The following is a 144,179-nucleotide window of genomic DNA, read 5'->3' on the forward strand; positions in this document are numbered from 1 at the left end:
AAGAACTAAGATGATAGATTTAAATGATTAAGGGAAAGTTGTAGCTGGACAAAGTTCATCCAGCTTGTTTCTCACATCCTAGTTCTTCATAGCATTTGACATTAAACTAGCACCATTTAAATTGTTGGTTAAGGCCATTAACGGGCCCTCCAAACACTGACACATTTTCAGCACCGCACTCCACCACTTTTGTGGCTATTTTCTATTAATCACTAGTGATTCATGATAATCCCACCACAACCTTTGCCAAGCAAAGCCACACACACACTGATCATCCCCTCTGCCTTGCATTACACTGCACGGTGTAGTTCCTTATTGCAGGAGGATACTCTGTCGCCCTCCTGCATATAGCCAGTTTATCTCAGAGCCACAATGGAAACAACTGTGTTTGAGACATGTTTTATCTGTGGCAGGTTGCAATGTGAGGGAGGGAAAGTTTCCTTGTGAAAGTAGGAATGCAAAGTATTCCCCACAATGCCACACTGCTGCAATTACTCCAGCGCCTGGTGATGGGCCAAGACAATGAGACGACAGCTTGTGGTGTTGAGGGGGAGAGCAGTTCAGCTCCCATCTCTCCTCTCTGTAATGTGGGCCTGTAGCAGATCTATCTACACAGTAACTGTGTTTCTACGCTGAGGTCTGCAGTGTCCAAAATGAATGTAATTTCATCTGGTATTTAGCTCAGTTGGTTTCAAACCATCATAATCCGGTAAAAGGTATTTCCTTTGTAGAATGAGCAAAGATTTTTGTTAAGAAACTGGAGAGAAATATCATACATGCCTGGGCTTTGTGTGAAGCTTGTGAAGTTGTGTGATGAGTGTGCTATTATGTATTAACTGCTCCCGCACTGAGTGTCTCCTGGTTGCCTGTCTCTCTCTGTACTTTCTGCTTACCATGCTGACTGTTCGTTTTTTCTCTCTTGGCAATTAACTGGCACAGTCCTGCTCTGTAAAAAGAGACAAAAAAGAAAAGAGGTGAGATTAGCCACGCCGGGGGAGAGTGAGGGATGTGGGAAGGGAGCTTGCTGTTGCCAGAGTGTCTGCCTCCCCAGGCCTTGTCCAATGCCGCCAAGGGCCGTCTGCCCTCCCGCCGCTGTTATCAGCTGGCTCAGCAGCGGCAAAGAAATGGCTAAACAAGGCACTGTTTATCTGTGCAGACTGTATTCACTGCACATCCCAGCCGCTGGGCTGCGGCACCACTCAGATCTGCCCGGCTCTGCAAAGAAAAGGTCGGCAGACCTGCTCTCAACAACAGTCTGCATAGAGGTGCCAGGGGTGCAGATCAATAGGCGACAGTGTCCCAGCTCTGTCCAACACTGCAGACCCAACAACCCCAACTCTCCACGCCAGCCTCCCCCAAACTATTTCTTATCCAGTTCAACATGGTACAGGAAAATTCCTGTATGTATTAGAACTTTTGAGGTCATTTTATGTGGTGCTGCATTGCTAAAGAATGGCCTGAGTTCACCCCGAGTCAAAATGAATGTGGCTAATTCAGTACTACTGACTCATTCAACAAACTGACGTGCCTATTGATCCAGAGCTGAAGACATTATATTACAACCCTAATTGAACATATACTGATGTCAACATAAATAGTCATCGTGCTATTGTGAAATTACCCTGCAAGGCTGTTTTATTTAATGGTGTTTAGAGTTTACCTGCCTCAGAAGTTACCTACAAGCAAATTGAATGCACACATGTGCTGCACTGGTTACCAGTTCATTTTAGGATTTGTTTCAGAATTGAATACCTGACCGAAAATTCATAGCTTGAGTTGATATTTCTTTCTTGACATACACTTGCTTAATGGGTACCTCTGGCACAAACAATGTTTAATTTATAAATGTGTGCCAACAGCAGTGGTGCTATTCTGTGCCTGCTATTTATGAATGTTTAAATCAGTCTACTTTTATTGTTCTAGTTTATGTCTTTACTCCTCAACTTTTATCTTATTTTTGGTACTTTGAGTTTTTTTCTGATTACTGTACACAGAGAGCTAAGGTTCACTGGAGTCTAATTCCTTGTCTGTGTGTACAAACTTGGTCAATAAAGTTTATTCGGATTCTGATTTGGATTCTGATTCCAACTTGGCACCCAGTGCAGTCAACAGGTAGACGTGAAGACATGGCACTGCAGCATGTCAAATGTACTCATCTTATTTTCAGTCACCATATTATCACATTATTCAGAGTGTAGGGCCTGCTCATATTGCAGCTGAGATACTCTGAATCTGCAAGGACTCTCTCACTGTTCTCAAACACACAAACATGCATGCGCACAACCATCCCTGTCTTATCTTTGGGCCGAGGAGCCCTGACTCCAGCCTGTGCAGACAGCGCTTTCAAACCAGGCCATGTCTTTATATACAAAAGGAAATCACCCACTCTGCATGAAGAAATGAAATCTTTTTCAGACATCCTGGCGATTAGATGAAAAAAAAGAAAAACATACATATTTTGAAAGGCTAATTCAGCTTTAGACCAGTCACACACGAGGCTGTGTTGAAAAAACAGAGCAAAACAAAATGTAAAAACACTTGACCTTATGTATTAGAACAAATTCATCTCATTCCCTCGAGCATGTTAAGAACGTCCCTCGTATGATCGATGCCACTTTGGCATGAAACACGACACAAGCAGTAGTGTTTTTTTCTGACTTCTCACTGGATGAACTGGGTTAGTCGTTCTTGCTTCTTTCTATATTCTAATAAGGACCCACTCATTCTAACATGCACTTCTGTCTGGGACAGTGCTGAGGTCATGATAGTGTTTTAGAATGAGATGGTCAAACTGACAGGCAGGCAGACAGTACCGTGCTGGAGGCAAGAAGTCAGAGATCAGAGGTCATAGGGAAGTGAGGACGGCTGACCTCTCAACAGGACAAACTGTTCAGAGGTGTTGGTTTAAAATTGTCCAGACTCCGCAGTGGTTCTCACCCTCCATTTTAGGTGACCTATTCCAAGTGCTCACCGCAGGAGAGATCAGCAAGACGCCTCGTAATAGCCCGGTGCAAGACCCAACACAGTGGGAGTTCTTCGACACTGATACTCCCAGCATCCTTAGTGGCAGAATATGCTGACTTATCAACACCACTTGATGAAACACGCATTTGGGATTCCTGGAGAGTGTTTAGTGTTTCCATGTCAATCAGCCTCTTCGCTGCAGGAGGTGTCACAGCTTCAGCCTCGCTGTGAATTAAACACACGCTGCTGGTTTTTATCCTTGTGGCTGTGATGTAGGGAGAAGACATCCTGTCCAGAGCTGTTTAGTGGTTAGGTATTTATTTATCAGTACCATAAATAGGTCAAACTTGAGTATTTCTCGGATGAGCTAGGAATAGTAGAGTTTAGGCTTGCTTAGGGTCTATAAAGTAAATATGTATTAAAAGTGCAACATAATATATATTGTGGACCAGCCACTTTTGGGAAACATGAGGGGGAAGTTAGTGAGTTTATGTTTACAAAGTGGACTAAACATCAGAGAGCTTTGCTCCATAAATAATTGCTGATTATTCAAAAGAAGACACACATTAGTGGTTTCTATGGAAATGAATAATTTTGTCCTCTTGGAACTACATGGAGTATTAAGAACAAGCCCGTTCCCTGCAGCCTCTGAGTAGACATAAGTCACAGATTCCAGTGAAAGGGACAGAACATCACAGGCCAAAGTCTCAAGGATGGTAACAGAATGACTGAGCTGTCGCACAATTGGACAAGATGCCATCTACTACTATCTATTATCTGTTATTGCCTAAAAGATACCAGTGGAAAAATGGTTCTTTGCATCATGTTGGGAGACAAGTTTGAGGTTTTCAAGTAACTGCCGATTATGTATATTTAAGTAGGTGATGAGGATTACTGCGTGCTACAGAAATATAGATTTTGATCATTTACAGCAATATTAAATACAATTAATACTAATTACCCAGTTACCTGCAGCAGCATCATGCAAACCACAGCTGTTCTTATATTCCCATCACTCAGTTGCCTGCTACAGCTCAGAACTTGTAGAGAATACCAAAATCTGTTAGAAACATCCATACTATCAAATTACTAGCTTACTATTTCCTAATTTGAGGGACTATGGTCTGTTTTGGGCTGTGGTTCAAGCCCGAGACAGTATCATCAATATAATTTTCAGTATAGGTATACATAATTAAGACATAAATGCATATGTTGTGTATATCCAACCTGAATTCCCCACTTTGTCAGTTGTACGTTATTTCTCCAGCACCATGCTCTGATCTGTTTTCAGATATTGCCCATTATGATATATCTCATATCTTTGGCCTTTTTGACTTCCCAGAAGTTTAATATTGTCAGTGCTCTTAATCATTTCTGTCTGGATGTGGCCTGAGTGACACAGCGGGTGTCTCTGGATCAGGCTAAAGAGAGGAGGAGGGCTTATTTTTACCACCGGTTTGGGAAACATTGGGCTGCAATCACTGGGAGAAAAGATGGTTCTAATTACAGATCTCTTCCTTCTTTTTCCCTCTGCGTCTGTCTCTCGTTCTCTTTCGTCCTCTTTCTCTGCCTACTTGTTTTCTGTATTTTCATCTCCCCCTCAAAAAGCCGAATTATTCCTCTCTCAGTTTTCGTAGAGCATAGTTTAAGTTTAGAAACAGAGCAGTTTTAAAGAGTGTTCTGTAATGCTGTCCGCTAACTCTTGGAAAAATGGACTAACAGAAAGCAGTGAAGAGGATAGGGAGTCCTGTGCAGCTCCCTGTTCCAAGCTACTCATGAAACAACATCTGCAGCAGCACACCAGGCCAATGATAATGTTGTGTTTAAGCGATAATGGCTGTTTTCACAAGTGTCAATTTGAGATTATGATGTACTGTTCTTAACTATGATGGATGAGTGTATGTTATGAAAAATCAGTTGCTGTTATTTCATGCAGGGGTCAGCATTGTGTGGACCACCAAACATGAAGAAGTACGTCCAGAGGCGTATACCCACATATGTCTGGCAGCTGTCACTGTATGGTAAAAAGTTACATTCATACCAAACTAAACCCACAGACAAAGATGTTGGATTACAGGCTTCCAGGTCCAACAAGGGCCAGTTTTAAAAGCTGTCCTTCATGGAGGATGATTGGAAAAATGCGTGGAAAGGGAGAAATCAGAGAAGTGGTGGTGAAGGAGGAATAAGAGCAGTGGAGAGAGAGGTAAAGGGATTGAGGTGGAAGGATTGCTCTAGAGAAGAAAGAGAGGGGGAGTGCAGGATTAGAGGCTAAGAGCAGTGTGAAGAAAGGGATCAGAGGTGGGGGGAGTGAAAAGAGAGAAAGAGACATAGCAGAGGGGAAGGCGTCTGCATCCGCCAGCAGGCCATGGTTGTCAGTGGCAGGGCCTCTCTCCCAGCACCAGGGGCTCCAGGGCTGTGGCCACATAATGAAGGCTTGTTTGAGTTCACATTCAAACATCACAGAGAGCGCCTGGAAAAACAGTGCCCCACGGGCTACTTTTATTAACCCAGCTAGGATTCCCAGCCTTTAACCCTGTTCCCAAAGTCTTCCTCGCTTCTCATCCACACACACAACGTCGTCTGCCTGGTATAAAATTTGTCGTGTTGAGCGTGGAACCTGCAGCAGTTTGACTGCAGCTCTGATGGTGTTGGAGACTCTCCCCTGTCTCCCGACTGTGAGAAAATTAGCAAAGCTCTTTTCACAAGCCAAGTTAATTGAGAATGATACTGTTGCACAAGATAGGGTTTAGTGCTATTACACTTTTGGCACTTTCTGTCTCATGCAGAAGCTCGGCTGTTTGTCTTTTCTCTCTCTACCTCTCTGTCATAACACGCACAAGCCTGCTGAATGATGGCCCAGTGAGATTCACAGGGGAGGATATTTGACTCAGGATTTTCCGATAATAGGATTTGAAGCATGCTTGCAACAGATAGTGGTTTTGTGGTGAAGGAAAGGAGTATGTGATCCTGCTTCTGTATGTAAATACAGCAGCCATTTGTGACAGCGGTGTTAATCTGTTTTTTCTGTTGCTGCTACCAAGATGATTGTTTTTTTTTCTTTCATAGCTGGAACAATAGAGCATGTAGGGACAAACTTTTATAAGTTGGGATGTTTTGGAGGAGGACTGTTTTCGAGAATTTTACTGTGGTTTAAAGAAGTTAGTTCTCGCTTAGATTTGTCTAATTTTTAAGAAGGCCTCTGTCGGCTAGACACAGTAGGAAACTTAATTTATGAAATGAGAAAGCTTTGTTGTTAATTACTTGCTTGAGAGTTGAGCTGTAATGACATTTAATCAAGGGGGCTGGTTGAAATCCAACATGGGAGAGAAGTCCGCTCGTTTTTTTCCGGGGTTGCCTGTTTGAAGGGGCCCGCCAGTCCTTTGGACTCTCACAAATCCCCTTAAAACCCCTGGAGTCATTGAGGGTGTATCAGGCCCCTGGATCTGCTGTGTACAGGGCTGGGTGACGGGCTGTGGTCCGGAGCCAGCCAGGGGGAGAGGACAGCTACTGTGAGGGCGCCCGGAGAGCTGGGAGTCACTCAGCCACAGAAACCCTGTGTTTGTGTATGGAACGCAGTGCTCTTATCTCCCGCCTGTACTGACGCCACACTCTTCCTGTTTCAAATCTTTACTGCTGATTTTCTCTTCACTCTTGCCTCAGCCCCAGCCAGTCCTGTTGTTTTTTGGTGTTCTTGTTCTTTTCAATGGAGATTAGATAGAGTTGCTGTGGCGACACAGGAGACAGAAGCATTGCTGATTTGAATGAGTGTGATAAGTGCAAAATATTAGCCTGTTTAGGACTTTAAAAGAATTTGCTAATTATGCGTTTTCCCAAAATGTCTTTGATTTCATTACATGTTGACATTTAAAAAATAAAATTTTTAAAAATGTGTTTGATTTCAGAGATGCCCACCCTGTTAGTCTGTTTTAATGTTGAGACTTCGGGGTTGGAAGAGAAGTCAGCTACATAACAAGTTATGAGCAATTTACTGCCATTCTCTTATTGTGCTGTGAGAAGTTTTAAATGCATGGAAAATTTAGTTAAAGTGAGTATTTGAAGTGCCTATTATAGTGGAGTAAGACTCCATGCAAAAGCAGCAATTAAAATAAAGCATTTGTAATTACGAGAAAATACATTTTTTTATTAACATATGGGGTGATTGGGACTCCATTTGGCTTTCTAATAGTCCATCGTGCAACGCATTCAAGGGGTCAGGGAGGATTTATTCAAGGCCATTTGACTCTGTTATCTTTGGAAGTGAGAACAGAAGTGAACAAATCTAAGAGGTTCATTACAGTTATTCCATTACACAGTAAAACTGTAAATGATTTTAGGGTTGACCTTTAAACCAACTTTTCAGACTAAAATTGTAAGTGATCCCTCACCCTTTTTACCGTCAAATGCTGGCCTTGTAGACAGTTACAGGCTACTATAAGTGTGTGTGCCAACCACAATTACAATATGAAATGCTTACAATACCTCTACCATCTAGGTTTTCTTTCCAGTCACTGTATGGTAGGCTTGAAAATTAAAAAAATTGGAATGATTTGTAAACAAGAAGACCAAATAAAAGAAGTATTGATTGTATATTTTAATTTAAGGTGCTATAATTAGTTACATTCAACAAAAAAAAAGTATGATGCAACAATTTGCATGATTGATTTTATAGATTGCAAGACACGGCAGAGTAGGAAACTGGAAGTGTCCCTGAATATCAACACACAGAGATGAAATGAGGAACATTTTTTGTGTGGTTGTACACACTGTATTTCAAAAATCAGTTTTACAAGGCACATCTTTAAATTACGCAAAGGAAACCTCAGCTGTGGTCAGGTATTAGGTGTTGTGTTAAGCCTGAAGTGCTGTGCAAGGTCCGTGACTGTCAGTGGCCTGCAGTTGACTTGTTGAATGGTCAATGCCTTTATTGATTTGACATAAACTGAAAGGTGTGTACACAAAACTCCTCAGAAGCCAGCGCTGCTTTTTCTGCAAGAAAAAATGCTTTCCCTCAGTTGTCATGCAATGCTAATACTATCTTTAAGAATCAATTTGGAAAGTATATGGAATGTGTTTGACATTTAAACAAGTGTAGCTGCATATCCCTCAGAGTGTCTGTGAGCAACTGTGTGTCTTTGTTAGAAAGCCATGTTCAAGTTCAAATAATCTGGAAAAAGTGAAAATGGTTTTGATATCCATAGTGGTACATGTAGAGCAATATATTTATTCTAAAAGGTGCATATACAGTTCTAAAATTATTCAATATGTAGCACATCAAAACAGGTTATATTGCATAATTTGTGTACAAAACAAGTTTAATAACTGTGGGAAGTGTCTGTCTTTCTTCTCCTGCTTTACAAAATCAAAAACAGCCATCTAAAATACATAAACACGGAAAGAGCTCTGAACAGTCCTTTACTTGGTATTTCAAGCGTCACTACCAGTCTTCCTCTCCCCCGTCTGGCCTACCCGGCTGCCTGGATGGCTGATTTTGATGGCGCCAAGCGCTCTGCAACTCTGCCGTAATCAGGAACAGTGAGGGGCAGTCTCTATCACAGAGAGTTTCTTTCCCTTTCCTTTGTTTTCCACAGATTTCCTTCCTCGTTTTCTTAGATATTCTCTCCCAACTGATGTAAGTCCAAACAGAGGCCTATTTAGAAAGTAAACAGATGAATGAGGGGAGGTTCTGAGCCTGGCGTCCATGGAGTCAGGCACAGAGCGGAGACGTCTCGCTCCACCCGCCCTGTGCTGACACAGCCTGTAAATATACAGCATGACAAATGGCATGGCTCTGCAGCAGTCCCCCGACCAATCTCTGGCAGGCAGGCCTGATGCCGGAGAGGCTAGCCGACAGGCCGTGTCTGATTCACTGTCACAAGAGACACATTGTTTATAGGACAGAGAGACACTGTAACACAAACACTAATACCCCTCGAGTAGGTGACACATTGGGAAAACCCTTGGTTTGTGGCTCCAGCATTGGCCTCAAGGAGAACATTGCAATGAGAAGTTTGTTGCAGCTCCTTGTTGAAAAGCCTGTGTTATACAGTGTGTCCCTTCTGCATATCCCACTGATCAATCACTGCACCCAAATTTTGGCCTCGCTCTCTTAAGATCTCTCCAGAGGCCCTGCTCTAGTTACATCAACTTGACTCCTTATGTTTGGCTTCCACCAAATATTTGTGTGTCTGATTATGACTGGGATCATATATTTTCACCATGGCAAATTTATTTTCATGCTTCTCTCAAAGGACATCCTCCTGGGAAAAATCCATCTTGGGGGAGCTCATAATAACAGTTTTTCTTCCTGTTTGTCTCACTTTTGGCAAAAACACTGGCTATCATGCTTACCCAGGCTATGTGATAACTCTGAATAACTAAGTAAAAGGCTATACATAGGGAAAGTATTGAGTTGTTGATGGATCTGCACTGTTGTGGAGACAAGGTTTAGAGAAAGGAATGCCTTTGAGGAGGGGGAGGGAAAAGAGAGAGTTTGGAGGCCCTCGGGGGAAAAAGCTCTGTTTGACCTCTAAGGATAGACCTGCAAACTGAAATGACCACACTCTTTCCGGCCATGCTCTCTACCAGGATTTCCTTCCCATGTCCAGGCCCACATCTACTGAAGCACCAGGGACATGGGCCACAGTGGGCCACCTATTGTGAGCGCTGAGCAGGCTTACTGGCTGAGGTCACACAGGGAGCCTGTGAGCGCCAGACTGGCAGGCGATCCATGGTTTCCTCCAAGATAGGAGATCAAGTAAATCAGAGTTAGGAGTCGTTACCCTTTAAGAGTCCTAATGACCACTGCTCCTTCCCCCCAGCACGCAACTATGTCTGAGATCTGGAGCATTATGAAGATGGTATTTTGTGCTATCATCCGTTTTTCATCGACTGGCTCTCCTTTCAGCAAACATGATATCATCCTGGTATCATGGCTAACTTAATGCAGCCAGTATTAGTGTTGTGTTATGTAGCATTAGCATATAGACTGGAGCTCCATTAGTCATGCCCTGGACTTATGCCCCACATGGATACTGTGTTACCTCTTAAGAGGATCCATTTTTCACAGGCTGCCGTGGGCTATAAAGACAAGAGACAAACCAATTGATTTTAATTCGTTGGCAGCGTCAGGGGAGCCTGTTGGAATAGACACATGGAGATTCATCTCCCTAAGCACTAGTATTGACAAGATTGTAATGACAACTAGATGATCAAGACAGATTTACGGCTGCTGGGACAGAGGAAACCTCCTTGATAATGTCCACGGTGTAAAGCATCATTCATATCTGTGGACCTACATAGCGCTTACAACTAAACATACAGAAGACTGCGACCCATTCATTATCTGGTGTTTTCAGAATACAGACATCTCCACAGAGATTTGTTCCAACTTGAACTACAGGTTCAAGTTCAGATAATGCTTAAATCTCAAGATGTAAATTGTGGACACAGTAAACCACACATATTTGATCACAACAACTTTTACATGTTAGAGGCTTTGTTGTTATGCAGAAGGTTTTAATCCTCCCTGCTTGATTTTGCCCAGTTCAGACTCCCTGCAGTCCTAGCCTTCCAATCCTTCTCCCAGAGTCCATGCCCGTCCTGAAAATGTACACACTTGCAAACATAAGTAATCATCTGGGATCAAACTGTTCGGCTGCAGTTCTAACTCACTGAACCCATTAAATCCAGGTTCCAGAGTTGTGTCAGTAGCATTCAGCCATGCTGATTAAATGATATGTAGTACCATTAAAAATGGGATGAATATTCTCACAAGATTTCAGTCTTGATTAAACAGGATCTGTGAGCATATTAGATTGAATGACTGTCAGTGATGGGCGAATGTCCTGTAAAGATGGAGTCTTTTGAAAAATGGTCTTGAAATCTTAAGTTAGCCTAACACCCTTTGTTGTGTGTGTTGCATCCAATGAAAGAGTTTAGGTATAAATCTTTTCTCTCTCAGCACAGGACTTCATTTGGAAGAATGCATTTCATATGTAACGGTACAGCATTTACTTGGATTCACTCCACAGTATAATCTCGGTGGATCTGCCGAGTTAACCATTTGTCACGGTACATTAAATTTCACTTATCTGCAATGTGTAACTGAGCTACAGGTACATCAGGAATTTAGAAAACCAACTTTTGGCATTCTCAACAACGTGTTCCTTCTCAAGCTAAAAGGACTCACAGGGATCATTCACTGACTTCCTCTCACCCTGCCTCACTCCGACGCTTACACTGGTCCAGCTAGGATACACTGGAGCTGCTTTGTTTTCAGTTCATGATTCAGTGCCTGCTGCTCTCCCCTCTTATTGATTTACTTCAGGAGCTCTGCAATGGATGTGTAGCATCGGGGACGATAATTAGCCTTCCTGTGTAGGACCAAATAAGTGACTCTTGAGGGAGGCCGTAAGCCAAGGTAGTGCCCGGTCAGAGTAGAAAGCATGCCCTCTGTGCACAAGTGAATCATCAATGGGGAAAGACGGGGTCACGAGCTGCACCAGCAGGCCTTAAATCACCCTGTCCCTGGGTGTAGAGAGACAGTACAGGCTACATAATGAAAACAGCATGTTTCTTTGAACATGTCTGCTGTCTCAACTTTGCGTATTTTCCTTTAACAAGCTCAGCAAAATATTTGAGCTACATGTGGATAACCTCGTGGATATGGAACTGTCTGAAGATATAAGTCTAAGGTTACCAGTTAAGTCTGCGAGATACAAGGTGTGCTTGTTCTATGACCACAGACACAGAGCAGGACGTGCGCTGTTTCGTGATAGTGAATTGACCGTAATCATTATCAGCTCTGTGGTCGTGAGTGGCTTCCACTCTGTACAGGCGGCTTCATGTCTGACCTGTCTGTGGTGTGACAAGGCCCTGCTCAGTGGGAGAACTAAACGCTGAGGGTTAGGGTCACTCAGTGTCTGCCGCCTCCCTTGAATATCTGCATGCCATTAACAGCAATGGCTCTGATGACATGTTCTTCCTGAACCGGTCTTGTCTGAGCTCCTTTGCTTCGGCTGGAGTCGCCCGTGGCCCCTGGTCTTGAGGCACTTGTCTATTTTGGGAGGTCATTTGGAGCCGGACACTCTGTCTCCCCAAAGCAGCCTGTCTCCTGATACTGCTATCAACTGCCGGCTTTTAACAGGGAGTCACGGCAATTTACGAGAGTGACGCCAAGCAAGGCAGTTATCAGGACCCCAACACCAGATTAGCCGGTTGGTCTTCTAATGAGCATCCTTGAACAGGGAAATGGAGGGAGCACAATAATAACACTATTATCCATGTTCCTGACAGAACAGGAAATACTTTGGAAAGTGTGCCATCTAAGACAAAGTAATGTCATTCATTTCTCAAGTTCAAAGATGCGCAGTGGCCTTCTGGATTCCAGAAGGGCAGGCCGCTGGTAAATTATCATTGCTGTTTGTGTAGAAGAATTATCACATATTCTGGAGCACCTTTGCTTTTATTCCAAGGTAGAGAATAGCGAGTTGATTAAAAAAAATAGATAGGAAGAGGAAAAATGAAAGATGCCCATCCAGGAAACAATTAAAAACAAATGCAAATTGTATGGACCTTAATCACTACATACACACAATATCTAATGAACTATTACATTTGAGTATCATGCCAATCTATCTTAATATAGAGCAACTCAATGCAAACCACGTGTTTTATTTTAGGTTTCCACATCCTAATAGGTTAGTCATAAAAGGGTAGTGTGTTTTTTCCTCTTTACCTGAATCAAGAATAGTATGGATGAATGTATGTTAATGACGCTACATGAAGTCACAGGGTGTGTTGTGGAATATGAAGCGTAACTTCACTAAGTTGGACTGGATGTCTGCAGCAGGAAGTATCAGATCCTCTCTGATGTGGGGAAATAAACCTTTACTGTTCTCTAAAGGTGGATAGCTCATCCAGTTGTGACTGATATGTCTGAACTTATTATACATTTATGAAGTATTTATTATTTCAATCACTGTTTTAACAAATTATTTCATATTGTTCATCCCAGGCACTTTCTACTTACACTAAGTGCTGAAAAAAATCAATTAATTGATCAATCAATCCACATAAAATTAATCTATTAATTGTTTCAAGTCATGTATTAAGCATGAATGGAAAGCATTCTTTGGTTTGAGCTTCTAAGTTGTGAGAAACTGCTGCTTTTCTCTGTTTTGTAAAGACCAGCAGTGTGCTCGATGCCAAACAGTATATCAAGTTCACACTCGTAGCAAGAATGAAAAAGACAGAATGCTGACGCTGATGCCCCTTTATCACAGATGACTATTTATCAGTGAGTGCTGGCATTCTGTCTGTGCATCTCTGTTTTGTATCGTTGTTAGCTGACTGCATCTGGGACTTTTTTTGGACAGAACAACCAGTTCAAAGACATCATCTGGGAACGTCTTTGCATTTGTGATTATTTTGTGGCATGCTGTTTGATGAAACTAGTAGCAGTAAAGAACGGACTACATTGAGAAAACAGCAGCTGATCTCTCCCACATCTGAGAGGCTCTTTGAGTTTGATCTGGAGTAAATGACTCAACTTGCCAAACTAGTCTCTGCTGTTCGGTGTGGCAACCCAGCTTTAAACTGGACTCTGTGGCCTGCCCAGCCCTGGTCTGGTTAAAAATCATAAAATGTGTCTGTGCAGCAGTGATGTCATACTTGGCATAATGTTTCACTGTGGATTTTAGGAGGGTTAGATTTACTAGCATTCGGGAAACATTAAAAAGTACAGTGGTTCACACTAAGTGCCTGTGCGCTCTGTAGTGTTTCCCTGGCCCCCTTCTGACTTCATGCAGTAAACTACCACCGTTGGTGCTGAGCACTAAAAACAGATACAAGCAGACTTCACGGAATATAAACTGAAATCAGTGAGTTTGAACTTTGTTGTTCTCAAAACATCATGCGTCCCTTTGTCAAACTTAAATGTGTAAAATAATGAGTTACGGCATGCGTCGATGCAGAGAATACAACTTTGCAGAGCATTTGCTTGTGAACGTTGTACCAATGTGGGTGTATGATATCTTCCTGAAGTGTGAAAATCCACTTACTGCCAGTTGGTTTTGGCTCGGGCGCTCCTCCTCTGGAACAGTGTTTTCATTTTGACATTACTTGTACGGATGGCCACAGGCAGTCCCAACACAAAATTTATGAATGCATTAGGCACATTTAGACAGTTCAAATGAGCTGAGTGCAAATATGCAGCCAATTATACTTCTGTGGTAGTTATAATTTTATAATTTCAGTCAGCTCCTATACTGTAGGCAAATTACAGAAGCTTATTAAAAATACATGACATCAGTTATGGTTTAATACATATCAATGAGTGTGCTGTTAAGTGTGGGCTTGATGGAGGCAGTTTGCAACAGGAAAGTCCCCTGTGGATAGCTTGGAGCCCCAGGGCAAGATGGCGCCCACACAAGAACCTGTGGTACTACTTGGATAAGACAGTCAGTGATTATGATGCATTTAAACATAAAAATGTCCAACTAAATTGAGATGTTCCAAAACAATAATAAGAATGGAGGGGGTTGTATTGGGCCGAGAGAGGGTGTGGCTCCCACACCACAGGGCTTGTTACCTTTGCTCTTAGACATGCTTTTGAGTTGCAGACAAGAGGAATGTGGTGATTAAGATAAAAAATCATACTGGAAGAAAAAATGCAATTAAATATGTTAAAATGCAGTTTTTCTAAATCATTTTGTGAAAAAAGTCAATAGAAAGGGAATGTTATTATTGTCAGCAATGTGCCTCTTTATCATGTTTCTAAAGCTCTGCTGAGTTTTCCTTTAAGGAAGTGAAGTCAACAATGCACATAATGCTTATTACATCATGTCTGATCCTTGATTACAAGAACATTCTTCATGGCATATAGTCTGCATAGTTATTGCAGGTCCTAACTCCCGATTATAAACATCAGAGGATATTGTATTTATTTTTTGTAGTGCATGTGTTGTGTGTGTGTATATGTGTAAGTTTGTGCTTGTGGACTGCAGACCATGGACATGTTTGTGTGCTGATCACGTTATGCTCATGTGGCTGGTTGTGACACTATCCCCAGACTTTAATCTAAGTTTGTGTTTGTAGTCTTTGAGGTGTGGATTAGTGGGAGTGTTGAGTCAGGCCCAGACGAGGGCCCAGGAGGTCAGCCCGGAGAGAGGCCCACGTAAGCAGGCTCCAGTGCTGCTGAATGGGCCGATAATGGCCTGGATCAGAAGGAATGTGTTCATGGAGCCTTGCTACTGACAGCCGGCCCCTTGGGACAAGAATTACTCTGACTGATACAAAAAGAAGATGACAAAAACAGAGCCTCAGGCACTGTCTCCCTGGACTCCTTGTCTCCACTACAGCTAAATGAATCAAATTGCCTCCAATTAAAGATTTAACTATACTTCTTTCCCCTCGGCTGTTCTATTTTTTCCCCCCTCCCGTTTCATGAAGCAAAAACACTTTTGACTGCATCATTGTAGTAGAAAAAACAACACCTGGTAAGCTTTGTAATGTTTGGAATGTAACTGTTTTATACCGGATTGTTGTTCAAAGAAATAGTTATGTAACGGATAATTATATGAGCCATACAAGCAAAATCTTTGTGTGTTTGAAAAATGCAGCCTTGTTCTGCAACAAATAGGCAATAGAAGGGCCTGAATGCAAGCTTGTAATCTACTAGTAGATTATCTTTAGGCCTACAGATGTTAGATTTCTACATACATAATGTATCTAGATGGAAGATTTTTACCAGACCACACCTCCATTAATTGCCCTCAACTCTTATAACTGCCACTGAGCCACTCATTGACTACTATGCAAATTTTAACCACATTGTAATTGCTGCGGCGCCTTGATTTTCAGGAGACAGTCAGTCCCTGTCAGTTGCAGTTCACTACAATTTTAGTTGTCTGTACTTCACTGTATGCTGTAAAATCATTTTTATCCACAAGTCAGGCATTCTGTGTGTTTCATTAGCTTAATTTAGTCTGTGGTTTCTAGCAAAAGTCACTGATCAAACTTTTTTAAAAAACAAGATTTGGTTGTGCTATCAACAGTTTGCCAATTGTGTTCATAGTGAGTTAAGCGCTACACACAAAGGATTAACTATGCTCAAATGCAGCAATGAAATAAGCAGAACATTAGTTACATTCAGTTAAATACACCATCTTTATCTTGTCAGGGAAGTTGGGAAAGAGGCACAAGCTCATTCCTGCCTTGCTTAAGACATTTAAAATAAGAATTTACAAACATATATTTTTTAATTAGTATTTAAATATTTCATTGATAGTTGCATGTGATTTTTAAAAACTCAGGCTTTCAAGAACTTGTGCATTTTTGTATGATTTTCTTTTGTCTGCTTGACGAACGGCCGTTAACATGGCTTCAATCAAGCCAGGCAGCCTCACATCACCGTATTCTCTAAAGAGGACTTAACACAGTTGATCAATTAGACAACCAGCGAGCTGAGATCACCTTCAAATAAACTACAAATTAATTAGGCCCATATTTCATCACCACAAATTTGCCTTGGGACTGAGAGCATTCCCTTCCAAACCAGTTCCTCTAACCTAATTAAGTAGACACTTTGTGTGGCTGGATACACAGCTTCGATCACAGGTTACTGCTTTTATTGATTCTGCAGCATCACCTCAGTTCCCGGTGGCACATGTTTTCGTTAAGTATGCTGCATTTCCATTAACGAGTTTATTTTGCATTATTTATCTGTTGTGTATAAATACAGAAATGAAGTAACTACACAGATGGGGTTTAAGCTGGTTTGTCAGACTTCTGTATGAGGGTTCTGCCGTGTCACCTAAAGAGTGTTACACTGGAATCAGACAAAACTGTATAATTTATAAGGTTTGAAAAGGCGCAACAGTTGTATGTTCATATATTTATGTATGTATCATTCCCCCTTGTTTTAATGTGACTTACTTGCCCACTTTGTCTGAAACATCAGTAGTCGGAGCTGGGCTGGTGTGACCACCGCATATTACCCAGGGGTCTCCAGGGGTGCATTGGCCTGGACCTTCACAGGGAGAGGGGCAAGCCAGGGGACAGGCCTGTGTGAACAGCTGTGCCCTGTTTTAGATCCTCGTACTCAGTTACCTCTTACTCTTTGAAGAAGTCTTTCCTTACACACTTTCACACATGCAGCACGCATTAGTGCAGTAGGACTCGGACATGACTGCACAATGAAAAGTTCAAAGGCCCAAACTTTGATTTCTCAATTTAAAAAAAAAAAAAAAAAAGACCCAGATGTTTTTGGTGGCTTTTTAAATTGCACTTTTAAAAAAGATAGATCTACTAAAGGAACCAATTGCGAATCCATATAGGCAGTAAATGTTCAATTTAAAACCACAAAGAACTACAAATTGTTGTATGTATAAGCCAAAGTGGTTTTCATTGTTCTGTAACACTGGAATTCATGGCCATCATGCGGTAGAGAGTACATGCAAACGGAGCTGCCACAGCAACATTTAAGAGAAATAGCCTCAATCCTATTTTAAGGAATCGTTGCCTTGACAGTTTGTCATCTGCGCCACAGTGAAGTTGAAATGCAAGACAAAAATCACATTTTAAAAAAAAAAGCTCAGCTCTGTCTGATAACCACAAAATTCTTCCATGAAGGAACTTCTGACTATCCATCTTGGAGCTGTAATAGCTGTTTGGATAATTGATAACTCTGCAGTATCAAGCATTCAATAGAGTCTGTTGTATCAATCTTGTATTGTCAAGTAACATGAACAATGATTGATTCAGCAAAACGTTTACTTTTGCTCTATGGAAAAAAAAAAACAATTTAAGCTGATGTACCTATAAGATTCAACATTTAGTGTAGAGACAGTGTTAAAGTTTGGGTAGGCAGAAATCTGTTAAAAAAAAAACAAAAAAGAAAAAACAGAAAAGAAAGAAAATAAACCTCTGAATCTGAAATTGCAGCTCCCTCTTTCAGCTCTCCCCTTTCTGTCCTAAGCCCCAGCCACCAGACATGCAAAGGCACATGGATGCGCTTCATACATGTATGCAACGCAAGTTTAGTCCTAAACATGATCAGAAACTTGAAATTTAATCAGCCAAAGTCGTCATTGCTACGGCTATCGAAGGGTTAAATGTTCAACATACGCCAGCCTGCATGGGAAGTCTACCTACACAACCAACCACAACAACACATTTTGACAATACAGAAAAATACAGTAATCAACTTCCCTGTCCAGGAGAAGACTGTCAATCTCAGAATATTGGAGTTCCTGAACGCAACTCCAGTTTTTTGCAGATGTTTCACCAATATTGACACGTGTTACTGCGTTTATTGTCAGACTCTTTTTTTTTTTTTAATAAGTCCATCTTCCCTATTTTTTGGGGATGCCTTGCAGTGTAGGTAGTTGTTGCCAGTTCAGGATTAGCAGGTTTTTCTGCAGGATTCTCCACTATTGAATCAGGCTTTCTTCATCTGAAAAGATGAGTGTGTGCATCTGCATGAGAATAGCCAACAGGAACGACACCCTCACTCTAAAAAGAACCTGTAATTGGCCAAAGTCTCCTGACATGGCTGAGATTTTCTAAGCTCTAAAAACAGGGCCAAGAAGAGATGCAGAAGTCTAGTTTCCTCTCAGCCCACTTGAATTACAATATGCTGAAAAGTTATAATGGAATTTTTGCTGAATGACATCAAAAAATGACTGCCTATCCTAGCTTTATTAATCATCAGACCACGCCAAACATTGTCACAATAGTTTATTTTAGTAAATTAGCCATTAGGTATCACTCAATCATAAAACTGTAATCTGAATGTTTTTACACGTCTATGCCCATGTCATCAGCAAGATGTTGAAAGCAAAGATGGCAGCGCTGTGGTTACAGGCTGAATAGAAAGTACCTCATTTTCTGAATCTCCAGTTGCAAATCTTAGAAAGTGCACTAGTTCTGTGTTCATACTCTGCTTGTGCTCCATTCAGTTCTGGGAACATTGTGTGTGTCCTTTACATTTGAAGTGAAATGCATTTGTTGCTGAATGGACTATATTGACATTGTCAATTAGTGGAGATGCAACACAAGAAGCTTCTTGTCAGTGCCAATCAACATTTCTCAACAGCAGAGCGTAGAGCCTCTCAATCAAACAATACTTAAACAGATGGGCTTATTCATTTATTAATGCGTAGTCATTGCTGACAACAGCTTCAGCTGTCTGTCTTAAGACCAGAGTTTTACACTGATTAACACACATAATGGACCTCAGTGACTGTTGGAGTAAATACAGTTATTTAAATATATATATATATATTATAAAATACATATAAAACAGCCTCAATGTATAACAGAATGTTATAAAACAGACTGTTGAAAGTCGTGTCAGAGAGATGAGTGATCAAAAAGCTACCAAAATATTCCAAGCAAGTCATCCACTGTCTTTTACCCTGAGTGAAATAAGTGTGCTTTGTTAGATCATCCAAATTTTAAGCAGCCATTTGTGCTAAACTCAGACTTTACACATTGACAGAGTTAAATGACCGTCATACAAGTTTTGCAACAGTAAATGCACTCATAAATACACTTTTTTAAAAGTCTCTTCCATTTGTATGGATTCCTCAAATTCAATTAAACACATCTCTTTTGGATACCTCAGCATATACTCCTAAACTTATACAAATAAATATTGCAGCCGGTGAAGCAAACCTATATCTTGGCCAATCAGTCGCTATCTCTAACCTTACATAATGCTGATATCCTGATATCATCTTTATTTAAACCTGTGAATAATCTCTCCCTCACCCAAATGTCCTGCTGGAGCAGGATACATCAGTTTAAGATATCAAGGTGTGATTTAAAAATTGTATGTGTATGTGTATACCTGGCTTTCTGTGGAAAGGAAAATGGGGAAGGTGGGAGAGTTACATTTTACAGGGGATACGGTTTGAGTTTGTTTAACTTTGTCCGTATTTACACGGGTTCTGTAGTTAACTCACTGTAACAGTGACCGAGTCAAGACCCTCTCACAGGGTCACTGGATCGCCTGTATGTAACGTACGCGCTACCAAATTCAAAGCATCTAATATGTCTGCATGCTCCTGATGCTTTCAGACATTTGTTTCACATGAAACAGTTCCAGCAGTGAGAATAGCAGAGCAGACAGCCTTGATGACTTACGAGCCAGCTGGGTTTTCCTTTGAGTTAATTGAAAATTGCATGATTTAAATGAAGCGGTACTCTGTAATAACAGTTTTCTTTTCCTTGTCTGACATGTGATTGAGTTACAAAGGGGAATGCATTTGCAACAGGTGCCTCTAACACAGTGCAGGCATGAGGGCCTCCATGTCCACCCTCAGTAACCTCCCTCTGCCCCAAAGCCCCAAGCCTGCCAGGGAAACCTGATTCCAGTTCAGACACTGGCACACTCTGCTGCTGCTCGGAGTCTCCACTGGTGCAATTCTGAGAGCCTCAGAGATGTCCCAGTGAGTACTGAGTGTAAGCAATATACATTTGTATTTTTGCCTTTTAGAACATCCTTTATCATTTTCTAAGGTGTATTGGTAGCAATCTCTGTTTTCAGTATATCCATAGTTTAACTTTGTAGGAAGCAGTTGCATTTTCAGTAATAACAACTGAAGTTGTTTTATTTAAAGTTTCAAATGTTTTTATGTGTCATATTAAAATACTGTAAAATATAATCACCAGAATCACTCATATGACACATTTATCCTGTTTAGGTGGAGCAACATCTTTTGCACATTACCAGCAGTTAAATAATTGAATTTTCTTTATGTCTACTTACAAATTTTATATTGGGTGTAACTTTTATCACCAGGGGGTAAAGCTTCAAAGGTTTTGGCCGTTAAAACTGTGTTTACTCCTAAACTTTTGCTTCTTGGATCATGTTAATACATTGTTGGGTGTGGCTTTGACTCCTGATTTCTATCCCAGGATTTTTAACTCGTATGAGGGCAAATCATAATAGTAATCCTAAAATTTTACTCAATTGAGCCTTGTTCCCATCTCCGACAACAGATAGTCAGGGATAACTTTGAGTATTATGTGTAATGTTTCATGTTTCAAAATCATCTTTTTTAAAGAATTACAATGGTCAGTCGCTGCTTAAGAGCCAAAACAGAAACAAGAGTTCCTGTTATTTACTGTCTCTCTTGACGAGACAAGAAAGACAAGAATCCTGGACAGACTTGAAGAGATGTGACTGAACAAGAACTCACCTGTTGTGTGTCCAGTCTGTGAAGGCTGCTGTCTCTGAACGTGTAAAGGTCTGAACATATCTCCTAACTTGCAACCTTCAAACGCAATTTTGATTTCAGTTCAATTGATTGTTCAGCGTTATCAAGTGAAGTGTAGTTGTGTAATGATTAAGAGTGTGTCCTAATTATAAGGCAGCTTCACTGCCTCAGGTAAAATGGGCCCAAAAAGAGACATAACTGACACCGAAAAGGTTTTCTGATAGACACAAAAATATTGAGACGTGTCCACCAGACAATCAGTTTGTGCGAAGAGTCAACAGAGTCATGAAAAAAAAAACATATGTAGAAGAAAAGTCACAATTTACCTGCCAAAGTCCTGAGAAAAACTCAAAGCGACCAGGAACACGTCTCCAGAACTGTAGCCTAGCCGGAGTGTCCAGAAGTGTCGAGTGCTCTGAGATGTGGCCAAGGTAAAGAAGACTGAAACATGACCACGACTGAATAAGATTTACAAGTTGAAGCATAAAGATTGAGCCAAGACACACCTGAAGACAGAGTTTAAAGGTTTTATGAACATATGAAATGAGAGTGACTCTTTATGGAGCAGATGTTGGCGTGGTAGGATCCACAGTGGACACAGAGCACCACTTGGAGTCAGGTGCCAGCAGGGAGCAGGAGGAGTTCTGCTATAGGCTAGTTGGATCCTTTTTGGTTTGAAGATGGATTAAAATCAACTCCCAGACCTACTGTTGATTTCTGTAAGATTCTTTAATCAAGCAGTGCTGCAGGATGACGGCCGCAACTTTTAAGAAGACCGTGATCTTTATGCAGAACAATTCTCCATTACATGCAGCTCCACTGCTTGGCTAGCCAACAGAGGCCTCAAAGTCGACCGAATAATGACCTGGCCCCCTTCCTCACCTGACTTAAATCCAATTGAGAACTTGTGGGCCCTTCTCAAATGTGAGATTTACTGTGAGGAAAGACAATACACCTCTTTGAAATGCATTGGGGAGGCTGCGGTCGTTGCTTCAGTGAAAGTTCATTGTGAACAGATCAAGAAACTGACCGACTACATGGATGGAAGGCTCGTGGCAGTTATTGAAGAGTGACTACACTGATCACTGAATATTTCTCAAAGACCAACAATGTTAGGAGGATTGATCAAAAAGGTGCATGGCTGTGGTTATAAAAGTCGTAAACTGTACTTGATTTAAATTTGGCCGCCATCCCTGCTGAAGTGGTCTCTGTGTGCACTGATACAGGATTCCCAGCACTTATGCAATGTTTGTAATGCTCCCTGAAAGTCCCATTATGTGAACATGTCAGGCACCATTTGTGTTGAGCGCTCAGTCTCCCAATTGTATAATGTAAAATTACCTTTTGTCATTTTGGGCTTTTTAGTTTCTACGCATTCTCTAAAATATATGATTGAGTTGGGAAAATGTCATTTTTAATTAACCTAATAGCTCTGCACAGTAAAAGTTGCCTAATAATTGTACACACTTACATACTTAAACTTACTTTTGCTTTGTAAAACAGTTTGGTTTCAGACTCAATAACATTTTGGATTAACTGAGAACAGATCAGCAGTAGAACTGATTTTGAGGAAAACAATTTGCTTAATAATTGTGCGTGATGCTTCTAACACTCTGTTCCCTATTCCCTGCAGTCTTTGTCACTTTTAACTCTTTAGTTACTTGGGGAGAATGCAAGTAGTCTTGTGCTACCTCCTTGATGTAGGTACTGTAAGTTTTCGCCTGCCTCGCTTCATATGCCACCAAACAAGCTTCGCTGTTAGGATGAAACTCATTTCGATAAATAATATAGCTTATTGCAAATCAGTCTCGTGAATAACAAGAACCTGCAGTGCAGAAATGACAAATCTGAATGAGTGTCTTCATTACATCGTTTCTCCACTCAGATGTAAACTGATATATATTTTCATTTCAATTCCTGAACAAGTCTAATTTAAACGACCCCTTTTAAATATGTTTATGTCATGGATTAATGCAAAACAATCATCATTTTATATTGTCTCAGTTATTGATATCAGTACAAGCTTCCAGAATCCAGTCTCAGTGAGGCTGTACTTCACACCCTCATCCACCCTCCACTAGTGGGAGTCACCAGTGTAGTCGCTTTTCCTGCACTTCACTATCATTCTGCTATCGGGGAAAAAAAGGCTTGGACTTGTTTGTATTTCTTTAAACGAATGACTCTTGTAGTGGGCAGAGCTAAACGACTAAGGATGAGGCTTTGGTGTTTCCTGAAAATAGTTGAATTGTTTTGGAGAAACATTTCCATGCAGGGAGACGAGCACGGTGATTAAAACGGACAATTTAATCCCAAAAACAAGCAGAGCCGCCTGACTGCAGGATCAAACTTTCAGTTTCATTTGTCTTTGTGGTAGGTTGCAGCCTGGAGCTTGTTGTTGTGGTTTCTCCATGCCAAGAAAACTGCAATGTGCAGATAGCGAAAGGGGAGGAGACTACCGACTGAGATTATCGGCCAATGGCTGGATTATACCTGAAGTCTACATCCGGTGAGTCAGACTACTATTAAAGCAACACCAATGTGAAAATTAGCCTCCCAAAAATTAAAAAAATACAGATAATTGTGGACACTGCAAAGCCAGAAAACCATAACTACCTTGATCAGGGCAAGAAATTGACTCCAGAATAGAATACAGCATTTGTAAAATGAGTGTCCTAACGCTATTGTCAGTGCTTTGTACACACACCTTTGACTTACATGTGTTCAGTTGGTGATATTTTGGAGTTTTTTTTGTGCCGTACACAAAAAAATATAACACTGTTAAAAAAAAATGAGTATCTAGACACAATTGTCGATGCTTTTTTCGTGTATATTTGACTTACATTAGTTCTGTTTGTGGTATTTCAGACACTTGTAGTGCCGCACATTAAAGTTAAAATGCTTTATTATTCTAAATATATCATTTGGAAGTTACTGTGATCACACTTCTGTTGTCATACACCAGATACTACACTATTGGAATCATTACAATACTTCACTGGTGCTACTTGAAGCCACTACTATATATTTTCAGTGAGACCCTATAATTGATTCATGCAAAATCTTCCAGTCATTCTAATTCCAGCAAAGCGTTTGCATATTAGGTTAGCGTTGATATAATTTATTATGTATTCCTGTATTCATTTAAGTAAAAACAGACAGGCTGCTGACTGGCAGTATGTGATTATTCTTGTGTCTTTCACGTCCTGTTTTCTTACTTTGTCTTCGATCTTCATAATCCCCTTAAAGATTATTAGATTGGCAAGTATCTGTGTTCTCCATCAATTTCCAGCGTATGCCTGCTTATGAGTGTGTTTCAAAAAGAAGGGTATAAAACAAAAATCTAAAATAAACTGACTTTTTAAAGGAGCAAATTAACAAAACCAAAAAAATGCATGAAAGTTCCTAGATTTCCTGTATGCTGTTTTTCTTTCTTTTTTTTTTCCTACTGTAACTAAACTAACACTGAACGCAGCGTGGATGTAAATAAGTTTTAGCAACTTTGACTTAAAAAACGAGAGGTGGGAGTTTCGCCTTTAAGAGTTAAGAAACTTGAAACCTTGTTTGCGCAACAATCAGTGCAGCTCACAGCCGCCAAAGTGTCTAGACTAGCACATGATGGTAGTCAGCCAATGGCTCCACCGCTCTCCTCGGGGGCCCCGTGTGTGTGTGTGTCTGTGTGTGTGTGAGCGTGCGTGTGTGTGAGCGTGTGTGTGTGTGTGTGTGTGAGGAAGGGGGGGGAGAGAAAAAGAAAAAGAGCGAGAAACGGAGAAAGAAAGGGATCTGGGCTGCAGTTTGGTTGAGATCTGAGCAGAGGAGCAGGAGCGCTATTCAGCCCCGGATTGATCCTCTTCACGTAGTTTCAGCTCGCATGGATATTTTGTTGGGATTTTAAGAGGAGAAAGAAAAAAGAAAGAAAGAAAGAAAAAGAAAAGAAGTGCACTGACATCTCAAGAAGACGGCGAGGAATCCTGACTTCTGGTGCATTTTTTCTTGGGATTAAAATCGCATCGAAGTGCCTCATGCCCTCCGTGCCGGTGTAAGAAAGTAGATCTGAGCTTGTTTAAAAGTCGGGAACTGTCTCCGGCTGCAAGTTTGCTGTCTCGGTTTTTTTTTTTTTTTTTTTCTGCTTCGGCTTTTGGATTATGTTACTGAGCGTGTTATGTTATGTTATTATGCATTCGACTTTTTTTACTCGTTCGTAGCCAACACACTAACAGTCCATTCCGCAGCGATCCTGGATAAGAAGGCTGCAGTTTCGGCCGCTCGCTTATTTCCAGTGTGATCGGCTAAATGAAAGCGTTTTGAGCGGAATGCTGCAGTGCATTTATTGCGCCGTTTTGTTGTCGTAGATGCAACGAAAGATCCTTCAGTCTAATGTTGCGGTTTTGCCACCAATGCTCGTCAGTTGGCTGTGCATGCTTTGCACGGCATTTCACCGTCATTAATGTTTTGCAACGACCGGAGAAGTGTGTGTAGTATTTGGATATCCGTACAAGAATAGTAGTAATCATAATAATAATAATATAAGAAAAAAAAACCTTATAGATTTTCAAGTTGTCGTATGTTCAGGACGAAACGCTCAGGTCTTGTGCGGCGACTCTGGAGAAGCCGTTTGATCCCAGATAAAGAAGGGGAAGATGGAAATGGCAAAACTAGTGAGGGCTGTAGGGACGATCTGTTCGGCAACAACCCAGAGAAAATTCCCAAAACGGAGTTCAGACCGATGACCCCTAGCGGGTCTCTTGTAGGGGACATAGGGGGTGTGTGCCCCGTGGAGAGCAGCGGCTTGGGGGTCACCTCGGACCAAGATGGGGGAGCGGTGTGCGTCCCGGAGCAGGGGAGCCCCCGCTCCGTTCAGGACAGCGAATGCAGGACAGTGACGTGCTGCTTATTTAAAGACCGGGACCACTCCGAGCTCAGGGGTCCACAGACGGCTCAGGGTACCAGGGATCCGGGGTCGTGTCATTTCGTGCTGAGGAGCCTCGGACCGGGAGACGGCGGCTCTCCCGAGGCGCAGGAGGCGATGCCGCGCACGGTGTTAGAGCAGGAACTGAAGTCGGCCACATACTCGCTTTTAAAGAGGCTAAAAGAAAAGGCGCTGGATACCTTACTGGAAGCCGTGGAGTCCAGAGGAGGGATGCCGAGCGACTGTGTTATGATTTCCCGGACAGAGCTGAGGTTGGGCGGCCATGTGGCATCCCCACAGCTGCTCGTGTGTAAACTGTACCGCTGGTCTGACCTCCAGCACTCGGCCCAGCTCAAACCGCTCTGTGAGTGTAAGAGCTTTGGGGCCCTGGACAGTCCTACAGTATGCTGCAACCCCTATCACTACAGCCGGCTCTGTGGGCCAGGTAAGGTCTTCTGACACACACACGCTGTCTCTGTGTTGTACCTTACAGGCCTGCATGGCAGCCCTCAGATAACCACTAGACACCTGGGTCTGTAGTTTTCTCACACTTTGCTGTTTTGAACTTCTTTAACAAGTTTTCATTGAGGATACATCTTCGGAAAATCCATCTGATCTGTAAACATGCACGCAAGTCCTGCAGAAACAGTTCAACAGTTTGGCCTGTGTGGTCTATTTGCATGTCAGGTTTTACCCCCATGATTACAAAGTCAAAGGTCATATTTACATTTGCAAAGCAGGAATCAGCTTTCCTCGATCATAAAACTGCAGAGGTTCTTGAAATATGCTCTGAAGATCTTTGCTGTTTTCTTTGTCTGGTATTGCTTTGATTACTTTGATACACAGAGATAGAGAAAGGCTGGTCCTTCGATTAAATAGTTAATAATTACCAAAGTCATGCTTACTGCAAGGTGAACAATAATAATGTCTGTTAGCAAGAGATCTGCACTGACAAAACAAATGTAAGATAGCTTGGTGTTATTTTGATGATACTTTGAGTGAAGGGATATTTGTAGACAAAATGCCAAAAAAAAAAAAAACAACTGCAAAATATTCCATCAGTTTAATATTTTTTTTAATCACTTATGAGATGTTAGTGATCTAGAAGGTAGTATTTGATCAGCTCAATGCTACCAGAGCATCACTCACGCTGGCCTGCGACATCTGGGCCTTTTGATTGGAGTATGTTTGTTTGGACTGCGGCCCTTCCAGTGCTTCCATGTATTCCCTAATAATATACAGTACATGACAGCTTTAGTGTGTCTGAATATGTCACTGCCTTCAGTGCGATTGTCAGTACGGACGTTTTCAGCTCTTCCCTCTGCTTTTGAGTTAGTGCCAACATTGTATGGCATGTATTTGTTTAGACTCATTCAGAGGTTTGGACTCGCTGCCATATGTCAATTTAGTTGGTGTGTGGTGGAGGATTGAGCTTTATTTCCACAATCAATGAGCTATCTATGGCAGAACCTCCCTGACCTATATTAAACAGATTAAATTTTGGCAGGGGGTCGGCCTGTGATTTGGAAAACCTTAAACGCTGGGCCAATCGACCCCGCTGACCCGATGACAACGCCTGGTATCATGTGTAAAGATGCAAGCGTCAGTATTTCTGTCTCCTCACTGGCACAGGAGGTGGATTTTCCATAACATCCATGTTTACTAGAGCCAACTGGCTGTGACAAGCACTTCAAAGTCATAAGTCCAACAATATCAGAATTCATATCGAGCAAATGTGGGAAACTGATGTGAATTTGGCCCTCTTGGTATAGCGCGCTGTCTGAATTGATCAGAACTGATGACCCAAAAGTGAAGTTTGCTGACAAAACGTGGCGTTTTTTTTGGTTTGAATAGAATGCGTTTGATAGAAGGACATTTGTTCCATGTGCCGAAGTAAATGTGAGGCTGTGCTGTGCGAATTTTCATCCCACTAAAACGACCAAGATGAACTGTAAGGAGAGGCAGAGAGGCACATACCCCATATTGGGACTAAGGCTCGTAGTAGACATAGCTCACATGCGCTCATGCGTGGCCCGATAGAGCTGGTATTTCTTTCACGCTATTCAAGAAGGGGGGCTTTGAATCAAGACCTTCATCACTGGTTTTGACAGTGTTTGCAAAATGGGGATGTAAGAAATATAAAAGAATAACATTCAGTATGGAATAGATTTTCATTTAGAAACTGTTTTATACTGAGTAAAACACAGTTCAAAACATGCCTAACAACTATTTTTATCTACTACTAATCATGATAAAATGCTGCTCTGCGTTTTACATACAAGTTTTTAAAGGTTAAAACCGTATATAATGTGAGGCAGAGCGCTTGGATTGAGGTGCACAAAAAGTTTTCCCTTTTATTTTGCCAGGCATTATACTTTTCGAATGAGATCAGTTTCAAGTTGCGCTTTAAAAGCCCTTTTGTCCTGAGGAGGTCCCCTCATGCTATTTAGGTGAAGGAGTGGTGATAATATACAGTTTGCATACTACTGGCGCCAGACTGACTAGCTGTGTATCTGAGTGACTGAGTTCAGATCCTGGCAATTACTGCCGCCACTCTTAAAGGACCCGCTGCTATTATGCTTTTCTCCTTCCCATTTTCCCTGTAGGCGAGGTCACAGTGAGCTCACAAAGTTTTCTTTCCTTTGTGCTTTCCTTCTTGTGCAAGTTATTTTCTTCATTTCTTCTCCTTTTTTATTAGATAAAATCAAGGTCCTGGAACACAATGAAGTTAAAAAGCAGAGATTTACTCGTATTTATTAAACTGCTAACTGAAAGTTATAGTTAGTCTGTGGTCGTTGTAACAACGGCTTCTGTTAAACAATATGCGCTTAAATAACAGAGACAAATGAAACAAATGTTTTCTATTGGCTTTATTAGCTTTTTAACTAGCTTGTGAACAAAATGATTAGATTTTGTAGTGCAGACACAAAGCTGTAAGAGTTAAGATACAGTCTGCTGTCTCCTCTGAAATGGAACTGTTGAGCTGTGTGTTTAAGCTTCTGTTGTAGCTTTAATTTGGTTGTGTATGTGTGGTTGTTTCAATCTGCTTTTATTAAAGACTTAGACCATGAAATCACACAAAGTATATTTTAGTAAGCAATGTTTAGATATGTTTGTATTGCTGCAATATTACAAATGCTGGTTATTATATGTGCAAATGTCTGTGTAAAGTATAGAATACAAGATACTGTACAGCTATCAGCCGGTAGCCATTTACATCAGTGTCAGAAGCCTTCACCTTCTTAACACAGCTTTCATTCTTACATTATATTAGTCCCTTGAATCCAGACATTGTTTTTTAAATGTCAGATTGCGCTAAGACCTAAAATAGTTCATTCAAATTGTATTTACTCATGACTGACCTGTGCTGAGGAAGTTAGGTCTCTCTCTAGCAGAGACTCAGTTTCACCTTTCTTCCTTTCCTTTATTAAGTTATAGACATTACTGTTTTGTGTTACAGAGTCACCCCCACCCCCTTATTCAAGGCTTTCCCCTAATGAAGAACACAAGCCACTGGGTAAGTGACAGACACACAGATGGACTCTCAAACATGTTCTCTATGTCATCCTCAGTTATTGATATTCATCAGGATTCTGCTATTAATATTTGCTTCTCTGTGTTGTGAATTGTAGTTATGTCCAACCGCGGTAACTCAACTTATGTTTATTTCAATTATCATACCTAAAAGAAGTTCATCGCCTATGAACTGCAAATTGCATAGTCAGTCTTTTGCTTTTGTTTGCTCTGTTTTAACAGGAGGAACGTGAATATGGTAACGTGGAGAATTTTAATAGCTATAATTGGGCACCGTGACTGAGAATTTACATGGTAGCTTTGAGATGAGACCAAGGCCAGCATGTGGCATAATGTCAGCATGCCAGCTAGAGCCAGTGCAGACAGTATTGTGTGGGTAGTACAGGTGCATTTGAAATAATTCAGCCCTGCTCAGTATGTGAGCGTTTGCACACTAAACATTTTCTGAAGATCTAGAATTTGAGTTGAATCATATAACCAAATCAATAATATAAATATGTAGCATAATGTCTCTGACTTTATTGTATGTTACCCATGTAAATAATCGTCTCTGTTATTGCCTTTGTTTAGTCACTGACTAATATGTACGGCTGCTAAATCGTTGCAAAATGCAGTTAATCTCCAATAATAATGCTGAAAATTCTGTGGCTGTGAGGCACATGCAAACCACACCTATGCAGGTGTTCAAGCTGAGTAGCAAACATGGCAGAGGTAAACAAGCTGTCTCGAAAGCTAATAGAGGAAATTATTTCATCGTAGCACACAGGCAAATAGTTCCAGGACACTTGAAGTGAATTTAAAACTCATTGCGCTTCCAACTTATAAGTATGTGGTAGAAAAAGCTACATTTCTCAAAGGCGAGTCAGACATTTGAGAACAACAAATGAGAAAAAAATATGTATTATTGTAAAAAAAAAAAAACTTTCAGGAGGACATGATAAAGGCAAAACAAAAGTATCCGTACAGAATATAAGAGGAACACAAGGCAAACAAGAACCTCAGGGCTAGAAACTTTGACACACTCATCTTGGCTAAACAAAAACACTTGAATGGCAACTTAAATGTGCCAGAAAAAAATCTGAACAACCTGTACAATTCTGTACATCTGTTTTACTCAGTGATGAATCTTTTAGAACCCATGGATCTGCACTGTGTCTGATGTAAGAAACACAACAACAAAAACAACAAGGAACTAGTGAACCCGACATCTTTAAAATACCTGCCGATTTTAAATAAGGATGTGACGCCTTCAGTGCTGCTGGTAATCGCTGGACTTTCCAGCAAGACACCGTTCCCAAGCACATGTCCAAGTTAACCAAAGCTGTTCCTGGAACGTGCTTCAGTGGCCGCCTCAGTCCTGGATTCAAATCCATCTAAGCATCCTTGTTGGGATCTAAAGAAAGCTGTGGCAGCACAGAAATCGAATATTAGTGAGCTGGAAGATTTTGCACATAAGGAACAGGATACGTTTCCCTGAGAGAGCAGTCAGGAGGTTGTGATAGTACCAGAAACGCCTCTCGGAGGCAATAAATGACTTTAGGAGTAGACTAATTTTACTTATGGGCCTTATTATTTTTAGTGCTGTTAGGCAATGTCTCACAAAAATCACAGTGATAGTCTGTGTTGTACTTTCTCTTACTGTTTTCTAAGGCTCATGTCAATATCTTTTCATTAAACGTAATTACTGAAATATGTTGCTGGTTAAGGGATTTGATCATATTCTGTTGCAAATGTTAATGAAGTTATTCACTATGGCACAAAACAGTTAATTTCTGTTTCTGTCCCCCCACAGATCTGTCAGACTCCACATTGTCTTACACTGAAACTGAGGCAGCCAGCTCACCAAACATCACACCAGGGGAATTTTCAGGTGGGTGTTGTTTTTACAACTGTCGCAAGCCTCTAAATAAGGAGCTTCGAAATTTAGAAATGAGTGATCACTTGAAGGTTGCCATCTCAGAGGAGCCGGTCTGTAAATACTGAAGTGCTTTGTCAAACAAAAGCTTCTGTTTCTTAGAGAACTTTGGAAAAGTAGTTGGCTTTTCTGGTTTTGTTGAGACTTTTGAAATACTGGATGGTTTTGTATGGTAAAATGCTGTCTTTGTGGTTGGACGCAGCACATAGAAGAGAGCATAGGTGCTAACCTTTTGATGATATTTTTTAGATGCTAAATTTCAGCTATTTGTCTTTCTTGAATTGGGCTGTATGTGTGAGCTGCTGTTTGATGTCGTAAAGCTGGTGTAGTGACGCATTTGCACTTTGAACTATGAGTGACATTTATAGTTTGAGTAATAAAGACCTACATTTATTTGTAAATAAGAAATAAATGTCTTCCATCTGATGTGTTTGCAGGTGATTTTCCATGCTTTTGCACAATTGCTTATGTTTAGATATTTACATGTCTAAGCTTAAAGCTTTAAATCTAAATAATTCTATCTGTGAATCATGGCAGTAAATCCCAGAGCTTTGAGTGTTGCAATGCTCTGTTTTTCTGGCTGTGAAATGGTTAAATTGAGCCTAGCTGGGGAAAAAAGGAGTGTACTTTAACAACAGTTCGGTGCTGTTCTCTGCCGAGAAGTTGAATGTATGATGGTATTTTCATTTTTAAGTCGTACTTTATTCTTTCTCATTAAGGACCATTACAAACAGTCCAAGCTTTAAAGATAAAGGTTTCATTGTGAGCGGTGCAGAGGTTCAGTGGGGCGTGTGCATTGGCTTCAGAGCTGGCCTCCCCTCCTCTGTTTTTCTTTCAGAAATATTTGAGTGGGATCAAACTGTAATAAGATCCAAGCTCGCTCAGAAACACACACAAGCGCACATAGTTGTCCACATGCATGTGCGCAGACACTCACACATACAACTCTATCTAGCCTGGCTGTAAGTGGGCTGCAGGGAGGGGTGGGTTCACGGAAATGGAGTTGCTCCTGTGAATGGGGCCACACCAAAGGAGGCGAGTAGAAACAGTCCTGTCCTCTGATTTGAAATGAAACACTCCTTTCTCGTGGCGTATAGTGAACATACCTCCCCCCCCTCCCTTCATGCGAGGGCCACAGCCAGCATGCACAGTGTCATGTGGACGGGGAGTCTGAGCCCTCATTTTGGGGCTCACAGGGAACAGCATTTCCTGTTCAAGGGCCTGCCATGGCTCAAAGGCCTGGACACTGAGAAGTTGACATGGCTACCTGGCAGTGAAGTATTCAGTCAGCGAAAGCCCCCTCCTCCCCAGCACACAGGCTGTCACCACCTCAGCATGGCCTGGCGACACTCCCTGAGTCAACAAATGAGGGGCTTGTCAGAGCGCGCACCACAATTCCTCCGAGACTCTGGTGAGGGAGGATCTAGACATGCTAGGCTTTGGTTTCTTCCAACTGTATTGCTGTTTGTACAGGCCAGGCCGGATCACTCTGCATTGACTGTGACACACTCAGCAAATTGGACTTGGGGAAAAAAGAATGACCAGTGCTCTACAGGGTGTTTTCCGTTCTGTGGGCTCATTTGTGCAGCCAGTTTGCTTCTGGAGTCGGATTTGTCGCGTGATGGTTCTTTGGTTGAGTGAAGCTTACGATTAGCATCTTGTCAGCCATACAGACTCTCCACCAGGAATTTGCCCGTGTTCAAAGCATGTACCTTCGTAAGACCAAGTGCCTGAAGGCCTACTTAGTGTAGTTCTGCTTTTACAGGCCTGTAATGCATATTGTCAATTTATCCTGTGTTGAACAAGCTGCTGACCTGGAGATGACTTTCCCTGTGAATCCCCCTCCAGCTTAGGTAGGGAGAGTGTCTGTGTGCAACCAGAGCATGTATGGGATCCAGACTCCACCTCTCATGCAGGAACAAGTAAACCTCTTAAAAGCAAGTCTGGGGGGCACTGAGTGGGTGGGGTGTAGTCAAATAATCAACAGCAGTTTGCAGCCCAGGGCTACAGAAATACCCACTGAGCATTCTTCTGCACCACACAATGGCAGAGAAACTGATCGGAACTGTTTGGTGTGCTAGATAAGCTTGTTCTACCACTTTACAGTATATATTCCAGAGAATTTGAATCGGAGTTCTGCGTCTGCTTGAGACTACTTAGTGCCTTATTAATATGGGATATGCCAATAAATCAATGCACAGTGTTTTGAAGTTAATGTTCGCGTTACATTTAAGTGCAGCTACATTTATCTGATCCCCCTGACTCATTCTTGTGGTTGTTTAACATGTTAAAATATTCTTAGTCATGCATTCTTGAAACGCTTCCCCATGTGCACATCATTGTAATAATATCTTGCGTAATATTCATATCTACAGGTTCTATATCGTCACAGACATTTGGAGCTTTCCCAGCAATGTATTTAAACGCGGTTGTGTCACAATGTTAGTTTACATTATCAGTAGGCCCATCTTTGAAGTCTATACACTTGGTAGCACACTCTATCAACCGATTATCAGCCAGGCTGATAATGAATCCAACATTCGGTATTTTTCTGATTACAGGTGTCATTGTTTTTTACACCATTTCAAAATGTGCTACTTTGCCTCTGATGTAGCTGCCTCTCTCAATCTGTGGTCACCACTTTCAAACAATGTCCTGCCCACAGCACTATGTGATAAGTTTCACATCGTGAATAATAGCCAACAACGCTGAAGGATAAATGTTCTCTTTTTAATTAAAACACAATTTATGTAAAACAGAGATGAAGACATTTTTACTGCATGTGTATCGGTTCCATCCATCAGTTGTCACCATCAGTCGAGCCTGAATATCCTCGTACAGTCTGTGAGTAAATGTGCCTTTTGCTGGTGCTGCCCTCCCAGTCTGCCTGCACACCCGTTTCCTCACTGCCTGGGCCGCGACGTGTGGACATCAGAATGAAGCCCTTTGAAGCAGGTCTCATTGCTTCCTGTATGACTGTCTGCGGGGGTGTTTCTACACGTTGACTTTATTATGTCAGTCACATTGTCTCTGACATCGGGGGCTCTTTATGTTTGTCACTGCTTCATTATAATGCTGTTCTGGCCAGCTCTGAATGTGAGGAGTCAAGCCAAGATGTTTTTTGCGCTGTTACTTAAGGATTTTACTGGCTGGAGATGTGTTTTCTCAGAGTGTGACTGCATGTAGTGGTTACCATATTACCAGCATTTATGTACTATGAATGATGCAGAACTTCCCTCTGGTTCAGACTGTTATAAGACCGTGGCTCCACTCTGCCTACATTTATCAGCCATTAGAGGTTGTGTCCTCAATCAACCCAGTGTAGTCAGCATAACGCTTTGTGTACACGCTCGTGTTGGTGTGAGTTGAGATCACTGGTGTGAAAGGATGGGCTCCCTCAGATTTGTTGGGTCAGGTGACCAGAGGACACGCAGAGTTGCGTGAGTCAATGCCCTTTTTTTTTTTTTTTTTTTTTTCCTCTTTTCTTCCCCTTCCTGCACATGAAGGGAAGTTGAACGGGAGCAGCGGAAAGATTGAAAGTTGCTAGACAAGGATTACACAGAGTGCTGTAGCGCTTACTGGAGGAAAGAGGGCATCAGCAGGTAGTCAGCGTTCCCACACAGCAATCATACATTGCTCGTCTCCGTCTGCCTGCCTGTCTCTGCTGGAAAGACCAGCGCTGTCTCTCTGGATGTCTTGTCTGCAGACAGTCACTGTGTCAGGTCCACTCTAGTATTGACTAATTCTTCCAGGCAGAACAGGGTATTTGTTAGATAGATGGGAAAGGCCTCATGTAAGTCAAATTGGTGAGGGAATGTACAGTGTAGAATGCACAGGTGTTGGAACTCTGACAAGGCATCGGTAAAGCTTTTGTTTATATATTTTTAAGAGCATGTTTCTTCCTTAGTGTCCTCGTGTAAGTCGGGCTGCATACTGACATACATTCACACACAAGAGCTAAGCAAATTAAACTGTGCAGTCAATACTAATCACAGCTTGCCTGTCTGTGTCAGGAAGAGGCCAGCGCGAAGCATCAAACCACCCCCTCTGTCTGTGTCAGAGACACTGGAAATGCATGAAATAATTAGACAGTCTAATTAAGGCATGTGATGCTCCTCTTGATTAAAGCAGATTAGACTGGACACATACTTGTTGATTTGACTTTGAAGGCATGTGATTCCACTTCTGCTAGGATCTAATTAAAACATCCGAAAAGATTTGGGATTGATTGTTCCTCTAAAATTTGTTCGAATGTCACATTGTGTTTTTTATTATCTTTTCTTGTACTTTGGATCATCTGCTCATTTCAATGCAGTGGCCTCAGATGGTTCTTTAAAAAAAGATTCTTTTGTGAGCTTATGTGTAATCCTGAGTGACATATTGTAGGCGTACTCATGAATACTAATAGCTGTCATCCTGTATTTCTGTCCTTTGTGCATTGTATGTTGAATACACAGTATGTAATTCCCACTGTGCAGGCATCCAGCTTTCTCGATGCAGCAGCAGCAGCACTCTGACACTCAGACAGAGGCATGTTCTGATGGAGCTGCATCAGCATGTTAGCCATGTCCCCCTCCCACCTCGAGGCATGAGCCCCTTCCTCCATTCTGCAGACCCCAGAGTGATGCAGCCCGGGCTCATCTCCCCCTGCAGCCTGGCACATGGCCTCAGGTTTCCACCGCAGCCCTGAGCCTTCCCAGCGCCTGGCCGCCCACACTCCCTCAGGAGCCCGAATGCTCCAGGATACGGGATGTGGAAATAATGTGACTCGAGTGCTTCCACCCTGCCTCCCGAAATCAGGTTTTGCGGATTGTTTATTTGAGGGGAAGGAGGCCTCAGACAAACATCCTGTTTTAAAAAGCTGCCTGGGTTTTGTAGCAGCGCAGGGCGGTGAATTGCCCCTTTGACAGCGGGGGGAGACTGAGGAATGTTGAAGAGAAGGCCAGCATCTCAGGGGACGTGAGGGGGCTCTCCTCACCCGTTTGTCATGTCCAGTTTGCAGAGTCCATTTTAAGCTGGGGGGCGGAGGATTGTAGCTATACATCCTGAAGGGTCTTGTGCTCTATTCTCTGCGTAGTGGCGTAGGGCCTGTACCCACAGTCCTCGTCTCAAGTATCCGTTCCTGTCCTGGGAGGCTGGCTTCCGTTTCCCCTTACGTAACGCACATACACATAGAAAAAAGAGCCATTGATAAGAGCGATAAGGCCATTTTTCATTTTCCCTTTCTCAGCATTGTTAGACTGTGGTGTGTCACAAATCTGCTTTCAACTTTTTCTGGCTTGAGTTATGACATTGAGCATCCTCAGCAGAGTCCTCCAGAGTCTGCAACGGCCAACTGGTTCATGAATATAACCTTTTCTATTGTTTACGGAAGGGTGTTGCGTGTTTGTAGTTGTGTATGAATGATATAATGGCAGTGTGGTTTGTTTCTCTTCTGCGTACAACAAGGTCCTCTGGCCCTTAGGTTAGAATCTTTTACTTGCTGTTCCAGGTTTTTAAGTTGCAAACTCCTTAAGATGTGAGGCCAGCTAAGATTTACAGTATTTCCAGCAAGACTCAGATTCATAGTACATAAATCTTTCTCATGCAGGCAGCCTGTGTTATACAGCAGTAATATGGGTTTGGAGTAAGCACTTTTTAGCATTGTGAATTTCCAAAAAGATGGAAAGATGTCACTGTGTTGAGATTTCTATATATTTTTTGCCTTGATTTGTTTTGCGAGTTGATTTTGAGTCAGAACTGCCACCACAGGTCCTAGATGTGGTGAGGTAATGTGACCTCTACGTGCAGAGTGAAAGCCATGCTAATCTAAAGCAGTCCTTGGAGAGGCCTGAAACCCCTTACATGTCAACAGAAACTAGCCTGCTGAGCTTAGTATTTATCTGTCTCCCTTTGGCAAGCCAGTGTGGTGCCAGTGCTGCTGGGTGTTTGACTAACTTCTGAAGGGCTCACAGATAAAGATAAATCTACAGCCTCGTACATGACTGTGAGTCTAAGCTCACAGTGCTGTGCTTGTCATTCGACTTACAGAGTGCACTGTGCTCAGTTGGGAAAAGGTGAGCTGTGTTTCATTTTAGGGCTTACCACATGGAGAGAAAGTACAGTCAGTAGAAATAACAGGAGGTGTGCTCAGGTGTGCTATAATTTTTGCCCCATATTCTACCTTAGCAAACAAAGTGAGTGAGCTAATCTTGACGTGTGCTCAGGGAGGGCTGCTGTTGCCATCTTCACTCCCTTCACACCGCAGCGCAGCACCAGCCTCCACCAATAGGGCCATTCATTCAGCCCAGGGCACAGGGTTACAGCAACAAATAAAGAGCGTGCAATGCCATTAAAAATGTAAGGAATGTCCAACTGTTAGTTTAGCATTTTAGTGTGCCTCCTCTTAAAGCTGAGAGAGGGAACAATACTCCATTTGAGCTGGCCTCTGTAAATGTGCTAGCCTTGCATCGCTTGGCATAGAGGAGTCAAGGAGGTGCCAGTTGTGGATGCTGTTTTTATTTTCTGACCATTTTACCCACAATTATAAATCCAGACACTGGCCTTGGCCAGCTATGATTTAGGCCAGCTATGATTTAGGCCTGTGGCCTGATTGCTAGCGAAAATAGATTTAGGATTTTTTCCCTTCCTCCCCAGAGGAGCATTGACAGTTGTGCCTGAACCTATGGCTGTCAGTATTTTTAAAACTCAGAATAGCCAGTGCATTCTTTGAGCCTCCAGAATGCTGTGTGTGGATTAACTGTAGGGGCCCATGTCATTCGACATCTCTACACAAGCCTTTTACAGCTGGAGGGAAAGGATAGAAGCTCATTGTTGATTAACTGTAAACTCACCCTGTATCAAGGCCTGGTAAATAGTCTCTCTAGTGTAGTGTAGGGATTTTTTTCCCTCTTTTCTTATCTTAAATATGATCTGCTGAAGCTTTATCTTCATTCCACTCCCTTGTCCTAACATGGGGACAAGTTTGATCGACATAATTTGGAGCCTTTGATTCTGTTCCCGAAAGCTGATACCTTTAAATCCAACTAGAAAACCGTTATTCAAGCACAACTTTGATAAAGCAAACTGTAATCGGGGATCAGGTTTTTGCAAGTAGTGGTTATAACAAGTTGTAAACATGCTTATGTGAAAAACCTTATTGATTGTGTTCCGCAGGGAAAACTGTATTTACTTTTGTCATGTGTGTACTTATCTTTTATTTGTGTGCATTTCTAAAGTCTTGGCGGCGTGGCTCAGTACGTGCAGTCAGGCTGTCGCATTTCAGGGTACGGTTTAGATTAGAGGTCTGGCTGTAGCTTCCCCCTCTTCCCCTCTCTGTGACTGCCAACACATAATTTACTTAATGAAATCCTGCCATTCCCTTTAGCTTCAAGATTTTTTGCAGATGTTGACAGGGAAGGACTTTGTAAATTATTGGAAATGTTCACTCCTGCATTTTTAATGAATGTCTTGCTTGTTGTGAACGGGCTGACTTGTCAGAGATGGGGGAAACAGTTGTCTGTGTTTGGGGAGCTGGTGTCTGGATGCCCGCGGTGGAGCAGTGTGGGTTACAGCCGAGCAAGTGTTGTGATTGAAACAGAAACTCTGGTGCCGCATTATCCTGACAGAACACATTCTTCTCACAGACTCTGATCCACTGGGCCAATCAATAGAAAACCATTGTTTGAACGGTAACTCTGTCCATCATAGCTGCTCCACCTCCCAGCCTCGTGGAAACCAAATACCTACCTTTCGCCTTAAATTAGTCAGACTAATATAACTCGTAATAATAGAGTTCCTTGTTATTGTTCATTTGAAACCAACCCTTCAGCATAGCTCGAGTATATACGCTAACTAAAGTCTGCTTCCTCCCTCGGTGGAGGGTCTTGCTCCTTCCCAGAAGAAAAGTGTGTCAACTCTGAAGAAAAAATTAAATATTAGCATAAAAGTCTGCATGCAAAAGTTTCATACCACGCAAACTTGCTGACTTGACATGCGATTCGGTGACAATTCGCCAAATAAGAGTCCTGAAGGACGAGGAAGAAAGCAACCTTCTTGCTGCACCCCCACCCCCCACAGTCCTAACCAGAGTAGGAAGTTAGGAGGCACAGCGAGGGGAGGGGTTCAGGAATGTGCAGGGTCTCCTCTACTCAAACGCTCCAGCCTACTTGGCTCAAACCTCCCTCACACACCAGCAAACAAATACATTCACACTCACACACACACACACACACACACAGAAAGATAGGTTGTATGAGGAGGTGAAAGAGCACAGCCACCCAGCAGGATGTTCACCGAGTGTTTTCCTTTCGATGCTCTCTCAGACGCCACCGGGCCTTTAAGGCTGCCTGTAGATATGACATATTCACAAACATCCCCCGCAGTTTTCACAGAACTTCTACATGCCCTGAAAGACTCTTGTAGGCCTCACTTGGATCACCACCATCACTTGTGCTCTATGTCTCTGACACATTGCAGAGTTTTTGGAGGAAGCTTGGAGGAAATGAGCAGCACATTTTCTTTCCCCCTGCAAAAAAAAAAAAAAAAAAAATAGAGCCTTCTCCCTCAAAGCAGCAGCGTCAACGCGCATAGACGGCTCCTTCGCATTAGCCTCCTTAGCTTCCTGTGCTTTTTACACCCTCTGTTGTTTATTGATTTAATTTATGGATTCTGTTAGTTATCTGCTATCAAGGGTACAGCACTTTTCCTCCCTCGTGGGGTCATCCCGAAACAGCAACGGAGGGAAAGTGAGGAGGAAGTGGATGACAATGTAAAGCATTCCCATTGTGACCAGCAAGGCCTGGTGACTGGATTCAGTTTCTTGGGCTCCCACAGTGTTTTCTCCCAGCATATATCTCTGTCTCTGCATCTCTTGCTCTCTCTCGGCAGAGAAAGGCCATACCTCAGGGAGAAAAATCCATAGACATGTAAGAGCAGCTCCAGTTAGCGCGTCTGTCTGATAAAGCCGACTTTGATGGCAGTGATAGTCCAGACGCCAGCCTAAATGTGGCCTGCTCAGGGGTTATAGTCAGCCTGTGGGAGCCATTGTCTACAGAATTAAAGCCATACCATACTCTGAACAGGAGAGGGGAGGGGGCTTCTGCTTTAGTTCCACTTTGCTGTTTGGGTGTAAAAGCAAGTTAAATCAAACAAATTGTAGGAGGTCGGGGTGAGGGGAGGAGGCAGCAGTGTACAAAAACAAAGAATTGATTCTAAATTTTCACACATACAACCACAGTTTACACACACAATCCTCCAACCCTCCCCACCACCAGCCCCCCAAGCCTAGAGCCTATCAGTTCATTGGTAGAGTCTAATAGCTGGAGGGGAATCTAATCCTTGGCACAGGATGAGAGACTCCTGCTCTCCTCCCCTCGACTGCGCTGCGTAAAGGGACTGGCAACAGTGTTTTTCTTTTTCTTTTCTTTTTCTTTTTTTTTCCTTTTCTTTTTTCTTCTTCACCAAAGTTTCGGAGGAATGAGTGCGTCCCTGCTCCCCGCTCTGGATTAGGAGAGATGAAGTATAATGGGGGTGGCCCCGGAGCTTGGTGGGTAGATGTTAGCACGGAGGGGAAGCTGTTGTTTGTCTGCCTGTCCCTGACACTCGGCCTCCCATTCATCTCACTCCAAGGCTGCGGAGCTGTGTTTACCCCGGGGCAGCTCTTTTCTGCTTCTCCCTCTGCCCTTTTTTCCCCCCCTTCCTTTTCATGCTGTCTTTAAAAGCATTACTGGATGATCATCAAGGATTGCCATTGAAACTTTCAAGCCTTCATTTTTGTGTACTTAACAGTAATTATCCAGACTCGCCCTCGAGTGCAGGGAACTTGTAGCACGGCGATCTGCTTTTTTTGTTTCCCATAAGTAAACCTTTGGAAGAGGTTTGGGTATTTGTGCTTAACATCGCTGTATTTAAAACAATATATATAATCAAGAGCTGTTTTTCGCTGTTTGTTTTGCCCATGACACAGCCGCCTTTATTATATTTAGCTGTGGAATGTAACCAACCACAATTATTCAGAACGTATACTCTCCTACATTTATATAACAGCCTTACGAGTTACTTAAAAACACAAGGAGCTTATCAAACATACACTGTTAAACCCAGTAATAATGTAGTAGTTTAACAACCACAAGGGCCAACTTTCTGAATTATAAGTAGTACTTTTGCTCATAATGCATTTGGACTTTCACCTCAGTGACATTTCCATTCCAAGGTTTTCTTGTAATAGAATATTTTTATGTTTAGGTTGGCTACTGTTTTTTTTCTCCACCACTGATTATCTTCATGCTCTGTCATTTTTCACGGTAACAATAATTAATGTTTGAACTGGACCACTCCTCTCTGCAGTAAGTTGTGCATGTGTCACTGTTTGCCGTCTAAGTTCCAACGAACTGATATAAGTCCGCGTTTGTTGACAGATCTAATGTCCTGCTTTTGATACTCCGAGTCCGTCCAATCAGCGAGGCCACAGGGAAACAGAAAAATCAACATTTTCTCACTGTTTCCATGGAGCTCACGTAGTGTTGTGGAAATCAAACTCTGACCACCAAATTCTCGATCTTGGAGCAGCGTTTGTTAAATATCTCTGTTTACTGTGTGATTGTACTTCTGCGTGAGGCATGTGGAGATACAGGAGTTCAAGGCTACTTTTGATCAAAGTAGAATGTGTGGGTTTGTTACATTTTCAGCGTTTTTATCTATATTACTTGATGCTTAGAACTCTACAACATATTTCCTGTTGGCTGTGTAAACTTTTACAGTCCATATACTTGCTACAGATTTATGTATCCCCACTCTTTTGATACCAGCACTGTGAGTCTGGTTATGTAAGGCATTAGAGTTCATTAACTCCTTCACGTGCTCAGATCATTGCCTCTGGCTGCAGGAACAGGAAACGTAGCGTCCATACCGTGGCAGCGTCCGCTGACTTCAAGACTGACACTAAGAGGAGAGGCTTTTGAGAATAAAATAACAATAATAACATGCGCTACTATTCTAATGGGTAAACGGAGCTGTTAAAAGGTGGCAGGGTTAAATGGATGCAGAGCACCAGTAATTGCTCCCAGCCGTCGTGGCTCCGCCTTGAGCAGACCCTGCGAAAGCCCCAACATGGAGTCTAAGAGAGTTGGGTGTCCATGTTGTGGTCAGAAGGGAGGGAGACACACGCCCTCCCTTCACCGCCTCATGTCTGAACTTTAAGGTTTGGTCTGAGCCTTGGGCTGTTGTGTATCTGCATCAGTTTATGGTCATATACTACTAATTAAACCTGGCTTCATACTCCCCTATATCAATTTGGGAAATACAGATAAACATTACCAGAACATCCAAACACGGCTCTAGAGTGTGTAAAGCTAAAAAAAATGTCCGGTTGTAGCATGTTCAGAGAAAATCTAACTTTGTAGAAACATTGTTGTGACACTGACCAAACAGATGGTGGCAGCAGTTGAAGTTAGCTACATGAGCTGAAACGCCTGCTGTGGACGCATGTTCTTTTTGCTCAAAAACAGCATTTTGTGATTTAGTCGGCTTGATGTAGACGAGCCCTCAGTGCAGCGCCCCGCCGACCCAAAACGCACAAATTCAGGGTAAAGACACAAACATGCTGTCTGATTTTCTTCCCAATCCAAACAGACACGTGTGCGCAAAAGCACACGTAGCCGCTAAACACAACAGAGAAACAGGAAAAGGCCTGGCTCTTGTTGTGCTCATTGTCTTCCGTCAGGCTCAGACTTAACATTAAATACATTTCTAACCTTTGTCCTGCTCTCTCCTCTTCCTGGTCCGCACAGCCTCACTGGCTATCTTAGTCCCAGTCTGTGTGAAAACTAGATACTATTGACCAGATTGTTTTTGCTTTATTCTTTCCATCCAAAAAGGAGGAGACATTTGGTCTTTTGTGTTTCTGTGCACAGTTTCAAAGTGAGTTTACCTTGATGTGTGGGCTCCATTTGATTTGAGACAATGGAGAGCCATAAACGAGTTGGGGCTGAGTTCTTTGTGTGGCCGAGCCGTGCTGCAGTAAAAGCTGAGCTCGGAGTGGAGGAGCTGGAGTGTGGAATTCACTAATGGCACATGCATGTTGGGGCCCCTGAAGAGAGGGGGTCATTTCAGCCATCAGTGTGTGCGCAAACACACAGAGAGCCTGTCTGCAGCTTCCCCCCACCTCCACACATCCCCACTCACTCACTCTTTTCCTCCCCCTCCACAACACAGAGAGCCTTGAACCAGCAGGCGTTTTGTCTGTGCAAGTCTGGTCAACGTTTTTGCTAATCTTTGTATAAACTTTACTAGTGTGGGTCACTCAGCAGAAAGGTTTAGTTGGGTGGGAGGTGAACAAGGCATTTTGTTGCTGTGTGGATCTGCGATGCTCCACCTTAAAGGCGTTTGTTAATGGGGCGGGCGGTCATTAAGCCCTGAGAGCAGAGAGACTGAAAGGAATGGGGCCACAGGCCCAGGCTTTAAATCCTCTGTGCCAATAGACTCTCTGAAGCAAAATAATGGCATCACTCTGTGTGTGAGTTAATGGGAGCTGATAGCATGAAGGCTAGGGGGTCAGCGGGTCACAGGCTTGTGCTAAGTTGTCAGGGAGCTGAATGCCGTCCCTGGGCCCACAGCAGGGGGAAGAGCTGGGGGGAGGGGGAGGGAGACCCCCTGCCTGGCCCTCTCCCCTCACCCCCTCTCTTGTGGAATGTGAGGAAGATGAGGGAAGAGGAGAAAGGGGCTCCCTCATTCTCCAGAAGTAAAGGGTGAAGAGACGGATGTGAGATCATGGAACTCTCTGCGTGTTTTATTCTTTTTCTTCCACGTCCACCGGCCTCTGTCTGCTCCTCGTACCACAGCTTTTATGAGCAGTGTAAATGTAGGACAGAGAGGAGCAGAGCGCACTGAAACAGCTTCTGAAAGTAGTCGGCAGTATGTGTGTGTGAGTGTCTCTTTGGTATGGCGAAGATCGAAGTCTACCTAGGGAGCCGTAACTCACTTTGGAGTGCTGAGGGCTGTCACTGAAAAGAGTTCACAGACTGCAGCCATGAAAACTGAATTAAGAAGCTGATTTAGTGGACAGAGATGTTCAGGAATGAGATGCCATCTTTGTTCCACTGTAAAAAGAAGAAACTTATTGAAACATGTGTCAGCAAAACATTGATTTTGTTGCGACTAGACTTTGAATCCAGCCCCTACACGTTGTACCTGCAAGGACTTATTTACCTGTCTTTAGTTGGAGCACTGAGTGTAATCACTATTTCATTTTAGTAAACAGGATCTGTTGTGAAAGTGCTTGTTTGAGCAGGAGTGAGAGCCTGTGCTGGGTGGTCAGTGTTTAATCATGACAGTGCCCTCTTGAGGCAGAGTGGAGGTGTGCAGGTCTTCAGATGGACTGACCTCACTACACCCTCCACCCCCAGGATATGTATAGAAGCGTATGTGTGTGTGTTGGACAGACGTGCATGCAGTGGTATTTATACAAGGCTTAGATTTCAATCCAGTGCCTCCGTCAGTATTTATAGTGTGGCCATCTGCTCTGAACAATAAAAAGAGATAGTTAATCCCTTAAAACTCAAACCTTCCTTTTTACTAGCCCTGTTTACTCTTGTTTATCTTTTGTTTAATGGCTGTTTCTTCCATCTCTTCTAGATGCCAGTATGTCACCTGATGCCCCTAAGCAGAGCCACTGGTGTAACGTGGCGTACTGGGAGCACCGCACACGTGTGGGTCGCCTCTACACAGTGTACGAGCACTCCGTCAGCATCTTCTATGATCTACCTCAGGGCACGGGCTTCTGCCTGGGCCAGCTCAACCTGGAACACCGCAGCAGCACCGTTCAGCGTACACGAGGCAAAATCGGCTACGGTATCCTCCTCAGCAAAGAGCCGGACGGCGTTTGGGCGTACAACCGCAGCGAGCACCCCATATTCGTCAACTCCCCCACTCTGGACGTGCCTAACAGCAGAACTCTGGTGGTGCGTAAGGTGATGCCAGGCTACTCCATCAAGGTGTTTGACTATGAGCGCTCATGCCTCCTGAGGCACACCACGGAGGCCGACCTCCTCGACGGACCCTATGACCCCAACAGTGTGCGCATCAGCTTTGCTAAGGGCTGGGGCCCCTGCTACTCAAGACAGTTCATCACCTCCTGCCCCTGCTGGCTGGAGATCCTCCTCAACAACCATAGATAACACAGACGGACCCCACAAACTATCCCAAATATCATCTACCTAGATTTAATATAAAGTTTTATATATTATATGAAATATATATTATACTTGTAAATACGGAGTCATTTTTACAATGTAATTATTTATGTATGGTGCAATGTGTATATGGACAAGAGGAAAAAAACGGAAAATGCACTTTGGCTTATATATATTATATATATATAAATATATATAAAAATAAAGAATCTTTCAATACCAACTTGAGAAATTATACAGCAAAATTAGGATGAGCCTGGATTTGGTGTATAGTTTTCATATACTATTAATATCCAGACAAAAAGCTAACACCATTCACACATTGATAATAAAGTATTCGCATAATGATTCTCTTTGTTTGGTCTGTATCATTAGCTCTTTACATCACATGCAGTGTTTCTCTGTTATTTATTTTTATTGTATCGTGACATCAGTGTACTCAACCCTGCTCTGCCTGCTCGTCTGAAATAGGAACCATTCCAAACTAGAGATATGCATTGTGCTTATACATATTACAGATGTAATTGTGAAGCACTTACCTTATGGGCCAATGGCTAGGATGCTCGTTTCACCGTCAATCCAATATTCAAAGTGGAATTTTCTCGCTCAGCTTTTCCCCAAAGAAAATGATCAGAACTGTCATTTGGCAATTTATTCTGATTTGTCGTTTTGAGGACAACTGGGGTATCTGCTTTAGTTTTAGGCATCGAGGAGTTTATTAAAAGACTCCACAGACAACTGATGATGTTTATATTGCAGTATCATCTACAGTAATAAATCCATAACTAGATTTTAAGACAAGCCAGCTCAACTGATCCAGATGTCCTTGAGGTCCTGAGGAGCCCCGGTAATGACGGCTGAGAGGAGATGGTGTAGCAGAGAGGACAGTGTAGGAGGAAATGATGAAACTCAGTCGCAGCAGCTAGGCTAGTCCTTCCCTCCAAAGGTGATCCCACTGCAGCACATCATCGCTGGCCCGTGGTCTCAGCTCGTCTCACAATGGACGTTGTTCTAACTGACCAGGGATGCAGCACCCTGAAACCACCACAGTGATACTGGAATGTATGCAGAGAAACCAAGAAGTTTTACAAGCCTACTGGAATCTTAAAAACTACAGCCAAGCTGGATGTGGTTTAGCTGGCTTCCTTCATAATTGCTGGTATTGGGTTGTCAGGTTGGCGGTGATGGTAGCGAGGAGGGGGGGGGAGGGTGCAGAGGTCTCTGCCAACATTCAGCAATAGAGGCATTCAGTGACACTCTGATTCTGGTTTAATGAGCACTGAACTGTGCAGTTACAAGGATATGTGTGTGTGTTTTTAAAGTGGGTTCTTTAAGACATCAGAACTGTTGGATGGGCTGTTTGAAGTTTGTGAATAACGTGCTTCGGGTAGAGACAGCGAGAGGAGCTTCTTTCAGTTTGTCATATTTTCTGTTGAAAATGCTTCTTCCCGATTGCGCGCTGCTGAGTGCTGCGTCTCCGTCCTTCACCTCCTCCATAAAGGCTCAGACAGCCTCCTCCAGGCCTGCTGTCTGTCTGGAGCCAAGACTGTGTAGAGTTCAAACAGCAGAGAGGAGTGGCTCCACTCCGCCTCTGTCTCTGCCTCTGCTCTCTTCCCTACAACTGGGGGCCATTATCCTGCTCCTTTGTGTCTCTGTTATGGGAAAAGGGCCCACATCACCACTGGAGAGGAACTGGCAGACAATTATATGGGGTGGCGAGGAGCTAAGACACATAGTGAGCAGATTACACAAGCCACCACAGAGCGTATGAGAGGGGGCCTAATTAGACAGGGCTGGGGAAAGGCCAAGCGACAATACACATCTACTGTGGCTGCATCTCTGGGAAGGCGCCTGCTCTGCTCCGCTCCAGAGCTGGAATAGTTGTGGCAGGAGGACTGTAACTCTGGGCAAGATGGAGGAGAGAGAGGAAAAGCCATGTAAGCAGCTTTGTGTGCTCCACGAGCTCAGGAATGGTATTGATTAGCAGGCCGCAGCCCTCAATCGTTTTCTGGAGAAGTCTGTGTCGCTCTCTGCGCCCCCCCCTAAAAAAAAAAAACACCAGACGCCATTTTGTTCCACTGTCGTTGCAGCTCCGTGTTGATTGTAGTCGCATGTTAGAAGACAACGCGGCAAGCTACCTTTCACAACAACACAAACACCCTACATGTGGGCATTTGTGTTTCGGTGCACGTTGCGTCTGTGAGTTTTGCGCGCGGACAACTGCTTTTTAAAGCTCTGAATTTCGAAACCCTGTTATTATGGCTTCTGTCCTGCCAAAGCCTCTGTACATTCCTCAGACTGTAGATTCTTGTCTGCAAGCCTCTCTGGTTCTCCCATGTTCCCTAGTTGGAAACAAAAAAAAAAAAGATCTGATAATTACAATTAGGTCACAGGATTCACCGACTCTTTACGAAAGGTGAACCTCACCTGGTTAGCATCGAACGAAAAGCAAAGAGTAATCATCTCTAGTCGCTCTCCTAAGAGACGAGAGGGGTGAAACAGACGTAAAAGTCAGTTTTCAAAAGTTAGTAGGTCATCTGAGCCAGGCAGATGTGAAAATAGCGCAGCTTGCTACTACTGCTGATGACCCGGTCCTGCACATCTGGCCCCAGTAAAAGCACAGTGAGGTAATAGCACCTTTTGAAACGAAGAGAGATTACACAGAGCGCCTGAAACACTTCCTGCTCTCTGTCTCTCATGTACGGCGGCCCACGGAAGTCTTCTCACCTTGGCTGAGGGTGTTAATTACGGCTCCTCGCAGCTGCCATGCTCGCCACTTACTGGGCGTGCTGACACATGCGAGCGTGCAGGGGATCCACGCTCTCAGAGGGGATTATGGGCTAGCACGCAGGGCAAGATGGGAGACGGAGACGTTTTCTTTTGGGTACTTTTCCACGTTAATGGACTGGATGAGAATCGCCGTGTCGCTGCTTCGGTGCAGCTTAACACGTGTCCGTCCTCCACAGGTGTGCACGACGGCCGGCGCGTGCATTTTTGAAATACTTCACGCTCTCTGCGTTGCTTCCAGAGTGGCATTTTTTTGTTTGCAGCTCCCGAATGACAAACCGTGATTCTGCTACTGTGCTGCAGGCCTCCAACCGAGCCTGGAATAGACCATTGAGTAAGCATTTAGGTGGTTTTTCAGAAGCCAAAAGCAGCCCGGTCCTGATGCTCTTCTGCAGATCCCACCCTCCCTTCAGTAATTACAGGGTGCACAGGGGCCTCTCTGACGTACGAAAAGGATTTATTTTAGTGAGTTTCCACAGAGGTTAAAAGAATGCCACAGTGTGAGCACACGCACACGGACACACACACTCCCCTAGGCTCAATTCTGACAGCATTTATCAACCGCCTGTTGCTGCCTCTCCAGCTCAAATCATGAGAGCACAGTGGTCCTCACTGTGGCAATCAGGTACAAATGTAAATGCAAATGCGTTCGTAAAATCCGGATCGGCCTGTCGAACATCTCGGCACGTAACTTCAAGAGGTTTTCTATAAGTCCCATCGTTTCTGTATATTCTAAAAGCAGCCTAACTGAATACAGGCGTTTCTTTCTTAAGTGCACACAGGCGTGACACTGCTTGGTTTCTCTAGGGTAAACTAGGATGTTTTTTTCCTTTAAAATCAGAATTCCTCTTTGATTTAACCCCCTACCAGAGAACAAAGGCTTCATTCACTGCGGAAACCACTAGAATTACATTCTTTAATATTTCATTTTTCTCTGAGAGGCAAGAGTTTTTCCCTCCGTCCGTCTGCACCGAGGAGTTTCACTGAAGAGAAGAAAAAATGTGTTTGCCGTGCTCTGTGTGATATAATCTCAGAAATCTCTATAATTTAGACTATACCAGCCTTTAATAGAGTTGCTTTATGGACTATAATCAAATCCCTCCAGACCCCTCTACCTAAATTGTGAGGCAATAGCACATGAATGCAGTGTGCAACAGCGGCGCTGAGATATTACGCCTGCATGGCTGTGGTCGTGCCTGCCTGTGGGTTTTTTTTTGGAAATGTGACTCTTTGAGAGAACGAATCATGAATCACTTTACACTTTGTGCAAAGTAATGCAAAATACATTCAACTTAACACTGAGTCTCACATGTTTAGAGAAGTAATCCTATATATTAAAGTATGTCATGCTCATTGATCTCACTGAGGGCTCAACAACTTTTTTCCAGAGGCCCAGTTTGTCCTTTTAGAAGTCTGACTGAGGTTTTTTTTTTTTTTTTCTTTTCCAAGGAGCTGTAAAAGAGAAGATCTAGGAACGCGGCCCCCCCTTTTTTTTTTCTGCAGGCCTCCTAATATGTTCCATATTGTGAGTTTAAATGGGGTGGACTCAGGAAATGCAGTCACACTGCTTTACCTTCCAAGCTTCCAGTCTGAGGTTTGGCCTGCAGTGATGGTGGTTGTGTGGACCGGGGCTGATTGGGTGGCTGGAGCTGCCGAGGCGGTTAGGCTCGGCCATGTGGGCTTTCTTCCTCCTCTCCTCAGGAGCCGAGATGTCCACGTCGCTGATTCTGTTTTGTTATGTTTCTGTCTGCCTGGAGAGAAGCAGCATCTCATGCAGGCTGCACATTAATGACTCCCACTCACATTCTGTTTCTGCAGCTTTCTCCGCCGTAGCTTATCACGCAGGAGATTGATATCGGTCTGTGAGGTGAATACAAAAGGGACAGTTTGGGGCCAGCTAGCTTAACTTAGCATGAAAACTGGAAACAGGGGAATTAGCAGGCCTGGCTCTCTCCAAAGGCACCAAGAAAGCACCTTAATTAACAATTTACATCTTAATTCGTACAAAAACTGATGTGTGAAAATGACATGCTGCTTTTTTTTTTTTTTACGAGGCGTTACGTGCCAGATTATTTCATGTTCTCAAGCTTGAACTTGGATGGAAACCTCTTGATCATCTCGATGTTCGCTTATTTCCAAAGCAAGATTTTTTTTTTTCATTTAGCTTGTGCCAGAGCTTTAAAGCAGCCCTTCAGATGTTTGACTTTCTTGTTGCTGCTGAAGTACTCTGCTGGGCAGCGCGAGGCCGCCTCTGAGAGCGTATATATCTCTGAGAAGAGTAAAGATGAGTGAGGAGGCTCAAATTCCAGCCCAGAGGTCAGGTTTCGCATTCCTGGGGCACACACCACCGCCTGTCTCCACACTGACATACCTGCTGAGTGTATGAGTGCCAGCAAGGGGCCAGGAATGTGTGTGTGTCAGTGTGTGTGTGCGCGCTGGAGTGTACGTGCATTTGTGTTTTTCATTCAGACTAATGTGACACAATGAGCGTTTTACATTCCATTACATATCATCCGGCGTGCAAACAGAAACTCATCACAGCAAACTAAGTCGTGAGCTGGTTTCTCTCTCATGTGTGACACACGGCCAAACACCCACAGATATAGAGAGAAGCTGATCTACCAAGCGCTCATTACTCCACACAGACCATTCACAATCAGCTCAGAGGGTGGGTGGGAGTCCAAAAGAGCAGAGAGAGAGGAAAGAAAAAAAAAAAAAAGCAGGGCTCCTTCTCGTCTCGTTTCTGCTGCAGCCGAAACACTGAGGAATCCAGAGAATAGAAACCGCCGCGGCTTTGAACTGCTCGTGGTGCCTACTGGGCTGCTGGGCTGCTGTGCTGCGGCGTTTTATTCCGACGTAAAAGCCTCGCTAAACAAAACTGACTTGTCTTTGTAATTGTTCAGTCATTTTGTTGTGATTTTCATGGGAGGAGGGATATGAATACCAGTCCAGCCGCACACAATGGTTTTCATTATTTTAACAATAGTGTTTATTTCACTGTCTTTGAACTGGGCCTGCATGAGGGGGAAGTAAATCACTAATTAGATTTAAGTGATGCCTTCTTTGTTGCAAATATAGTTGCGAGACAAATTCAGGATAAGTCGCACGGATTGTTTCTGCATCCTCTGACTTTTAAACCGTTCAGCTACTAAAGTGCACCAAACCTTACCTCTCTACCCCGTGTAAAAGTTTTACTGGCTCTGACCGTGGCTCGGATGTTAAAAGCCGTATTCATGATGACCGTGCTGCTTTAAATTTATGTCAGACTTGGCAACCCCGGTACAGTGTAACTTTACATTCAATACTTACCTCTTTGCCAATACAGCTGCAGTAGATGAGGCGGCCTCTGGCCAGGAATTGTTGGCTCATCTGCTCAATACTATGGATCAGCAACATAATACCTCCCAGCAGTGATTTATCAGGTGTTTCATGCGAACAATAAACAGATTTTTTAATTGAGTTAAATTTTTGTCATAGTCCTTAACTGTTTCGTCACATGGAGCTTCACCAAAAGACAGAAACTTGGCCCAGAAGAGGGGTGTTCAGTCCCAACGGAGTCTGTGCTTTGCAGGGTCTCTAGAGAAGCTATAAGCGTCCCCCGAGGGCTTCCCAGCCAACGAGAGCAGCCAGCGTTAATAGCATGTCTTATTCCTTGAGGGCTGTGCAACATGATCTCCATCTGACATTCCTGGGCTTTTGTTTGTCTCCATTTCCACTGCGCTCCAGCCCCAACTGCTTCACTCGTCCCGTGCCATCCCATATGAGGCTGTTTAACATCTTAATCTGCTGCTGTCTTTCATCTGGCTCCTGTTAAAGCCTTAACAGAAAGATTGTGAATGCTAACTTCTGTCAGCACCTCGCTGTAAGAGAGAGGGGAGAGGTGGCGAGAGGGAGAGGAGCAGACGGGGAAGATTTAGGAAAGCAGACAGGAGCGCAGGACACATTTGCTCAGCGGTGGAAGAAGAATTCAGATACAAGTCCTGTATGCTGACTTACTTCTTGTGACAGTGTGTCAGAGTTATTAGTTTGTTTGATCACTACATTTCTGAACAATTTGTGGGTTGCATTTTACTTTCGTATCCTGTTGAGCTAACTTTATATTAAGTTGGCAGGGCTACTGGTTCCCAACATGGGGGTCAGGCCCCCTTAAAAGGTCAGAAGATACGTCTAAAGAGGTCCTGAGACGAGGATTGTGGGTTAGAAAGAAGAAAAAGTTCTTTTTTTATTACAGTCATTTTTTTAAATGTTAAATCTTCATCTAAAAAGTAATTAGAAACTGTAGCTGCCAAATGCAGTGATGTAAGAAGTGTAGTGTTAAATCATGCAATATGTTGTTTACAGAAGTGTATTGTTTCCACACCAGACAGTGAAAAACAGATCGGTTTCATATCATACAAATGAAAAGTTTCTTGTTATAACGAGATGTTGTCACATTATTCCGACATAAAACTCGAGTTGCAACAAAAAACTTGAACAGGAAATAAATTGAGGAAAAATGATCATTTACACAATTTGATGAAGTTCTGCTTCATGTTTGAGTTGAGACACAACAAGGTTCTGCTGTTATTCAGCATAGTGGATGATGCTGTGATACATCGTGCATCCATGGAGCTTTCTGTGCCAATGAAAAATGATGCTTCCTCCAGAGGGTTGGAGCTGTTCTGTCCTCTGTACAGCCGTGTCTCAACCAAAGCATCAAGTAGAACGTAATCAGATTGTGTACATGAGCCACATTCTTCAATCTATTCGTTCTGTCTGCACCGTTTTCCTCATTCGAACATAAGTTTTATAGTATAACAATATAACACATGATCACATCATAGTGAAACGTGTTTCAACAGAAATGACAAGAAGAGCTTCTTGTTATAACATGATAAGTTTGTATGTTGTAACAACCATAAACCTTTAACGCTATAACATGAAACTGACTTTTCTTTTTCTGTTGTGGCAGCAGTATATCACAGTACTTGTTGAACCACTGTACGTACACTAGTATGTGGTTTAGTGTCACATGTCTCTTTATGTAAAATGTAATGACACTGGCAAAGGAAAAATTTCCCGAAGGGGACAATAAATCATCATATTTGAAATATAGTGAAACACAAGCATAGCGTAACATAAACTGGAAACACACATGAGGGAAAAAAGTCCTTCACAATAGTAGTGCAGCTGAGTTAATGTTCTCATTTGCTTCCACCGTTGCATTTACTTTACATATTTCCTTTAGGGAAAAGAGAGATGAGAAGAATTTTAAAGTAAATGTAACAGTCTGCCCGTTTAGCCGTCTTGCAAACATCTTCACGTCTCTCTTCAGTCTGAGTTGCTTTGGCGGCTCCTCCACGTCCCATCAATGGATATTTATGCTCCCTCTGCTGTAATTCATCATATACATCAAATACCTGAGTGTATGACATGTGTTCATTTTCTGATAACTCTTCCCTCGACGCCGTCATCTCTCTGGCTCGTACCTGTTAAGGCGCAGCATGGAGGGGCAGGCGAGCCAGGTACAATTACTTTGTTATCTGTGCTGCTCTTGTCAGCTTGTTGCTGTGCACGACGCTGTGGTTCTCACAGATTCCTCGGAAGATTTATGTGAACGCCCATCCCCTCGCCTGCGGCAGCAGGTACGAGTGGCGGCAGCCTGTCAGAGCCTTCGGGCCTGATGATGTTCTTACAGCCATTAACATGGCAAGCAGTCGCTAATAGGAATGAGCCCCCAGCTACAGAAGCAGGTCATCTCCAGTACAGTAGGACCTCGTGCATCAGACAAGCAGGGATTGTCGTTGGGAGGATAGCAGTGCTTAACATAAAGCAGTTCACATCAAAGCCCTCTCTGTGCCATAACTGAGCCCATCTCCTCTCTTCACTGGCATTCCTCTAATTGCTTGGGTCTTCTTTTTTTTTTTCTTTGGCCTGTATGAACAAAATGAAGCAATCCAGGGGAATTAATATAAATGCTGTAATAACTGCCCTCAGGGCTACTCAAAATCATGATAATAGCAGGCGCCTTGCAAGCAGAAAGAAAAAGAAAATCCTCATTACACTTGCTTCTGCATTCTTCCTGAATGGCCGACATGCTGCAGCTTGTCACTTCTGCATGCAAAGTGTACAGACTTATCTATGTTGCTGCCTCTCATTCCTGAATGGGCTGCAAATCGAAGGAGGAGGCCCGAATCTGGCAGAATTATGTGTTTGAGAGGGATGTAATGAAATTCATATTTTTTATAATGTGTTTTATGTCCCACGGTGCTCTGGTGTGAAAGTTCAGTTCTTCTCCAGGAATCCGAGCTACAGTCTCGAGCTCTCATGCCAAGCTCTAGCTCCCGGCTGTAGGTTTAAACTGAGGGCAAGGTAAATTTGGTCCTCGGCGCTGGTTTATTTTTGCTGGCACGCGCACGTTTTTGGGCACAACCAGGCATCTGCTAGTATTTCAGGTCTCTGGCACAGCCTCAGTCGGTGAGGTACAGTATCAGGGGATTTCTTCCCTCTGGCGATGGCTCCAGTCCAGCCTAAGAGGCCTGTTCACATCTAAAGAGAGGCCCCCTGTGTCAATGTGATCACTGTGTGAGAATACAAGAGAATAGGCAGGTGGTTGTTATAGCCAGAGACGTGCTGGTGGAGGCTGATCAGACTCACCAGACGAGGAGTCAAAGAGCTGTTTTATTTTGTTTTGACTGGACAAATATTTGTGAGTCCATTATGAGGTTACACCTACAGACATGGGCTTAGGAGACAGTAGGAGTTTGTTTTCATCCTTTTCATCATTCCCTCACTGCTCCCCGCCTCCCTCCCGACTCCAACCTCCCCCCCCCTCGCCCAGCAGAGTTTTTAATATCAAAGTGCGCAGTCTGACAGGGGTAAGTCTCAAACAAGGGCTCTTTTGTTGGGGCTCCCTCCGACCGGCCAGGAACGACAAGAACTTGTCAACCCTTGTTCAGTTAGAAAGGAAGATGAAGAGAGGGAAAAGAGGTTGGGACAGAATTGGCTCTTCTACAGCGTACAAAAGAGATTATTTAGGTGTCTGGCAGTGGGTATGAAACTGAATAACTTAATTTCAGCTTATTAAGGAGCAGACATACTGTAGATATGAAAACACTATTCATTTTTCAGATTCCCCATATATTTAATATCATCACGTATAATAGGGACACAATGTCTCTGTCTCTGTCTGTGGGAAGGTTGAAGGAGCGTTGTGAGCGTTTGCCAGAAAACAGACACAAAACCGCAGCCAGGAAAAAAATAAAAAGCTTTACAGTTTGCCTGGTATTTATACTGCAGGTGTATGTGTGTGTACATCAAGCTGGGCTGGAAAGTAACTGAGTACATTTAATCAAGTTCTGTACTTAAGAAAAAGATGCTTTACTTGAGTATTTAAGAGAAGATAAGATAAACTTGATTTATCCTTTACCAGCGAAATGTACATGTTAGAGCAGCTACATACAGATAAGGCAAGAAAGAAGCAGGAGAAGAATTGCAAAAGTATAATAGGGCTAAAAAATAAACATACATAATAGAGACAACATACCAGGCATGATGAATCTACATATAAATATGTATATATATATATAGGACATGATGAATTTACATTTACAAGGATAAGTACAGCTGTGACATGATGAGTAAACATATGGAAATGGAGGATAACGTGCCTACAATTCTGTTGTTGCAGTTAAAAACATCCTGGGGTAATAATATATGCTACGATATTTTTTGTTCACAACATTCAGAGAAACATGTGGTTTTTTTGTTTGTTTTTTTTTACTCCACGACATTCATTTTATTGCATTTTTGACTGGTTATTTTTGACTACACATACAGAGTTTGTCATTTCTAACACAATGTGTTACTGTCAGTGTTGGCAGTAATGGAATACATGCAACAGAAATACCTATTTAGAATAAAAACAATGGGTAACTGTATCTGTTTTGTTGCAGTTACAATTTAAATATGTGGTAATCAGATTACAGTTACATTCTTAAAATCAATGGTTTCATCAGGCCTGGATCTTTTCATCCGTCATCCTGGTTGTGCATTAAAACCTAACGATAATATCATATTGTTGATTATAAAAATAAACTAGCCTAAAATTAGCAGCAAAGTTGCTTTGATGAATATTAGCTTTTTATTTGGGTTATTGTGTTTTGAGACTATATTGGGGAAATATCCCCTTTGTCAGCATCTGAATCTCTTGCCATGAACTATTTAAAGGGTCTGTCACCCAAATGACTAATAAATAAAATGTATGAAGTACTTCTAAGTATTTCTACCTGTGATTCTGGCTGTAAATCATTACAAATGGAGGAGCTTCTTCCCTCAGGCTGTCCGCCTGCTGAACCTGAAACAATCGACTCAATCGACAGTCAGACCGGTCACTTTGCACTTTTCAACTTGTATACATATATATACACATGTATATAGTATTATTATTATTATTATTTTCTCTATTTGTTTATTCCCCTTTTGCACAGTTTGGAAATTTGATTTATTTATTTCTGCTATTTCAATCTCTCTCTCTCCCTATATATATATATATATATATATATATACATATGTGTGTGCATGTGTTTTATTCCTTATTCTTATTTATCTTGTTATTATTGTTTCGGTGTGGAACAGGTACACAACGCATTTCGCTGCGTGTTATACCGTGTATAACTGTGTTTGTGACCAATAAAAGGCCTTGAACCTTGAACTTTGAAAATGATCAAAAATTAGACTGATTCCAAGGCACACAGTTTGAGATCCACTGGTCTGTACTGCACTCACTTTGAATTTAATAAGGAACATGGGTTAAGCACAGAAAAAAAATTGGAGAACAGTGTCTCACATTTTACATTCATTTTACTTTGACGTAGCCTGTAAATGGTTTTCAGGTTAGAAGCTAATAACTGCTGGGCTAAGTCCAGCTACTACGCTTAAAATCAATCACATAAAGAGATTATTTTAAAATCTGCATCATTCACTCTGAAATGTAAAAGCAGTTGTCGTTTCTTTGAACGCTCGTTAGGGAGCTGCCTGCTCAGACAAATTGCCAGCAAGCTCCAGATCAACCTGTTACCGTTGTTGGCAGAGTAGCCATCTTGCCAAGCAGGTCTAACAAACAAACAAACGGCAGAGTGGAGACCTACCAATTTACAACATCGGTGATGTGTACTACATTTTTGACTCATCCACTAACGCATATGTCTACCTAAATGTCCTGGAAACGACAAGAGGCAATAAAAAAAAAATTGTGAGAAGGTGAGAGAGGTTTTCATTTTAAGAGAATTAGTTGGAAGGCAATAAAGTGTAAACAAAATGTTTGACTTGACTGGAAATTCTCATCATTTTATTTGCTTCTTGTTTACTGTTTTTTCACTCTAACTTAATGCTCTGGAAAATAAAAAGTCTGGGAAAAGTTTGGTCAGACAGGAGAACACCACGAAGCGACTCCTGGGTTCAGTCTGCTTTAAGGATCAGGACCGTCTGAAAGCCACATTCATTCACTGTGCCATCCAATAATAACGTAAGACAATGTTAATATCATCCAAACTACTTAAAATACATTCCTGACTTTTAGTAATCTGATGGAATACATTACAAATTACATTTCAGAGCAAAAGTTCTGTAACATGTAGTGAAATAAATGTTTAAAATCTGTGTTTTTCATGTAGCTGATTAGACCATGGAGCTGTGCAAAGCATTTGCATTTACATGGAGGAAGAATGACTGCAGTCTTTCAAATTATTTTTTTTTATCATGCGTGCATAAGATAAAAAAGAGTCAATAAGTCATCCAGTCCAGAACTGATGTCATTATGCTACCATCCTCACAATGACAAACCCACAACCATGCTGTTCAGGTCAGAGGTTCACCAAAGTTCGTGGGATTCATCATGTGAGGAAATAAAATCTGTACAGTGCAACATTTCATGGTATGTTAAAATATTTTAGTCTGGACATAAGGAAAAACTTCCACTTAACAGGGAAGAGGGGTTAGGGTTAGGGGAGAACAAAGAGGGTCTGAACCAAGAGGTCATTCTGCACCATGACAATTTGTACACATGTATAAAATTTGCTGCAAAACAATTTGGAATGTAGGCCTATAAAAGAGTGTTTTTACATTGTGGCGTTGTTACTTTTACCTAAATTTAGTAACAAATGTAATCTATCAGGTGTAAACCTAAGGGGGATAAAGTCATCCATCATTAATGTTAGGAATTTACTCAAAAACAGCCTCCAGAGAATGTGCTCTTTCATAGAAAAAAAACATCATAAAAAGCCTTTAGCTCTTGTGACATACCACCATACTTTAATGCTTCTGTTTACAGTTGCGGCTTTGATGTGCCGCTTGACAACGATCGTCACGCTGATTTAAGATCTGATACTCAGTTTGTTCCCACAGTTGTAAAGGGCAAGATGGAGTCACAGCTGGGAGCGTGATCATTTGATTTGAAGGTTTAACTATCTGCGTTTCGTTCGTGCATTTTTATAAGGTGCTCTGATCACTGACATTGCAAACATCTGTACTGTCATCACGGTACCTCTGGCAGTTGAGATGTGCTGGATAGCCACGCAATGCTTGAGTAAAGCACTTTTTCAAACAAAACAGCATTTTTACAGAGCGAACACATTCTAAGCATGCTACACGTAAACTTTGTTTGACCTCTGTCCACAAAGAATGTCCCTATGAGCTGAGTTTCGGGCCACTGGTATGAAAATGTACATTTACAGTGAACTGTAATGTACACACGAGGGAAAAGGAGAAGGGAGAGGCAGTGGCTGGAGGCCAGCTCAGGCCCCAGATGTGCAGCGATGTTTGGGCCTTGTTCATGTTGTAAGTGTGTAGAGAGGAGCTGGCTACCGGACACACACTGAGGGATCTGGGCAGCAGATGACTGCTCGCTGCTCCCAGTGTAGATAAACTGGAGGCTATTAAGGAATATGGAGACATTAACAAGAAGAGGTCCATGGTTAGTGACAGAGGAAGATGTCTGCGTTAAAAATGAACACACAGTTGAACACATGGTGAATTTACCTGCTTTTATTTTGAAATTGCTAACATTTTATGTTAATTTTAGTCTTCCTTTGATCAAAGTGAAACTAATTCAGAAGGTGAGGGCCAACACTGCATGACTCTTTCAAAGGCACATCTGCACCTTCGTGTTAAACGTGGTTGTTCCCTTCAGTAAGATGATCAGATTAGATAGCTTTGGTGTACAGACGAGTCCTCAGGCCACCACTATTTACCCCACATAGCTTCTTTAGTGATTCCGTGTGCAGGAACAGATCTATGAATAAGTGCCCCCTGCAATTTTGTGTGACACTTTCAGGCAGTGCAGCAAGCTGTAAACACCAGAACTAAACCTCTTAGAAAACACTTTGTGATGGCAAACCTTTCTACCTAATGTGCATTCATCCCATCCTTGAGATCTAATCACTCTGTTCCTCACTTTTACCACAGACTTCTAATAGATCGAAGCTATGAGGAACAACATTATTGTTCATTTAGCGATCACCTGGTGAATATAACCCAATGTTTCCTCTTTGTTTCTTTTTTTTAGCTCAGGTTTTGGTCACTACCAGCTCCTGAAGTGGATTCCTTAATGCTCCACTCTGCTCATCAGCTACTTCCTAAAGTTTGTTTGTGTGCCGTTTGGACTTGATCAAGTGGTGTACCGTGGGAATATCAGAGCTTTTTTGATTAAAACAATGCTGAAAGGCTTGAGAGTAAACCAAAAGAGTAAACTTATGTGCAGTGCAGACCACAAACAATGAGCTAATTAACGCACAACAGGAATAGGATGTTGGCTCGATTGATAATTTCTAGCGGTTTCCTCACTCTAGGCGACCTGGTTCATGTTACACATTGTCATTTTGTTGGTACAAAATATTGGTTAGTGCAGCTTTAAATATCCTCAATAAACCTCACACCAAGCTGTGGTGGTTCAATAAAATATTCATTGCTCGAGCAACTTTTCTGATGCTGATTCTTATGAATCATTTGCTAATTGTCTCATTTTTTCGTAGCTGTTCTTCGTCTTCTGTCTTGTAAAATTCCCCCTGAACCAACCCTGCTTGTGGGCGTACAGTTGTAATATTGCGACCGTTACACCGAGCCAAAGCCTTTCTGTTTTATGTATCTCCTCGTTCATTATTTTCAGGTTTTCCCTTTCCGTCTCCCACCACATGAATGTGTGCTCTGGGAGAGTTTGTCCTCCTCTTGCCTCGGTTTTCCCTTTTTCCATACAGTCATGGGGATGGCCGCCTGTTCCCACACTGACATGTGAACAGAAAGTCGAAGCAGCAGAGGTAACGTTAGTCTACCTTCCCACCAACTTGTTTGCTTTCCATCTTACGCTACGCATGGAGAATGAAATCGTACTATTTTGAGACACTTGAGGGGGGAAAATACTCCACCCAGAAGTTATGCAATACATAAACATTAAAATGTTCCACATTTCTTTCATGGGCTTTTCAAGAATGGCCAACACTCCTCAAGGGCCATGTGGGGAGTCTGTGAAAGGTTTGCTGGACGGGCACTGCAAATACACAGCTCAGGAGGAGTGGAAGTGTTCTGTCATGGTTGAACATGGGCGTCTGGAGGTGATTAGAGACCATTTGTTCCTGTCAGAACACAAAGCTCCAGCCTTCTCTGTGCGTGATAGATGAATTAATGGAAGTGAACTGGATGGGATAAAAAGGGGACACGCTCATCAATGAAATACTTTGACACTGAGACTTTCCGTGATTACCTGTGTTGGAAAGTTGTTGTTTTTTTTTCTTTCTCCTGACTGGCCAAATCAAATATTAGAAAAACCCTGTCACGTTTTCTTCCCTGTGTTCTCATGCACAACATTTTCCTATTTGTATTTCATGTCCCTGGATCCAAACTTTTCCTCCCTCCGCTCTACCCTCTTGTTGTTTTCGTCTTTTCTCCCTCGCACACTCGCTTACATACATAATAAACATACTAGTTGATGACCTAGCTAATGCTTGTTCCTTGTCTAAAGAGCAGAGATAAAGACAGAGAGGAAAGTGGCGAGTGGTGCAGTAGACCCCCCTCCCCTCCTGTCCTCCCCAAGGGGATCGGATGTTCTCAGCCGTTATAAGCAAGCAAAGCTGGCGGCCGGCAGACCGTCTGGCTCCAGTGCAGCCCGGGCACACAGACAATGCCAGACCTTCTGTCATGAGGTTTGCTTTCACTGAGGTCAGCTAAACAAGCCTCTAGGCCCTAAACACAGCCATGTGCACACGCACTCTTCCATCCTCCAACACAGAGCACATCTGAACACACTCAGTCTAACTTGCTTTTTTCCCCCCTACCTTAGTGTCGCTCTCTTGTTTGTGTTGTCTGTGTCTGTGTTTGCAGTGTCACTCTGTCCTGCAGTCAATGACCTCACTCTCCTTCTCAGAGGAGAGGCCGCTGGGTGACCCGCTCGCCGTGCCAACATCGTCATTCTTTGCGTGCCGTAACACTTTAATTAGAGCATTACTATACATTATTACTCGTATACTGTTAACGCCGTAGCCAGCAACTGTCAGGGGGAACTGCAATAACAAATATGACATATCCACGCGTATCAAATTGTTACTGAGTACATTCGGCCAACTGTGGACTACTGTTGAAAGGTTTATTTGGTAGCTGCAGTTACCAGCTACTTTGCTGTTTTGGATTTTTCATGCAAGACACATGATCAGTTTGTGAAATATGGTGCTTTGTGAGAGAACAGAATGTCGTTCACGCAGAAATGGATTAGTCATAATGATCGGACATTTATCTTACATGATGTACACTCCTATAGGGGAGTTACTTGAGGTTTGACATTTTCAGTTCATGTTGCTGAGATCACTTAGATGCTTTTAGTTTAGAAAGGAGCTTTTATTTAAGCAAAAAAAAACCTGAATAACAGCAATCTAGTACAGCAACATTTCAAACAGCAGATTAAACATCTATCGAACACAACATGTGTAGAATTGTCTTACTGGATTTCATTCATTTTTTCCATCACTAGACATCATGCAAACCCAATACGTGAAGGCACATGATAGGTTTTTGCTCATCGACATGCAAAATGCTGTTTTTCATGTTAAATTGCTCCCTGCTTTAGGCCAGTTTTTCTTAACTGATCCGAAGCATTTAAAGAATTATCCGCACACTTTATCTGCAAACTACAGCCTCCTAATCACCATAACACCTCTTTATAACAGTTTCAACAGAAATTGAACACTGTAGCTTTAATGCAGGAAGGATTTACTGCAGGACTGGGTATTAGACTGCATTAGTTTTGAATAAGTGACTAAGCATCTGAGTGCACATTAAGAAACTTTAGGAAAAAATAACCAGACGTGTTTTTTTTAATCTAATCAAGCAAATAAAGTGTCTTGCAAATCAAGACTCTTTGAACATTGATGCATAAGCCATATCAGATATTAAAAAAAAACGTTCAGGCCAATCTGAGATATCATTAAGACGACTATTAATATCATATACTTTATATTCTGTATCAGATGATACTTTTTCTTTTTTGACATTATTTGATGTTTTGGTATTTTACCAAGAACTCCATGTTTTTTGTTTTTTTTGGAGTTCTTGCTCCACAATTCTCCAAAATTGCTCCAAAATTCCATTTTACGACCATCTAGATGTTCCTTTCAACATACATTTTCCCAACATTCTTGGTATCTATATAATTTCCATCTCTAAAAGTAAAGTTATTCGTGTCTGAACAAAGTTTTGCTCAACAGTACAGCGTGAGTTTGTCTGGACTGACTCCTTCGCTGCTCGACCGTCTTGGTACATTTTTCTCCAATTCACGCTTTTTTTGTGCTGCCCAGTAAGAAAACCAAGGTTGTTGCAAGTGTGTTTTACTGCAGTCGTATGCTCCTCTGTGAGAGGACGGACGGAGGGGTGAGGAGGCTTGTTAGACGGTCTCTCGTGTTTGGGGATGCGCCAATCTGCCTGCACCTCAGGAGAGTAACTTTTTGTGAGTGAGTTATTCCAGCTGAGGCTTCTTTGTAGCCTGCTGGTTTTGATTTCACAGTCCATCCCCGCTCCTCTCTCCCAGCAAGCATCTCAGAACGGACCCCCCCCTCCTCCTCCTTCCCTCCTTCTTCCTCCATTACTACCCCTATACTACGCACCGATACACACTCACCTCATGTTAAAATAGCAACACGCACCACAACAGGTGTTTACACTGGCTTGTCCGTCCGCACAGGTTTCAGCTTGATTTATGAGGGACGAGGGGAAATTAAGTGTGAAGGATTACATTGTGCTGCAAGACCTGCCGTGTATGTGTGTGTGTGTGTTCTTCCTCAGAGCCTGCAAACGTGAGTCCTCTGATAGATAGAAAACAATTATGAGGCAGATTCACACATGCACATTTGTACAACACATTGTGACAAGCGCGTTGTAAAAAGGAGCTGTCAAAATAACACAAAAGCACAGTTTTTCCACACATTTCTTTTGACACTTTCTAATAATGAATGTGTCAAAAAGCTATTTGAGATAAAAGATGGAGAAAAAAAAAGATTTTGGGCCTTCTGCTGGCTGCCCGTCCCTTATGTTTCATTTACTCTCAGTCTGTCAAAGCAAAAAAGGAGCTGGGAATAATATGTAAGAAGTCTAACACTGTCTGCTCTGGATGCATAAAATACTGTACAGACTGCATAGACTTGACACAAATGATGTGGCCCCGAAGCACAAACACCCCTGCCATTTTAAATTGAGAAGCCTACAGCGCCGTCTCCAGAGAAGCCAAATAACCGCTACATACTCAAATGTTTCCTTTCATCCTCCCTCCCCTTTGGCCTGCTCCCACTCTTCTCTCTCTCTAGTCCGTCCTTCTCCCCTATATCTCCCTTCTCTTCCTTCTCACCCACCCCTGTTTTTTATCACTCCCTCTTCCTCTGAATGAGCTGCCCTCGGATTACTGGGGCTTGTGGAGGTCTATCAGAAACATGTGTGGAGGTTTGGAGGCGGCTGATGGGAAGTCCTTCGTCAAGCTGCTCACCCTCATTTCTCCCAAAGAGCCCGAGCCAGTGGTGAAGAAAAACTCTCAGCGAGTTCAAAGACAGAAACTTATTGGCTTTTTACAGGATATTATTTTCCACCGAATGGATAAACAGGAAAAACTTCTCACCCTAAAGCGCTCTCTGTAAAATACAGGAGCGAGTTGGAAAACTGGATCATTCAAACCCCCTTTTCCGCTCTCCTGCCCTCTGTCTGACTAATCCTGTGTGTGTGTTTGTGCTGAAAATTATCCCATCAGAGACATGGCATGTAGGGATTTTAGATGCTCAAATGTGGTGGTGGGTGATCACACTAAAACATGTCAATAAATGTAAAAAAATAAACGCTGCATGATTAGAATTTCTTCAGAGATTGTGAGGAACACGTCTCATCACATCAGCGTTAATGTGTGACAGCGATGGAGGTACCCACTGAGGTAAAATTTCACTGTGAATTCCCCACTTTGAAGCACTCAAACAAATGCTACACTGCCACCTTGTGGACTCTAATTGTTCTGGTGGGTACAAACATGCATTTAGATTGTCCTTTCAAAATGAGTCATTTCCAAAAAAACAAGACATTTAAACTAATATATGTGTGCTCTGAATGTAGTGGGTCTTTATGTGTCTTCTTCATATGTGTGTCTGTGAGAGCAAACACACTATGCAGCCAGAAGTACTTGGATTCTTTTGTAAAAGTGCAAATACAACAAGTCCTGCAATGAGAAGTACAAAAAAGTAAAAGCGCAGATGTTTTATCAGCAAAATGCACAAAAAGCATCAAAGCATAAGAACCCTTGTGGCCTTTTGAGGTGGAACTAGTTTTAATTATTTATTTGCAGTAAGAGTTTAGTCTAGTGGTTCCCAAACAAGAAGTCAGATTCCCACATCAGGACTAAAAAGGAATTTCAATAAAACCAACTGGAAAGTTCACAGTGGAAGTTACTCTTTTACTGGAAATGTGGGAATAGGCCCCAAGTAGCCACTGCTCTTTAGTTTAGCCACGAGTTTCATGTTTAGAAAATACATTTTTAATGTAAAAAACATTGATCTGTGAAGTAACTCACTATATTAGCTGTCAGATAAACTGTAAATTGATGTAAAAAGTACAATATTTACCTCTAAAGTTGAGAGAATTAAAAGAAAAACGACTTTAATACCACTAAAATGTGTGTGATGGGAGTGACATGTGGCTCTAAAGTTGTTTTGTTGCAGAAATGACTGGAAGCTGTTTGTCACAACATTGTTTCCATAACCTTTATGCACATCTGCGCATTAAACGTATCACTATTTGCATTTTCTGCTACACTTGACAGGCTGCAGACTGCGAGGATCACATGCAGCAGAGATCACAGATCTGTGACATCCGCTTTTAACCAAATCGCTTCATCGCTTTCATTTGGTGCAGATTCACTGGTTTCTGAAAGCGCATGATGGAAACCAGGCCTTTCTGCTTATTAAGAAGAAATCTCTGCAGAGGAATGCCGCTCAAACAAGAAAATGTCTTCCCTCGGTCTCTCTTTCAGCTACTGAAGCTTGAGTGCGAGCATGAGAATGGGCCTGAAAGAGAATGGAAAAATCCACGGCATTTAGGTAAAGCCATGTCATAAAGGCAACACTAATGAGCCGGAGGTTTTAAGAGAGGGAGCGGAGGAGGGAGGAAATGGTTTACATATGGATTTGAAAGAGCACAGGCATCACAGCTATGTTGTGTATTTAATGAAGCAAAGTAATCCTGGTGCACATGTCTCTCCCCTGCTGCTGCACCTCTCCTCCTCTTTTCACACTCGCTTCGTTTTTATCCAAACTTATCACATCACTCACACAAGCAGCGCTTAAATACACATTAATTCGCTGTACTGAATAGTCTATTCATTTAACAATTATACTTTTTAGTATTAAAGTTCAAGTATCACTGTGCTCTGTCACATTATTGACATTGAAAATATATCTTTCTGTTTGTAGGCTTTTTTTTATTTTAGTGTTGTGCTCCTTTACCAGTGATGCGTCTGTATCTAACGTCTCACTTTTCTGAGGCTTCCAGCACTAAAACCAATAATTTCAGATCTGTTTTTGCGTCTCTGTGCTAAACTGCTTAAGTTCAATAAATGCATGGGTTGACCAGAGGCTACACATAATAATAATAACAATAATAATAATGCATAACAGACAAATGCAGACTATTGCTAAAGACTCCAGCAAGCCTTATTGCTTTCTTTTCCTTGAGCCACATTAAATCATCATCTAAGCCACATTAAACTCCAATTCCATTAAAGAGATAATAAGATTGTAGTTGTAATGAGTGATAGGTGCTACCTGGAAAAAGACAGAACTCATACACATTATAGAAGTCTCCGGATCATTCAGCTGCTTCATCTACACATAAAATATAACCGGTAGGAAAATCAAGGTAATACTAAAACAGCTTCACCACACTGATATTATAATAGAAGTATAGGAATGAAATTGGCTACAATTTTTAAATGAACATGAAGCATGTTCATCATACATTTATTGTTACAGCTTGTGAGATCAAAAACAGGATTTCAGAGCACCACAATTCATAACAATAAATGAGAAAACAAGGCTTTTTAAATCTGCTTGTTTAACCCACATGTCAACAATCTGGTGTCACGTATCCACAGCATCTGGATAATACTCAGACAGGGTGAGAACGTGCACTTTAAACATACAACCGGGAAGTGTTGTTTCGTGCGTCCTATAAGTAAAGTGTTCCTGGCAGCCTCTCCTTGTTGCGGACATTCTTCCGTTCAACCACTAAATTAAAACAGCAGAGGTGATTTGGTTGTGTGTGGGAGTGTGTTTTTTTATGTGACACATAATTAAGGAGTTTGGTCCTCCAGATCTAATCCTCTTTATCCCTCCATCCGTGGCTTCCAGTACGCATCTACTTTTGAAGTCTTAGAAGCAGTCCAGATACGTGTCTAATGCAAAAGGAGTTAAACAAGCATTGCTTCAGTTGCAGCTTTCAATGCAACCGTACTACATACATCCATTGAAGACTTCTTTATCCAACCACATCAGAAACACAGTGCTGTTAATTCAGCCCCTGACCTTACTGTATCACGCTGTGACCCGGGCCTGCCGGTACGCTGTCATGTTCTGTCATTATCAACCAACTGTAACCTGGATGATGGCTGACATTAAACTGACAGCTGCTGCAAAGGAGACAAATGATGCGAACAGGGTTTACATAAACATAACAGCTGACTGACAGAAGTGGCCTTTCCTGTCATCATTCGCTCCTGAGGAATGTGCTTATTTACTTCCCCCGAAACGTGGTTCTGCTGTTAATGCAGGTCACGCAGCTCAGAGTTTACCTGCCTCAAGGCTCAGATTGTCACCAGCTTGTTTCAGTCCCCAGTTAAAATAATAAAGATTATGCGTTAGAATTGTAAACTGTTTGCTGTTAATGTGGTGTTATGTTAAAATATATCTCGTGATTTCTTTAAAAATGTAAAAAATAATATGTTGCTTTCCTCATGAAGTGTACACACAAACATTTAAATTGTAATATTTGAATGTATTTGCTCGAAGATACTTTTTTTTTTAAAGCGAGGAAGTTTATTACATTATACTTTTGTCTCCCTCTTCTGCAATGAGGGTAATTACACAAACACTGTGTGATTATGATGTCGACAGTGTTAATCTTCACCATCGATCACTTCCTTTTTCAGACTGTAATCCCTCCTCTGAATGCTTAGTTTCCTTTTTACCTGGAATATCACAAACTTTTCTTGAATGCTTTCTAGGTTTTGCCACCATCTTAGATTTGCTGTATCTTAGTTCTTTTCTTTTTGCGATGATTGCTCCTCTGTTCAACTCTTCTAAGCCAAACACTGCGAATTAATGTAAGAACACATTGCTACCAGCGTCCTAATGTCCTCACAGACACCAGATTTAAAACTAATTCTCATAGGCTATACATAAAAGATGGATGTAGCTTGTTGGTCTGGGAAAGTGCCTAAAAGTTGTATTCTTTCTAGTGGCCAGCCGGGGGGGGCGACTGTGCTGACTGCATGAAGAAGTCCGATTGTACAGGTCTATGAGAAAATGACCTGACATGTCACTTGATTTGTTATCTCAGTAAACATTTTTCTAATGTGTTTACTGTCTCAATCGCTACTTTCATGTCTAATTTAATACAGCAGGATGATAATTTAGCAAATTATGGTCCCATTTAGAGTGAAATAGATGATACAGTAGGGTATATTTTATAGCATGGCTCCCTTGTGGTTTACAAGTGGCTCGTGTACGGGCATGTCTCCTTTATCCATCTTTTCTATACAGTCTACGGGGTCTACTGTGAGATTCAGAGAGATCTACCTGGTGCTGATGGGCCTAATTACCACTGTGCGAACTCATTTGGCTTAAATGTAGCCACTCCAGCTTTAAAACAATTGCTTTAGTGAGATTTCAAACAACTGCGACGTCTTTATGTACAACTGGAAAATGTTTTACAAAAGTAATATTTGCTAATATACTCAAACTAATGAAAACCTATTTTCAAGATACAGTAAGAGAGATCAAAAAGTTCACAATTGCTTGCATACTAATACTAATGAGAACACATTATAGGGAAACACCAAAAATAGTGATGAGTCCAATAAGAGCCCTCCACTGCCTGCAGCTCTCTGAAATAAGCAAGTTTTAATGTTCAAGAGTAATGCTTAATTATCCATACATGGCCATTTACAAGCATATTGCCACAGGGCTCCAGCTTCACAACAGTCCCCAGTCTAATAGAAGATAGCATTATTGCATGCAGTCAGAATTATTCACTGCATTACCCACGATTCATAGCATGTATTAACACAAGCAATTTCATGCATATGGATACAGTGGGTCTTAGCAGGGGAGCTCCTGATTGCTCTGAAACTAATTTCACAATCATTAGTTTTGGTGGTGCTGTGAGTGACAGAGTGGATTTACCAGATTTTGGGAAATGACAAGTTCCACAAGCTTTGTGTCGAAAATAATAAAAGATAAAAAGTCGGATCTATGCGGAGCTCTGTGTTCTCCAGAGACCGTGTACACCGACAGCAGTGCCGTCAGTTAAAGGAAATCTGCGTTCATTTTCAAACTTTTCCTTCCAAAAAACAAACAAAAAAAAATGGACAAACAAAATAATAAGTAATGATAGTGTCTGCCACCTAGAACGTCCATCCATGAAATAGATATTATTTTAAAAAGATTCATCAAGGGAGAGGTCCTTCCTAAGTACAGGGCCGAGAGCTTGAGGTGCAGGCCGAACAGAAAGCCATTTCGCCTGGAGGTGAAGTTAATGATTCATGGCCAAGTGCTGCATTCTTTCCATATGTAAGATGAGGAGATATTTCGCAAAGCCTCTGAATCAACTTAATGCTGTTATGGGCCATTGTTCACAATAAACATGTAAATTGTGTTTATGGAATAGCATATAAGTCACTGGGTTAATGGCACTGATTCACAAATAAATTATAATCACAGTGTGTCGTAAACATGCTCGGGCAAAGGCAAAGAAATACAACAACAAAAAAACATGAAACGCAAAAGAAAAGAGCGAAAGAGAATAAAGCAAAAAGACAATTTCATTTAACTGAAAATAGTGGCATTTCTAATACGCTCCGGCAGCACGACAGTAATGCTCAAAACCAGAGATATGCAACCAAGGTAGAATTCAGCCTTCATTCGTTTCCTTATTTATTTCTCTTTTCAGATGAGACACTTGCCTTTTGTTTAACATTAGCAAAATTGTAAATATCCATATGTGACAATACACCGCATTTGGAGTTAACTGTTGTAGCAATGATGGAATGACGCCACTAGATGGAGATGTGTTATCTGTTTTCCTTACCTTACGCTCTGTAGTTCAACCTGCGTACCAACTAGTGAGTTCATGTGATAAATTAAACCTGTACGCCTCAGATCTGCTTGCAACATCAGAAAATACAAACAAATGAAAGGAAAACCAACAGAAAGTGTTGAGCCACCAGAACAGCTTCATTGCACCTTTACGTCGATGGTCTAGGTTTCTAAACTCCTGCTGGAGGGATGAGCACCATTCCTCCAGAAGATATTGTGTTTTAAAGACGGGAGTGTCGCCTTTGTCATCCTGTGAGAGATTACAGAAATGCTTAATCATGGGATAAAGGTGATCACTCAGAACAACCTTGTGCTGATTTAGAGTGACTCTGCTGTCTATGGGGATCAAGTGGGCTTAAACCATACCAGCGCATGGGGTCAAGGGTTCAGGTTTTGCATTTGTCATCTGTCTGTGTATCAAAGCAGTACTCTCCGAAAAATGATGCATGAATGTAAAATAAGTGCAGAACAAGAGATTATAAGTTAGACTGTAATGCTACATGAATGGTTAATAAAGTATTTACTAATCCTTTAGATGACTGTTAATAAGAACACGGTCTGAGTTGTCAGGTTGTGAAAGATCCCCATGGACAGTGATGACCAGAGTGATAGATAATGACAGTAACAACAGTAGTAGATGAATACAAACTAATGCTTTTCTTACTTTCTTTCTCATATGCCACTGTGTGACATTTGTAGATGTTATTGCTGTGCGATTTATGTAGATTTTAAGTCCAGATACTTATAACTAATACAAAAATCATGCTGGAAGAGGAGGAAAGTCCAGCCAGAGAGGTTTTCATACACAGTCATCCTAAAGTTGTTCCTACTGATGGCTTAGAAATGTTCCATTAAGCACAAGCGAATGATTTATTGAACACTGATAAAGTCATCAGTTGCTCATAAACGTCTTATAAAGATTGCTTTATTGTTCCCATCTGCATATAAGAAGCATAAGCGATCACACATGCAGGCACGTGTGAGAAAAACACAAGCGAAAAAAAAGGAACCTACAGAGCGACGAGAAGCACAGCGAGGAGGCAGGCAGCGGGGAGGATGTGACAGTCTATCACTTCCACGAGTCCGAAGCCAGAGGAGGAGGATTTGAGGGTGCTTCGGTTCAAGCCAGAGGGAGGGAGAGTGGAGGGAGGTCACTACTGCCCCAGATTTAGAGGTGCCACTGTCTGGGGAGAGATTGATGGCTGCAAGCAACAGATAACAGCTTGCAGTGTGAAGAGAGATTAAAAAAGGAGGCAGAGATTGTAGGGGGGAGCTGGACCCCACCCACATGGGGCTGCGCTGAACAGCAACATCCAGTTCTAACACACTACAATTAGCTGCTGAGGCAATTACAGGTTTGCGGAGGGTAAATGTGACCTACTCTTATTTTTTTTAATCATATAATATGCAGGAGGCTGTCATCCATCCCACAGAATTTGCGTTTGTGGCAACTGGGTGAATAGATGCTCGAGGAATTTTAGTCATATTTAAGTTTTATGAGAATTCAGAGGTGTCATAACACTTTAAATGTCACTGCAATTTGCCCATATGGACTCACAGAAGACCATTTACTCTAATTGCTATTCCATCCTTGTCTAAGTATTGTTGTGACAGCAGCCCGGCTGATTGGGCCCCGCCAACACATCCTGCTTGTTTCCCACATAGCCCATGAGTGGTCCATCACAATGCCATTGTTATCCATCAGATTGTCTGCAGTCATTACTTATTCAGCCAGCCGTCGTGCCTTTTGTCCAAAATCATTCTTTACTCCGTCCCTAAGACCTTCTCCTGCCTGCTGTGGCCCATCTGCCCCCCTGTCTGACACATACTGCATGACCCACACACACACACACACACACACACACACACACACACACACACACAAAAGCTCCCCACACCAGCTGTCCAGCTCGTGTCCCATGGCAGTAAAAGGTGCCGGCCCCGGAGCAAACCATCCGAGTACACAAGAAAGCAGTGCTCACCGCTCTGCAGCCTGCTACTTATCAGTAGCAGGAACGTTTTTAAGCCTTTCCAGCTTTGATTTTACTTGAGCAGGATGATTTACATACACACACATGCATACAAACTGCTGACCCACACTGTATAGGAGATGGACACCTGCATGTAACAGCTGTGATGCTCCATCATATACACACTGATAAACATGTTAGTATTTTATATGTATAAACACTATGAGCAGGAAGACAAACCCTGTCAGAGGTAAGAAGCTCCACCAACACAACTGCTCTCCTGATCATTCATTTTAGTTGCGTCTTTCCATGGATGGTAGCCGTCTTGCTGATCTTTAAAGAAAACTGAAATGATTTTCCTGGTCTGATGAAATCAAAAGAAGTGGTTTTGCGGTATTTTGATGTGATATTTAGACTGAACAAAACAAGTGTATGTTTTTTTAAATAGGAATATACAAACGCAAAGTTTTGTTTAAGTTACATGAGAGTCATATGAAGGGCTTTGCTTCAGCTTGAGATATAAAACTAGGACTTCTGAGGAAAGATGAGGGAAGAAGCACGTGAAGCTGAATTAAATTAAAGTATAAATAAAGCATCATTCCCCTGACAGGAAAATATTCATTTACAATTTGATAAACTGTTAATTGTTTAAGTTTTTCAATTAAAAATGCCCCAAATTTTTCATTGTCTACTTCAAAATTGGGAGACTTTGTTGATTTTCATTGAGTTATTTCACAGTAAACTCAGTATTTCGGAGGTTCAAACTGTTAGGTTAGACATAATAAGACATTCCAAGATGTCACCTTGGGCTTCAGGAAACTAATATGGGCCAAGTAACTATTTCTGACATTTCATAGATCAAATGACTCATTATTTAATTGATTAATCAAGAAATTTTTTATAGTAACCCATTAATAAAACAATCATTAGTTGCGCTGTAAGCCCTGCAGTGTTTATCGTGATAATTGCTAAAAAGAGGGCACACTTTAGTTACCAGCTCACTGCTCCACACAGAGTGAGAGGTGTCCTTTAATCGGCCTATTACTTTTCGGGTGACACTGCCAAGATAGCTGTAATATTTATTTAAGAAGAAGGAAGTAAGAAGTCATGCCAAATACTTGCTTATAAATAGACATCAGTCATTGATGGAGGTTATAAATAGAGAGAAGGAAAACGGGCTGGTCCAGGACAGGGATATTTATAGCACAGGCACACTGCTGTTTACTGGAGGCAGCAGCCTGGGGTGCACTTATCAATAACACCATAAAACCCCAAATACCACTGTACACACAGTAGCCTCCCTCATCCATTTCTGGAAAGATGCATCTGAAGTGAAATTAAATCACTTTTATGAGGGGATCAAAGGGATTACTCCTGAGGGTCTTCTATTCATGGCCACAGTAAATGCAAAAGTTGGATCACTTTTCAGTGTTGACATATCTCTGATTACAACATTTTTTCCATTTCTTAAATGTGATGTTGAATAGATGCATTGAACAGGGTTTCAGGGGCGTAATATAACCCTCTGACACTGATAACACAGCATAAATTAAAAATGATTTAAGAGAGCAAATTATTTTTAAAATGCACCACATGTTGAACCTGAATTTGCTGAAAGACAAACAGGAGGATTTGTGAGGAAATGTTTTAATCAGCAGCTCAGCTGGTTACTGTGGATTTAAAAGCAGGATCATGGATGCTGGATTTATTTTACTCCACTATACTCTTTAATTTGGAGTTTGGAGAGTAATGTGTAGAAAAGTTCGGCTACATATGTGTTGACACACTTGCCTGGTACAGGTGGAGGACAGACCAGCTGACTGAGGAGCAGGAGGAGGGGCAGCAGTCCGCCTGGCTGCCGGAGCCGCTGCTCCGCTCCGACACACAGCCGACTGGAGCGGAGAGAACCTGCGTCGGTAGCCGCCGCTGCTGAGCCCCGGCAGCGACCAGCCTTTCCTCGGACTGGAAGTTTAGCTAGCGAGCTAACTAGCTGCCCTAGTCGTACTTATTACAGGAGCAACGAACTGTGCTTTCGGCAATTCTGGACGACTGAATTAACTAGTTGCTTTAGTTGCAATTTAAAATGTCTATATTACCGTTCACTCCTCCGATTGTGAAGAGGCTCCTGGGCTGGAAGAAAGGAGAGCAGAACGGGCAGGAGGAGAAATGGTGCGAAAAGGCTGTGAAAAGTCTGGTGAAGAAGTTAAAAAGAACGGGACAGCTGGATGAGTTGGAAAAGGCCATCACAACACAGAATGTCAACACGAAATGCATAACCATACCCAGGTAAAGACACACACAACCTCACTGACTGCTCGGCTAGCAAGCTAGTGCTGATGACAGCTAGCGTTAGCCGAGCAGCTTGCTAGTTAGCCGGAGCTAATATTAGCAGTCAGGTGCTTTGGTATTGAGCGAGTTTTTTTTGACAGGTTGTTAACTCAAGCATATCAGTTATCATACTCATAGAAGAAAATATAAAACGTTTGGTTTTAAGCAGTGGGTTTTTTTTTATTAGCTTTAGCTGCTAGTAAGCACAGCCCTGTATAATACTTCCAGCTAACATTAGCTGATGAACTTAACCCGCGTTTGAATTAAAGAAATCCTTTGCTGTGCACACATGTGGCAACCAGTTGGTATTTAAAAGTCTGAATTACATTTTAAATACATGTGATTTTCAGTTAACGTTACAGTAATGATACATAATGCCTTTCAACACATACACTTAAGTCTGTTATGTCATTTTCAGCGTTAGTTCGCACTGAGAGCATGACCGGTGGACCTCCGGTAACCTGCTCGTGTGATTCTGTCATTTTAAGGGCAAGGCACACCGCAGTAGTGCTTAGTGTTTCTCAGCAAGTTTTAAAAACCTCTAGACAAGGTTCACCTGCTTGACATGCAGGCTGTAAATCTAGTGCAACATAAACACATCCACAGTTCACACGTGTGATAAACAGGAGAAGGAGTGGTTGGAGAAGCTGACTTGTGACTCACAGAGGATGTTTAGACTGGACTTTCTGGGAAAGTTGTAATAAGCGTTCAGTTTGGGATTCCCCATATGGGAAATCCATCTGTTCAACACAAGTTCAGATATGAGGTGGACTCACTGCGGTGATGGTGCTCTGTGCAGACCTACAGATGTGTCCTCAGTAGTTTGCATCAGTGAACTGAACTATTTATGCAGTTGAACTAGTTTACTTGCTGGACACAGTCTGCAGTAATCAGTAACAGTGAAAATTTAATCTTAAACAAAATGAAGTGTTTCCAGAGTACACAACTTGGTGAAAAGGACATAAATGGACATAAAAACAGGGTCAACCGTAAATATGTAACTTCTACAGTGTGAACCATTGCTGGTGTTGGCGCACTTCCTTGTATTTTATTTCATTTAAAAAAAAATCTAGACTCTTTTTTTTGTAAATTTACAGAAAGCCAACAAGACAGGTTCACATCTTGGCCCTGCTAATAAATAAATAAAAAGCAGTACAGAAGAGCTACTGGCTTTATTATTTGTTATTTTTATTTATTTATTTATTTCAAATGTAAGATTTAAATAGGCAGCTTGTAAGACTGATTGCTACCAAACTGGGATTCCCCCATCACGGTCCGTGTAGAAGTCAGAGCATGGGTGGTAACCTACTTTAATAACTTATCCTCAGTTCTTGGGAATGTGCTCCGGGCTCTAGGGAGGGCGTGGGCCACTGTTTGGATTGTGGTTCAATTTCAGCGAGGCAGAGACTGGAGGCTTACAGAATAACAGCTGTCTTGCAATCTGTTGGGGATGCTGTACTTTCATCACCTCCTCCAAACTGTTTCAGAGAGAAAGCGTTTGTCAGCGATTTAAGTGGTCAAGTACATGCCTGAAGTGCTAGTATCTAGAGTGGACTTAACCAGCAAGAAATTATTATGTACTAAAATGCCTGAACTGTGAAGCTGAGAGCAGTATACATAGTGATTTATAACACCAATGAACTCAACATGGTTGGTGAAAACATTTGCATTTTTGCTTCAAGCTCTACATGTTAAAACTAAAAAAATCGAATTTTGGTGTACTTAATTTCTATCGAAAGCAATGAAGCAGTTAACTCTTACTTTTCTAACAGCCTATTGTTGTGTGAGGTGTAGAATTAGAGATGTACAGTTTGTGGTTGATGTATTATTGGCCTGCAGGTATGAAAACTAAATCAATGCCATTTTTCCAATAATCAGATCTCCGCTGTTAATTATATGAGATAATGCAGAGCATGCTGTCGACAAGGGAGGCCACATAAAACCAGCTATAAACTATGACTGAAAATATTTTAAAATGTCCTCTATTCTTTTTCCATTTTCCATTTTTGAATTTGTAAAAAAGGGGCTGCAAGGTGGCTCGGTGGTTAGCACCGTTGCCTCGCAGCAAGAAGGTCGCCGGGTCGCATCCCAGTGAGGACACCCGGGACCTTTCTGCGTAGAGTTTGCATGTTCTCCCCGTGCAGCATGTGTTCTATCCGAGTTCTCAGGCTTCCTCCCAGACAGTCCAAAAACATGTTGAGGTTAATTGGTGATTCTAAATTGTCCGTAGGTGTGAATGTGAGTGTGCTTGGTTGTCTGTAGCCCTGTGATAGACTGGTGACCTGTCCAGGGTTTCCCCTGCCTTCACCCTAAGTCAGCTGGGATAGACTCCAGCCCCCCATGACCCTAGTGAGGATTAAGCAGTGTATAGATGATGGATGGATGGAATTTGTAAAAATAAAATAACCAACATAATCGGTTATTTATGTCTAGCACAATATGTCCTTGAATTAAATAGTTTTGCATCTTTATAAAAAATTGTGTTCGAGCAGAGAACTGATATGTTTTGGGTGAAAATTAACAGAAAAGATTAAAAACTGTGGAACTTAGCTCCCAGGCTGGTATTGAAGTAGAGACACAAAAATTCTAGTGCTGTGTAAAGTATGTGTTCTACCAAGAAGGTCACCAGATGGCCCCTAAAACCAACGCTGTTACCACTTTATATGTGCTTCAGCAAAAGCAAGCACTGGGTCCTTCATCTTCATGGGTTTCTGTAATACAATATAAAGTGCCGGTCAGGTTTTCGCTTTTGGCAGGAAGCGTTTTCTCCCCCGCCCCAGGAATTTCGTGTGATAAGAGGATTGGTGTCGGGGCACTTGTGAATCCCCGGGCGGCAGCTGTACAGTTGTTGTTTCTTCTGCTGAATAGGAAGGTTGCCTCAGTCCAGCTGTGTGCCAGAGTGATGCAGCCCAGGCCAGCCTCAGCAGAAGGAGTGCTGACCTCGGCTGACCCAGCCAATACACTGTGTTGTGCTGGAAGATGAACTCCTCTCCTCTGCAGCAGCCACTGATATAGCCTGAATGCTCGAGTGAAATTGTTTAAAATCAAGGCAGGATGGTGATCTGCACTTGTGTCTGGAAGATGGATTAGGTGTCACACTGCTGAAACGTAACTGTGTGTGTGTGTGTGTGTGTGTGTGTGTGTGTGTGTGTGTGTGTGTCAGTTACCCTGAGCATCTTTGTTTGATCGAGGTGGATTTGTCTTTTTATAAAATAATCTATTTTATAGTTTGGAGGTGTCTATCAGTTGAATTAGTTGATGGTTTTAGTGCATCAAACAACAAAAATAAACAAAAAAGCATAATTTCTCTGATTTGACTGTACTTTTTGAAATGTGAGCCATAAAGGTATTGGACCACTACCCAGAGCAATCAAGCTGATTGGACAGCAGGTCCAACCACAGTAATGTCCAGTTATGTATTTGCATATGACATGAAATGACAGTCATTTCTCGTGTCATGTCTTGCAGATAATTAACTGGCTGTAGGAACTAGCTGATGCTGGGAAAAACCTTTTGTCATATGATTTGAGATGTGATACTGACGGTTGCTTGTGTTTTAGCAGTGTCAACAAATACACACCAATGCTGATGATAAACATAGACACATGATTTGGTTGAGTCCAACAAGCTGTTACTCATTCGAGATAGATTTTTTACCTTCCTTTTCTTTTTAATCATGCTAAATGTACTTCCAGCCCAAACATTTTTAGTGTTAATCAATGTGTTTGCTGTACACTGTCTTCCCTTTAACAATGAAATCATGAATGTAAATCCCTATGTTGCCTGAAGCTGTCCTGTTCGTTGTCAGCTGTTGGTTTGTTGGTGACATCAGTCAGTCTCAGGTCACTTTCAGATAACTGTACCCGAGTACTCTGCCCCTGCTTCCAACTCTCCTGCTGATATGTGCACTTATGTCATCATTTATCCAACGCTTGTATACAGAGTACAAAAATCTGCAGCTTATCCACTTGATACAGTTCCTACACCCAACTTGACAGTGTAGTGGAGTGGAGTACCTCTTTATTGGTGCTGCTTTTGTTTTGGATGCACAGGAACAGAGACACTCACCACACTTGGGCATTTTTATGACTTCTGTGTAACTGATTTGGCTTTTTAAAAATTTATTTATTTTTTTAAACTGATGTCTCGTTAAGATTCTCTTTCATTGTGAGATTGTTCAGCTGTAGCCAAGTTTGCAAAAGTGACAGACATTTGTTTCTCTCTGAGTATGATGCAAAATTTTTAGGCGTTTTGGATGTATGAATTCCATCAATATCATAAGATTAAGACAATACTTCTTAGGGTTGACGCAAATATTGATATGATTTAGTATAAGAAGTTGTTTGATACTTAATAAAAACTGCTAATAGCATTATTGTTCTAAGTGCTTGAAACTTTTGCACAGTACTTCACTTCATGAGAGGCTGAAGAATGAGAGCCGTATGTTTCTTGCCTGACAGCTAAACAATGAGTTGAACTGTTGTTGAGTTCATTTGGAAAAATGCCCACATCAAGGATCTGGTGCAGTCCTTCCTTTCTATTGTTACTCATTTGAGTCACTTAGCAATATGCATTGTAATACACTGTACAGGTACATAAAAAGTGATGATATCCGGCTTCGTCACTTCTTGTCCAGAGGCCAAATAGTCCTCATTCCACAGTCAATAAAATTTTAGCTACACTATGAAAGGTCTATACCACATTATAGTCGAAAACATTCTCAATAGGCAAAAAGTTCCACTTGGATAATGCCATTAAAAGGGGAAGAAGTTTCTTTAGACTTTGTGCCTTATCTTTTGTTTGTATTCCAACCTGACTTGTGTATTTAGCTTTTGTTGGCAAAAAATGTTTTATTTTGGAATTATGTTAAAATGGTAGGTAAAAAAGCAAACACTCTGTGAGCCGTATTGAAGAAAAACACTTTTTGAGCTGCTCTGACATCAGACAAATGCTTTGTTGCTCTGCCCTTTGTAAATGTTGAGCTACCATGTTGAAGATCATTGATGCATTAACAGCTGATAAATTGACCTCAGCATCTCAGTTTGAAAGTTTGCCGAAAGTAGAAATGAATTCCAGGTTCACAGGGCAACGCAACATGGAATTAATCTGCTGTGACTTTCTGCTGTCTTATAGGTCTTTAGATGGACGTCTGCAGGTGTCCCACAGAAAAGGTCTTCCTCACGTGATCTACTGCCGCTTGTGGCGCTGGCCAGACCTCCAGTCTCATCACGAGCTGAGGGCTGTCGACCACTGTGAATTTGCCTTTCACACAAAGAAGGATGAAGTGTGTGTCAACCCCTACCACTACCAGAGGGTGGAGACACCAAGTGTGTGCTGTTAATTGCTACGCCATCCAAATTACTGTATTTAAAATAATGCTTTTGCCAAACTGCACATAGAACTGAACTGGTGTTTTGTGTGTCTCCAGTTTTGCCTCCAGTCCTAGTGCCACGACATACAGATATCCCCGCTGAGTTCCCACCACTGGATGACTACAGCCCATCCATCCCTGAAAACACCAATTTCCCTGCTGGCATTGAGCCCCAGAGTAACTATATTCCTGGTGAGAAAAACTGTGCCACTCATTCTGAACTTAAAGTGTGTGAATTCTTTTTCTCAGGGATGATTTAGCTTGCGGCTTGTTGGGAGATGGCCTTTCCAAAAAAAATTGTGTTTTTGACTCGAGTGTTCACATTAAATATGCAGTATTATAGGAACACTTTGGAACAAAAGGGAGCTTGACAGTAAGCAATAAAGCCTGTCTTGGAAAATGCTTCATTTATTTATCGTAATGTTCTCTGTCGCAATACATAATAAACTTGTTGTTGTTCCTAAAGGCACACAAACTATGCAAGTTAACAAGTTTTAAATGTAATGTTGCAGTCAGGAGTGTGTGCTTATTCGTCTGTATTTGTACGTTACAGAAACTCCTCCACCAGGGTACCTGAGTGAGGATGGCGAGACAAATGATCATCAGCTCAACCACAGCATGGACACTGGTGAGTCACGTGACTGTACACACAACCGAAGCTCGTACTGTTGTAATTAGGCCTTATTGTGGTGACAAACCGGCCCTCTATTACCACTCTATTTCAGGTTCACCCAGCCTGTCGCCCAATCCGGTGTCACCCGCAAACAGCAATCTTGGTAAGCGAAATAAAAGCTTTACTTACTGAGCATATCATACATTATGCGCACGTATCTGGTTGCTGGCGATGGCATTTGGTTAAGTACATGTAATCAAATTACAAATGTTAGTCATTCATTTACAGTAATAGAACTTTTTTTTTATATCGCTCTTTAGTTCTTGTTGGTTGAGTTGTAAAGCAATACGTTGCTCCACCCCAACAGTTGATGGCAGAAGGGGGTTAGTTTGTATAACAGAGCAGTGCTGACGATAAGAATACTCACACACTATAAAATAGCATTTATGATTGAAGATGTATATATAGGGTAATGGATTGTTCTCAGATTTTAAACATATGTCCAAATCTGTAGGTGCTGATTGTGACCATGAAGCTGCACTTTAAAACTGAACCATTTATAGAAAATGGAAAAGGTTACATTGTCTTGTCACTGGAAGTAAATTGATAACTTCAGTCAGTACGGAGAGACAAAGAAACCACAGTGTAAATTTAAATTTCTGTGTGAGGCATCCTGGAGGCTCAGCTGGCTGGGGCACACAGTGTACACCATGTATGCTACAGATGTGAACATAGTTTCATACATGCAGGACCATTTCTGAAGACTTTCTAACATGAATCATCTTGCAGCTTTGGGCCCGTCCCTACCTGACTGTACCTGATGACCCTAGTTACTGTACACATGAATACGTGTCCTCTACATAGAGCACATGTCCAGTCCTGTTGTAACTGTTATCTCTATAAAATGTCTCCTATGAAGGGAACATTCTCCCCGGTGGCTCTCTTCAGTTTCCATTCTCTTGATTTACTTTTTTCTCGTGGACATTGCAATTTATCAGCATGGTGAGCAAAATGTTTTAACTTTCTTGGTGATAGAAAGTTCGCAGAGGATAAGATTAGAATGTCTTTGTAAGATTGAGTGTGTGAGCGTCTGTGTGTGAGACTGATGAGCAATATACAAGCAGTGAGTGGTCTACGTCTGGGAGGCTTAGCCTCGGGCCAGTAACAGAGTAAGTGTGGTATGAATGGAGGCTTTGTCTATGGTCTGTCCTCGTCTGTGGAAAGGCCAGCTACAGACAGCTCAAGATAATGCAATAAATATCCGGTTGCCAGGTTATTCTATCTATGTGGAAAGCCACCGGGAGGTCATTGTTAAAAAAATAAATAGGTACGTCATGTCTTGTCCGTTCCTGACTGGGGCCATGTGGGTCGTGGGAAAGAGTTTTATCAGCAGTTTGCATCTTCATAATAAAATGTTGTGGCCATAAAGCAATTTACCTGTACTCATGAACTTAATTCTCAAATGTCTCTTCATCTCACCACCTACCCAGACTTGCAACCCGTGACGTACTGCGAATCTGCCTTCTGGTGCTCTATCTCCTACTATGAGCTGAACCAGCGTGTAGGAGAGACCTTCCATGCGTCCCAGCCCTCCCTCACAGTCGATGGATTCACAGACCCCTCCAACTCTGAACGCTTCTGTCTGGGCTTACTTTCCAACGTCAACCGCAACTCAGCAGTAGAGCTCACACGCAGACACATAGGTACTCACTTCATTTCACATTGCCCATGTAACCTCTGATCCAATTTGCCTTTCATATCTGATGTAATCAGCAGGTTGTTGTCTGCTACAATAAAATCTTTTCTATTCCCTTTCCAGGACGGGGCGTGAGGTTGTACTACATTGGGGGAGAAGTGTTTGCAGAGTGTCTCAGTGACAGTGCCATCTTCGTTCAAAGTCCCAACTGCAACCAGCGCTATGGCTGGCATCCTGCCACTGTGTGCAAAATACCTCCAGGTCAGTATGAGACTGATGCATATGAACATATGAAACCATCAGGGACAGTAGAGCCATGAGTTCTAATGACGTCCTGACACAGACATCTTTTTTTGTTCTCTACGCTATTAAACCTAGTAATAAAAACTCTCTTTATCAGGTTGCAACCTTAAGATCTTCAACAACCAGGAGTTTGCAGCGCTGCTCGCCCAGTCTGTCAACCAGGGCTTTGAAGCTGTCTACCAGCTGACCAGGATGTGTACCATCCGCATGAGTTTTGTTAAGGGTTGGGGAGCTGAGTACAGGTAAATATTTTTAAGCTGCTTTGACATTTATTGACTGAATATGTTTTTAGTGTCCATGTAGCGAGCATGTAAAGATGTGAAAACTAAGATAGGCATAAGACAGTAGAAATGTCAACTAGTTCTTTTTGAAATGAAGCTTGGCATCAGATGCTAATACAAATGTCTAATATGTTCTTTGGTAATGGTTAAGAATGGTCTTTCAGTAATTCAGAGAAATCTTGAATTCAGTAATTAACTTCAGAAAAGAAACGTATGAGCACATTCATAGTTTCTTGATTTTTCACTGAGGGATGTGCATATGTCATTTTAATTTCTAACTAGGCGTTGAACTTTTTTTAAAAAATCAAAGTTATACCAGACACAAATTATTATTCAAAACAGTGTAGTTTTATATACTGTCAGTCAAACCTGGAGTGGCTCTTTAAATTCAATTCAGAGGTGAAAGAAAGAAGATGGATTGTTGTGTAGATACGGTAGCAGGAGGAAAAGGAGGGTGATGGGGGGATGGTGCAGCTGTGAGTTGGCTACAGAGGAGGAAGAATGCAGCAGGCATGCAGTGATGAGGGGGACATGGAGTTGGGGGTGAGCATATTTCAGACTCCCTTTGCGAAGGGGATTCCCACTGGACTATGAATGGTGCGTGTTGTATTTCTGGCACCAAACACCTCGGAGAAAAACATCTCTGGTAGAAACTTGAATGACTTCAGAAATAGCCTGCAGAGTTGGCTTCAGGGTTGGTGTTAATTCAACTAAAAATACTGAGTGGACTATATTTTTGCATCGACTGTAATGACGTGACATTAACAAAATACACGTGTCAGTGACTTTCAATCTATGATGCTGTGATGTAGTATTAAAAAATGCCGCTGGCAATAACACAGTGTTGCTCCTGTCCTCTTTATCCTGCAGGCGTCAGACAGTGACCAGCACCCCCTGCTGGATAGAGCTTCATCTCAACGGTCCCCTGCAGTGGCTGGACAAGGTCCTCACACAGATGGGCTCTCCCAGCATCCACTGTTCTAGTGTTTCATAGGAGCACCACTTGCATCCCAGCAACCCTTCTTCCCATCCACGCACTTAAACACCAATCATATAGGAAAACTCAAGCATTTCTCAGTAATAATAAGGAAAAAAACACCATTAATCAAACCATTCGAGCACCTTTTCCTCGCCGTCTGACCTTTTCATCACATGTATAGCACTTTCTTTAGAAACATTTTGTGTCTCCATTTAATTTTTGTTTTAGGTTCCTGTACGTTCTTTAGTTTTAATGTATTCAGCAGACAGCCACATGGTATTAACAGTAGATTTCAGAAGAAGAAAAGAAAAATCAGTTCTCTTCATTATTCATTCAGATGTTATTTCACTGCTTAGTGTTGTAGTTTTTTTTTTATTTAATTAAGAAGATTGAAATGTTTGTTTCCCAAGTTGAAGCTATGGAACAACTTCAGCTTGGCCATCTTCTACACGTTTCAAAACATTTTTGATTCTATGAATTAACTAAGATTATGAATACGCTTCCATCGTTGTCGTTTCAGTGTCCCAGCACCACTCTTTGTAATCACTGAATTGGGAGGCTTATTTATCAATTGAACCATGAATTTACATGAAAAATATCATTCGCTGTAGTGATTTCATATATTTAATTAATATTTTAAGTACAAGGTACTTTGTCCATATTGATTTATCTGCATTAATGAAAATGTCGATTATCTGATTGATCATTTAATTGGTATTTTATCTATTTTAAGAGAAAAAAAAAAAAGACAGCCCCATTGTTTCTGGAAAAGAACCCTTGTATCAAAACTATTTTGCTCAGTGAAAGAGACATTTTATAAGTTATTTTTGCATATTGTCCTGCATGGGAATATATTTTTATTATTGCCTCAATATGATTGTACATAAATATTTATAGCTTGTGATTTCTCGTAGTCATGCATTGCTTATAACAGCGGACCCGACTGACCTCTGGCATGGGTGGATTCACAATGACACTTTGCTTTAATGACCCAAAACTTGGCCTGCCTAAGTACGAGCTTTTCTAACCGGGGTCAGCTAGTTGTTACGTGTGACACACAGGATTACTGTACCAGCTATTACAGTTATTTTATAATTAGGGACTGAAATACATTATGTGTCAACATAGTGGACCGAGTGAATTTAGGCACCATGTGACTTCAGCGTGAAGGCTACTACGAACAAGACTGTGCTTCATCCATTGATGGCATGTGGAGTGAAAACAAAAATGCAGGTTTTCTCACGTATTACAAACTGTTAATCATAGTACACTAAGCTCCTTGTGGGTAAATGATGCACTTCCAGTTTACTGTGTTGATCAGTGTAAAGCTTTAGTTCTAGTGGTAATTTGCTTGTCCAATAAATACTGTATATTACATGTACATTGCTATGATATAAGGCATGTGTAATATGCTCACTGTCCTTGGTCACCGTCTTTGAAGCCACCATGTTAATCCTGCACTCACTTACAGTACATAAGTCTGAGTCACCATGTAATCTATTTAAAACAGTTACACGGTGCTACACTAAAACACTGTGTACTACAGCCGTTAGGTAGTTGGTAGATCTGTATCAGTACTTGTGATATTCTTAGTTGGTGGTTTTCTTTTTCCAAGTCTTACGTACATGTTTTTTCATGTAGCCTAATATTTGTTCTCCAATGACCATTGTTTTATCCGTGAAATTTTATTAAATTGCAACAGAGAAAAAAAAGACTTCTGCCATTTTTTTTAATAGAAATATTTGTTACACACAGTGACTGAAAAAAACAGAAACCCTTGTGCATGAATGCAATCTGATATTAGTGTCGTGTAATGTATGCCACCGTTGGGAAAGTGTCAGAGGTAATGAGTGAAACCCATATACAGCTGTGGTGGTATCTTGTTGGGTGACGCAGTGTGAGTAGGGCTGTAGCAAGCCTTTTACCAATCAATCAGTTGTTTGAACATAATACATTTTGATTGTTTGCCAAGATGATATCTTCAAATGTCACATAAGAGTAGGGAAATCAGAAAGTATTTAAATATATAGAGAGCTGGAATCAGAGTATATTGACTTTTTTCATAAAAATAATACTCAATGATTAATCAATTATCAAACACGTGATTAATTTTACAGCTGAGGACTACCTGATCCACTGTTGCAGCTCTAGTTGTAAAGTGTTATTCTGAATATAAACAACAGATGGTTAAACTAAACCCGACACAGCATCACGTCTGGACAGCTCATTTTATTTATTGCAGAGGTATTCCAGTGTAACAGGTATGTATTCCTATTTTCTTTTTTGATCTGAATGAGTTGGCAGTATGCACCCAAGTAGTGTGACAGTGTTCACAATAACCTAGCCACACTCACTGAAGAGCAGAAAGAAAAAAAAAAAATCACAAGTATTTATGTTGATTTATCTGAATACACATTAAATCTCTCACAACTCTAAGAATAAGGCACATTATGTAGCTTTATAATGTGTACCTGTAGACAAATACATAAAATCAAAGCCCACATAATTTCATTTCATGTTTTTTTCCGCCTGCAACACCATCATGTGTTGAGTTTCACTCGGGGCTAAAGCATAGTGGGGCCCCCAGGGGAGTAGGCTGAGGTTTAGGGCCACTCATTGGCTTCTCTTCTATTCAGGATAGCCTTCTGTTTTTCATGATACACCAATCATTTCATTCTAAGTATTAAAAGTTTCTAAATATGACTATGCCCACAGTACCATCTGTAAGCATCTCCACTTTCCAAGCCCAAGCAGGACGTCAAAGGGCGCTGAATCTTGCGGGAGCCCCGGGAAAGACAGGAGGATCAGGAGAAAAGAGACGTGAGTCACAGGCAGCTACTTTTAGCTTTCCTCGCCCGATGATAACCCATCTATCTCATCTTCATCACCACCGATGGCCATCCAAAACGCTTTTGCCACCTGGAAAGCAGATGTAGTTTAAATATCTTTTACTAGATTTACATAATTTATTGATCCAGCTGAGGATTTCCAGCAATTGCTCCAACAGTTAGGTTTCAGCGAAAACGAACAAAGTTGCGTTACCTTTTCTGCATGAACTTTTCTCTGCTCATGAGGTAACGAAGAAGCTTTGTCTGCAGATTAAAAATCACAGAAAAGTAAATCATGCATAGATAACATCAACTACACAAAGCTTTGAAGTCTACACCAACAATCATAAAAAAAAGAATAGCCTACCAAATTCCCTTAAATTTCAAGACGGAGAAAGCTTTGCATTTTGTTTTCGTTTCACAATTACCTTTCATCTCCTTTAATTTTGTGAAGAGCCGCTCAAAGTTATCCACATCTGCATCTCCAGCTGTGAGATTGGCAAGCTCCTGAATGTCCAAATCAGTCATTGCATCTGTGGGGATCAATAAAAGATATAGGTAATTGTGCCAGCAGCAGGATTTACGTAAGCTTGGGAAAATGCAGGAACACTAGTTAAAAAAGGATTCCATCAGAAGATGCTCACATACCAACTACTGTGTCCTCCTGTGTTTCTGCGTTTGTACTACTTTGTGTATGGTTGGCCTCCTCATTAACAAGTGTGCCCTCTTCTGGCAAGCTGGAAGACTGACACAGAAAAGGATCTGGGGTTACCACAAAAACTGACTTACAAAAGCATTTAAATGACGGCACGGAAAAGCAAGGAAGAATACATAAAAACACAATGGCAAATGTAAATACAGATCTAATTATTATTAACAATAAAAGGGCTAGAGTAAAAATTCCACTGACTGGTGAATCTTGGCAACTGCGTGGGTTGTTGTGTCTGGAGGCCACTAAGCTGCTCATCAGACCAAATCCCTGATTGTGCCCTGTTAGACAGAGATGAAAACTCTTACATGCCATACATACACAGAGATGCACTGAATATGTAACAGGTCATTTTATTGGTCATGTCATCTCACCATCCTTCATCTCCACACTGGACCACACGTTAGCATTGAGAGCCTGGACAATTCTCTTTACTCCTGTGGATTCTGGAAAGTCATCTGATAAAAGCAACGAAAGTCAGAGTGCAAAAATGACCAAACCATGAAGCATTACAATATAAATACATACAATGTCACTGTACTTTCTGCTGCCTGTAAAACTCACCATCCTCATCTGGCAGCTCCTGTGGATTGATCTCCACAAGCTCAAATGCATGAGCCAAACACCACTGTTGTGCTTCGTGCCTGGTGACCCCTAGAATCCATGTGAAATGTCATCAGTCTTGCACAAAAACAAAAAGGCATCACAATGTTTTCTGCAGACTGACATTGTCCACATAAAACTCACCATTTTCACAGACTCTGTCACACACCAGAATGAGAACCTCTGGAGCTAGATCTTCTACCACTGATATCCACGGTTGTAGCTTTTCCAGTCCATCCTTCTGCAAAAATCACGCACACACACTACACGTTACAAGCATATCAAAGGATATACTGCTAAGAATTTCAAAATGTAATTCATCATTGAGTCACATACCACTGTGCTGTCAAAATAGGCTATGAAAGCCTGCATGGACTGGGCAATCTCTGATGACATTTGGAAAGTGCTGGGTACAACGCATAACCTGACATCTGCTGTATAGTATTTGTTGTTGATCGTCCAAGGATACCACACTACCGTTTCCTCTCGCTTGGTCGGCTCGGGCAAAGTTTGAGTACTGAGGATCTCTAAAGGCAAAAACACATTCGTTACTCATCACACAAACAAAGACGTTGCGTTAAGCTAAGATGCTCAACTTGTTTTCACTGTGACCAGCTAGCTGTATACTTAACATGCACATATTGTTTAAGTGAAGCATTTCACTAGCTTGATAACATCGGGAAATGCGGATATTAACCTTCAGTACCAACATTTAGGCTCTTGTAAATGTCACCTACTATGCTAAGAGCCAGTTAGCTTTGTTTAGCGTTAGCCTGCTTGCTAAATCATGCACATTAGGCTTTGCTTCACTTACGTTTTATCAGCTCTTCTTCTTTAAACCCACTATCACAGCTAGTTACAAGCACACACGGAATGCTCATCTCGGTGTTGTCTTCTGTATCTGACATTTTTTTGTATTTTTTTAGGGAACGCTACTGTGGCTGATAGCTTAGCGTGCCGTTAGCCAACTTTGACAACCTTTCAACTCTGACGGAGCGACGGTCAGTTCCGGTGCACGCTCGGTCCGGTTACGCAGGAGTTCATAGCCTGTTTAAAAAATAAAAAATAAAAAAAGTTGATACTTCTATAATGCTAGATAATCAGTTTAATTCCCATTGTGCAGCTAAAAATGTAGTTTATATTACTGGAGAAATTCCTGTGCAAAACGAATTAACTTGGGCGAATTGTAGCCCTCAATGTCGCCTCTCAGGCAGCGCAGCGCAACCGTCCTCCTTAAAAACTAAACCACTCAATTTATAATGTGTGGTTTTGTATGTGGTTGACGTAATCCTATAGTTAATTAATTTTCATCTTCCATTTGTAAAGTTGGCTTGTGTTTTTTTTTTCCAGAGAAGGAGAGGGCTGACTGCCTGAGAGGCAAACTACGGGATAAAACGCAAAACATCTTTCGTCGTCATGGTTACGAATACAGTGTCATGAATGTTCATTAGCGACAAGCTAACTTGTTTGGAAACGATACTTAGCTACTACAAGGCATAATTATGATATATTGTTTAGGTTATATTATTCAACCCTGTGCTAAACATGTCTAATATTCTTCAAAATGAAGATAAGCTGGGAGCAGTTTTAGTTCAGGTAATGTTGTTTTAACTTTGACAGAGAAAACGGATTTTGTCTCGCTCATTCAGTTTTTAAAGTTAGTTTAAATTAATGTCCGCTAAATTATGACCCGGTGCTTAGTTAAATAAATATTAACGATAACTTATTGTTACATAAACCTGATAAAAAAAAATCTCTACTTTAGCTATTTTTTTCTTCTTCCGAGAAATGTAGCTAAACTAGCTAAATTAGTCCTCCTGAGATTTTTAGCTTTAACTACCTTAAGCGAGAGCGTTAGCTTTAAACTCATGGCTGTTTTTCCGGTTGATTAACTAAAGTATATGCAATGCAAAACTGTATATTGCAGGTTCAGGATGATTTAAGACAGCTCAAAGCAAGTCTTGAAAAAGTCTCTGCGGATGAGAGGGGCAAACCACTGGACATTCAGGCCCTGGACAACGCCATTTGTAGGACCGAGAGCAGCATCCGGGTGAGACAGCTTCATGCAGAATAAACACTTATCACAATAATATTAAAGAGACATCAGACAACTGTAGCAGAGTTGATTAGCACATCCTTTAATTGTAAATAGAAACATGCGGAGGATTATCTGACATCAGTGAATCAGCAGCAACTGGTTCTTCCCTGCATTGAAGACTTACAAAAGAAGACAGTTCAGATTCCTAAATGGTAAGTAGCTCATGTGGAAACTTTACTGACCACAGTGGGGATACTTTCATCAACCATCACTTCTGTACAACGTTGAATAAATATTTGAAAATTGTTTAAAAATGTTTAGAATTGTTATATATTCTGGAAATGGGAATGTGGAGCTTGAAAGAAAGATTTTTACACACAGGAAACCTTCTCTGGAGAGAATCCCAGATGTACATCCACAAAGAGAGGAACTTCCAGGAGCTTCACCTCGGGGAAAGGTATATGATGATGATGATGATGATGATGATGATGATGATGATGATTGTTATTATCCATGTTCAGAATGAATACATATTATATTGAATAAGAAATATCTTTTTTTACATTGTGGTATTAGGTGCAAACTACAACATGTACAGATAGTAGTTAGTTAGAAATCTATCCATCCCATTGTATTGCACATTGAAACGGATAAGACAGACAAATGTGGATTTACTTTATGAGATGAGGGAGAAACACATTTTTCTGCTGAGCTGAAGTATTCAGTTTAGACATCTAATTTGTTTCTCTGCTTCTACAATATGTCTTTTATATTTACATTTTTAAATTTTGTTTTTTATCGGTCTCTTCTTCAGCATAGGTTAGCAGTGAACATGCATCACCCAAACAGCAGAGTCATTAAGCACCAGAAATGTGGGATATCACTCCCTGATGTCCACAAAAAGAGCACAAATGCAGTAAGTAACCTTTAATAAATGCAGAATAATTCAACCTTAGCTGTAGATTGCCACGCACTTTTCAAAAAGACATATAGAGGTATGTAGTTGATCTCATACACTATAAGGGCTGTTAAATTTATTGATGATGAAATTAGCGTTAAGACATAAACGTGTGCAACTTTCATGTCAGTCTGTGATATTCACAAATTCGTTGTTCTTATTGTGATCTACTGTTTAGTCCAGGTAGGTTTAAAAACAAAAAAGAAACTATGAATTTGCTCCTTCACTCAGTTCTGCCCTGGAGCCTTTCAGTCTGAAAGTTGATTATTTCTCCCAAAATTATGTACTGCAGATTGTCGGATTGAATGGCCTACACGGAGTAGATGACAGTTAATTTGCTGTGTCTTTGTAAAACTGAACAGTCAAGAGAATTCAAACTTTTCATTCGTTGCACAGATCAGACTACACATTTTGTATTTATATTTCACATATTTTGTCTTTGTTAGTTATGGGGCAGTTTTTTTTTTTCTTCACAATTCAATGTCACTGCTGGAAAAGACACCAATCAGTGCATGAAGTCTTAAACTATAATCAGAACAATATTATTTCCTCCAGTTGTTTGCTTTGTAGTGAGAAATTGATTCCTGTGTCACAAGTCTTTGATGTATTATAAAAAATATTAACACACAGCACATGCCTCGGGAAAGATTTGATTGGGAGGCATTGCAAGTTTCTGCTACAACTAAGATGAATTGGATATCATTGTTCCTGTCCCTGATACTTGCTCCCTTAATCCCCAGAATAGACACTTTATGCTGGAGTGAAGAGTGATGGTACTGGTCTGCATTAATAGATGCTTCAAGTCTCATGCTCAGACAGACTGTGACATAAAGGTCACCAGGTTTAGTGATGACATCCAGCACTTGTCACAGCAAACAAATTAATCTTTGCAAAGGTCGGCATTAGTTTAGGATATATTTTACACACTTTCTTTTCCGATATGTTTTTGGGAATCTATACCTGACCTAAGAAATAGAGGCCAAGACTGTCACTCTGATATAGGAGAGATGGAAGTGCTGGCTGCAGAAAGCGGAAAGCACCAGATTGCAGCACATCAGCATTCTTCTAAAGAAACAGGCGCCTGATTGCTGTGCTATGGGCTACTGGTTTACAGCTGTCTCAAGACAGAAGTGGGTACCTGGTCCAGCATGCCAATAAGACAGCCGTAGCTTCCCCAACTGCTAACCACTGGCTCTCTGCCTGCTGCCGCCTCCTGCAACTCTGGCCAGCTCTTCTCTACTCCGTACCGGTGCCAGGGAATGAGCTTTTGCATTTTAGCAATTTTACAAAAGGTGCCACCTTTTCCCAACCCCATCTGAAACAGATGTGTGCCTTTGAGGGGAGAATGTTTTAGCACCTGGCTACTACCTGTGGTCTGTCAGAGAGCTCAGTGGTCTGAGAAGAACGAAGGAGAGGACATTAGGTGACAAGTCTGGAGGAGCAAAAACTTTATGTTTTATAAGTAGTGAAACATTTGAATTTAGTCATGAATAAAAAAGCTAAGGCAACAACAAATGCATTTCCCTGTTTGTCTTAAAACTGGCTGATAAATCTGCAATAATGATAATCATAATAATCTTTAAATTTGTGTTTTTGTGACTAATTTAGGAAAGTTTACAGCTATGCCAGTGGCACTTTTATGGCTCTCCTAAATTCTTAATGAATGCCAGAAATCTGTTGTTTGTAATCATGCGTGCTATTCCAAGCATCTCTTTTATACTCATTCTCATAGAAAGTTATGTTCCTCTTACGTAACTGAGCTTGCATAAGTCTAATTGATGGTTGGTTGTGTTTAAAAATATGTCTAGAAAAGAATGAAAAGCTGGCTGCTAAATATAAAGCTTGTTTTTGCTTTTAGTTTGATGAAACAAAGGTCAGCTGTTGCTACGGACAGCAGCAGGACATATCAGATTGCATTGTTTTGGCTTTTATATCTGATGCACAACGTCTAATCCTATGAAAATGTTCTACGTAGGCAAAACATGGCAGAATAATCACTGGCTCAGTGGCAAGACTCCAAACTATTGAATCAAAAGGTCGTCGCATGCCGGGAATGCCTGAAGAAGACAAGCACAGAGGTCAACTGATGTACCATTTCCTCTTCACCACATCACCTCTTATTATATACTATACCCCAGACAAATGCTCACTGACAGTTGTTGTTTGTTTTATGTTTGTGGTATTTGATTCGATCACTGCTTCTATATTACTTCTTAATTTAATGGCAACTGGAATTTATATTATTGCTTTAAATTATTAAGAATTATTTTTCTAATAACATATAGTTTTTTCTATATCTTTCTTAATCCATCACATTTTTTTAATGCACTTTGTCAGCCTTTCTTTTTTGAATAAGGACAAGCCCAATGTTTTTAATACATTTTTTAAATTTGTCCCTTTTTTTTGTATTTTCAGTGCCATACCCAAGTTTGCTTTGTACATCAATACAGCACAAGACTGCCTCTCGTCATCCCGGAGAGGATTCATATCCTCCTAAGACAGGTCAGTGCTCCACTGACTCCACACAAGATGATACCTGATTCTACTGATTAGGTTTTTCATATGAATCTAGGATTTCTGTATTAAATATTTCTGAATGCCTCCAATAGACAAAAACATTATGATAATATTGACTGGTCTATGCAGTCTTTAATGCTGTGGTGAAAAGAAGTTCTGCCTTTGCAAATACCAATTACAAACACCATTTTTAACACGCTTGCCATGGAAGCCTGATAACAAAAGTCCTACTCATTTGGCAGACCAATATTACCCTTCTGTGTAGCTCTCTGGCCATTTCTCTCATTGTTTTGCATTCTGTTGTTGAGGGGGCAGCTGCCGACTGGTTGCTACTGATCAGTCACTGTTAGAATACAGTTGAGCCAATCTGTGAATTTTGTCTTCATAGGTTCAAAGTGGCATAAAGAGCTAAAATGGGAAACAAAACCCGAATCCACCTCTGTAACAGCAGACAGAGAATGTGCACCTCTCTGGAGCACCAAGACACCGCCTCCCTCCACAACCTCCAAGAGCACGGACCAGAGAGACCAAAGAGACAATCTCATCTCTGGAAGCCTTCAGGTGTGAACACTATAATAGGTTGAAGCAGATTTTACACTAAATTAGAAAATATATTTAAAAACAATATTTTCATTTATTTGAACTGTATTATCAAAGTCAAAGTTGGTTGCCTCTCACTTGTCCCCCTGTGCTCTGTAGAATCTACCTGTGCCAGCGTCTGTGAACATCACCAAATACCCCTTTACAATCATAAAGGGACAGATCGACCAAACAGCGACAGATTTCTGGCACTTCAAGCAGAGTTTTAGTTTGTGCTGGACCGGTGTGGTCAATGCTCTGGGGGCCCTGGAGAAACTGCTCAGAGACTTTGCTGTGCCTCTGGCAAAAGTGAGCGGAGAACGGCTGGTGGAGTTTAGCCATGGTTGGGATAACGGTTGGAGAAAGGCTTCTTTAGAGAGCGGTCTCCTCTTCGTGCTTGAAAACTGGGAGGAGGTATTAGGTGTGGTCATACGCCCAGGTCAGCGCTATAAAGGAGAGGGAGGCATGGAAGCAGCTGCCATCCGCATCCAGTCCTGCTGGAGGCGCTACTCAGCCCGGACAGCCTACCTGTGCCACTGCCGGCGCAAGTGGGCGGCTGGCACCATCGCCATCTCATGGTTGATGCACACTCAGATGCGTCGTGTCAGGAAGGCCCTGCAGGCCCGGCGTCTCAGTCAACTGGAGAATAATCGCAGCAGAGCACAGGTGATATTGTTTATATCAAAACTCTATCTGTCTTCCTCTGTCACTCTCTTAGTTAATATTGCTGTGACACCCTTTGAGAGCTTGACTTGTTTTTTTTTCCTGTTTTCTCTAGTTAGAGTCACATTTGTATATAAATCCTTTGCATATATAAAAGGGCTCTGTTTTATTTAGGTGATCTGCATAATCTTGAAAGGTAACTTTGTGTTGCTGTAATTTTAAAAATGCAATATCTATTTAACACTACAGGAGAAAAAAAAGCGCCATTGTTTAGGCTAAAGAGAAAATTCTGTTTATACAGTTCAGCTGGTTACAAGTCAAAGAAGCTGTGAGGCACGTAAACTGGAAAACATCGAGCTGCATCCACTGAAAAAATGAAATGACATGCCAGAAATATTGCACATAGTATAAAGCCCCCTTTTGATAAATTAAAGTGTTTTCGTTCATGATTATGACCCGTTTGACCTCTAGAAGGCTGTTCATCAGGTACTTGCAAGCACAAAATATCATTCAGAGCAGACTATTTTTGGATGTCCTCCACATACATGGACCAAATCTTTATTTAGATTTTAAAATAATTTGTGGTAGTGTTAGACTCTAAAATGAAAACAACTATTTTGGGAAAATTATTGTTTTCCATCTGAAATTATTGAAAAAGCTGTATCATAATGTAATAGACTGGGAAATGAGGAGTATTTATAAAATATAAGCCATACTAAAACTGATTTAAGTTGATGCAATTTAAATCTCACTTTAGATTTAATAGATAATAACAGTCAAGGTCTTTGATTTGTTTTGTGTTCAATATCTCAGACTATTTTACCTTCTTTCTGTCAATATAAAATAATCTTGTAATCGTAGACACGTGAAATGAAATTGTGTTTCTGCTTCGCTTTTCAAGAGAGCAGTATGACAGCACAATTGTCTTAGGTGCATAATCTCCTGTAATTCTTTTCCCATTCAGTGTACATGTCATGTCTTTGCTGTCATCTGGGCTGAACATCTTTTAGAGGGCTGACACAATATTAATTAGTGCCTACAAGTTCATTTAGTTTTAACATCGTTGTGTGTGTATACATGCACTAAATGTATGTTCTCACTCTTTAAACATTCATACCCTGTTAATTAAGCCTGCTAATCTTCCCCTGGCAGTAGCATCATGTACCTTGCTGATTGAATTAATTGTGAGAAGATGTTTCTAAAGTAAACGCTTAATTTAATTACGGTGGTATTTTATGCTTGGTTTGCTTCTGTGAGCCCAGAGAGAGATTGGCTTGATGTGTTTTAGCTATGCAGTGATGTGATGATTTGTGTGTGTGTGTCTGTGTATGTGTGTGTGTCTGTACGCTCAGGCAGTCCCCTCTCTGATCACTCCTATTCTCCATCCCCAGCATCTGGCAGCCAACTGGAAACACATCCAGTCCTCCAAGAGGACCATTATCCACATCCCTTCATTAGGTAGCTTTCTTTGCCTGCTGCACACACACACGCACACACACACACACAGACATGCATACACACACACACACACACACACACACACACACACGCATACACACATCTGATCTAGCAGCAGTCATCCCCAGTCTCACCACTCCGCTGCCCCAGTCAGTGGCCCTGGTGTAGGCACTCTGTCTCGTTCAAATGACTCTCTGCAGGAAAGCACTCACAGGATGATGACAGTCCCCATGCCAGGGAACTGAACAATTTAGTCTCAATCGCCATTTAATTTGCAGATTAAGCAAATGAACAGCCATTATGTTGAATATTTACAAGAGGCACAAAGGTCCTGTTTTATTGCTGTGCAAAAAAAAAAAAAAAACCCCACACACACAAAAGAAGGAGAAGCTGCTGTGTTTTTACACTAAACATGGAGTGCAAGCTATGATCGCTTCTTGTTCTAATTTCGCTTCACATTTAGACTGTAATCAGGCATGTGCATTGTAAATCATTGAGCGATTGTCTAAAATTATTAAGCCTAATTACTAGCAGATGGAATGCTTTATTTGCACTTGGGGTGGCTACAGAGAGTGCTGTGTGAGCAAGGATAATTAGAAAGTTGAACCCCATTGTTGTTAATTAGCATGAATCCAATCATTTAATTACCTTGATTCAGTTGAGGATTCTCTCTCAGGCAGAAATCCAGACATACATAGGCTAAAATCCTGGCGGTATCACTAGATGTAGTTCAGTGGTGGCTGGACATGGTGCAACAGGACTCCCAGCGCACGACAGACACTGCACCTGCTAGTTATTAAGCTAAATTAATCATTGGATTGCACAACAGCGTGATTAGACTTAACTCCCTTACGCCCAAGTCTAGTGACATCTGAAGGTAGTTTTTTTTTTAATCCTGTAAGAGAAGACGTTTAGTTTTTGTGACCTTGTTTTTACAGGATACTCTCAGAGCCAGCGACTGCACTTGGGAGAATTTGATGTCCTACAGAATATCCAGATAAGTAGAGTGTGTGATATTAGAGGTAGGAGCGTCTGTATAGATTAAGTTGCTCTATATGCTTTACTGTAAACGTGTAATTTATAAATCGTCTTTGTATAATTGTAGATGAAAATGTGGAGGTAATCTACGTTTGTCCCCAGCATTTGGGGGACAACATCTTGGACTATTACACCAGCTTCCTGAAGTGTGATGGAGCCACAGATGGGGCTGGTACCAGAACAACTCGGGCCTCATCCTGCAGGAGACGCTTTATCATCCTCACACCTGAGGCTGTAGATTGTTTTCCGGTAAGGTTGATCATATTCACAATTTTTTTTTCACAAATGCAAACTTTGAAATGCCATCATGGCCGTGTGAATTTCCAGCAGAATGTGAGCGGAACTCTTCTGTACTATAGAGATGCCACAAGCATTTGTAGTTTGTGAATTCTCCTCTAGAGGGTACTAGAGGAGGTTGTTCCCGTACAGTTGCTCCTGAGAGTCACACTCTGTCTGTTTAATATTTTTCAATCCTTTTACTACTTTTGAGATGAAACCTCTGTGTTATTTTGAAGTAAACACACAACAGCTATATTAGGTTAATTAAAATATATGTAATGATCTCAAGCTGTTGGTCAGTAGGTAATTATATTCCATATTAGCAGGTTTAATTATCCATTCATTTCATCTAACTGCTGCATTTATAGAATTGTTTTGATTACTTCGCTACTATAAAATCAAGGTGCTGCTATATTGTCTTTTTACATCTATCTATTGTTTCCATCTTGTTACATCCTTTTGTGCTAGATTGAATGTGCAACATGACATGGTCTTCTTCATTTCTTTTTATTGATTTTCCTGCTGTTTTGTTGTTAAACTGTGCCAGACGTGTTGCTGAGATGAATCACTGCTACCCATGGCTGGCAGCGCATTCTGCCAGTGACAGAAGGGATAATTCCATGTGGATCAAATAAATACAGATGTGAAGTAATTAGTTGTATTCCCAAGGAGCTCATTGGTAGCACACATTAAAGATGTGAAGGATAGGGGAGGCCTCCCACAGGCAGCTTTTATCAATTCAACCTGCTAGAATACAGGAGAGGTCAAAACCCTGCTGGCTATTTCAATAATAGATCTGTTGTGTGTGTACACAGTGATAAATCAGGTCAAGAAACAACCCTTAGAAGAGACACTGAGAACGCTCAGCTCGAGCAGTAATCTTTCTCCCCTGTTTTCTTCCAGACCCATAACATGTGCCTGTCTACGCTGCTAAAGTACAGTCCACGCACCCTGAAGCGCATCAGATACCTGATTCAGGGGAAGCAGGCCTATATTGTGGGTGGGGTGGCCCATGTTGATGACCTGGCAGTGGCTGATGAGTTGGGTGTGCCAATCCTGGGTCCAGAACCAGCTATTGCACAACTTTACAGCACGAAGTCTGGAGGAAAGAAGATCTTTGCAGGGGCAGAGGTTGACGTACCTCCTGGTCAAGGAGACATCTACTCACTAAACCAGGTCAGAAACCAAAAACACAGTTGTGTGAACATACTGCATTACCTTGAATCCTTCAACATTTTTACCATGACCTTTTTCTTATATTATTTTGGTTGTAATTCACATTTTTCTCTTTTCCTTTAGCTTCATGAAACGCTAGCAGAGCTTATGACCCAAAACATCGATGTGCAGCGCTGGATCTTCAAGATAGACTCTGAGCATGGTGGCCGTGGTACAGCATACTGTGATGTTTGTCATCTCAGCTGCTTTAACTGGGCCCTGCAGGAATATCATCGTTATGGTCCTGAGCTATGGAACTCAGAATGGATTCAGGTAAAGATATAACTCTGAGGATTGCATCATTCCCTTCTTGACATAAAATATTGGATCACACCTTAAAGCACATTTTATACACTTTTATGCAATGTTTTATTGAATTTACTTGAATTTGGGGTTTCTGTGTTCTCTTCTGCCTAAATTATTGTTTTATAGTATTATGTCTTGTTTTTATGAATCCTTTCAAAGCACTGGTTCTAGAAATGTGCAATACAAATAAAGTTTATTGCTACCCTCATACCAAAAAATACCATTACCAAAAAAATCTGCCATTTAAGTTAACCTGGTAACAACTAGATATTTAAGAGCTCATATTACAGTAACAGATAGATATTAAAGTTGAGATTGTGCCCCTTGTTGAGATGAGGCTGCTCAGAAAAGGATTAGAATTACTTTTGTCACTGAAGAAACAAAGGCATAGGTCGCACTGGGGTCAGAGAGACGCCATCATTCAGCTCGGAGAAGGTTGTCTAAATGTATCAGTCACAACGCTGGTCCCTGTAGGACAGTATTTCAAACATTGTCCCCCGAGCTTCAGAGCATCAGATCAATGCATAAAAGTTCTGTTTATACACGTAGCCGTTATCCATTCCTGAGGCACAACCATCAACTAGAGATGGTGTATTGGGGACAACAAAAGCAGCTCAGTGGTAGTGACGCGCTTACTCACCTGGCAGTGACAAAGAAATCGCAGTGCAGCAGAGTATTTCTTATTCATATGTTTTTTTCAAAAACTGTTGAAGATCAATGTCACAGGATGTACAGCTGGTGTCATTTGAATTACAAATGTCATGAAAGTGCATTGAAATATAAATGACACCAGAAGCTGAGGTTTTAGCTTTTATCAGCTGTTCTATAATTACAACACTGAGATCTCTGTTTTTGTTTGTCTGTAACACTCATTAGATAAGTCTGAGCCATTTGTGAAATAGACAGTACAGTGCTATATGAACATTTTGTTTCCCCTAGAAATATAAATTGTGATTTCATCTTGGACATGTTCGGAGCAAATTAAATGTAGTTAATCACTGGTAAGCCATTCATTTACTACAGATGCAATCTGTACACAGCTTCTGAGCCCCTGGCTCTTATTTCTCATATGCTTACAAAGTAGCCTTTGATTTTCTGTCATGTGTTAATTACCGTATTTTGCCATTTAACTGGGAGCTTTGTGTAAACTAATTACAGGCTAATGATTGTGGGCTTGGAGCACAACGATTTTACTTTTTATTCCATTGGAAAGAACAGCAGTCATCTCAAGCTTCTTACGGCTCACTCTGTTTTGTTCCTATTAGCTCGTTCTTTGATTCATAGTGTATGTGTGGTGCGGGGCTGTAATTGTTGTGGCTTTGGTGCTGTTAATTATGGCAGAGAGAGGCTGAGCCACAGCCAAGGTCCATAATGGTGGCTGAGGCAGCACAGGAAAGTAAATGGGGTTTCTTTCACCAGCTGGGGTCCCATGGAGAGGGAAGAGTGCCGAGGCCCCCAGTGTAGGCCGACAGCCTCAGGGCTTCTGGGCCATATGGACACAACACTTTAACTGGCCTTTATTCTACACCTTGCTCTTTTAATCAAAGCAAAGCCCACATCCTGTGCTCCTCATTGCATGATTTTTTTGTTACGACATTGTTTTCCCCTAAAATGTATTAGCCCCGTGAATGTATTACACAGTCCTTCTGCTGTTGTACTAGTTTATATTGAAGAGAGCAATTTGGCTCTCTATGCTGAAAGATTACAGAACAATGTTGTTGATTAGATTCAAACGTATGAATATTTTATATTAGTGTATCTCCTCGTTATCTTCTGCTCACAGCAGAAACTGTAGATGGATGTTTAAAGTTATCAGTATATTTTGAGATATAACACTCATTAATGTAGCACTTTGCTGAAACGAAGTAAACCTAATTGCGATTGCAGCGACAGCTACTGAACAGGATGGATACTCACACTGTGGAATATTTGCGCACATTAAAAGCTTTCAGTTAATAGATGCTTTAAGCCACGGGTATAAAAATAGTAGTAATTTAATTAATTATTAACAAATACAGATGCTCAAAATGAAGCTTTTTAATATTAATTCATAATTTAACAGTTCTTCACCAAGATAATTGTTTACCAATAAATAACAAATAAGTGATGATTAAAGTGTATATTATCAAATATGTGTCACAGTTTAGTGGAATGGCCCATACCCTTAATAATCGCTATAAAAGTAGAGAGTATTAGTGACATTAGCCTACACAGACTGCATACATATTTTTTAAATTATCGCTTGTTCTGAAGGGCTCAGTATGAAAAAGCCTGACTCACAAAAATACCATGTGGTCTTTCAGAATAATACCAACAATTAGATCCCTTCTGGCTATGCAAAAGAAAGCCTAAAAGGATACAGCAAGGAGGAGGAGGGATTGAATCCACACGATGGGAGCTTCCAAAGAGGTCTATGAAAACGTGTGTTTTTCTAAATATTGTGAGGCCCACAGCTTCCAGCACAATGTTGCAGCCTGCAGAAAGCCCCCAGGCCTCTTTTAGCATTTACACAGAGAGAGGTTAAAGACATGTAGATCTGCAGCCATGCAATGCCTGAAGGGGGCCATACACACACTTTAGCGCTCACACAGCTTGCATATGGATCATTAGGCACAAGAGGGTAAAAATTACACCTAATAGCATCAACAGATGGAGTATTTCTTTTTGTCATGCTGTGTACAAACAGATCTTGAGCAACACCTTATTTAGGTTAAGTTTGTCAACGAAATGGGTCATTTGATAATCACTACCACTGACGAGGTGGAGGGACAGTTCATGCAGATGTTTTTTGTCTAAATATTGTGCAGTCTGTGTTTGCATGGAGGACTTTAAATATCTAATGTTCGGCTTTAATATATGAATTGTAATTGTGTTGTATTTTCTTTTATTTTGTGAAGGTCATAAATACTTTTTCTGTAATGCCTTGGACTGAGAATTCAACCAGGCATGTGAAATTACAAAAGAAAGAACGCAAGGCTTCATTCAGCATCCCACATGAAATTTGTTTTTAACAGGGTTAAAGCTTTGGTTAGACAGCGGTACAGAAAAAAATATATTCATGCAAAATGTATAACTAGTCAGATTACATCCTCTTATTTCTGAGACTTACTGTAGTTTCTCAGTTGTTTCACTATGTAATGGAGAAATGGAATGGCAAATCAAAGAGGCAAGGCAACATCTGTTTTATTTATGACCAGATTGCTTGGCTTTATGTGGACACCAAGCAATGGCTGAATCCTATCACAGGGTACTGTACGCAGTTTAAGTCCAAATAATTTATTGCAAAATACCTCTCTTTCTTTTCTTCCTGTCCCGCTGTTTCTGTGAACTGCATAGGCAAAGTCCTGGGGTGAGCTTGCTCTTCCGTTGAGAATGACAACCGTTCCCTTACACTTTTTGCCGCACCATTGTGTGCTTTATGGTTTGTATAGGGGGAATCACTGTGTAGCATTTGACCTCGCCTCTTACAGTACTTGAATATGATGATGGCTGTTACATGACTGGAATATCAACAGCATAATCTCTGGTCCTGTCTCCAGTGAAGCCAGACAGCATATACTCAACATAAAGTAACGCTCTAGATAGTACGAGGAAAGAACAAAGACATTATTTCCATTCAGAATTTACTCATCTTTCAAACATATTTCACATATTTTATTGTGTATGGCTAAATTAAATTCCTGTCTAATGGTGACACACATACATTAGTAAATACAGAACTCTGTATTTAAAAGGAGCCCTCTTTATACAGTCAACACTGCTGGCTGTTGTTGTCAGTTGTGGTTTTATGCTATAATATATGCATTCTACAATGACTGTAAAATGTTCAGCAGAGTCATTGTTGTGAGTTTAGCTATATCACAGGTTTGTAAGAGGAAAGAGTACTTGAGTTGCCAAACTGTTTGAGGGAGATCTAAAACAAAAGTTAAAAATTAACAGCATAATTAAGTGGTGAGACCATTATGGCATTTCCTAGTTACAGAAACAAGAGTGATATCGATCCCAGTCAAGCCCTGATTGATCCCCAGATAGATGGGGTTAGCTTAGGTATTCATCAGCTGCCCAGTAGAGAGAGTTGTTATTGAGGGCAGGTGCTTCGAGGCTGTGAGTTAAAGCCATTAGACTCCTGAGGCCTTCTGATAATAGGCTGTCACTCACAGATAGACCCTCCCGCAGTATCCATCAGACACTCACACAGAAATTGAAGCAGCCACCAAAGGTCTCAAGGATAACAAGCAGTCACTGGAGTCATCCGGATAACACAAGGTGTTTCCAATAATGTATTCGACACATACAAAGCCTTGATAGAGGAACAAAATGAAGTAACTGTGGCTTGTTATCTTGAATTAATACAAAACATACATAATGTTCTCAGGTCTATTTCCAACTTGCTTTTAGCAGAACCCTAATGTGTACACTTTAACTTTCTTTTCGTAGGAGTCTGTACTGCTCAGATATTTAGATGAGATCCCAGAATGGCTAGCCCATTATGCCCAGCCTGCTAAAACGTCCTGCTATCCCAACTGGGCCTGCTTCCTGAAGACCTTCCTCAGGCAAGGTCAGACACCTATTGTCAGGCACTGAATGCAGTTCTATTGCAAATACACCCATATGAAGTATGCATTTCCTCTGTCCTTCCTCGTTCCCAGAAGCCGCCTTTGGGAACTGACAAATAATTTTATGTCACTTTCAGTGGTTGTTAAACAGCTGCTAACAGACTTAAGGTGTTGTATCATAGGTAGCATGTTGTTGAGTGTGTTGTAGACATTTTGTTCCTCTCACTCTGTGTCCAGGCGGTGTGGTGGAGGCCTATCCTCCTTCAGATAGCATCACCTGTCTGACAGTAGATCTGCTGCTGGAGCCTGCGGGGGAGGTGACCATGCTGTCTTGTGGAGACCAGCTCCATGGCTCTTGTCATCTGGAAGCTGTAGGTTCCACTGTTCCTCAGACCTCTGTACACCCAGAGACCTTGCACTCTATCTGCACCCGTGTGGGCCAGGCTTGTCTGCAGCGCTTTATCGTAGGTTATGTCTCCGTGGACTTGGCTACCTTTCTGGACCGCAACACCATGGAGCAGAAGGTGAGACACAGAGAAGGCCTTAGCTTAGGCTACCATGAGAAATATGATCAAAGCTGTTACAACACATATGAAAGCTCTCAATTTTGCCATATTGGTGGAAAAGATCAATTTTTGGGCTGGATCATGGATCCATATGAGCAGATACGTACCTCCCATACTGCTCCCCTGGGATCTAGAAAACAGACAAGGCAAACTGTGGGCACAGGCACCAAATGTGTCACAAGGCCATCTAATAAACTGTCAGGTCTTATTGTGTCGATACACTGATTCCACCATTTAAGGCGTGCCCTTTAACCTTACAATACAGAGAAATTCAGAGGTACCTATCCTTCACACAATAGGTCATTCTAAAGTGATTTGGCAGCTTCACGGGAATACCCTGTCAGTGTTTAACCCCTAGCTGCTTACCTGCACTGGTCTGATGAAATGTATCTTGTTATAATAGCAAGACTCCATGGTAGCCTAATGTCATTTGTCAGGATTAAGTTTTGTTGAGAGCTTCTTGATTTATGATATTTGAAATGGACTGGTTTATGATGGTTTAACCTCTGCTCCTAACATGTGGCTGCATTGACTGTGTATTGATCCAGAGCTGTAAAATGAAATGCTTTGTTTATAATGTGGTCTATAAAATACTAAACCTGCAGAACAGTGGAGAAAGTACTGGAGCTACTTTACAGGTTTACCAAAGCATAAAAAGACGTGAAAGACACAGACGTTTTTTTTCTTTTATTTAAAGCTCATCTCATAGCAGTACACCAGCTGTCATCTACATACTTATAATGGATTTTATTCAGGACAGTGCAACAAAACACCTATTTGCTTTTCCCTCTTTTTACTGATTTAGAGTAGACTCTAGCTAAGGGCACACTTGCCACTAGAGGGTAGTATCTTCTGGATTAGATGTTAATACACACAGTGTGAGTAAATCAATACTGCAATTTGTATCTTAAAACTTTTAAATAAAATTGCTTTTAGAAGAATTATTTCCGTGCATTAGAATTGTTGTTTCTTTTAAGATTTTAAATCCAGAGAGAAGTATATTAGTTGTCAGTAGTCTTAACATAGACTGTAGATTTTACAACATTGTATTCATTTCAGCAGAAAAAAAATATCTCAGTATTTTTTTTACATTTTACGACTATATATTGTGAGGCTGAATTGCCATTTTAGTGACAAAATTGTGACATTCAAAGCAGGAAATAATCTTTTTCTCAGATGTATCCGGGACAGAAGCTGCCCTTTTCTGTAACTGTTTAGAATGAAATAATGACAGCCCTAAAATTAATTTTCATCTTAAATGTTGAAAAGGATTCGCTGACAGCATAATTAAGAATAGAATATAAAACAGCACATGCTTCAATAGAGGCAGGAACATTAATGACAGATTCTTAACAATCTCCCCACACACACAAAGCTTAGACAGAGGAGAGCCACATGGGCAAACCTGTCTGGATTTAAACATCAATTTAGATTCAAACCTGTTGCTAAAAGCTGCCTACTTTATTTGATGGGAAGAAGTGGGTCACATATGTTTGCCCTTGCAGTCTTTCCTCACATTGTGGAACGGTGGGGCCCCAGCTGCAGCATCAGGGTTTTTAATGAAAATGCAAGGCAATAGAAAACAGGTACAATCCAGGCTTACATTTCCCACGGCTTTGTTAAGAGCGACAATGGGACGTGGGAGTATGAGTTTTAGTGAGTTTAGTGAATGGTTAGGTGGAGTGTGTCCATCACTCAGGCCCAGGTATCAACCCGATACATAGAGGCTTTCGTCTTCCCAGCAGTGGCCACTGTGCCCCTGCAGTGAAGGTGACTGAATGCAGGACATACTGGTGAACTGTTGCTCAGCATTTACTTTTCATGACACTTAATGTATATATAGTTTATTTGCTGTCAATCTCATGTAGCTTGTATGCAAAATTAAATCTTATTTGGAATTTACAAATCATAAGCAATGCCTAAATCAAATTTAAATATTCCTTTTTAGTTATTATATATAAATAATTCTTCTGGTTCATTGGAAGTATATTAAAGGATTGTGTGTGGTTGTGTTGCTGTAAAATGTATACATTATTATTTTAAACTCGATGATCGCAACTAACAATCTATTAACTAATTATTTGATGGACAAAAAAATGATCTGCAATGGTTGTTATAGATGAGCTGAATAATTATTTAGATATTTTTTATTCATATTCTTAAATTCCACCTTCGCTAATGTGTAAAACTGTTTGTTTTCTTTGTCTTATATTATATTAAGCTGACTATATCTTTCATCTTTTAACTGTTGTTTGGACAAAATAAGACATATAAAGATGCCACCCTGGTGTCTTTCTCACCATATTCGAGCATTTAATTGGACATGACTACTCAAGAAACACACTGTTCAATTATGAAAATAATTGTTAATTGCAGTCACAGATTGATTTCATTTTAGTATAAAACTAAATGAAGCCTTTTAGATAATTACTGTGCATGGTCATGTGTCCACGTGCTGGTGGAGATAAAGTACTCAGGTTACAGAGACTACGGATTCAGACAGGCAGCAATTTGCATTCAGTGGCAGGAGCGTTTACTTTGACAAATAGGAACAGCTAAAGGAGGCAGCCGACTGCCACTTAGTTATTAACAACTCCTTCACTGGTGATTTATTTGCCACTTTTGAAGTAAGGGCATAGCTATTAGGTTATTATTGGGAAAATTAGCCCTGTTTAAGCGGAAGGCTATGACCATACCTGACCCCTTAATATACTTATAATGATGCCATTTACCATACATATCTGAACTTTACTTCTCATCAGACCTGAGCCAAACAAACTAGCCCAGGGCAGACTGAAGCCAAACGCACAGGGAGGGATCTGCTTTGTGCATGTGTCACTGTACAGCTGAATTACTTAAATCTGTCAAACACACACCATTAAGTCTGTTTTCCCTTCGCCTGCCTCTCAACACGGATAACATTGTGAAGATTAAAAGGTGCTGACCCTTCTCTTTATAAGGATCGGTGGGGGAATTAGTTCAATGTTCCATTTTTGTAAATAATTGGAATTATTAGGTCTATAGTCTGGGTTTTTCTCTCCTGTGACACAGAGTTCGTGATGTCTTGTTTGCAGGTGTGGGCTGTTGATCTGGACATAACATACAGTGACCAGCTGGCCATGACCCAGATGCTTCTGATGGTGACTGGAGGAACACTGAATTGCCACACAGGCTGCTTAGAAGTGCCAATGCCAGTCACAGAGAAAGGCTGTGAACACCAGATTGCAGCCAAAGTACTATTTTATATTTGCTTGTAATGACAGTTTTGCTAATGTTATATTTTTCTTAAATAATCAAGACAATTATTTTTAGATGTGAGAATTTTAATTGTATACCTTTACAATTTTTCCACAAATGATGTTGTTTGCTTTTGTGTACAACAAGAAAGAAACGCTCCTGTTCCAAAGCAGTCTGAGACTTTAGAGGATATCCGTATCACTACAGTAATCACAAAGATAGATCAACGTTTTGCTCTTCATTATTGTTAAATACAACTAAATACTGTAATTACGCACTGAGCTCAATTGGTGTTTAGGTGCTGAATTCATTATCATTTTGATAGATGAGTCTAAATAATCAACACATTAATAATTCATACCATTTTCATTATGCATGTGTATGCATGCTTGAACACCTCATCAACCTGGTGCCAGGCCTTAAACAATAGAGTTCTTTTATTAGCAGTATGCCTGAGTTTACGCTTGTTAATCTGCGACTTGTATTATTTTATCAAACATTCATTTAGTTGGTGGCCTGGTGCTTCAGTACAGCAGTTGAGCCACCGCAGTGGTTAATGGCTTCAGCAGTGGCCATCATTAGGGACCTGCATATTACAAACACAATTAAATCCCTGTTGGACACTTTTATTGTTGTGTGAGGGCCCTGTATTTGACAACTGCAAACACACAGCCTTCACAGCGAGTTATGGGCCATCTCCTGAGCTCGCAGGGGCTTAGGCCTGCTCTTTTTGTCTCCCAAAGGTGGCTGAGAACCAGGAACATTTTTATCCTCTTAAGCCCTGCCACTTTTAAGTAATCAACCTCTCTAGTGTTACTTATGACACTCACAAGCTCAGAATCCGTCTATTATGGTGATATGTATTGTGCGTTGAGTGGTTCTTTTGTGCATTCAGTAATGCCTTGGTCTCAAATTGAAAGCAAAAAAAAAATTGCAGTCCCCAAACTGTAGTTTCTTTGATTGGTGTCGTACAATTAAGCTCATCTTGTGTTTGGCATGTCATCTAAGCATTAATTGTTCCTCCCCGCAGTTAATTAAGAAAGGCCCAACAGTTTACCACATGTGCCCCATACTCATCATGTTCACTAATCACACACACAAACTCAACAGTGACCCTGAGGACATGTGTGGGGCTCAGCCATCTCTGCTCCATCCATTTTACACACTCCATCACCTATTATACTTAACCCCCAAATATAATGGAACATACAATTATTTTTTTTCTTGGTTTTGATCAAATCTGTTTGTTTCTTGTTTTCTTTCTTTTTTTTTTTTTTTTTACAGCCTCCTGTGGGTAGCCGTTATGCAGTTATCGGGAGCCACTTGTTTCACACCAACCTTTCCATGTTGTACCATCATGTGTTCTTTCAGATGTGCAAGATTCAAGGCATACGATTTCATATGAAGGTACAAATTCTAAATGTTGCTTTCCCATTGGTCTTTCCCATTGCTCCTTCTCGATGCTTAATATATCCTTGATTTCAAGCGAAACTCCACAGATTTTACATATCAAAGTCCATTTACTGGTTTTAGGGTGTATTAAAGCATATAGGGGGGAAAAAATGTATAAAAATATCTGCAGATTTGGAATTAGATATATGTGAGTTGCTAAATCTCTGTAGCCCACTCCTCCTTTCTGATTGAGACTACATTAGCTGCAATAAGCATACCACAATGCAATCTTAAGCCTCTTTGACACAGAAATAATGCCACTAAGAAGACCCCCTCATTATGCCACTTTTGCTCATTCACACTGAACCCAACAAGCTCCCGCACAAGTGAGTGGCATGCCAGCATTGCACAGTCAGAAGTGGGACATGTAACACAACAACGCCGGTGTCTAGTGTGGTGTGTCCCACCATATTGGCTCAGCCTTTCGCATTGGCAGTCATGTTGCATTGTGGTAACATTGGCACCATGTTTGACAAGGATAGAGGACGCATCAAAAAGACAATCCCTGCTTTCAAAACACATATATTCACACACTCTTCTTCCTTTCAATATGTACAGCAGCTGCCTTATGGAGCAGATACTGTTGAATGCAGTGTGCACTCAGTGTCATCTATCTGTGCACGCTTTGGTGGATCAGGCTTGTTTAAGCTCATTCTAACTTGATTGTGGATCAGAAGAGCAGGTTCGCTTTACATACTACAAAATGCGACCACATGTAGACGGACATCCTGGTATTTTTGGCATATTGTGCTTGAGTATTGAGGTATACCAAGTGATTATCTGCCATTATTGATCGTATGATCGCATGGGTGTTAAAACAAACCTGATATCTCTAGTTGTGCAACTCAGTTTTGTTTTTTACATTGTTGAGGTATGGTAAAGCAATGCTAAATTGGTGGAGTACTCTTGTTAACACTACACTGTGATGTCGGAGCTCTGCTTTTCACTATATGTTTGTGACTTATTTTTCAGAAGAAGCAAGGCACAGTTTTTGCTCTTTATGACAACAGTAATCGAAGTATTGGAATGATGTAAGTAGTTCTTCATACCAAGTTCATACATAGTGGTGGAAACAGAAAGAAAGCTCTTTTGAATCACCTTGTTTTTCTTGAATTAAATTGTCATGAAATGTGATCTGGTCTTCATTCAAGTAGACAAGCACAATGTGATTAAGCTAATGACACACAAAAAAAATCGCATCCTTTGTGTCGATATTGAATACAGCCAATGAACATTCTAGTGCTAATGGAAAAAGTAGGTGAATTCTGGGATTTATTAACTGTTCCGACCTCCTTTTTTTTGATCATTCTGTCTCACAGAATATCTTCATCTCAGCCATATTCTTCGTATGTCTGATGATGTGAACATGTGTCCTGAGGTCACGCCACAGTACCTGTATTTGAGTTCTGATTGGGCCTCTGTAGAAGGCAGGTTTAGTTTATCGGAAGTGATTCAGCTGTATATTTAATACTGCTTAAGTCATTGTCCTGCTACATCACCCAGCAGACAGCCACCTTGACGTTATTCTGTAAGATAGAGGTTCTTTTTATGAACAGCAAATTCAAAATGTTATAATCTCCAGTTGTCTTTACTAATTGGACTCCAGATTTGCTTTTGCTGATGTCATTAGGCTGTAAGTTTCCGCACTACTCTGACTTAGAATGCAAAAAATTAAATTATGTACTCATTGCAGTCAACATAGTCATTTTTGTCATTCATCAAAATAAGTTCTGTTTGTTATTAATACTAATTGAATAAAGATGCACACATAAATGCTGATAATCACATGGTTCACTTACTTTTCCTGCTGTTGTATATACTTCAATAATTTCATTTTGGGTTCATCTCCAGGGCAAAGAATTCTAAGCACACATGATTTGGCTTCAACCGTCTCTGTTCAAAAATACAAGCCACGAAAGAACAGTTCACAAGACTGAGAGCAAAAACAATTCTTTAAGAGGATTAAGATGCCACCTATGGCTTTGTAAATGTTACAAACTCTAGAAGTTGTTAAGCAGAGGGTTATTTAACATATTTATCACGCAAATCCTTTAGCTTACACAGTGCTGTAACAGTTAAATCAAGCTGTGCTCATCCCCCTAAAGACTGAAGATGTTGTCTGCTGAAAGTTTCATTTAACCGCCACCATCAGATGAACAAGGTGATTGTTTCTTAGCTGGCAACATGGGGATCATTAGTAAACTCGTTTGTTTGGGGTGTCGTTAATAGAACAGTCTCAGAGGATCTCCAGGGAGCTCTCGTGACCTTTGCTCGGAATCTGTCAGTCATTCATCAGGAGATATCATCCTCTAAAATGCAAGGAGAAACCAATTTCAAGGTACCATGTTAATGACTTAACGATCTCTCCTCATCTATATCATGAAACTTGCATATTTAGTGAAGCTGCTGTCAGCTGAAAGTAATTTTTCCTAAATATAAAGGCTTTATTTTTATTCTCAGATGAACGATAATGCCCCCGTGGAATAACAATGCATAGTAATTTAAGTTTACTTCTATTTTCTTTTTTGTTTTGTTTCCAGGAGCTGATCAGTGACATGGAAGATGTACTGCACATGACTGTCCAGAACAAGAAGCAAATCGAGAAGAAACCTGCTGCTTAGACAGTTGCTTCACTAACAAACTAGTCCTGCTCTCGACAAGTTAAGTTGTCAGATCACACTGTGAATATGTGAACCCTGGAGATTAATAAAGGCTGATTGAACATAACTTGCCAAATACATTTCTGAAAGATATTCCCAGAATCTGTCACAAATCTAAATAATTATTGCTATTGGATGTATTTCAACAGTCTGCTGTCATATTAGAAAGCAAAAACTACACATGCAGTAAGCTATGCACAAGGTGTTTCCACAAGGGAGTGAGGGAGTAAGTTTACAGGAAGTGTAGATAAACTGTGTTACAGATGAGTGCATTGTGTAGTGTTACTGGACATACAGAGGTCTTCTATAATACATCTCTGTGGAAACCATTACTTTGGTTGATGAGGAAGTGATTAGTATTGACTGCAGTTTAATCATCAGAGGACTCTTTACAGTCAACTACAAGTAAGTTGACAGTTATATTTTCCTAAATACAGTGTATTGTTCCAAAAAATTCACAGTTTATGCTAACGTGCCACTTTTTTAGTCTGTTGAGAATTATGGTGATTACTTTTAAATTACATGCTTTGTAAACAGAAAAGCAAATTGCACAAATAAATATTTTAGAACATGTACACAGACTTTGCAGCCATGTTTGCAGGATGTTTGATTTATTTATTTTTTTCTTATCATCCAGGGGTCTGATAAAGTGAAACTGATCAGTCTTGGCCTTGATCTTGCTGCTTCTCACACCTCAACATGATTCAGCTTGCTGTAGCATTTTGTTATGGAAATACTCAAAACCATGTTATTTCCACATTCCTATATCATGTTTCCAAAAGTAAAATTATGAATTTTTGAAAATTATTTTACGATCACATGATTTAATGCACATTTGTTTTCACACACTATTGGACCCGAATATATTTAAATTCATTTAGATAGTCTAAATGGTCTAAAAAATAGAGACTAATCACCAACAAGAATTACACATTACTTTCTGTAGAATACCTAACATATGTGTTTATATCAGTATTCATAGTTTATTTATAGTTTATGTTTATATTTCTTGATAATTCTATATTTGCATTTTGTGGATTTCAGTTTTTTGCAGCATTTAATGTGACTCAAGAAATCTATGAGACTCAGGTGGTTTGTAGACTTCTGTCCATGGTGCTGAACTGAACCTTGGAGAAAAAAAAAACACTGAACCTTGGAAATATCTGAGCAAATGTAGTGTCAAAGTTGATTTAGCTTGAATATAAAGGAGAGTGCGGTGGTCATACACCCAGCAAAAATGTTTATTAAGACTGAGGTCAGCACTGGTCAAAGGTTTTAAATGGGGCAGTTTATGTGAATTCATAGCTAAAATGGTTTCGAAGTTGTTACATATTTTACTTTATATTTACTTTTATGGTAAATAATGGAAAAAATGGAAAGAAAATCAGACAACAAGGTGAAAAAGAGGAATATCTTTATCAGCAATACACTTATGTTGCTTAAGAAAGCACCTGTGAGTAATGTCTAAAATTGATAGAGACCTTGGGTTTTCACATGTTGTCTTTTCATAGGAGGTTTGAGTATCCTGCAGTCAGAAGAGTCTTCAGAACATATATAGGGTAATATCCAGTGAACAGGTGAGCACATGCTGCTCAAATGACACGCAGGTAGCAGAGGAACAACTTCGCAGAGCTGCGTTTCCACCCGGACGACTTCAGCTGAAGAACCAGGTCAGAGCAAGAAACACACAAGCCCACACTAGCAGAGGAAAGCTGCTCTTTTTAGAGGTTTAAGCTGATAATAATGAGATGTGTTTCAACTTAGCATGTGTATCCGAGGTGTAGCTCTCCGTAGCGAAATATCTTGAGCAGGTTTTACATTTCTAACCTTGTAAACCGGACTTTAGCTTGTTTGCTAACCTTAGCTTAGCTGCAGGAGCAGCTCTCATGTTAGTGACTTTAGTAATCAGTCGTTATCATGTAGCATCAACTAGCTTAAAAACACTGGCACATCTATGGCTTTCATAGGTCCGTCTGAGTTATTTGCATGCAGTCCAGATGCTAAAATACGAACCATAGCGAAGGTGACTCGTTCTGCTTTTTGCAGAAGTCATGAGGGACTTTTTGAGGAGGGTACATAGCATCCTCCTAAAGGTCGCTCTGTTTCCCAGCTCGTTTGGCCGCGCAGGTCCGCGGCCAGCTGCCTCCGAGGTCTTAACCTGCCACCTGCAGCAGCGCAAACTCCCGCCGTGGACTTCATACTGTGTCCGCTACAGCTCCGTTCACAATGACCAGTTTGGACTGTCCAACTTTAACTGGAGCGTTCAGGGATCCAACTACCACATACTGAGGACAGGCTGCTTCCCCTTCATAAAATATCACTGCACCAAAGCTCCTCCACAGAACCTGGACTTTGAAGACAAGTTTTTCACCATGTTGAAAGTTATTAATCTGGGTCAGTATTAAAGTTCTAGCACATTTCTCTCAGATGAAAATTATTATTGTTTTTTTTTCCCCCACCACACTAGACACTACATAACAACTGTGTCCTGTTATTGCAGGTATCCCTTGTTTGGCCTACGGCATCGGGTGCTGGATGGTGGTGGGAGCTGCAGAAACAGTACAGACAAGTGTTGGACCCGTCACAGTTTATTTTGCATACAAAGAAGACGAAGGTGCCCAGTACTGAAACAAAAAAAAGTACTACTTTTAATGTGTAAGAGGATGTTGTCTGCCAAGCTGCTGCATTTTTAAATTTCCCCCGGTGATCTTCTGCTGGAGCTATTGATGAAGGCGCCATCCCATGTCACCTGCTCTCTTGTCTTGACTGCAAAGGTTCATTTGTGTTTAATTATTAAAGATTTAAAGTTGCACTGGAGGAGTCAGTTATGCATGTCATTACACCGACATGCAATACTCAAAGTGTTTATTTGGACAGCTAACTTTCCATTAACGTTTAATAGAAAGTTTAGGATTTCTCCAAGAATAGGGTCAATGACTTTAAGTGAGTTTTTGCACTCGGTTTATTGTAAACGATTATTTTTGCAACAAGCATTTAAAAAAATGACTGAAAGCTGAAGATTTTATGGTTTTTAATGTACTTGTGTATTTAAACCTGTGATGGTTTTAGGATCAACTTTTGTAAAGTGTGCTGTAAAAAGGACAGATGGCATTTCCTTTAATGTTAATATAATTTATTTCAAGTTGCATAATTTATTTGACTCTGCCACGTCTCGTTGCTTCATTTTGTGTGACAAATACAGGAATCTAAATAGCCCCAGCTCATTTATTTAAAGTTAAATTAGTGGTCACCCTCCACGCAACAGATAGTCAATAGTGTTAGAGAAAACCCAGTGACAAGACAGGTCTGATAAAATAGGTTTTAATTACCAAAGTGTGGCCTTTGTAGAGAGACATCTACATCCCTTCCTTCAGGCCTTCTACGGCCTTTGATTTCTGGTAATGTGCTTTGCTGACAGGGCACGCTTACCCCCGCTGCACACTTCTGCTCCCTCTGAGAGGCAGGTTGACAAACTGCCATATTGATTTCTCCCCTCAGCATCTCCTACTAATAGCATTTATCAGCGACCTCAATTTTCAGGCCTTTGCCTCTTCATTTTTGGCGACAATGAAGCTGCACGAATAATTTCTTGTTGTACATGGAAATCAATGCACCTTTTGACCTTCTTTGTACTTGAAGTCTATGATGTCCGGCTGCACGCTGTCCCGAATGTGCGCCGCCTTTCTGAGTGTGTAAAACTTGACCAACCTGTGCAAGAATATTTACACATTAACGTGCCTAATCACACTAGCACCACCCGTCAAGAAGGAGAAATGGCTTTGCATTGTGGAAGCAATTACTGAATCTGATATTTAAGAGATATTTAAAGTCCCTGAATGTACAGTAGTTTACACAGCACCTCGAGAAAGACGGCTAGCTTCAGTGTTGTTATTGTGAGCAATGTAACCTCCGTTATGTGCAAACCTCATGCAGAATTCATGTCCAAAATCCTCTTAAACAGCACGATGACACCACACTATCGCTTTAATCATACTAATTGCCTTGAACAAGGAACATTTAGACACACTTATGGAAATCTGATCCTTAGTATCAGGCTGCACTTAAATCCCCCTTCTTTCATTTCCAAGCTTTCATCAGGACTGAAAGTGTGCATGGGGAATGCTCAGGCAACCATGTCTTAATTACTCATTGACCCTTTGACCCAAGAGCTGCATTGATACTGCTGTACAGCCAGACACAATTGCAAGGGGTTGCGACTGACTGCAGCTTTGTGTGCGGCTATTACAGGATGATGTGAGTCAGTGAAATCTAAACTGCGGAGCATGTGAGTACATTGTATTTGTTTTCAGGGCTTCACCTTTGAGTCACTCTAAACTGCAGGGGAGGGCACCCCTTCAGCTCGGCCAGAGGCTCAGCGTTACCTATCGAACCTTAGTCACCACCACGGCAGGTCTTGGGTATCTGGACCGCAAATGGACTTCTGTAAATTAACAAAAGGTGCCTACATTTGTTGCGAGATTGATGCCTTTTAATAGCCTTGGTAGTCTAGTCCTGTATTGAAGTGTCTAAATTACCCACCACACATCTAATGTGGTAATGAACAAAGAATTAATGCCTGTTTGGCAAGTTTAATTGCATGCTGGAGCTGGTAATAAGTTTTGTCAAGGTGAAATCTTTAAATACTTGTACTGTTTAGAATTTAGGTAAGTAAAGTAAAACAAGTGCTGAAATTGAGTGTGGTGTTGCTGTAAATTGTTAATGTTCAACAGTGAAATTGCTAATCAACTTGCAGAGACTTGTAATTATCTTCTAATTAGCTGATAAGTTCTCAGTTTCTTCGGTGTGAAAAAAGAAAATGGAAACAAAACACGTTCATCTCCTTGAAATAGTTGATGCAGCCGCTGCGTATAAATCAATTATTTAGCAGGAAAGTCACACCAGTTTTTCCTCTGTCATATAGATCTATGGCTTGGCAGAAACAATTATTGTGTGAACAACCCCTGCAGCTAATGCTGGTGAGGTTATCATTATTAAGCCTCTGGATCGGCCACCAGCACCGTCTCTGTGCTTGCTCCACGAGCAGCGGGGGTACCTGAGCCATCACTCAGATCACTTTAAGGATCACGCTGGAATTACATCTCGATGCGGAAGCGTCAGCCAACGTTGTCACAATATTTACTGTCAAATGGCACTTTTTGAATTACAATGTGACATCGGAAACATAAAACTCATTACCTCTCATGTAGAAACATCTCCTGTTGTAGACACTTTGATCTGCTTTTGAAGAGTCGTAGTGCAGAAGTCTTGTTTTGTAATCAGTTAAAGATTTCTCTGTAGTTAATAAATGCTGACCCCTTGTCATTGACGCTTGAAACACTACCTTTCCCTTTTCTTTTGGCAAGTGGATAGCCATTAAAAATCTATTAAGGTGTATTTCTTCACCCAAGGGATGACAAGGGGCACCATAATTCTTTTTTTTTTCTACATCCCCCTTGTATATGTGGGTGTAGGGGGAAGGGGGGAGCATTGAAAGACTATGCCCTCTGTGCCAGTGTTGCCAAAGCTACTGTCAGTGGGTGGCTGGAACGTCTGTCACTCATCTATTGTGGCTTTTCTGGTTCAAGACCACTTCCAGCTGACATTAAGACTAAGCTGCAGATTAAAAATAAATAAGACTGTTTCATCCAGATCACTTTAGCTTTAAAACATGATAACAAAAAGGCTAATTTTCTGTTCATAGAGTGGATATAAATTTCTAGTTATACTTCACTCTATCATTGTCTTTGGATATACTGTGTTTAGTTGTTGCCCTTAAGCTTGTGCACTTGTCTTTATGCCCAAGCCTCCATTGTTTTTTTTCTCTTCCAGTTCAACTTGATTGTTATTTTGCTTTTCTTTCTTGTCGATGATGTGGTATCACATTCACTTCATTCATACTTAATGCTTACTCTGTTGACATTAAGAGAGAAATGGATTTTAATAGTTTTTCCACGACTTATCGAGAGAGTGAAATGAACTATCCATTTTTATTATATATTATGCAGTATTTAAAGTTTCAGCTCATTAAAAAACAGACGCCCTCCGCACCCCCCAGGCTGTCTTTTACCCCCCACCAGCATGCAGTCAGGCTCCTCTAGCCACAGGCTCTGCTTGATCTGTTTTTCCTAAGTCAAAATTGAAATACTCGGAAATATTTATTTATTTGTTTATGCGTTTTTATCTCACCAAAGAGTAGCATAATGTCTTTGTAGCTTAAACAAGCGGCATCAGTGGATCCGAAAAAGGGAATAGTGAATGGTTTTGTTTGATTGATATAATTTGCTTTGTTGCATATATGTTTTTTTATTAGTCAGTTTCAGGCAAAATAGCATATATAAAGAAATACTGCAGGTGCTTAAATTTTGCATCAGAGCAGGCCCCTCTTGTGTTATTCGATCGCCGGCTTCTTACTTGCACAATAAGCAGCAAACCTGCACAGCAACTCCGTGCTAGATTGGGGATTTACATTAAATACACTGATACCGAGGCTGCATACAAACACAGAAATGGAATAAATCAATTTTGTTCTCAGAAATGTTTCACATACTTTTTGATGCAGTGTGATCTCCAATCTTTCTGCAAATGAGCTGCGGTGCCTTGTAATGGTTTCTGCTCCTCGTGGGAGGCCGGTGTCTCAGAAAAGCTGCTGATTGAGGGAGAAATGTAATACAGGTGTAAAGCAGACTTGATAGGGGTCTTACACGAGGGTTATGCATTTTAGCAGTGATATACATACTGTTACATATTTATCAAAGAATATGGAATTTGCTGGGTTGACTCTTTCTGGCCTGCAGAGATTTGCAGGTTTTCTGCTGGAGTGCTGTTAATTCTGTTGGAGAGGGTGGCTATTATGTTGAATTAATAGGAATTAAGGGTTTAAATTGGTTAAGTAAGCACTTCATTAATTGTGAGTGGGTTGCTGCGTGTGAGAGGTTTATATGTGGTGGAGACTGCTGGTGCTTAGATGAGGGAAAACGAGGGGGTTGTGCATTAAAAAAGTTGGTTGGTGCTTGGTAGATGTATACAAAAAAGACAAAATAAACCATATAATGTCATTTATCAAACAACAATAGCAGCACTATGGCATGTTGATTTATTCTCCATGGCTGCTGGTTTTGTACTTGAGCGTCTTTCGTGTAAATACACCATTTTTTTTCCCTGCTTTCTCTGCAAGACAAAGACTGAAATCAAGAGATTCATTTTAATTAAAGGCTCCCTTTAAATGCCGAAACCTTTGAGCAATGTGCGACTGTGATTGTAATCCTTGGCCTTCACTTTGGACGTGAAGTGAGCCGCTGTAAGTGAAGTTAAGGCACGGGTCAGTTGGAAGCACCTGCCTCGCTTGACGTGCTTCCCGCAGCAGAGGTGGACTAATTGAGGTGTGTTTTTATCTGGGCTTGCTAATGATGATGAGGGTGCAGGAGAAGTAGTCTGTCCCCTTAGGCTGAGGAATAGCATGACTTAGCCAACCTTCTGTACTTATTGTCCAACAAAGGGGGAATTCACTTAATGCAGTGCTTCAGAAAAGTGGATAATTGTGGCCACGATCAATAAAGTAACAGAGCAGAAAATGAACGGTGTGCGCTGTGTAGCTGCGTTGTAGATATTTGACGGAAATCGAACGAAGCGAGGCTCTTGTTTTTTTTTTGCGTTTGCTTCAGCCAAGTCATCAAACATGTAGGCGATTCTATCCGTGCAATGTACGAGCAGATAAAGCAGTACGTGTTTACTTTGCGTATGAGTAGCTGTGACTGTGACGGTGTGTGTGTGTGTTTTGCATGTGTTTGTGTATATGATAGAGGGGGTAGGCTTGGTTGGATGAGCCACATTGTTCCTGTGCGGCCTAGTGACATCGCTGGAGGGCAGAGAGGGATGGAACCTGAGAGGGGTGACAGTGATAAATAGCCCTTTTAATAACAGCTGCCCCACTTGGCCAGCTAGTCCCAGTCAGTGTCCTCTGTGTATTTATGCCTATGTTTATTTATGCATCCATAGCATGCAGGAAATCACCACCGCAGGGGTACAATCATTCTTTTTTTTGTGGTGGTGAGGGGGGGTTGGATTGCATTGGTTTAACTTTGGGAGGAGGTAAGCTAGCTCATCTTAAACCAAGCAGATATTCATTTAACCCCGATGTTGATCTGTTGGTATGTCTGCGCTGAAGTATATCCACATCGCAGAGAGGCCTCTCTTTGATACACAAACAAAAGTTGTGAAAAGAGAGGATTTCTTTAATGGGCATCACAGTCAGAGGAGTCGCACGACGGTGTCAACAATAGCACCGAGTCCCACTGAGACGAGGGCCGACTTTTAATTTGAATATGCGTTAACAAATCCCGAAAATGTTTTTCTGCAGTTTCTGGGGACAGATTCAACATTCTAAATGCCATGTAAATTTTCTTAAGAATCAAGATGTGCTATTGTCTTGCACTATAATGGCTCCTTTATGCTTTATGCAGCCTTCAATCTGCATGGCTTGTAATTTTTTTGGTTCATTGTTGCTGTGTGACTGAAGTCAAAAACCTTTTGTCTGCTGAAATATGACCTCAGGCCCAGGTCTGTGAATAGGGAGAGGGGAGGCTGTAGATCAGAGGTGTCAAAGCTTCTTCCCGGAGGGCGATGTCGGCGCTGTTCTCACTCAAACCAGTTCCCTCCCTTTAATTGGTTCAATTAGTTAAGTATCCATATACATTATCGTGTATGCATTTTTCATGACTCTTCTTAACGCTCTGTTTAAACAGAACAACTTCCGGCTATGATTTGCCATTTGGATGAATGTCAAGGAGACTAAATGATTGCGCTAATTGAGTAATTAAAAGCAGATGTTGGAGCAAGAGCCAACAGCATACACTTTAAACACTTTGCCCTCCAGAAAACCTACAGTGTTTTTGACACCCCAGTTATGTATGGTTATCCCAGAGGTGCCTCTGTAATAGTTACAGTTTCACCCTTGTGATTATTCAGTTGAAGTCTTTGCTATTGAACCAAAATGGTGTTTTTATGCTATTTTGACCATGGGAAATGGTCTGGAAAAGAAAAGCCCATCATGCTGCCTAATGGCCAGACTCAGTGGTGCACAGATTCAACACAAGCTCTAGACAGGCAAAGCACGATATCTCCGCACTCGCCCTATCACTCTTACCCCCCACTGTCCTCTGGTGGGACACTAGTGGCCTGTACGAGACTCTTTAGAGGGAGATGATGTTATGTTGAAGGTAATTAACATTGGAAATGTGCCAGTAATGGGAATCAGTGTGCCATCAAATCGCAAAGGAACAGGGTGTATTTCCATGGTTTTGACAGCTGTGGTGATTGGAGCATTGCTGGAAGGCTTTACAAAGTGCAGATCAATAAGTAACAATTTTCCTATTAAAGAAAAATTACTTGGACATTGTTCTAAGATAGCTTGTGGCTCTTTCACTTCACAACAGTTGTGGAGGAAAGGTCTCTTGTTGAAGGAAGGTTTGTGTAATTTTGTCCGTGATGATATTTGCTTTTTTTTCGTTCTAGCACATTCTATTTTTTAACACGTTGTTTAGAAAGTGAGGCTGATTGTCCTCATCGACCCTCCACCCCCCAAGTCCAAAATGAAGAAATGCACTTGAACTTTTTTCCCATGTTTTCCCATTTATTACTTTTACATCTATATATTTATATAAATTTCATGTCAAAACTATAATTCTACAATTTGGTTGACCCAAAAATTCCAACCAAAATGTCTCACTGGGGTTTGATGACTTTTTACATCCATCCAATTCAATTTAAATTTTATTTGTATAGCACAGTTTATAGCATATATATCTCACATATGCCATCTCACTGTTAATGTTCGTTATGGACAGCATGTAAGAGATTAATAGACTTGATGAACTAACTGCATAATAATTCCTTAAAAATCAAATGTCAACACAAAATGCCAGTTTACACTAGCACTATATCTGCTTTAGTGTAAACATTTTTTGCATTTCTATGTGTTCTATTATTCCAAATTGAATCTTTGCCTTTAGATCAGATACAACAAAATATTTCCTGACCTTAGGCTCTCAGAATGTAATGTGTGCTTGGCAATGTTTTTTCTTCTGTGACTAAATAAATAATCAAAAAATGATATCTGTCAGTTACAGTCCTACTATTAGTTACTTTATCTATGTTACAAGAGGAGAGAAGGCTCCCCAAAACCAGATGCAAATGTTTATGTATAATAATCAGATCTTGAGCAGACAGTTCAAGGTTAGTGTTTACAAATGTAAAAATTTCTTTTCTTATTAATTGATTTCAACCATTTTTATAGGGCAGTTTATTAGGTGACCTGATATTTCTGCACCACTGTTTGTATGCCAAGAGCTAAATACATGCAAAATAATTAGTGTCATCACATATTTTCCCCTGAAACCCAGCAACATTTGGGATCATCCAGGACCCCTGACAGTAGATACTGTAACACAGGGTTTTTAATTCAGTCCCATTTTCTCAAACTGGTTATCTCATTAGTTTCACCTGTAAAGTCATTTACAGCGTAGGTAATAATTGCCTATTTGAATGGCCAATGCAGTCAGTTAAGATGTTTAAAAGCAGTGGAGAGAGTTGATGACAAATTTTGTTTTAATACATCTCTAGGCCACTAGCGTGGCTAATGAACTTAGTAATTACTCATCAGTGGTAGGAAGAGTTTAGCCCGGGTGAGATGAAAGCAGTGGCTGCTGGGAGCCACAGGAATGGCACAACAGGCAACAATCAACACAGTGTCTGTGCCACAATCAATCAAAACTGTCAGGCCCTCAACAGTCACAGTAATTTGCTGGTGTTTCCCCGAAATGAGTACACCTTGTAAAATGTAGCTAAGATCACTTTTCCCAAACACCTTGCAGCACAATATGTTTAAACCAACGACATTTGTGTTGTGTGATTTATCACACTGCTCTTAGAAAAATTATTATTTTTAGCTAAGAAAGTGTTTCATGGGCTCAAATTACTCCACTCATGCCTGAAGTCACTTCCTCCTACAGTGTACTGCGTGGTTGAATGTTACATTCCTTTACAGTGTTTTGGCTCAGTGTTACAGCTCAGCGGTTTTTATTATTTGTTTTGCTTTGTTTTTCGCTTTAATGTCTAGTCAATCACACATTTGATGTGTGTATAAGACTACATTACAAGCAGCTAGAGACAGTAAAATGAACATCACACAGACACAAGGAAGGAAAAGTGTTTATGTGTGTGCATATAGTATCTATCTATCTATCTATCTATCTATCTATCTATCTATCTATCTATCTATCTATCTATCTATCTATCTATCTATCTATCTATCTATCTNATCTATCTATCTATCTATCTATCTATCTATCTATCTATCTATCTATCTATCTATCTATCTATCTATCTATCTATCTATCTATCTATCTATCTAATATGAATTGTCATATTTTAGTGAACATCTGTTAAACCACAGCAATATTTAAATACGAGTCAGATCAGGGTGGTGAGTAACACTGGACTATTCACAGATGCTCCTTTCTGCAGAGCTCTAAATCATGTTCCTTAATTCCCAGAGCCACATCTCAATCATACTCCTTGCTAATTTGAGAGTCACCCTCATTTCGTTTTAAACGATTCATTTTTGGCAAATTTGTAAATGGCCCCGATGTGTTCTACAATTTAGTCAATTACTGTTTCAGCCAGCAGGACTCCAGGGACCAGGAACACACATCGCCTGGAGGTACCATCTCAATAATTGTTTCAGAAAAGTTGGGAATGGATTGCTAACGCTCTGTTCCACTTATTGAAATGTCAATTGGAGCCAAAACCCTTTTACTTCTCTTCTCACTCTTTCTCAGTACTGTATGACTGCTTCGCCTTTCCTTCCTTGACTCCTAACCATTGCTGAATGATAAAACTGAGTCTGATACGTCCAGATATTTAATTTAAAACCCATTGTGCTGTTGTGGCGACTGTTCTAACAGTTATTATTTACCAACAGGCGGGTTCAGACTTATATTGTTGCTTTGAATTAATCCTTGACTTGCAGTTTTCTCGTCATTTGTCAAATAAAAATGTAGCAGATCATGTGAATTCTACTGTATACCAAAATTGTAATTAATTATTAATTAGCTGGATAAAATTAAGAGATGATAATAATCCAAATTAGATCTTGATGGGTACTAATTAAGAGGAGAATCCTTCTTTATGGAACCAAACAGCATGACCTGAAGACCCCAATTAATTAAGTTATTATTAGCCTTTTCCCTGTGTCTAGATCTCGTTCATCTGAAGGCAAAATACATCACAAAACTCTGGAAAACGCATTTTCGTTTGTTTTGCCACAAGGTCCCTCGCCCATCCTTCCAGCCAATTAACCTGTGATGAGTTTTGGTGAACGCAGATTAATTAGCGCAGCGAAGAATCGACACATAATGCAGCGGTTAGCGTTTAGCTGTTATCTGTTGCCCCTGTTCCCCCAAACCCATGTAGGCACCGACACCCAAGAACTGACATTGTGAACTGTTTGAGTCGAGGTATTTAAACAGTATGATGCATGTCAAATGGAAGAGGGTACGTTGTTTCTTGGTCATGTTTGGTTTTATGATCACATCATATGTGGTCATTGTTTTGGCCTTTGCTACTTGTCTTTCCCCGGCTCTCTATCTCTGACTGCACTGTGCAGGAAAAAGAAGGGAAAAAAAGAAAGAAAATTTTTAATTAATAAGTGCCAGCATCAACAGATCTCAATGGATAGAAATTAGGATAAAAAATGAATGTGTTAGCTTTGGTTTTTTTGGTTTTGTTTAAAACAAACCAGTATTGCATTGCATTGTTAAACAACATAATATAACAGTATAATAACATAAAAACATGCCAAGTGTAGTTTCAAGCTTTTTTTTAAAACGGTACATTGATAACACATGTGATTGATTTAGTTCTTACTGTAACAGCAGCTCAATAGCTAAGTCAGTTTTCTCTAAAAATAAAAACAAAAAAACTTCTAAATTGATGGTTTTGTGTCTCTACTTTATTATTTTTTTCTGATTATTTTTAATTAATATATTATGTAGTATCTTGAAACGCGATATATAAATACATACAGTATATATTTTTAATTATTTGTAGATATGCATCGATGGCCATCAAAGGCTTTAAAATGAAATATCAAAACGAGCATCAACAGGCACAAATCCTGTCAGAGTGAAAGTGTGCAGCGTGGTTTGAAAATGTTACATGAAAATCAAAATGTGATGTTTTACATGTAGGTGACAGTAGCTTCTTTATTTTGCCAAGTGAATGTGCACATTTATAAATCATTGTGTTTAACCCGTGTATCTTCCAGTGAGCCATCATGACAAGAGCAGGCATAATAATGTGTTAATCCACTACAGGAGAGACTTGATGTTCTTTGCTATTAGATGAATGAATAAATAAATAAATAAGTGTAGCTATAGCAATCAGTGAAAATTAGTTAGAAAAACTGCAGCATGTTGGACATTGGCAAAAATCCGATATTGTGCATCCCTAATTATTTCTATTAGTTTTTTCTGGTTTGATTATCCGTCTGTTGAATATTTATTTGTGTATTAAAACCTCTGCAATCAAATGACAGTGAAATCTTTAAAGAGAGTTTTCTAAAAAAAAATGACTGATTACAAGCATCTATCAGAGCAGCATCTTTTTAACAAACTTTCTTCCGCAGAGTGCATCACAGTCATAGTTGATAATAAGGAATAAACGTGTGCCGTCTGTACTGTGGGTCAGCTGCATCTGTCTGTTCTTATTACTGGACGGGTAATTCTGTAGTTCTGTGTGTAAGACCTTCAGCTCTATTCTATAATTAACTTTTGCCTGCGCCCATCAGGTTCCATTCCACACTTGATGTGTCCATAGTGACTGTTACATGCAGCCAGCTTGCCATTCAGTATGTATTAAGCTGTCAGAGTGGGCTGCTCTCCCAAGCCGCCTGTCTTCACTGAACAACCCAGCCTATTAACTCCTATTGACTGTGACACACATGTCCCTCCAAAATGAGCGGTTCCGTATTGATTTTTCCTGAGCGCTGCTCACTTCCCCCTTTCATGCCGCCAAGGGTGAGATCTTTATCCTGACTGATTGTATATGTTCATCGTATCAGAGTACTGTTGTGCAATTGCCATTTCAGATCCATGAACCCTCTTCTGCTCTGCCCCTCCTGTGCATCACCGCTACTTGTATGCAGCCGGGTCTCAGTGAGACAATTAAAAGGCCCGACTCCCTTGTGTCCTCAGTAGCACTGCGGTCAAATGGAGCTGCAGACCTTCCACACAGCCCATAGTCTCCCTCCAGCTTAATACAGAGTACAACATAAGACATAAGACATGACAGCCGGCTCCTCTCCCCCCACTAACACACTGCCTCCCAATCAATGGAGCTGAATAGAAGGATGCCATATCCTCCCAGTGATGCTCTTTCTAACTGCTCCAGCCAGAATGAACTCTGACAGCACGTATCGACGTCATATCAAGCTCCACCTTTGAGAGAAAAATGATTATCTGCTGGTGAAATCAGTTATTGACATACTGTGGAATAGCTTCCCCTCCCCACGGGATTTATTGATACAGTTTATTGCATATAAATATTTATCTAGTATGTGTCTGAAATAGATTTGTCTAGTTTAGGTGTACAGTGCTTGTGTGTGGTCTGGTGTATGGTTAGTCCACGGAGGGCCATCAATGCCTCGCTCACGCTCTCTGCCACTCAACCATGACTCTGCCTTTCCTTCTTGTTCTATACTGTTTTTACAGGCAGCATGAAATTGCTTTGGCTGTTGCGACTCCGTCCTGAAGTTAATAGTAAAACATGTTGTAATTACATTTTATTGCCTCTCACTCTAGAAAATCAAAATGGCTTTACTGTGGCCATCATATTGTAAATGCATGTAGACGTGCTACATGCCGCACCATCAGTGGAAGAGGTACTCAAACCCTCAAACATGGGACAAACTAGAAATACCTTAATGGAATCTTACTCTAGTAAATAAATGTAATAGTCCTGCATTTCAGTTTTTGCTTAAAGCTCTATTCAATGACTTTTTCAGAGTGAAATATCTTTTAATTTATGCCGGCGCTGTGGTTTATTTCTACGGCATGTAATGAAACATAGCCTTTAGACTTGTGTGAATCTACAATTTAAAGAAGCACCACTGTATTACCTTAATAACATGGCCCTTTCCAGACCATACAACGGTTGCAGATATTTACTGCAAATACACAAGATCCTTGCCTTTGTCTAAAAACACTCAACTACACATCTCCAGTTAGCAGCTGTAGAATTCAGTTTTGTGCCGTTAATGTGACAAAAAATGCTGTCATACTATGTTTGTGCAGTTGAAAAGGAAACCCAAAACGAGCTTCTATAATCACTCTGCCACTTTGCTCCGGTTAGCAGCTAATTTAACGGTATTGTAATCAACATATAGCAACATATAACAGTTACACAATCAAATTATAGACACTCAGTTTACCAATATCACTTGTTTTCCACAAGATGAGTTGATGAAGAATATGTACATATGTGCTAGGTGATATTGTGCAAAGGTTTTAGGCACTAAAGGAGGGAAGCGTGAATAGTTTTGGTACCTTTATACAACAAAAAAGCTAATCAGTATTGGGTGTGACAACCTTTAAAACCTTTAAAACAGCATCACGTGCTTCATCCACAACTCATTTGCGGTTTAAGTCCATCTGCGTCTTTATCTAATCCCAGACTGTTGCAGGACTTCTTTTTGTTCGTCACTCTATAAATAGTTATTTATGATGCTGGATGTATGTTTGGGGCCATTATCATACTGTAAAATGACACCTTTCTGATAGTATTATGTGATTGATAAGAACCTGAACATCTAAAGTACTTAAAACTTTGGCGCTGAATAGAATATTTACAGTCGATCTGTGCTATTATCATCTTGATTTTCCTTGATGATTTTTATTTTTATTTTACTCTACTCTGACACAGCATCTGTTGCACGTCTGCACTGGAAGAGTTGTGCTCTTCTATTGCTCTTCCTGAAGTTTCTCCCATTTTGTCCCTGTTGAAGGTGTTATAGGAGTATTTCCTGATCCAAATTGTGGATATTAGGACTTCTAGTGTTGGTTGCTATACCGATGTAACACCCTTGAAAGAACGTTTGTAATTTGTGATATTGGACCATACAAATTTAGTCAACTTGAACTGACTAATGGAAACAGGTGACTTAGAAAACTGGAGACAGATCAAGATGGGGATTTTCAGTCATATTTCCATCTGTTTATCATGCATTGAAAGAAGATCTAGGAAGGATTTGCCAAAGCAATGCTTAAAGTACAGAATTGGAGAAAACTGAATTGTCACTTATTCACAGTTTTACTCCTTGGTCAGACTGAAAAATAGTTTTTGTTATGAAATCTTGTTACTGTAGGTGACGGATATGTGTAAAATAGGGATTTTTAAAAAATTTTGAAAATGTGTGCCTGTACTACTTTTTTTCATACATGAAAAGACAAAACTCATTAACAAACTGCAAGTACTGTTGACTTGCTAAACATCTTTAATCAGATCTGTTTGTCCAGACAGTTCAAACTCATCTTTTTCGTGATGAACCTAAAAGTGTCTGTATGTAAAGTAAAATTATTGGGGCTTTAACTCTGAACTATTTAGTATTCTTCTTGTTCCGTTGTGTCGGGGTGTTGTTTTCCCAATTCTGTTCTAACAGCTTTTGTCAAAGTCAGATGAAACAATTCTAACCCAACAAATTTGTCACAGAGTGTCCATCAGCTTCATCTCGCTTTTATTATGTTTTTATCGTACAACAAATGCCGTATTGATCTTCCGCCTCTCGTAGCACCTGAACTTGAGGTGACCTGCTTTCCTGCTCGGATGTTTCGAGGAGGAGGAGGAGATGCATCTGTGGCGTTTCCATCATACGGCTTGACCTTTGCAAATTTGCTTACTTACATACATACGGTCCTTTTTTAAAAGTTGTTTCACAGCATAGGAACAGGTCCGAGGGTCGGCGCTCCGTTAGCCGAAGGAAGGCTAAAAGCAGAATATTCAGAGGTCTTTTTGTGATCTTGATATCGTGGAGAATGCATGACATGCGGTGATATTGATTTTTGCAGACAAGCGCGTGGCAGAGTGACTTTTTCTCCTGGATGATGCACGACTGCGGCCCCACGAACATGACAGGCAGTCTCAGGTCAAATACCTCTGTTTCCCATCCTCCGCTGTGTCTCTATTACAGTCTGTTGACTCTCCGGCTGACTTATTGACCACCTCTCATGCTCGTTACTCAACAGAGGAGTAGTTTGCTGTGATTGATACCATGACTACTCTAAGACCCGTCTTAGTCCCCCCCCCTTCTTTCCTCTTTACTCTCCAAATCCTATCTTCGGTTTTAAAGCCATGAGTGGTTTTCATTAATGGTCTCTCCTGTTTATGACACCATAATTAGAGTTGAGGAAAGGCACCTAACTACCACGGTTCCACCATACTGAGAAAGTCAATAATGCAAGCCCAACAACTTCTCACACAATTGAGCCCTGTGGAAAATCTATATGCTCTGCTGCTCAATGTCTTTATGGTGCCGTTTTAGAAGAGGCCACCTGATTTGTTAGTGTTTTGTCCTCCACTTTTAACTAATCCCACAGAATTGATTATTAACACCAACAATATCATTTAGCTTCCAGCAGCCTCCACAGAATAGATGCTGCGTGGGATGTTTCCGGCCGGTACACGGCAACGTGTTCGGTATAGCAACGGAGTCGGAGCCTTGTGGCCATTTACCTGCTTTATAATTTGTTTTGTGCTCCACCTCATGTACATGCAGCAACTCCTGTAAAAGCCCAACCAGGCTGACCGCTACGCATGGGTTATTTGTGTGGAGCAGGTCATGTGGGATATTATATTAGATTGCTTTCCAAGAAAATAATTCTGCCAGGTGGTCTGTTGGGCTTTTCTCTGTGTATCTGTCAGGCTAGAGTCGTGTACAGTCACACAGAGAAAGAGAACTGTTTGAATACACACAAATACACCCTGTTTTCTTTTCTGTTCTTTTTTTTGTTTTTTTTACTCACCCATCTGTCTTTTTAATTAAAGCAACACGGGAAAAAAACAGCTAAGGGAGTAGTAGCACTTCCACAGTAATATGTACTGTTGTGGGCTTTATCTTAGATGATGAAATAAAAATGTTGCTTTATTTTACAAGCTAGTTTCAAGTGAACATTTTATCAGTGTTCAATTCAATCATTCAGGAACCGCACTGCTACTTAAAAATTATTCCCCAGTCTGGCACTTGTGTCAAGCTCTTGATGTATGTTTTTCTGCTTTCTCTTTCACAGGTTAGTGTGAGACAGCAGCTTTCATTGAGGAGGTGTTACGCAGACTATAGTGTGTGTGTGTGTGTGTGTGTGTGTGTGTATGCGCTCCATAAATGCTCAGCAGATGGTGTTTCTTTCCAGTAAAGACAAGTCAGGTTTTATTTATTTATAGCCCAACACTGCAAAGAATGCCTCAAAGGGCTCCGCAAAAGAAAAGTTGAAAACATTGAGCCACATAAAGCAGGATAGTTCAAATTAGAATTAGTTCCTGGTGCGGCTGAGCTGGATTTGTTTTCAGCCGTCTGGGGTCATGGCTGTCATCTGATGGCTGCTTTATAAAACACCATGAATAGTTGATGTCAGAGTGTTCACTGCAGCCCTGGCTTGAATGTAAATAAGATGCTGTTGACTGAGACGCCGTTTCAAGGATCAGGCTCTCTGCGGCTCCGTTTCATGCGGTTTTGCTGGTTGCATCTCCTCTGTACACCCAAGAGAAACAAGACTAAGGTCGCAATCAGACCAGAAGTGTGAAAAAGAACAGCCACTGTCATTAGTTTGAATGAGGCTCGTGCAGAGAGCTGTGGCAAAACAATGCAAGGTCATCTGATGAAGCTGAGTCTCACTCAAGCTTTGACATGATGCAACACAGTGTTGTCTGCCACTGTGTTTTTAATACACAAAAGTGCACATGCTTGGGATAAAGTGAACACTACTTTTCTTCTGTTTACCTTTGATAGCTGGCGGTAAAATCCTGTCGCATAGTATTATAAGCCAGTGTGCAGTGTTTTGGTGTCTGAAGTGAATTTAATCTTGTGGCTCTGTTGCTCAAAATGGACTTGAATTGAATTTTAGGTCTCACTAAACTACATTGCTGACTGGTGATGTACAGCAGAGAGCAAAACATTTCTTAATTAAGACCAACAAATTCAGCTAAAGTTGATGGAAGTCATGTTTTGTAGGCGTCTGGCCTCAAACTAAACCACTGGACATTGTGAAGTTTTGACCTCCAGGTGATGCTAGAAGAAATATATGAGTAGGAGTAATCATCTGGGGACCATGAATCTAAACACTGAGCAGAATTTTGTTGCAGTCTGTGCATTAGTTCTCAATTTGTCTCTGTCTTAACCAATCTTGTCATCACATAGAGTTAATCTGCTGCAAGGGAAGACAATGCTTCATCAAAAAGCTCCAGAAAAAGAAGGGAAAAATAGGATGAAGAAGAAGTAAATTTTAGTTTTCTAGTAAATTTTTGCTTATGAGTTATTTTGCAGTATGAAAGCAGTGTTAATGAGGCCAGGAAAACATGTTGAGATGACAGCAGTGTAATGACTTCCATGACAATATACAGGCACTGGTGTAATCACAACTAAATGTCAGACACCATAAGGCCTGGTGCATAATGGCTCCGAATTGATATCTCCCTCTTGCTTTAATTATGAAATGCAAATTTAGCTTAAAAGGTATTGATTGTAGTTTAAAGGAAGAGCAAGCCATCAAACTAAAAAGTGAGGAGAGGACCCTGGAGTCACAACAGACTGAACAGTTGCGTTGGGAGGGAAGCAAAAAAAAAAACAGGCAACCTCTCTCTGGTTAGCTGTATTGCTGTATCTTACTTAAAATGAGATTAGTGGGTAAATAAGCACAAGGTTGAGATGAATATCGGTTATGATCGGTACTGCTCCGGTGCAGACTTCAGCCATTAATCAAAGCAGTCAGTCAGGGAACTGTGAAGCAGTTTTTGGAGTAACTGAATCCCCCAGAGTGAGGTGCGTCACTCACTTTGCCAAGCAGGAGATGAACCGGTGCAGGCAGCAGGACAGTGGATAGTTATCTATCATGAATAAACTAGGCCTCTGAGAGCAGAGCGACAGGTCTCGCTACACAGGGCTGAGTGGGACACCGGGATGGGACATTTTTCCCCCCGGAGACCCCACACCCTCTGGCCGGGCCTTCCTGGGAGATTATGTGTTGCTTGCTTTGGGAGCCAACATGTGCTGCTGTAAACGTAAACCAAACTTAGCTCATATCGGTTCACCCTTGACTGGAAACCTAACCTCTGTGACTGAATGAACCGGTATCATAATTAAATCATCACTGCATCGCTTTTACTGTGCCTGCAACCCTAACCACAGCAGGAGAAGGGTGAGAGGAGCCGACCGGTGATGACAGCGTAACCAAGGGCTCAGAGCTTTGCTGAATGGTCCGGCGTGGCAGGAGCCGGTGGGGCAACAGCCACCCACCTCACACCCACTTAGACCTTATCTGGATATCTGTGCTATCACTCTCTTAGTTACTCCTACAGTGCCCTTACTTACCGCACTCCTTTTAAACATTGTTCATTACCTTCGAGAGGAACGGTGCAAGTGTAGTTATTAACCTGCAGATTACCTGCACATTTTTAAACCCAGCGACCCTGTATGTGGCCTTTCCCCGTTTTTTTTTTCCTTCTCCATTTGTTCCATTTCTTATTTTGTCTTTTAGCTTCAACTCCCAATGGCCAGCTATGTTAAAGTCCAATAAAAGTCCTGATCACACACCCTGCTCTAAAGTTTTCACAGCTGGGAGGACACAACTACATTTATGAGCAGGTCATATGGGGTGGCACCAGCACAAATATTTGATTAAAAAAAAAGCAATATATGACACAAAGGTATACTCTGTGGTAACTACCTTTAGGACTAGCTCAACTAGGTTACTGTGTTGTAGCAGTACTTTGGCTCCATGGTTATATGGGGAATAATTGCAGTTTGCAGGTTGCTGTTGATGAGTTACAATTACTGTTGTTTATAAATATTAATTAAAATGCATAATGACACATTTCAACCTCGAGTACCAAACAGACTGTAGAGCACCCACATAGGTCAGTATGAGCTGTTACATTACCATCTGACAGTCCCCAAATGTTAACAAACAGCTCTGTAGCTCCAGAATCATGCCGTCATCTCCGCTCTGTGTTCCCTTAATGCCTAATGGCATGTTGCACTGTAATGACTGTGGACCTATCAGAGTTCATCCTGTTGAGTAGAGGATATTAAGGAGGCTAGTTACAAAGGCCAGACTTTAATTTGACCTCTGCCTGCCCTCTTCTCTAGCGAGGTGGCTCGGAGAAGCAGGCTGGTGGTTTGGGCAGTTTGTGATGAATGACTGTATTTGGTGGGCAGATTGTTACAGTTCCACACTAATTGAGGGGTCAACACAAAGAGCAAATGTGGTAATTGAGTCACTTGACTGTGGCTATTGAGCTTACCACAGCTCTTCTGACCCTGTAGCCTGCCCCAGAGTCCACGGCGGAGCACTCTCTCGCCTCCACTTTTATTGTGCCATCCCAAAGATATTATTGTCTCATTTATTAGTCCTTTTTACACACATCTTCTGTTGTCTGAGATAGGTTTATTGGACTCTTAAGTGCTACACTGTTTTCATTAGAATAACTCTTTAAAAGGAGATTGCAGTTCAAGGACTTGTACTATGGTGGAGAGTTAGTAAGGGGGGAAAAAAAGACAGAATTTTGCACTGAAAAGAGTTCAGCTTGAACAATGGCCATTTGAGTCGTTTAAGTCAGACTCAGGAAATGCAGTTGAATTTTACAATGCATTTTTACATGTAAAGATTTGAATCGCCTGAAGAAGAGGGTTTTTTTTAATGATCATAAATAACAATTGTAGTGAGAAAGTCTTGTTTCAATGTATCTTTGGATATGTGAGTGTTTTATTGAGACAGACTTGAAAAAATGTCCACCTGTCCTTAAAAGATATCTGTTATGAATTTTCAAACTGTACAATAGCAGTCTTGATGATTAAAAATGTAAAATTAATTATGCATCAAACACTGTTACAAGTCTGTGTGGCTACAAATATGTAGAAATTATTTGCATGTTCTGCAATAGGTCCAAAGTTTTATTGATACCGTGACTGTACATCTTAAAGTATTCATGTTGTATCATTGCTGTCACGGGCACTGGAGTCTGATGGCCCTATTTGGTGTCTCGGTAAATAATTCATGAATTTAGTTCCCTTGAAGTCTTCTTACTTTGTCTGTTTGGCCGATATAAAAAATGAGCTACACAATAAAATAAGGTTGTAAGTAATAGTTTTCTTTATCAGTTAATCTGATGATTATTTCTTTGGTTAGTCATTTTGTTGTATGAAACATCACAGAAAGGTGACAATGCCATAATTCCCAGAGTCCAAGATTGGATTGTCTGATGTCATAATTAGCCCACAGTTTAAAATCCAAGATATTAAAAACGAGAACAACAGAGAAGATGGAAGCAGATTATTATTGTTTTTTTTGTTACTTGAAAAATTACTCAAGCAAGTGTTTGATAATCAAAATATTTGCCGATTGATTAATCAAGTGTTTTGGCTCGACACCAAAATATAATTTGGTGCTTTGATTACATCGTCGAAACACTTCTTTGCCTTCCCTTTGTGTGCCTCCCTCCGTTGGGTAAAATACAAGTACATAATGGCTTGAATAATGTATTTAGCGGCGTGCCAAACAATGTTTCCCTTCTTCTGCTGTGATTTTTTTTTTGGCTGAGCGTCACAGCTGTGTTATTTTGCCAAAGTGCTAGTCGCGTTTGCGGTGGAGACGGGTTCCTCTGTTACTTGGATGGAGTTTAATGGATCTGTTGGCCTTTGCATTTGCTTTGCTCCTGAAACATGTGCTCAGCTGAGACTTGTGCAGAACACCATCCATTTACACCTAATGGCCATTGCCTTTGGATGTGTTGAGTTGTGAACAACCGTGTGTTTGTGTGCGCGTGTGTGTGCGTGCGTGTGAAAAGCTACAAGGACAAATGCATTCTGCATTTAATGAGTGTGGGCCAAAGGGAACCTGGGTAGTTAAAACTGAGAGTTGGCGAGACTATTTTGTCCCTTGTTACCTGACTCTTCTGTTGCACCTTTAAACTGCAACATGCCACTAAACTACTCTGATGGTCTCACAGGACAGATGTAAAGGCTGCAACCCTGTGTGAATGGGATTGATGGACCACATTAAACTCTGAGCTTCATCCTGCTTAAATGCTTTTGCACTCTAAATCTTTTCTGCTATATCACCGTGGCGAGAGCGCAGACTGGAGAAGATTTATCCGAGAGATTGTTGGATTGTATTTGAAACTGTATATGTGCTTGATGTGTGTGTGTCTATTTATTTTATTAAATGCATGAGTAGAAACAAAGATGAGATTTCTTTGTTTACGTCGGCGCTTCTCCCAAAAGCCTCTTTAAATGTCCACCATTCTCCTCAAATCCTCCTTACTCCTGACTAAGATGTGATTGTTTTAATGCACAGAAATATGGATGTTGTAATTACCATTCGCACAAACAAGACAGAAGCTTCATTGATATGCTGCCGCTGATAAGACAAGAGCTTGGCAGCGAGACAATGGCTGAGGCCACCAGGGGCTCGCCAGCACCAGAGACACGGGACCGTCCTGCCTCCTCAGTCAATGCGGGCGACCAACAAAAGCGGCCCGTCATTCACTACACACTAGCGTTTTTAATTAATTTTCAGCGAGCTCTCCTCGGAGTGCTTACGTGTGGTGATGCTGACCCCCAGATCTGAATGTAGATCTGAATGTAGCTTTCTCCTCAGCCCTGGCTGTCAGAAGGTCAGCAGTGTGGGCTCCCTGAGCACGAGCCCCGTTTTCTATAGTCCTGGACTCAGGGGGCTGTGACCATTGTCCCAACAAGGCGTGTGTATGTGCTAGAGGTCAGTAAGGAAAATGGCAAAGCAGCATGCTAAACATGATAAACACTATTGACAGAATAACACACAACAAGCCTTTGCGCAGCATTCAGTGGCGTTGTGACCCTTAATTTGGGAGCTGCCACCCTGATTGTCTTTGTCGTGGCTGTAGGGGCTGTTCACAAACTGTCAAAGCAATTTACCTGTTAATCTTTAGAAGCACTTAATATATCATCACATCTTCATGCTGCATTAAGACTCCACAGAGAAGGGTTTTAGTGCCGCGAGACGCTCGCCATGCATGAGCACAAATCTGGGCGGTCTGCGGATAAGCCGGATCAGAGTTGATCAAATTGCTGTTGTCTTAAAGCCATTCCGATCTGGATTAGTTCACAAGAGCGGTCACACCCACTTGGTCTGTAAATCTATAGGTCCTTATGTTTCCACCTTGCACCCCCCACCGAGCTTTTGTGATCTGTCGGGGATTTGGAGGATGAAAGGAAGTGGGACTTGTTATTTTTGTTGCATGTGCCAACTTCAAGGGGGCTTTTTAAATAAGTGCCCTTGACCTATTCTTAGGTTTATCTCTCCATCTCCTTGTTACCCCTCTTTTGTCTCTGTGGGGGGCTAAATTTAGTCTGATTAACTAATGGCTCTTTTATTAGAAATGAAGGTTTTTGGGTGAGCTTTCTTCAAAGCCCTTCCATCATGCAAGTTGCTCTTCGCCTTGGCTTTCCAGGAGGAGATTAGACCTGCAGTCCACCTGATCTGCTTACTTACATCTCACTGATGGTGTTTTGATCATATCCACTTCACTTTTATTACTTTTATTCCATGTTCTTCCTTTACTGTACGCACCATCTCTTAACTTAAAATCCAAATGAAGCAGCCCCTCAAAATATCTTTAGCAGAGATTTAATCCCATACTTTAAAAAAAAAATTAAAATTTCAGTGGAATTTTGGCTAATCTAGGATGGCATTATTTCAGCAAGCTTTTGAATCTGGCCCTTGTGGCCGTGTAAGATGTCCTCTGGCCTCGGAAAGCTTTAGATCTAATGGTGGACCATTTTGCTCACAATTAATAGAGCTCCCCATGAGACCAGGAGCCTATAGACTTGTGGAAATACTGTAGCAGCCTTCAGGCAGCTAGCTAGATGTGGCTTTCTTCCCCGTCACTCACATTTGTCGTAATGGCACGAGAGCCTCACTGGCTATTCCCCAATGCTGTGTGTATGCATGAGTGTGTGTGAGCCCACTGCCCCAAGCATGTCTCATTTCAAAGTGCTGTCACTCCCTCCTTCCTGGCATCTATTAACACCCACCATTATCATGCTAATCTACATTGTATGATTACATAAAGTAATTTATGCACACTTCTATTCCATGGCTGCACAGAGCAGCATACCTCCTATTGTTGAATGTTTTCGAAAGAACGTTTCATGATCGCGCCACTCGCTTTATCTCCTCTTTTACTTTCTTGCACTTTTCACACTTGTCTCCTTACTTTATCAACAAAATCGGTAAAAGCTCTCACAAAGGTTTGAAGGCCTCTGCCTACTGAGAAAATAATAGCTAAAATCGCTAACCGAGCCATGCTGCTTTGTTCATGAAGAGAGGGGACGAGTTGAGATCACTTTGCTCGCAGTCCTCTTTAGCTCCATATCGGAAACGGCAAGAATGTGTTTTGTGTTGAAAGCAGAGGGCAAGAGATGAGCTCTCTTCCTCATTTATTCACAGCTAGTGGAGTAATTAGGAATGCAGAAGGCTGTTAAATTAAAACTGAATTGCACTTATTAACATTTTAACTACCAACCCCACCCTCTTTAGACACTAAACAAGGACAGTTTCAGCTCTAATATGCCTGAAGAATCCCGCTGAGGGGACTCTTTATGTATCTCTAAAACAAAGACGTTCTTTAAAGTAAGATCTCCCTTTTGTTTAAACAACCAAGCATTTAACATTCAGTGTAATATGCCGGGGCTTCTTCCATGCTGTCAGGAGACACACCCCCAGAGCTTCTCAAACTCTCTGCTTAATGGAACACTATTTGTGGTCAGATTGGATAGCTAATGGTGGTCCCTTTGAGGGTAACTCTCCAAATTAAATAGCATGGATTCACATCTGTCAGACAAAACCAGGAGGCTCTTTGTAATCAATGACCCAAACCAAGAGAGGCTCCACGGGGGGCACCTCTGCTATGATGGCAGCAAGCATAAGGAGCCACCAGGGATGGAGGCAGCTCACCTGCACTAACAGCCACTGTGCTGGGCTTGTGGAGCACACTAGAACCTGGGAGGGAGCACCAGCAGGGTTAATGTACATTTATAGAACAGGTCAAACTACTTAAGCCAGGCACTGATTTATAATGCAGGAGTGCAATGTGACTACACTGTAAAGGGAATTCTTGTTTTTCTGTGCAAACATTGCCGTCGGTGTTGTGTTAAAATGTTGAACCCCATTAATTTTATCACTCCCCCTCTCTTGTTTCTCTACGTCTCTAAATTTTGTTTGGAGGAGAGACTAGCAAGACCTCCCGCTGTTGTGGAGAATTTCCTCTCGTTGTTAATTTTCCCTGCTCCATATGGCGCCACAGACACTTCACCTGCAGGCTGTAGCAGGCCGTGCGGCAGCCAGCAGACATCCTCGGGCTCAGGCTGTCATTTACACAGGCCTGTGCATCTGTCTGAGCAGAACAGAGCACAACAGAACAGAGACAGCTCTTCCCTTCACCTCACAGCCTGAGTCCGGCACCATCCACCTGACAAAACCACGTTCTGTTTCTGAAATACAGCGAAACGTAATATGGCAGGTTAAGACAAGGCTCCCTCCGTGCAGCAGGCTCACGTTCTCGCTGCACCAGTTTGGGGAAAATCAAGCTGGAAAATATCCAGAGAGATCATGCCAAACACGCGAGTCTGTCAGTCTGTCTTTGAGCGTGTGCATGCATGTGTGCTCACCAGTGAGTGTGTGTTTTCAGGGGACTTGAAGTTTGCCTATGGCAGAGCCATGGAAGAGAGGGTTTCATCCTGGTTTGTCATTGATTAGAGAAGGGTCTTTAATTCCTTCCCACCCCATGTTGTGATTCATTTGCATTTTGTGTCAGGAGGTAATGGAGTTTTGCTCCACGGTTTGCTCTGAAAATCTCAAAGATGTGGTCTAATGTGCATGCAGCCGCCAGCAAAGAGCTTTCTGATTTATTAGGTCTCTTGTGTTAGCTCATTTTTTCCCTTCTTCCTTATCTTCGAGTAGGACGATGTGATTCTCAAACACTTTGGAGAGAGGAGAGGCGCAAACACAGAAGAATTCCAAGATGCTTGTCTTGATTATTATTTTCGAGGCTAGATTTGCATCCAAAACTGACGCATTTAATAGTAATGCAATTGTACAGTAGTTTTCTGTTCATCTTAAATTACATCCAAACTTTGTGTGCTTAGAAGATGTTGTCTAGGCAGTGATTGGACAAATTCTGTGCGTTTTTAATAAATTTATCAAAGATTTATGACACTGATATACTTTCACTTACAGTTTTATTTTCAAACTGAATCAGATTTTATTTAACTTGTAAAACATAGTTATAAAGTCGAAGCAAAGGGGAAAATAGAGATCTCTATATCAAAGATCAAATATGTAACTTCAATTATTTTAGAAAGAAATGTGAACATCCCTTTCCTAATGAGGTAATTTTGTAATTACCTTCTTCTAGATCTTTGAACTTGTACTAATTTACTGCAGTAAAGGCGGTGAGCTCTCACTGTCCCTCATCATTCCAGCACATGCCCTCATTTTCTATGAATCTTAAAGGGTTCCTGTTCACAGAGGTCTGATTTTCCCATTATGTCTGAGATGAGATATGAGGTTAGGGGAAGCTACTGGTGGGGCTGGATTGGCTGCGGGTTCGTGAGTCAGGTTGGTTTTCTGAGTAAAGTTGGGAAAATGTGGTGATAAAATTTGTCAGGCTCTGGGGGAGGCCGTGTTCAGGGTCACGACTAAATCTGTGTGCCACGGGCAAAAGGCTAGCCCATAATTCCAGCGCAGACGAGCGGAGAGCTGACCTCAGTACAGCTGAGGCCGAGCCACACTGATTTGTGCCCACCTGCTGGATAGTCGGTGATAACAATGAAGGCGAGCGGAGAGACGAGGGTCTCTCTCTCTTCTTCTCTCCCTTTCTTCTTGTCCTGTCTGTGGAGAAACCTGAATGTCCTTGCACGCTGACCGTCTCCCAGCTTTTTCATCATTCCTCCTCAAAAGAATACAGCTGTTCACATAACGGTGAGCGGCTTTTGAAGTAGCAAATGGAATTTTCAAGGAATCCTTACAAACACTTAGTCTATCAAAGAAATAACTCAATAAATATCAGAAATGACAGGACTTGCACTCTTACAGTTGCCGTCTATTTCACATCCACATATTGATTTTCTATTATATTAAAGTGTTGCATCAACATGCAATCATGTTAATACATCTTACCTATTGTGAGTCATGGCTCATTCAACTGATAAATATGTAAATTAAAGTGTTTTATAGTTGATAGCCAACATTAATCTCATTTGGATGTCTTAAACCAAATTAAATGAGAAAGTGTAGCTCATAGCAGTTTGGAAAGAGTGTTGTGAATTCATCTCTGAATTAAAAAGGAAATGAGCAGGGGACAGAACTTGCCTTTTTTTTTTATTACAAATGTTAATGAAAAATGTTATTGACTTGAACAAATGGAGAGTACACCTGGAAATGTATATTAAAACCCCCTTTCCAATTTCTCTCTCTATGTAGTTTGCAATTATAGTTATTTCAGCAATAGTGGGGGAATTAATTTTGCGTGCAGACTGATAATGTTAGCAGTGTAAGAAGAATGGATATTGTGTTGGATAGGGGGTCTCTAGGTATTTACAAGGAGTGGAGAGAGCAAAGCTTTATTTAATTGAAAGAATGAATCAATAACAGCTGCAGCGCTTTGTCAGAGAAGGCCTTGCGAAATGAGCAAGTAATTTAATGTGGACAATCTGAGGCTGATAGCTGATTGAAGGAGTGTATTCTGGGCGGGAGATGCAGGTGGGTATCTTAAAAACTTAACAAATTACAAGGACAAGCGCTTCCATGGATGTTAGCTTTTTTTTCTTTTTTTTTTTTATTGCTGACGAGTTGCAGAAATAATTTGTCAATGCTGTCTTTTCTCCTCAGCAGACAAGAACACTTGCTGCGTCTTTGTCACTTGTCAATTCTTGACACACGTAAATGTCTTTAAATCCATAATTAAGAATAAGTAGTTTCAACATGTCCTTGCTATTTTCAAGTGATCCACAAACAATACTGCCAAGTGTCCTTGTGAAGGTTTCAAAAGTTTGTAAAGTGATGGTTTTTTTTCCTCCTCCTCTGTAAGAAAAGCTCTTGTACTGTGTATCGGTGCAAACAGAATTTGTTTTTCCTCACTAGTTACATCTTACAATCCAGTTTTTTTCATTGCTGCTGGATGTTGGTAAATGTTTCCTCAGATCTCACGTATGCATCATTGCACTCACGCCATCACTGAAATCCTTTTTAGAAAAATCAATCTTTAAGGTAAATTAGTCTCCCTGCACACTGGCAGGCATCCCAGTATGTAAATTCATGTGCTAATTCACAACATGATTTCATTTCAACTTCCAAGCAAATGAGATTTTAATTGAAAATGAGATCTTGCATAGAGGCTCTCACTGGAGATGTGCGGCAGGGGAATGATACTTTTCGCAGATTGTTTTAAGAGACAAGAACACTTTTTTTTTTTCCTCCTCTTCTTCCAAGCCATTTACAAAAAAAAAAAAAACCCTGCTTGTTTCTCAGCATTTCTCTACAACCTGCAGGTTAGTGAAAAGGCACCGTGACATTAGCATTGTGCTTCAGCTCCTCGTCCTTATGAAGAGGCGAGCTATTAACATTTGTGTATTTTCATTATGTTAATGGTGTTAACAAATGCCCACAGATTGCCACCAGTGGTGCAGTAATTTTGTCTTGCTGATCATAAAGTGTCCGAGAGGGTCATTTTGATTATGACACGCTAATTACATATTGCCTTCCCTCTCTGTGTATTCTTTCCCCCCCAAAACTCCGAGCGACCTACAGTCTTTAATGGTAAGCTTTTATGAGTTGGAGGAAAGAAAATAGCAGGAAAAGATCTCTGCCTATGTTCCTGACGGCTATGTTGCGCGCATGCTTCACTGCCTCCCTTTAAACTTCCTAAATTGTGTTTCACAATAAATAGATGCCCAAGCCCTTAACTGCCAGTATTAGATTAGATACCATTAGATGTAATAGAAAATTCTCTGCCTGTAATATTTTCATAAGAGTTTGAGGCATTTGATTAATCTGACCACATTTTATTGCATTAATGATTTTTTTTCCTTCCCACTCTGCTGTAAAGACATTGTATACAGGCTAATGCTGTTTTCTCTCTCCCCTCTCTGCTCACTCTCATTCATCCTCAGCCGTTATTGCAATGCATTGTTGATGAGGTGAGTCGGCGTCTTATGTGCTTTCACTCCTAAAGTCATTCCTAATGGAGTGGAAACCTTATATTTTGTTTCCTAATGAAGCACAGGAGTGGCAGACAGCTCCGCTTGGGCTGTCCTATGGCTGCCTGCAGGTTGAAGCCACCGGCCCGAGCCAAGCTGCTCTGAGGGAGCCAGCAGGGGATGTTGGGCCGGGGCAGCAGACGGCTAATGCATGAACTTATACGCAGGCCGTAGAAAGTGTGTGGACAGAAATGTTGAAGAGAAAAAAGAATAAAATGCTGTAGTAGAAAAAGCATTAGCAAAGCTGCAAAAAAGTAAAAAGTAAAAGTCTTACAGTTCAAATTTTTCTGAGAGTGCTATCAGCAAAATAAAAAAAAAAAAATCCATTATGCAGCACAATGGTTCTCGTGAGTGACGGGGAACACATTTTAACTGTATTATATACAGTGTAAAGTCTAATCTGTGATTTTTTTTAAATCATATTTTATAAACTGATCATAGGTTTTGCATTTTTAAATGAAATAGTTCAGCATTTTGATTTTAAGAAATGCACTTTCTTACTAAGAGTTGCATCAGGAGACTAATAAAACTGTTTAATATGAAGCAGCAGCTCACAGTTAGTTAGTTTAGCTCGGTATAAAGCTGGTTCCCTCTGCATAGCTGTGATCTGTGCAGCTTGATAACTTAATCTGAAATCTGAAATTGTCATTTCACTCTTTGTTTTCGGTTTATGCTGAGCTAATCAAACTGACTGCTGGCTATCAGCAAGAAAGTGCACAAGTCTATTTCCCAAAATGACAAACTTTTCCTTTCACCTAGGAAATAAAGGGCTGTCAGATAAATGTGGTGAAGCAAAATTATAACATCTCCATGGTTGCAGAAGTGAGGTAAAGTAGCTTAATAAAGACGTACTCCAGGAAAATAGAATTATCTGTGGATTTTGTTTAATTACAGATCTTAGAGTAAATGTGTTCAGGTACAGTCCACTGCTGAAACAAGGCCAGCGTCTGTAGGCCAACATAAGAGTGTAAAAAAAAAACACACTGTCACAGTAGCTGCAGCCAGTCTAACTATCACTGAGCTCAAGTGCAGATTCATCCACTCAGTTTTTTTTATCAGCTATAATTGAGGACCGACGGCCCCATTCACTGCTTGAAGCTCTGATTCACCAGAACTAAAGAAGTGATAGGTCCGTGCACTCGGAGTATGTGGAAAATCTGAGCTATTCTGAGCTGAGGTTTCACAGCAAGGTCACTTTTAAAACAAAATGTCTCCTCTGCTATCTAGGTCACAGCGCATTCTGTTACTTTCTCCGAAACTTCCTTCCTCCCTTCCTTCCTTCCTGCTGCAGCTTATAATTAAACACACACAATTATCCCAAATTTAATGGGATTTCAGAACCAGGCTTTTATTTAAGAGGTAATGAATAATATTTTAATTGCATATGTAACTGTGAGATCGAAATGTGCTTCTTTCATCACGTGTAATTACTACACCACATTTTTCTCATACTTCTGAGAATGCAATCAATAACTGATGAGTGTCTTTTTTTTTTTTTTAAGGTCACTGTGTAACAGTTACTAATTGTGATATGAAGCAGTGGGGGAACAGAGGAGCCACGAGCACACCTAAAACATACGGACAGTGTCCTATTGTTTATTGATGTCTGTAATTAATGATATAATGCATGCCGCTGAAGTAGTTTGACCTCTGAACCGATCATTATTCAGAGTGTAGCGGCATCAATCAAACTGTGCTTTTCTCAGATCTATTTCTGTACGGCCCCTCAGGGATAGTCGGGGCACCCACTGTATCCTCATTTGTATTCAGCTGACCATGGCCTTAGTATAAATGATTTAGACGTCCGTATATCAGGCATCGACGGCACGAGAAGAAGTGGTGATATGAGATTTTAAAAGCCGCTGCTGAAGTTCATAAAGACTTCAGCGTTTGGTTCGCTGCCTCAAACTGCAAAAAGAAAAAAAACAACAAAAAAAGTCATTTTCTCTATAGGACTTTGGTGTATTTACTGATTCTTTTTCTCTCTGTTCCACCTCGGAAACGACATGTACTTACTCGTCTTGGGGAGATGTTGTTTTTGTGTCCGGTAATGACGGGCTCAGTGGTG

The 144,179-nt window shown here is 41.1% G+C and overlaps 5 protein-coding genes across 5 annotated transcripts; 4 read left to right on the forward strand and 1 right to left on the reverse strand.

The window, feature by feature from the left end:
• Positions 1-24,908: 24,908 nt before the first annotated feature.
• smad6b (SMAD family member 6b) lies at positions 24,909-46,060 on the forward strand. Its single transcript, XM_008276843.1, has 4 exons — positions 24,909-26,539; positions 29,555-29,611; positions 31,421-31,498; positions 45,155-46,060. Exons 1-4 carry the CDS (start codon positions 25,750-25,752, stop codon positions 45,694-45,696), a joined length of 1,467 nt encoding a protein of 488 aa, XP_008275065.1. The 5' UTR covers positions 24,909-25,749; the 3' UTR covers positions 45,697-46,060.
• A 28,151-nt stretch (positions 46,061-74,211) lies between these two features.
• On the forward strand, positions 74,212-85,608 carry smad3b (SMAD family member 3b). Its single transcript, XM_008276844.1, has 9 exons — positions 74,212-74,611; positions 79,787-79,980; positions 80,082-80,216; positions 80,578-80,652; positions 80,750-80,800; positions 82,128-82,340; positions 82,457-82,594; positions 82,734-82,878; positions 83,788-85,608. Exons 1-9 carry the CDS (start codon positions 74,409-74,411, stop codon positions 83,909-83,911), a joined length of 1,278 nt encoding a protein of 425 aa, XP_008275066.1. The 5' UTR covers positions 74,212-74,408; the 3' UTR covers positions 83,912-85,608.
• A 502-nt stretch (positions 85,609-86,110) lies between these two features.
• aagab (alpha and gamma adaptin binding protein) lies at positions 86,111-89,015 on the reverse strand. Its single transcript, XM_008276845.1, has 10 exons — positions 88,851-89,015; positions 88,373-88,563; positions 88,181-88,277; positions 87,998-88,087; positions 87,808-87,891; positions 87,635-87,714; positions 87,373-87,469; positions 87,153-87,257; positions 86,939-86,988; positions 86,111-86,815 (listed from the first exon to the last, which is right to left on the reverse strand). The coding sequence occupies exons 1-10, from the start codon at positions 88,942-88,944 to the stop codon at positions 86,738-86,740; spliced, it is 966 nt and encodes a 321-aa protein (XP_008275067.1). The 5' UTR covers positions 88,945-89,015; the 3' UTR covers positions 86,111-86,737.
• Positions 89,016-89,581: 566 nt separating this feature from the next.
• iqch (IQ motif containing H) lies at positions 89,582-111,519 on the forward strand. Its single transcript, XM_008276853.1, has 19 exons — positions 89,582-89,632; positions 89,964-90,086; positions 90,189-90,286; positions 90,456-90,531; positions 93,008-93,110; positions 93,938-94,110; positions 94,249-94,794; positions 96,183-96,249; positions 97,188-97,271; positions 97,355-97,536; positions 98,470-98,742; positions 98,866-99,054; positions 103,525-103,645; positions 103,881-104,167; positions 107,284-107,442; positions 108,731-108,853; positions 109,871-109,929; positions 111,128-111,236; positions 111,439-111,519. Exons 1-19 carry the CDS (start codon positions 89,582-89,584, stop codon positions 111,517-111,519), a joined length of 2,904 nt encoding a protein of 967 aa, XP_008275075.1.
• A 1,697-nt stretch (positions 111,520-113,216) lies between these two features.
• cunh15orf61 (chromosome unknown C15orf61 homolog) lies at positions 113,217-114,706 on the forward strand. The gene is made up of 2 exons (XM_008276846.1): positions 113,217-113,952; positions 114,059-114,706. Exons 1-2 carry the CDS (start codon positions 113,610-113,612, stop codon positions 114,184-114,186), a joined length of 471 nt encoding a protein of 156 aa, XP_008275068.1. The 5' UTR covers positions 113,217-113,609; the 3' UTR covers positions 114,187-114,706.
• The last annotated feature ends 29,473 nt before the right edge of the window (positions 114,707-144,179 follow it).

The sequence above is a fragment of the Stegastes partitus genome, unplaced genomic scaffold (genome assembly GCF_000690725.1).
Source record: "Stegastes partitus isolate 25-593 unplaced genomic scaffold, Stegastes_partitus-1.0.2 Scaffold81, whole genome shotgun sequence".
Lineage (NCBI taxonomy): Eukaryota > Metazoa > Chordata > Actinopteri > Pomacentridae > Stegastes > Stegastes partitus.

Excerpts from the sequence above, each read along its gene's own strand:
- smad6b (XM_008276843.1), top strand. The coding sequence starts at position 25,750 with ATGTTCAGGACGAAACGCTCAGGTCTTGTGCGGCGACTCTGGAGAAGC. Across the intron at positions 29,612-31,420 it reads TGAAGAACACAAGCCACTGG|ATCTGTCAGACTCCACATTG; the intron begins GTAAGTGACAGA and ends GTCCCCCCACAG. Across the intron at positions 31,499-45,154 it reads CACACCAGGGGAATTTTCAG|ATGCCAGTATGTCACCTGAT; the intron begins GTGGGTGTTGTT and ends CATCTCTTCTAG.
- smad3b (XM_008276844.1), top strand. The coding sequence starts at position 74,409 with ATGTCTATATTACCGTTCACTCCTCCGATTGTGAAGAGGCTCCTGGGC. Across the intron at positions 80,653-80,749 it reads CAACCACAGCATGGACACTG|GTTCACCCAGCCTGTCGCCC; the intron begins GTGAGTCACGTG and ends ACTCTATTTCAG. Across the intron at positions 82,595-82,733 it reads TGTGTGCAAAATACCTCCAG|GTTGCAACCTTAAGATCTTC; the intron begins GTCAGTATGAGA and ends TCTCTTTATCAG.
- aagab (XM_008276845.1), bottom strand. The coding sequence starts at position 88,944 with ATGTCAGATACAGAAGACAACACCGAGATGAGCATTCCGTGTGTGCTT. Across the intron at positions 87,470-87,634 it reads GCAGTTGCCAAGATTCACCA|TCTTCCAGCTTGCCAGAAGA; the intron begins GTCAGTGGAATT and ends TTTCTGTGTCAG. Across the intron at positions 86,816-86,938 it reads GAAAAGTTCATGCAGAAAAG|GTGGCAAAAGCGTTTTGGAT; the intron begins GTAACGCAACTT and ends TCTGCTTTCCAG.
- iqch (XM_008276853.1), top strand. The coding sequence starts at position 89,582 with ATGTCTAATATTCTTCAAAATGAAGATAAGCTGGGAGCAGTTTTAGTT. Across the intron at positions 90,287-90,455 it reads ACAGTTCAGATTCCTAAATG|GAAACCTTCTCTGGAGAGAA; the intron begins GTAAGTAGCTCA and ends TTTTACACACAG. Across the intron at positions 104,168-107,283 it reads GCAACACCATGGAGCAGAAG|GTGTGGGCTGTTGATCTGGA; the intron begins GTGAGACACAGA and ends TCTTGTTTGCAG.
- cunh15orf61 (XM_008276846.1), top strand. The coding sequence starts at position 113,610 with ATGAGGGACTTTTTGAGGAGGGTACATAGCATCCTCCTAAAGGTCGCT. Across the intron at positions 113,953-114,058 it reads GTTGAAAGTTATTAATCTGG|GTATCCCTTGTTTGGCCTAC; the intron begins GTCAGTATTAAA and ends CTGTTATTGCAG.